General features: G+C 41.1%; 1 protein-coding gene across 1 annotated transcript; it reads right to left on the minus strand.

Annotated features, from left to right (window-relative positions):
• Positions 1–460: 460 nt before the first annotated feature.
• TGFBR2 (transforming growth factor beta receptor 2) lies at positions 461–62,235 on the minus strand. The gene is made up of 7 exons (XM_074150627.1): positions 62,142–62,235; positions 33,954–34,125; positions 32,099–32,289; positions 16,377–17,176; positions 11,951–12,092; positions 4,137–4,264; positions 461–640 (listed from the first exon to the last, which is right to left on the minus strand). Exons 1-7 carry the CDS (start codon positions 62,233–62,235, stop codon positions 461–463), a joined length of 1,707 nt encoding a protein of 568 aa, XP_074006728.1.
• Between the last annotated feature and the right edge of the window lie 81,944 nt (positions 62,236–144,179).

Genomic DNA, 144,179 nt, shown 5'->3' on the forward strand with positions numbered 1-144,179 from the left:
GCACCGGTAGTTTCCTGGAAGCACTTTTTTTTTCTTTTTTTAAATCATTTTTTTCAGAGCATGGCTGTTTATAGATATAGATATATATATACATACACACACATTTTATATATATATATGTATATATATATAAAAATAGCAATTTCATAGTTATATACAGGCATTAATAAAGTGCATAATGTTATTGGCTATTTTCAAATCTTATTTCCTGAGGAAGTGCTAACATACATAGCTCCTCCTATGACATGATGCCGGCAGCCAATGCTAGGCTATGACACCTACTCCCCAGCTTTTAATTCCCACAAATACATCTCCCTGTCCGGAGCCGGAGCCTAAAGGGAGTAGTGACAGCCTCAGTCCTCCAGGAAGCAAGTCAAGGCACTGATCGAGACTTCTTCCTTTGCCAAGGTGAACGCGTCTAGGAGCGACTTCCCTCCGTTTCAGAGCTCTTGGGTGCACGCTACTTGGCGGTGGTCACGGAGCCATCTTCAGGGATCTTCTCCTCTGAACAGCTTCTTCCCGAGAGCTTGTCGTGATGCTTGAACTCGCTGAAGCGCTCTGCCACGCACTGTGCCGTGAGCCGGGCCTCAGGGTCGTGGTCCCAGCACTCAATAAGAGTTTCACACACCATCTGGATGCCCTGCAGAGAGCACAGAGAGAGCAGCCGTGATGCGGCCAGTCACCGCCAAAGCCCCTGTGTGAGAATTGCTTTAACGCCCTCTGAAGTTCGGGGGGTTATTCACATGTGTCCTGGAGATGCTCTATGGGCTCTGCTGCTACTGTCATGGGGGCATGATTTTATCTTTTTTTTTTTTTTAAAAAGAAACCCTACTACAATATTTTCAGCACTTTAGTCAGTACTGTAATTTCTGGACATATATTCTGATACTTTTTAACAAAAAAAAAATGATGCTTTGGATTAGCTCTACAGAATGAAGTAGGGTTTCTTTTTAATAAATATAATCAGAATTCTTGGATGACATGGCTTCCTGCTTAAGCCACTCCTTTGCGTGCCTGAATTCTGTTTGGGTTTTTCAAACAAAATTCTGATTGCCAGCAATGTCAGGCTCTACATCAGCCCTTTATGAATTCCTTGCAGACTAACTAAATCTAAGTGCAAATATGGGCCACAGCCCCACAAACACTTAAACACATGTCACTCACAGATGTAACTATTTAACCTTCATTTCAATGCTGATGCACATGTTTACAGGAGCAAAAAACAGTTGCATCTCTGTAATGCATTTTATAAACATGAGGTATTTGCCAGGAAATTGTGTGCTTTGCTTTATGACACTAAAAGCCCATTAAGTAGGATTTATCTTAAACTTCTTATTTAAAAAAAATAACATTTCACAACACTGCATTAATTGCATAATTTACCTAATTGGTGATGTTGACTGATGTCAATGTTAATAGCATAACGTTATTGTCTGTATACAAATAACATTAGTTTTCTGCTGGCATTGAAATTACAAGCAGTAAATTAAATTAAATATTAAACATTAACTTGAAATCAATAGTGCAACAAATCTCATTAACGGGGGGAAAAATTGTAATATGTAAATCCATTCCAGAATTTTATCATGATGAATAATGAGTTCATTACAAAAACATGACTGTAGAGGAAGGAAATGAATATGGAAGAGCTATTACAGTAAGAGCAACTTCTATGGAGTTCAAAGCAGATCCTCAGCTGCTGCAAACTGTCCCAGCCCCACGGAAGCTGATCTGTCACTCCATTTTAGATAGCGCAGGGAAGGGATTCAGACGAAGGGAATTAAATCCACCTTCATTAAACGTCCTGCGAGTGTGTTTCCAGGCATCCACTTCCTGCCTCAGACTCTTAGCTGAACCCTGTTGGAGCCAGGTGTGCCCATCCTGGTGACACACAAGCGCAGACGCATGGTCCTCCCAGTTGGTGGGCTGCCTCGTACTGGGGGCAGACTGAGGTCTGGGTTTTACCCGGGGAAGAAATTTCTGAAGTGGAGTGCAGGAAAGCTAGGTCCAAATCTGTGATTGTTTTTACTTGCTATGTAAACCCAGAGGTGACAAAATTCACAGTGTATCTTACAGCTCTGCTCCACTACCTTGAGCTGCAGCCCTCCACACACTCAGGCTTTCTGCCGGGAGAGCAGCCGCCGGTCTGCCCCATGCCCGAGTACCATGAGGATCCTGAGCCCAGTGCTTCTCCACCCAGGCACCCGGGCATGCCGGCACACCTGTGCCTGCTGCTACAACTGCCTCTGCATGACATGAGCTCCAAGGCCTAACCAGTGGTATTGCCCATTTCTGTGAAATTCAGTGCCAGCAGGGGTAGTCCTGTGCCGAACGTAGACAAGTCTCTGGGCCACTTAACACTGCCCCAGGCCTGCTTTAAGTGCCAATGACTTTTGCTTTTAGGGGCCTTCATCACCTTCTATTACATGTACATCATCTGACTCTTCCCAAATGCAGAACAGAAATATTTGCTGACCGCTTCTGCCTTTGCATTAGCATATGCAGTATCTTTCTTTCATATCCAGCAACAGACTGGTACTAAGTTAGATTTCCTTCTGCTCTTGAGAAAACTCTGATTATCCTCATTTGCTGACCACAGATCTTCCTGTTGTTCCTCTGTTTCCTTAAGCAGTTATCTACCCTTCTTCAATTTTTTTTCACATGTGAGACCATGTCTTTTGAATATCCTGAGAAATGGTCTCACACTTTTCCTAATTTTAAGCATTTTCTACTATTTAATTTTTTTTCTCCCAAATGATCTGGCTCAGGATTCTTTTCTGCTTTGCTAATTGGGCTCTTGTAAAGTACCACATATGTATTACCAGTTTGGACTTCATTTTGCCTTTGTGGAAAACAAACAACTGCAGTCAACTCATAAGCCCTTTTACTAGCGCATCCACAATTTTTATGAAATTTCTGCAATGAGTTCTTTTCAATAAAGATGACCGTTAGTATAATCTCTCCTTCCCAGTTCAACTTCTCATTTAGAAGATGGTTCTATCTGTGGCTCCTAAAAAATGTCAAGGGCTTTTTAGTACAGGTAGTATCAGATATCCAGGTGTCCCTCAAAATACAGCTTTCCTCCCCAGTTAAAGGCCCCTCCTCAATAACGCCACTCATGACAGATGATTACATAAGGAGAAAGTCCCTGTGGTCCAGGAAGGGGCTGCACTCTGCCATAGTCATCAGGCTGCAGATGCATTCTTCTTGGTTGGGAAGATGATGGATTTTGGCCACTCACTTGGCCTGTCTTAAGTAAGTGTCAGACTATGATTTTAACATCTCAACTGGAATGAAAAAGGGAGTGTTACATTACTCCTCGTGGAAATACCAGCTGATCTTGGTTGCCTGAGCTTTTATAAATGTACATGATGCTTTCCTTTTGTCTGTAAAGACTACTCAATATATTTCATTGACAAGTGGAATGACCAAGCCTCACTTCTTCTCTGATATGATTCTCACTTTATCTCTACTGATAAAACTGCTCAGAGCAAAGGTGAAGAAATGCAAGCCTTTGGCTTGTTTCCATTCAGTTTCATGTACTGAGAAATCTGCTATGGCCTAGGAAGCACAACCATGGTGTCCGTGAATGGGGAAAGCTTACAGAGTGCCTCACGACATGCAAGGGAAACGGACTGCTAATGCGCAACCTGAATAAAAACAGACTGGCTTGCTGAAGACTCATTTCCTATTTTCTTAAACCTGTCAACAGCTGGGATTCAACTATGACGGGTCTCTATGATAAAGTACTGAGATTTGTTTTCTCTGCTGAAGGGGCCCATGTGCAAAGTTGTTCTCTTTGACCTTTCAGAGCCTGCACACAGTGTGCTTTAAGGCCCTAATGATTCTGTGGCTGGCTGGATGACTGTCAGATCTCAGATTTCCAATCTTTTTGTTTTGATCACTTTTAGATTACACTGGTGGGCAGCAGAAATCTCAGGGCTTTGAGGCAGGCATGGTGCAGAGCACTCTGGTGTCTGAACCATGGCAGCACCGGTGTTACCATGGGACAGAGCTCTAATCCGTGCAAAAGAGAGGTCCAGCCCGTTGGGCAAGACACTGAGTCAAGGCTCAGGCTTCAGGCAGCAGCTAAATGCATAGTGCAGCTCCCAGCTGCTCACATGTGGTGCTCTTACCTGATGGTTAAGCCAGGAGCTGGGGATCTCAGGTCGCCCTCTGTCTCTGAGGACATTGTCCTTCATGCTTTCCACGCAGGGGTGTTCTCGCACTTTAGAGCCAAACGGGGGCTCGTACTCTTTCACTTCTGCCAAGAGAATAAGCAAACACAAGGGTATTCAGCTGGGCTGCGCTGGTGCCAAGTGAGAAGGGAGCTGGCTGTTCTCTGGAGGAGTAGGAGCTACTGATTAGCTGCTCAGTGCCACTGTTCTGCTTGACCAGCTCCAAACAAAGCAAAGCCAGTTGGCATTTTCAAAAATGTTTCAAATGTGTTTCTCCCACATGCCTCCTCCCTCTCCTTTTCTTTCCCAGCCAACTAAGCAATTTCCATTTAAACCCTTCAGTACATAATCATATTAGCAACAGTCAGAGCAGCAGAGTAACCTATGATGGTTTGTAAGCCTCTCAATCTGTGCTGAGGCAAAACACACAGGAGCTTCAGGGTGAGTTTTGCTTGAGCCAGGCTTGCAAGAACTGGTCACCCTCATGTGCCCTGTAGTCCACACACACTTACCAGGTGTAATATAAACTGAAATCTATCCAGGTCATGATAGATGTTAATGTGCCAGGTTGCTAGGAGGAAACAGTTGCTTGAAAAGGACAAAGATACAGTAAGGAGCAATGCTGGAAGCTGCCATGCTGCCCTTGTTTATAACTGAGCCTCATCCCTTTGTAGAAAGTAGTAGTCTGCTCTTATTTTAGGCCTCTTTCCCAAAATGGGTCAGTTTTGGCCCATGATGCAAGGGGCACAGCTTCCTGAAGGGGCTGCTGCCATTCTAGTTTTTGTTTGCATGTTGCATATTTTCTTTGCTTTTCTTTGGAGAGAGAAAGGAAGAGGCAGACATATGCGACCTTTGGAGAAAACTCAAGAAATCTCTGAGAGCGGAAATATTATAGTAGATGCTGACACAGTGTAGAAAATGCTGTGGTTTCTTTGGGAACAGATGGAGACTTTACTCACAGGCCTAATGACTTGCTAGTATTAGATAAAGATTTATGAAGTTGGCCTGTTCTGCTGCCTCTTATTTCTTTCTAGGAATTAATTGAGGAGAAGAAAAACTGAAGTGTAATCTACAAGGCAGTCTGAAGAATGCATGTGAGTGCCCAGAAGATGTGTGAAGAGAGATGAACGAGACGGGAGACACAGTACTGTTGCGTAATGTTACAACCAAAGATGAAATGCAGTGTCCAGTGCTGCTCACTCCTCTCAAGGGGCATTTTACAGTAAAAAAGGAGCTCCAAGAAGGGTGATAATAATGATTAAAGGCCCAGAAAAAGTGGGAAGAACCTCTAAAGCTTGGCTTTGTTTACTTTGGAGAGAAAGGTAAGAGGTCATATGATGAAATACTGAAAAAAACTAATGATCAAGATAATACAGACCAGATCCTTCTGTCATGTCTCATGATAAAAACAAGATAGTATTGAACATAAATAAAAGGTGGACTTTTCTCCAAAGCCTTAGAGTTAGGCTGTAGATCTCGCTTTTACGTGATGGCCATGAGAGGAAGAATTTATCAGGCTACAGAAAAAGAAGTTCTAATACTTAAAAAGAACAGCCAAATTATGATAAACATTCTGGAAGGGATATTAAACCTTGTGCTTCAAATGTTCAGTGTTTAGAGATCCAGCTGCAAACAACTGTGTGTGCAGCAGATCACCCCACAGATGCCTCCCACAGAGCTCTCCTTCCTTCTCCTGAACCATCTGGCGCTGGCCACTATCCACACAACGCTCTGGAGAGTGGCTATAGTCCTGAAACGCAACTCTTATCTTCTCATATGTATATCACTTACTTTAAGACTCAAGGGCCAAAGTCTACTTTGCTTGCTTTCCTCTACAAGAAGGCACACCAGTTTCACCGGCATTAATCTGAGTTAGAGATTACTCAGCTGAAGTAAATTTACAAGACTGGCCACAGAAGTTAACTGGGAAGTTGCCACCTTGCTGGTTAGACCTAGATTACTATGCAGCGCATGCGCAATGATTACAAAGCAGATACCTCTACTTTCAAACTAGCCACAATTTTAAAGATTGCTGGGAAAATTTAAATAGCATAACCTAGACTGCCATTTCCTACCCCATCTTCGTCAGTCATAATTTTATTGTGGTAGTGGTCACGGGCACCAGCTGAGGCACTGAGATCTTTCTGCAGTATGAGGAGTTAGAGGAGTCTGAATGTCCAACAGAGGGAAGCTGGTGCTGTGGTGCTGACCTGTTCCCTCTTGATGAGCTTGATCTGAAGGCCATTAGGCCTTCATGAGATGGTTCAAGTGTGGGAAGGGAAAGCCTTCCTGAGGAATTGATAGGTTTGTAACACATTTTTCCTGTATGCGAAATTCTTTCTATGCTATGAGCATTCCCCTTCCTAATATAAAGATTAAATAGGTTTTTCAGGTTTGGGTTTTGTTGTTGTTTGGTTTTGGATTTTTTTTGGTTTTTTTTTTAATGGTAAAGAAAGAAAAATTGAGGCCAGATGCCAATTCACTGTAATGACTTTACAGTAATACAGTCGTGCCTTCCCTCAGCCTGAAAAGCATGCAGCGTCTTCTTGCTATTTATTATCATGCTTTTCTCGCCCTTAGAAAGAAAAGCCCACTGAATCCTCTCACAGTAAATCATCCTTATGCTGTGGAATCTCAGGTGTCAGACACATTTTGCAGTAATAGCTGGGGTTATTCATGGATCATGTTGACGTGCTATAGTAGATGTAACAGATGTCAATTTGAGGTAGGTTAAGATGTTTGTGCCTAGCTGCTTGTGCATGGCTGTACACAGATGCTGAATCTATTTTTCATGCCTTATACACTTCTTTTGGCTGTTTTTAGACCAGTCAGGCACTAAAAATGACAACTGGCTGAAGTACCATAAATACCTCAGGTACCATGAACTACAGCACCTTTAGCGTTCAGTAATGGCAGAGTTTCTTCAACTTTAACCTCCGGCATTTAATCTTTATGGTTGTGAGCTACCTTGCACTAATAATCGTTGTACCTCTGGTTTCCTTTGACACTGGTCTGGCCATAACTCTCAGAAAGGCTGGGACTGGATGTTTAGCCCCAAACAGAGACATGACTGAAAATCTATTTGTTGTGCCTGATAAATGCTTTGGAAAATTTGGCCATGGGTTCCTCATGAAAAAAAACCAAAACCTCACTGTGATCTTTTTCTACTCTAAGCTTTTTGCAGTGAGATTCTCTTCCTTTAGGTCAGAACAGCATACCCGCAAACCCTGCTGACACTCCCTCATGCAATCTGTCTTACTGATTTCTGTGAGACAACTTCCCATGCTGGAAGATTAAGGCTCGTTTGTAGAATCAAAGCAGGAGTGAGGTGAAAGAAGGCCAGCAAAAATCAACTGTGAAGCACAGTCCACAGCAGTGGGAACTTTTAGGTCCTTTTGAAAGACTCCCCTTTTTAGAATTTACAAGGGGAGAGCCACAGAAGGGATAAATCAATTGATGGTGGAGCTACTGTGACAGCTCATGCACACACCCACCCACCTGCACGTGTGTGCAGATTGTGTCTTCCTTCATTCTAGAGGAATTTGGGTGGTGGATCTACTTAGCTGTTGCACAAAGGGATAATAATGTATAAAGCAGAGGCTCAAAAGCCATTTCAGGGCCAAGTTTCAGGAGCTGTCAAATGCTTACTTCACATTTTCCCTAGTTTTCCCCATTCCACTCCTCCAGAATATGGGTGCTAGCTGGGAAGGGTGAGGGTGCGTTGGGATGGGTGAACTCACTGTGCAGTTTCCCTTGCACAGACATGTTTTAAGTTACCTCACATCTGATGATCAAAGACACAGCCACCCTTCCAAAGGTTTGGGAGCACACGAGCTCTGCCATCAGTGTATAGTTACAGGCTGCTTAGTCACTGTGTGCTGTATCCCGAGGTGGGAAAGTAGAGGAACACAGAGCACATCAGTGCCCAACATGGAGTGTAGGGCAGTGATCCTACCTACTGCTACCTGGCCTTGTTGAAGGACAGCACTTGCTACCTCGAATGTAGTACTGTGGTGACACTTACAGAATTTCTAGGATGTGAGTTACTGTCATGGGGTGACACTGCACTGTGTGGATGTACCAGCTTGGGGTTATATGCCACCACAAGCCACTGCAGTGCAGACATGCCCTAATTGGGCTGTGTTCCACAGAAGAAGAGGTTTCAATCAGGCCCCAGCTGCAGCCAGCTCAGGGCCCAATGTGTAGTCACAGGCCCACTGCAGGCTGTCGAAATGCTCCCTGTCACCAGAAACTGTCACCTCTCCATGTCACTGGGATGACAGTTGAGCATTTCACCAGGTGTGGGATGCACAAATGCTTACTTACCAAACTGTGGCTCTCGGCTGACTCTTTCCAAGTAAGCATAAGATTAATCAGTGATTTTATTCACATTAAACAGCTCTGGTAAAGCAAGGCTGCCATTTCAAACAAAGCCCTGCTGCTGTACTGAAGCCAGCCCCCACTCCAGGCAGTACAACACTGCAAGAGCAACGTCGCCATTTTCTGAGGGGTTTCTCTTCTCCCTCTTCCCCAACCCCGTGTATCCACAAGTTCCCTTTCCTCTCCTTCTCCCCTGCCACCCCCAACAGTCCCCCACCTGTAGCAGCTCCGATACAAAACAGATGGTTTTCTTTTCTTTCTAGGAGGCTGTCAGAGAAATTACACTTGCCTCAGTCACCAAAGCTGTGTCACTCTGAAAGCAAGTGGTTGAGATGAAAATTGTATTTCTTGCAACGTGCAGCATCTGGTGCACAGCTGTTGCGCTGAATGAAATACCAAGTTAACGGCAGCGTGGAGCAGTTGAAGTTCTCCCCAAAGTAGTATTGCTGAGTTTCTAAATATGCCTCTTAAATTATACTCTGGTGAAGAATCAGTCAAACTCGATCTTTGCCTCCGTCTCCCTCTCCCTCGTGCCCCATTTCTGCTTCTCCATATTTAGCACAACAAAGTAACAATGAACAGCACGGCCTTTCTCGAAAGCCGATCCCCACCTGCTTATTTACTACAGCAGCTTCACAGCATGGATTATGCTGCTGGGTATTTTTGTTTAAATGTCTGCTGACTGAAAAGGCCCGGCATAACATGGAGACTGTGTTTGACAAAGCTGCTGTAGTGAAAGGACCTGCCTCCATCGCCTCCCACACTCACTGAACACCTGCACGCTGACAAATGAATCCTGAGAGCTCCCTTTATAAAAGAAATAAGTCACTGTACCTTTACCTGGCTGAATTGCAATTATCCCTCCCTCCACTCTTCCCTCCCTAATTAAAGTTGCTAATGCCACTGCCTCAGCTTAGACTGCCACTCCTGCCCTCTAAAGTGCCACAGGTATCTCCAGCCACAGGGAGCCGACACCACGGTCCAGCCTGCCCTGCAAAGGCCTCCATCTTTTAGGCTCCTTTGGAAAGGCTGGCTGCAATCAGATCAGCCTACTCCAGCTTATACGGGAGGTCATTTCTCTTAGTGTCCAACAGTTCAGGAAGAAAAGAGGGGTGTGCGTGAGGGGAGGCACCTCCTTGGGAAGGCTGCGAGGAGAGGAGGGAGTCTCATGAGTGACAGATGGAGAGAGAAAGCAGAGGGGGAGCTGTAGTCATGAATCACTGTAAGAGTATTTCACCAGCTGGTTGCAAAGTTAGCCAGACTGCACAAACCAGGGGAAGATGTAAGAAGGAAATGAGAGAAACCATGCAATGCTGCTGCAGCTCAGTACCAGTGAGAAGTTAAGGGAGCTACATCCTGGGAGTTGTATTTAACTGCTCTGGATGAAGACACTAAGCCCAAGTTCCACCCCCCCTGGATCTGCCCAAGTACTCCTGTGGTTTTGCTGGGAACTTCAGCCCCTGGAAAGATGACTGAAATAGGGAAATGAAATTCAAGAAATGTGTTTCTGGCGATGAAGATGACTGAGGTATAAAATGAATAGGGAAACTCAGGATGTGGGTGGGGGTTAAGCTCCACCTTGAAAGCAAAGGGGTTGCTGGGCCAGAGAAATCTCTCCTTTTCCTGAAATGACTTCAGCTCTTCTTCTCAAGGTTATAATGGGTCAGTCTCTTCTAGCTAAAAACACTGGTGATTTTCCTTCCTTATGAAACTCCCTTTATATCCTCTTTTAGGCAGTTGCCTTCTGAGAACAGCAGCAATAAGGTTCACTCTTGCCACAATCTCCATTTCACTGTACTCAGCAAATATGAACAGGAAGGGACTTGGGCACCAGCAAAGATAAAAGGCTCCACAGTGAACAGCTCATATTTATATTAATAAGGTGAGTTCCTAAATGCAAGAAACAGGAAGAGCTCAAGAGACAGGGCAAAGATCCTTTTTCTTGGGTTTTAAATCTCCTCAGCCACATTTACAAAATGCTAATGAAAGGCTGAGGTTGTGCCAATGCATTTAGAAACAGGCATGACCACAACAGTTAAATGTGGATAGGTTTGCCTTGGAATAGCCAGCCTGAGGTTCAGTTCCTGAAGTACCAAATGTTTTTTCCCTGAAATGTTTGACTGGAAAAGAATTTTTTTCATGCTTTTATGCTAGCACTAACTGTTTGCACACATAACTAGCTTTGTAGCTTTCCCGGCAGGGTGCAAACAGGGGCAAATCTGTTGCCCACAGTCCTGCCCACCCAGCAAGACTAAATGCTGGTCAGACATAGGAGGAGACTGAGGTGCAGGCATTCCTCCTGCCTGCACACGGACACCATGATGCAGCCACAGAGCCACTGTGCAAAGTGGCCTCAGAGACCTCCATGGACACCCTTGTGGTATCCCACAGATGTTAGTAGAGAAACAAGGAGCAGCTATGCACGTCTTCCCACGGGACATTGGTTTCCCTCCTGTACACCATGTTCCCCATACTGTAGTGCTCTAGCCTGCAAGTTTGCCCTGTCTCTGTGGCAGCCCTTCAAGATGCAACCGTGCCAAGTCTGATGAAAAGGGAGCCTCTGTGGTTTTGGAAGACGGGTAACAAAACAAATCATAGTCGCATATGTACTATAATATCCACATTAGTGTTACCTTTTACACTCCCACTCCTTAGACTGCCTGTGAGAGCCCTGGACTGTGCAGCAGTTTTTGTTAGAGTGAATGTTAGACAATACCAGCAGACTGAAGAATTTTATATGTAACTTAGTCTCATTTTGATCCCTGAAGTAAGGCGAAAATCTTCAAACATGGCAATATGTAATGCAGATATCTCAACAGCAACTTTTCTGATTTCTAGCACATACCAGTGCTGCACACTGGGAGTTCTGGGGCAGCTTTAGGCAAAGCAGAAATGGAGATTTTGTTTCAGTGAACAAGCTCTGAATATGAACAAGCACAGCAGTTCTTCCCGGAGCTGTTCTGATAGTCAGTTCCAATCATTTTTATTTTGTTACTGCACTTCATACAACAAACATCCCCTGATTTCTCATACGGATGATCTCTTGCAACATCACAAAAACTGATGAGCAGCAGCTGGGGATTTTGGGAAAGTAGGTAGGTATCGCTATGATGGCTCTTACTGAAATGATCAATTAGTAAATGTGACACTTAACTGGCCCTCATTATATTTCAGAATTAACATTCCATGAAAGTAAATGGGAGGCAGTTTTCACTTCTTGGTCTTAATATTTCAAATTGTCTTATGTTTCCAATCACTCTGGGTGAGGTCAACCTGACTGAGTAAATCCATAGCTACTCAAGATGTTATAGGAAAAAACAGACATTATCTTTAAAAGTGGCCTAACTAGTAGCAAACATATTTTTAGAGAGAAGAAAACTGATGGTGCTTACCTCCGACGCCATTACAGCGAGATGTCATTTCCCAAAGGACCAAAGCCATGGAGTACACATCTGTTTGTTTGAAGGACTCCACATTCTCCAGGTTCATCCTGGATTCCAGAACCTCAGGGGCCATGTACCTTGCTGTGCCAACCTACAGGAGAGGAGATCGGGGAGAGCTCAGGAGCTGCAACTGTAATTCATGTTTTGGATTGTGCTGTGATTTAACTTTAGCTTTCACAGAAACGATGCCATTTGACATGTATCCAAAAATTCAGGCCATACTTGGCACAGGTTGTATTTTCTGCTGCCAGGGGAGTCTGGCATTGTCCCGACTACCAACTTACTTGCACCTCCCTTGGTAAAAAAAAAACCAAAAACAAAAACAGAAGCCCTTTTTAGTTCCTTATGCAAATAATTTTGACATTAACAAGCTTTCTCACTCTTTGGCTGTTCACAGATAAACTCTGCCCTGTGCAGGCCTGGCAGAAGAAAGCAAATACGCAAATACTGAATGCAGAAGCACACATTTGAATTGAAACCAAAAATCGTCCCCTTTGTTTGAAAAGCCGTTCTCACAAACTTACTCACACTAAGCAATTTTCAGCAATGATTTTAGCAGCTTTGCTGAGATCTAGATTATGGCCTTGCATTACAGAAGGCAAAGTTTAAATGGCTGGTTTTATCACAAGAAAGGATTTAAGGAAGAATTTTTTGATCAGTCAACAGTTGCTCTCAACCGACAAACTCTTCACAGGGTAGGTATAAAAAATTTACCCCCCTTGAAAAACTGCAAACGCAGTAAGTCTTTGATCAGGCAAAGACATTTTCAAATTGGAGACTGGTTGATCACAGAGATGAACAAGCACAAGTGGGTGATGCAGTAGGACCTGTGATTCAAATGAGCTATTTGTAGACTGCACTACAGCAGTCACTCCAGAGCCCAGCAGCAAGCAGCAATGCAAAAGATCATTTCAGTTACTGGGTCTGCAATTACAGGCAGCCACATGGTAAATGTACAGTCCCTGAGAGAGCCCTACAACATCCATTTTACAAACTTCTCTAAACACGTCTTATCACCTCAGACTCAGGGCAAGTGGGAAGAAGTTCCACAAAAAGTGCAATACACCGTAAGAAGACAGCAGGAAAGATCAAGGACATAGCTTTGTCATAGGACCCTGCAACAGCAGAGAACTTCTACATCAAAAATATCCAAATGGTTGTAGGATCAACGTCTTTATAAAGAGAGGACAGAAAAAAACCTGTGCCATCAGTCCCAAAGTTAAATTCCCTATTATGTGGACTCTGTGATGAATTTAAGGCCAAGCACGTAAGCAACAGCCATATACTGAGTGGGTACTTGGGACAATCATGTCCCAACACCACTGAGTTGACTAGCATCTCCCTCCCCTACAGAACATGAACATATGGGAACCCTGCAGCAGAGGCTGTTCCTACCTCCCATCCGTTCCCCAACACACGACTTCTTCCCCAAGCAGAGCCCATCCAAAACTTCGGAAGAGTTACCTGTACACTATGGCCCACAGTCCCACATTCCCAAATCCTGCTGATTTTAACTAGAGTTAATGATGCCTAAATACAGACTCTTAACATTGTCAAGAAGTGCTGTTCTGCTCTGGCATTTCACACCCTATTTGCAGCAGTAAAAATTAATCTGCAGCTTTGCTGGACAATGGAGGATCGAACCCTATAACTAAAAAGTACAGTGGGAAATACAGAGAAAATTTAAAAAGAATGGTATCAAATCAATCCCATTTCCATCCTGCTTAGGATTTATCATGTGTTCCACTCTGCTTGTGTCCTTTTATCTGCATTTAGATTATTAGGTCTTTGGGCCAAAGATACTTTTCCCGTATCTTGCAGAACCAACGCTGTTTAATATCTTCATAAGGGATCTTGATGATGGGACCAAGTGTACCCTGATGAAGGTTGCTGATGATACCAAACTGAGTGGGAAGTGGACACTTGAGAAGGGGGAGCCACCCTGGAATTCCCAGCAGGAATACCTGGATAGGCTGTAAGAGTGGGCTAACAAGAACCTTATGAAGTTCACAAGAACAAGGGTAAGGTCTTGCACCTTGCGAAAACACACTCCAGGAGTGCAGCACAAGCTGGGAGCTACCCGCCCGTGGAGCAGCTCTGTGGAAAGGGACCTGGTTGACAACAAGCTCAGTATGAGTCAATGGTGTGCTGCTGCGGCAAAAAAAAGCTAACAGGATGCTGAGTTGCATCAACAAGGGCATCACCAGCAGAGATAAAGAAGTCATTATCCCACTCTACTCAGTGCTTGTCAGGCCACACCTGGAATTCTGTGTTCAGTTTTGGTCCCTGCTATACAAAAAAGATGTGGAGAGGCTGGAGAGAGTCCAGAGAAGGGCCACAAAGATGATCAAAGGATTGGGAAGCCTGCCATATAAGCAAAGTCTGAGAGAACTGCGTTTGTTCAGCCTTGAGAAAAGAAGGCTTAGGGGAGACCTTATCACCATGTTCCAGTATTTAAAGGGTGGCTACAAAGAAGATGGAGATTCCCTTTTTACAAGGAGACACATGGAAAAGATGAGGGCTAATGGGTACAATTTAATCCTGAGGAGATTCCAATTGCACACAAGAGGAACGTTTTTCACAATGAGAACAATCAGCCATTGGTATAATCTCCCCAGGGAAGTGGAGAATTCCCCATCATTGGACACTTTTAAGATTCAACTGGTCAGGCTGCTGGGCCATCTCGTTTAGACTGTGCTTTTGCCAAGAAAGGTTGGACCAGATGATCCTTGAGGTCCCTTTCAACCTGGTATTCTATGATTCTAAACTTAGGATGTTGGGGTATTTAAGTAGGTGGTGCTTCTGTGCCCTGAAGAATTAAGGTGGAGGTTGAAGTGGAGTCACTTCACACCATCGTCACGCTTGTCACAGAGAAGAATGACACTAGCTGGGTGACGCCCAAACAGATTCACTGGAGCTATATGAAATAAATCAGTGGGCCTCAACACCAGTGCCAAAGCACACTGACTCCAAAGCAGTAACATGCTCTGGGTAGCACTGTACTTTGTCATCAGTGTTGGTGTGGACTGTGAAAGTGGCACTGTCAATGCTGTCCTCCTACTTCCAAGTGTCTGTGAGCAATGCCAGAGAAATCAGCTTGAAACATGGGTTGCCTTTAAGCAACCAAAGCGTCTGTGGGGTTAAGTTTCAGAGTCCCTGCCTTACACTGCCAAATACTCTGTTTTTACTTTATTCCAAAAGGGATGAGTCTTACATCTGACAATATGGTACAACTTCACTGAACTCCAAAAAGGTCTGGCATGCTGGAGAGGAATTATATTTAAGTGTGAGTGGTGTTTGTATTATTTTAAATACAGCTTCCTTGGTTATCATTCACTCCTGGCGATGGTTAATAAACCCTCTCAAAATGAGCTCAAGACAGTTGCCTCTCACTGAGGAGACTTTCAAAGCCAGATCTGCATTAGATAAACAACAGCAAAGCTCCCATGAATTCAACAGAGCACTACTGACTGAAGAGCTGTCCCTGAAAATGTTCTAAACCAAAATATTAGTTCCACGTGAAGTAAAAGGTAGTGTAAATGGGCAGGCTTTGATGGGACCCATGTATAAAAATATAAACATAAAAATACATGCATAAATATATGCATAACTAAATAATTAGGAATTAATTAACAAATGGTCTGATTTTATACTACAGAAGTTTTCACTAGAGGAGTCAATATTTAGAGATGTACTTGAAAAAAAACATCTTCAAAGCATTCATAAACATTCTCCTGGCACACCTGAGAAGTAGATGAGTGTTATCCATGCTACTTAGCTGAAAAAGCACAAGGCAATTTTTTATTTGACATTCTTGTATTTACTTACATGTCTAGAATGTGATCTTAAACAAGGCTTATTTTGGTCTTTTAAAGCGATATCACTCTAGCTACCTGCTTACATCTCTTGAGGACTGAAGACTGACTTCACCTATGCTGGGGTACACCAGGAACGGGTCTACTCACACAAAACTGTAGCGCTGTCAGGCCTGAAAACTTTGTCACAACTTCACAACGTAAAGCACATTCTTATCATATGTGCATGTGTGTGTGCATTGCAGCAGCACCACAAACAATTGCTAAGAAGCTCATACACGCTTAGAATAAGTGTATAGAGAGGATGGTTGCATCATATACATAAGCAGCTCTCTAATCATAACACGTTCCTTGCACTGCTCTCACTGTTGCTTTAACGTTAAGTTTAAAGCCTCTTTGTTTGTAAACACTTTTGCATTAATTTTCAATGATTTAATGATATATGGCAGCATAAGGTTTTTTCCTCTTTTCACTCCAGGAACTGACAAATCAACTGGTACAACCCCCCCCACCCCCCCGCCCCCTCCAGCCCCACTCCCACCTTCAAACTTTTAACTTACCTGCCCACTGTTAGCCAGGTCATCCACAGACAGAGAAGGGTCCAGCCTCAGGGATAACCCAAAGTCACAAAGACAGCAGGTTAAATCATTTTTCACCAGGATGTTGGAACTTTTTAGGTCTCTGTGCACGATAGGTGTTTTGGGGCGACCACAGGGTGTGTGATCACTATGGAGATGGGCAATCCCTCGGGCCAAGGACCCACCCAGTTTCCAGAGATCCTCCCAGCTGATAATATGCCGTGTGAGATATTCCTGCAAGTTTCCTCTAGCGTGGAAGGCAGTGATCAACCAATACTGTTTACCAAGATCTGTCTTACGCTCCTCTGCTGTCAAGAATTGGAGAATGTTCTCGTGCTTGAGGTTTACATCTGAAAAAATGTCTTTCTCAGTTTTCCAGGAGGCATATTCTTCATAGGGGAAAATCTTGACTGCCACAGTTTCATACTGCTCTGATGTGTTTTGCTTCAGTTTGGCTTTATACACTTCAGCAAACCTTCCTTTGCCAACAACAACGTCCAACTCAATGGGCAGCAATTCTGTGTTGTGGTTGATGTTGTTGGCACAGGTAGAGCTGATGTCTGAGCGGTCATCATCTAACATAATGGCACAAACATCACTGCAGTCCTTATGTTTCCTGGGCTTAACATTCTTCTCCCATGCCTTGTTGAGCTGCCTCTTCTTATGAGTGCGGTAGGCATAAAAGATAACGATCACAGCAACAGAAATCACCAGTAATGGGACAAGACTTATGATGGTGACTTTGGAAATTTCATCTTTCTCCTCTGGCTTATGAGGGTTATCTGTAAAGAACAGAAGGAAGGCATACATTAAATGATATCATAGCTTTATGTATACAAGAGTCTGTCAATAATTATATTTTTTATCCAGAGTGCTATACATGATGTCCTCCACTAACAGTAAATAATAAAAAATACCACAGCTTTCTTACCTCAAAATGTTGTTTTGTATGTAGGCCTCCACTTACCAGGACTTTCCTGTCTGCTCATTTTATAAAAAGCCAACACCGAATGAGCAAGAACCTAATATAATTTAATAGTTTTCTTCTTCTCTGAGGCTCTTAATAAATTATGGATGAAACCTTCATTTTCCTGAATGCAATAGCCAAAGTCTCCCGCATTTGCTTTGTTGATGTATTCTTGACAGATCTGCCCCTTTAACCAGTAACTACTAGAACACATTAATTTTTCTAAGAACTGGATTGATAAATAAATAGACAATGCAGCATGTGAATTCCCACTTGCCCAGTTATCATTTCAGTTCTGGTATATTTCAGTGGGGTGCATGTAAAGACATGTTCAGGAAGCCTGTCCGCACACAACTACCCCAAGCTAATATTCAGGCACAATATGTATACCTGCATATACATCTGAAAAACAAACCTAATTCTCATACTTTGATGAATGTGAGAGTGCTGCTAGAACAAATTAAAACACCTGCATATACATAGATGTTTCAATCCTGCAGGCACAATCAGGCATGTATGACACTTCTGAGAATTGTCACCCCTCATGTACTTTTTGCATGGATTTATGTGACTGAAAACATCCTCTGTGTGTCACACGCCTTGTAAAGCAGTTGACGGTTCACTCCAAACTGGTGCAGTCCACACACTAACATATTCTTAGATGGAACACATAGGGATAGGGAACAGAAACACAGCAGAGACATACTCTAGAACTGGGAGATGTTCTGGGAATGTTACAGAACATTATTCTAGAGGCAAGAGCTGCCCTATCACCTTTAGATGTGACCCTTCTAGTTCAGTTTGGGATATTTTTTATGGAAGGTAAACAGTTTAAAAGAGAACAGTTTTATTCTGAAAACAGATTAAAGAAGGAAGGTCAGAGTTTATCTGAACCTGATTTGATTGGACACATGGGAATGTACTTTCCCAGACCAGTTCTTCCTTTGAGTCAGAGAAAATGTACTATATTATCTTTCCACGGGGGAGGGGACTGATTGGGAGAAACCCTGGGAGTATAACCTGAATGGACTAAAACAACTGATGCTGCAAACAGAGTTAAGTAATCGGCTTGTGTTGGCAGCGTGATGCTCTGGCGGATGATTACAGCAATGTCCCTGACCCAGGTTCTGTGTATCAGGCCAAATAAGTCAGTAAGAAAAAGAAAAGTTTAATAAGCTCCGAAGGGAAGTTGCCACTTACTACCTTAGCCACAAACCTGTTTCCCCTACTCTGTGCCGCTCAAAATGAAGGTGAGCAATGCCGAAAGGGGTGGGGGAAAAGGGTTTACAATTGGAACAAGCAGTACCTCTGACACTCCAATTTCACATATAATCACATTTCCATTAGAAACACAGCTAGCTGACAGGCAACAGGAACCATCAGCTATTCAAAGGCAGGTGACAGGACATCTGAAGAGTACATTTTTCTTTATTTGGAAGAAGGCCTGAATGCTGAACCAGGATGTGCTTCCTCTCTTTGAAAGGTTCATCAACCAGATGCAAAGCAAGTAATTCAATCCTAACCTCTCTCATAGGGTTTCAAGGAAGAGGAAGTGCCTTTCTGGTGCTGACATTCCTGGCTAGCACAGGTCAGTGGTATTCACTAGCAGCACCTACAAAGAATGTATTTCCTTCATTTATGCAAAAGAACCTTTTAAACCAATCCCTTCTTCCACACTTATGCAAACCACACATCCTTATTTTCAAATGATTTCCCTTGGCAACAAAATGTTAGTAAATTTTAAACTTTTAAAATTTTAAATTAAAGAAGTAAAAGTCCATCACAGATTACAGGCACCCCTTCTGCTTCTCAGCATGTTGAAGAGGGAAAAAAAATATCCAGGTTTTTTATGGCCTTTGCTGGAGGATTATATTTAGAAAGTCCAATGTCACTGTCCGCAAAGAGATTTGCATTGCTTATTCCCATGTGCATTTTTTGCTCTTAGAAAATCTGCTTTATAAAGAACTTGGGGAACACCCCAGTGGAAGAGAACTGATTACATTGCGGGACAGCTGTTTCAGAGTTTTGGCTAGAAGCCCGCCACAACTGCATGAATGCAACTGTGATCTGTAACAATCAGGTAACATAGTTTTGATGAACGTTTGGGGTTCTGTTTCAATTGTATTTCTTCACCACAGGGAAGCATGCTTGAAGTTTGGACTCTGCTCTTGGAACTGAGTAAAATGTCATCTATATCACATGGTATACTTTTTAACAAAGATGAACATGCCTCATTAGGGCCCTTTAAGCCCTTTTTCTTTGCTACAAAGCTGCAATATATAGCCCAAATATTTGAAATACAAATGTCTTTCTAAATGGCGGACAAAACCCCCAAGCTCTATTAGCTCTCTTTCAAATTTCTCCCCGTGAGTACAAGCAGTTGGAGGTTCCTGGGGGCATGTTCAGCTCTAACAAAGAAGAAACTCACCCAAAGCCTCCACTCCTTGACTGTTATGGCTCCCTATCAAAGGGTCTCCAATCATTCCTATAATGCCCTAGAGCAGGCTTTATTATTTTGGCCCGAGAAGTCTCCAGCAGACTTCATGGCCCCTTTGGCTCTTCCTCTTTTTGCACAAGAGAAAGCTCTGCTTGGGGTGCAGGGAGATTTCTGGGTGGAAGGGAGAAACTGTTGATGTTGCAAATGTCACTTGAAAAAGAATGAATTTTTTTTTAAAATCAAAGCAGAAGCTAAGCAGTTTGGCCACTTCCCCTGAGCACTCTATCATCCTGCACCCCTGCTGCAAAGTGACACATCCTCTTGGCACTGTCCCTTGGAGGAAGTAGGGAGGCGGGGGTGAAAAGCATACGGCTGCACATCCCCACCTAAAGCAGCAGGGACAAAGGGTGTACTCATTTTCAGTTTTTAAGACGCTATATAAGTCCCACTCAAGGCTTGGGAAGTGCAAGAATGAGTGCCCAACGGGGAGAACAGTGTCAAGACTGAGAAGGCTGAACCCTGAGTTTAGGAGGGGACTGTGCTGCTTGCCATGAGGATTAAAGGGGACAGCAGCAGCAAAGAGCTGATGGCACCGAAGGCTGGTCACAGCAAGGCACTTCCAGACCTGCCTCTGATTTTGACTGCTGATATGAGCAAAACAAAATCGGCCCCTGCAGCACAAGCTAAGGTTGGGGTATTTCTCAGTTGAATCTATGTACAAAGTCAGGGCAGGATGAAAATTCAGAGCATATCTGTATGTTTGCATAATGGCTAGCCAGCATTCTCTGGCTTGACGACAGGAATCTAAGAATAAATATGTTCATTTGCTTATAAATAAATACCTATGACTCAAACCCCAGCATTTCAAAAATGGGAGTGCAGCTTCCTCTTTCTAAACGCCGCAATGATCAAAACCTGGCTGCACTGGCAGGCAAGGAAACAGTTAAGTAAATCAGCCTTTCAGGTTTTGCAAACAGGCTCCTAAATAACTTTCCCCACCCAGAACTATTATTTAGGCAGGATCAGTGCTTTCTTAAGCTTCAAAAAAGCCTATTAATACAGCATAACAATAGAGTAGTTGAGCTAAAAGAAAGCTTCCTGTATGGAGTTTAAACTAAGCACAAGCCATCCGCAACAACCCTTAACACTACCTAAGCCTTTAGGGAATACGGCTCAGGTGCCAAGGAAAATGGAAACACTGTACAGCCCCTGTTCAGTCAGGAAGCTTCAAAGCACAACAGCGCCTTGCCCACAAATTCTTTAGCTTGGACTGGGCACCTTTGATTGGACTTCAGTGTCACTGAACTTTGGAAACAAGAAATAAAACAATGGCAATAAAATTAGGACCCACACTTGAATTCAAAAGGCAGCAGAAATGCACAGCCAGTCCTGACGGAGTAACATCAGTGCTGGTGCTGCTTGTGCGAGTTCTAAAGTTGCTGCCTCTTCAACTGCTAGTCAAAGCCACACCGCAGGGCAAGAACATATTTGATATCGGCAGAACTCAGGTTAAACGTATCAACACCGATATATTGCAGGTTTGTCTAGTGTCTTTGAACCCCACCCCCACCCCCAAATATAAAGTCCCAAAATACGGGCCTGAGATCTAGTTATTTTGCAGGATCCTGAGACACAAAGCAGCCCTTTGAGCTGACAACTCCGTTTTGCAGCAATTCTGAGGTTTCAAAGTTTGGTTTCAATTCCACACTGGAATGAAAACTAACATTTTTTTGAATGTTTTTGCATAAACAGAATTTTGTTCAAATATTGCAATTTGGCAAGAGATGTGAGTGCTGAATCCCCACCAGTAAGGGGACTAGTCTGGGGTATGGGAGCTCCAAGTTCAAGTCCTGCTCTTGTTTGATTCAGGGAAGAGCTTTTCATCTCTCATTTTTCTAAATCAGGCAAAATGTGAGTTTGAACCTTACGTGTGTACCGATTTCTGGGCAAGATATTAGGCAATAAAAGATGGAAAAGTCTGCCCATCTCTTTAGTGCTACTTTCTGGATGAAAACTAATTCCATAAAATGCTTCATTTTCAGTGAAATGAAGTTTCATGCCGAGCAGGTCTTTGGGGTATCTTAGTTTATCCCTATCGAAGAATCCTCAAGTGACAATGAAATTCTGTAGTTCAGTGTCTCATGTACCTTCCTGATTTTGGTCTTTTTAGAATTAAAATGGCTTGCAAATCTTCAGCACAACATTTTTAGATAGGAAATGTTGATTTTCAAAACAGAAACTCTGTTTCTGACGTTCCTGTACTTTTCCCTGAAACCTCTATCTTGAGGACAAAAGCAGTCTGAAAGTTGATCCAACTTTTCTGTTTAAAAACTTCTGCTAATTTTCCAGGCATTGCTTTTTCTGCTTTCTGGATGGGGGTGGGGAGCTTTTTTCGGAGGTGGGGGGAGGCTTCTTCCTTAGGAAAATGGTCGATCCTGACACAAAATACTTGGAAATAATCAAACTCAACTGCTGCACCTCAAACTAACCTGCTTTTTTTTATCTTGACAGTTTCTTGGAAACATTTTAATTTTCCACCCTTGCTGGAGAGGAAGAATATTTTTTCAACTTAATAGTTTTGTGGGGTAGGAAATCAGTTCCACCCCTGCCTCAGCTCTTGCTAACAATCTGATGGCAGAAGACAGAGATTACCAGACTTTAAAACCAGAGTGGACTCTATCTTGCTATCCAGTGGAAAATAAACCCTGACATTTTTTGTAGACCTTTCTGAAAGTCAAAGTCCTGCAGCCAGTTCCTAAATTTGACAAGAAGTTTTTTGGACTAGGTAAACCAAGTCTGTCAAGGCCAGTAACTTGTGTTTGAGCTCTATGTCTTCATCTTTTAGTCTAAAGAGGATATTGCCAGGGTATCCAAAACATAATATCTGCTGAAGCAGCCTCCTAGAGAGGCACTAGCTCTGTTAGTTGGCAGGTCTGCCTGGCCTGTTATAGGGGCTCAAAGATAGTAGAAGTGACAAGGTTAAAGCCATCTCTAGAATCTGTTTCTAAAGTTGTCCTTCTAAAGCACTGCCATCCTCATGGCTCAGAATTTGAGCCCTAAGGATGTTTGCTTAAGGGTGTTGCAACTCACTCACTTGACCTTTTGGTTATTTGCCAGCCTGAATGTTGCTCTGCAGTCAACATATAGCTGGCAAACCGGACCCAGCCCTCAGGGCACTTAATGCAGGCCATTGTCCAGCGCCACCACTTACCTCTTTTCCCGAGAGGTAGTAAGGCCTTAAGGTAGTAAGGTATGCGCAGTTTTGGAGAGCTGTGGCATGTTCACTGCTGCTCTTCCCTAGGGGCAGCAGCTTTGCCCTTGGCACATGACTACCCAGAATCAGGTAATCAGGACTCAAGACATCTCTGTTATGGCCGGGGAAAATCCCCAGTTATGTGACCCAGTTATATGGGTTACATGTTGGAAGAGTCATGCATATGCATCTGTCACCTGACAGCAATGGCTGCATCTTAGTCACGGGGGCGGGAGGCAGGCAACTGCTTCTGGGTGCCTTACTTCAGTGAAAAGGCAGGGCAGCAATGATGTAATGGATATTTTATCTACTGTAAGCAAAATTTCATTTTTCAGCTGTTTGCCAAGTATGCTATCCAGCACCCAGGAGATTTAAGAAACTCTTAAGCTCTAAAACAGAACAAATAGTTTGTTGCTGTTTTATTCCCTCACTGCTGGCGAGAAAGCGTAATTCCTTGGTTTGTTGGCACAGCACCCATTTGTTTAAAATGTCCCAACCCTGGATGCATTCCCTTCTTATCTCTCCCATTCTAACAGGCCACTCACTGTGTGTACATGGCATCTCTCACACATTTTTGTAGTTGAGCTTTCCTACTCAGTGATTTGAAAGCCGACATGTTCTAACTTTACATGATGTGACTGTGTTTTGTGTGATACATGCCTCAGTTATACAACTTGGTGTCTGCTGCTGTTTGCTGGTGGTTTTCTGGAACAAATCAATCTCTCCAGTTTCAATATGTTCCAACAGATGCCACACATTAAACACTATTTTTATTCTCAGCCTGAGTTTCACCCCTCCAACCTTTCCCAAAATATTATGTTGCCAGTGTTAGTTACAGTTTGTTTCTGTCTGTAATTATTAAAGTCTCTTCCATGACAACCTGATAAAAGGTTGGCCACATTCCCACACTTATTAAGCTCTCAAGTGATGCAAATTGTAACAAATATGCCAACCAGACTGGAAAGGCACTGCTTAGTTTGTTTTTACACAAATCTGTAACTGAGCTCTGCATGGTTATTTTCCTAGGAAGCAAACAATATAAATAATACAGAGCAAAACAAAATTTTGGCTTCTTTTGCCTCTTTCCATTCTATTTCCTTTCTATCCCACTAAGTGAATCAGATGTTCAGTATTAGACAGCCTCTCCTTTGGTTACACACAGCTGCAGGCATTGGGTGGGACTCTGCGGCTGCGAATACCTAAGAGGAAAGCGAGGGAGCAAAGCCAACGGAGGAGCCCTGAGAGGCTCTGTGCAACCTTACACAATGCTGCTGACCTCTCTTACGGGGCAGCTGGAAGACAGTTACCTTCTGAATGAGCTAGCTGGGTAACAGAAAAACAGATTAATGAAAGCCTCTGTTAAAATTCACTTGGAAGCAGTCCAGCTGTAATCACCTCTCTTCTGCTGCTCCTTGAGCACTGGACAAGTCATCACATGAGTATTTACAGCCTGGCAGCTGTTTGTGCAAAAGTCTTACATCTGCTTTTAAGTCTGAGACCCTACTCCCCACCTGCACAGGCCAGTACCTCAGCTATCAGGAATAGGAGTTTCTCTACTCAAGAGAGAGAATATAGAGGCACCCTGTGTGACCATGGAGAGGAGATGAGGAAGTGGGATGGACAACCCACCCCAATCCTACAGGCACACGTACATGAGTTGCAAGGAAGAACAATTACAAATGGGGATTTTTACAGAAAAAGCGCTGCTCCAGTTTTCAGCAGGCAGAATAGAAGGCCTGATCTTACTTCTGATCCTCTTGAAGGGACTTCAAGCAAGACTTGCTCACCCTTTAATAGTCCCATATGGCCAGTGTGAAAATCTAATGGAGAGTGGAAGCTAACTATCATGGCCTGAATGAAGACACACCGCTGCTGAGTGCTGCCATGCCAGACACGCTAGAACTTCAGTATGAACTGGAGTCCAAGGCAGCCAAGAGGTATGCCACAATTGATATCACTAACAAGTTCTTCTCAACCCTTCTGGCAGCGGAGTGCAGGCCACAGTTTGCTTTCACTTGTAGGGCCATCCAGTTCACTTGGAATCAACTGCCCCAGGGGTGGAAACACAGCCCTGCCATTTGCCATGGACTGATCCAGACTGCACTGGAACAGGGTGAAACTCCAGAACACCTCCAATGCATTGATGACAACATCACATGGGGCAACACAGCAGAAGTTTTTGAGAAAGGGAATAAAATAGTTTGAATCCTTCTGAAAGCCGGTTTTACCATAAAATGAAGTAAGGTCAAGGGATCTGCACAGGAGATCCAGTTTTTAGGAAAAAAATGGCAAGATGGATGCCGTCAGATCCCAATGGATGCAATCAATAAAATAGCAGCTATGTCTCCACTGACTAGTAAAAAGGAAACACAAGCTTTCTTAGCCATTGTGGGTTTTTGGAGGATGCATATCCCAGAATACAGTCTGATTGTGAGCCCCCTATATCAAGTGACCCATAAGAAGAATGGCTTCAAATGGGGCCCTGAGCAATGACAAGCCTTTGAACAAATTAAACAGGAAATAGTTCATGCAGTAGCCCTGGGGCCAGTCCAGGCAGGAAAAGAGGTTAAAAATGTGCTCTACACCACAGCCTGGAGGCTCTGGCAGAAAGCACCAGGAGAGACCACCAGGGTTCTGGAGTCAGGGATACAGAGGATCCAAAGCCCGCTACACTCCAACTGAAAAAGAGATATTGGCAGCATATGAAGGGGTTCGAGCTGCTTCGGAAGTGGTTGGTACAGAAGCACAGCTCCTCTTAGCACCTCAACTGCTGGTGTTGGGCTGGATGTTCAAAGAAAGGGTCCCTGCCACACACCATGCAACTGATGCTATGTGGACTAAGTGGATTGCATTGATCACACAGTGAACTTGAATGGGAAACCCCAGTCACCCAGGAATTCTGGAAGTGATCATGGACTGGCCAGAAGGCAAAGATTTTGGAATATCACCAGAGGAGGAGGTGACACATGCAGAAGAGGCTCCACCATGTAATAAACTACCAGAAAATGAGAATAAATATGACCTGTTCACTGATGAGTCCTGCCAGATTGTGGAAAAGCATCAAAAGTGGAAGGCTGATGTGTGGAGTCCTACATGACGAGTTGCAGAAGCCGCTGAAGGATAAGGTGAATCGAGCCAGAATGATAGAATGGGCTGCTAAAAACTACACCAAGAGCAACGAGTGGTGGGACTTTAAAACACTGGGATATACATTTAGCAAAAGCTACCTGGCTAGTTAACACAGGAGATCTATCAATCAAGCCGACCCTGCCGAATCAGAACTTTCACGTACTGCAGAAGGCATAAAGTTCTCCTAGTGCACATGAAGAACATGTTAGGGAAGACAGTCTGGGTTAGTCCTGCCTCAGGCAAAGGCAAACCCACCCATGGGATTGCTTTCGCTCAAGGACCTCAGTGTCCTTGGTGGGTGATGTGTAAGGATGGAGAGGTCCAGCGCATACCTCATGGGGATCTGATTTTGGATGAGAATAGCCAATGAATCAAATTGTAGGATGTTAATTGCTAAATAACCCTGCCACTGTATGTCATCATTACTATAATTGCTATCAGTTGTACTGCAGTAAGAATAACCCAAACTAATGACAGATAAACTTTGGTGAAAATGAGTAAGTACAGCGGTGATGGGATCAGAACTGACCTCAGCAGCTGGCACCCAGCAACTTCCACAAGATCGACATCTTCAACCCACAGACTGTGGTCATGGGCTGCACCAGATACACCAGCCGCGAGCTCCAAATACAGCATGCAACAGTCCAGCATCACACACCATCTCCCCTACCCTGAGAGACTGTTCTAACAGATGGAGCCCAAAGTCATGGATTAAATGGACTCAATGGACATTTTAGAGGCATATTCCATAGATTAAGGGAATCATATTTGTATGTGCATATATATGTACATATATATCAAAGATAGGGAAAAGTGGTGGCAATTAATTGGAAACTGTAAGATCCGAGAATAAGGGGTGGATAATGTCCTGGTGCTGGCAGGGATAGGGTTAATTTTCACAAGGAGCTGGAACTGGACACAGCAGGGAGAGGGGGAATCTGCTGACCCAGACTAGCCAAACCGTATTCCATACCATGTGACTGCCATGCCCAGTATATAGCCCAGTCTATAGCTGGGGAGGCTGGCTGGGGTAGGGGGCAGGAAATCACTGCTTGGGAACAGACTGGGGCTTCTGGGGTCCGGTTGGTGAGCAGTGGTACATTAATCGTCTTTTGCACATTCCTCTATCAGCATTATTGTTGTTGTTTTCCTCTTTCCTTCGCTGTTCTATTAAACTCCCTTGTTCTCAACCCACGAGTTTTGCCTTTTTCTTCTGATTCTCCCCTCATTCCAGTGGGGGCTGGAGGGGGTAAGCGACGACCATGTGGTTCTTTGCTGCCGGCTGGAGTTAAACCACAACATAAGGAGAGGAAGAGGAGAGAAAGAAAGGAAAAGACAGGGGCAACATGTTAGAGACAAGCAAAAGATCCTAAGTTAAGGAAATTCTAAAACATTATCCACCTGGGCACAGGACAAGGCATCATGCAGGCATGCTTGCCGTGGTTTGGGAAGCAGAACACCACCAGGTCTCCCAGGTAACAACTGTACACAGTGAGCAATCACAGCACTTGACACTGCAAATCCATAGGCTGCAATTCGTTTGGGCAAATGACTCAGCCACAACTGATTAATCAAATACTTATGTCTCTTACACTCTCAATTAGCAAACTTACTACAACCATGATCGATGTGAAGACTGTTAGCAGCAGAACACCCTCTCCCCCTCCGATACACTTCCCCAATTAGCTTCATTATTCTTATAAACACTTGCTGGCCTGACAGTCATCTCTATCACTGAAGTTTTGATATTTCAAGGCAACTGTTTGGATGACTCAGATAATTGTTAAAACGTGTATATATTGTTGCTGCTAAAGGTTTCTCCAATATTACAAATGGGTGTGGTGGGAATGCCCGAAGCAATGACCTCATCTTGCAGTACATGAGGAATAAACAGAGACTACCTGAACAATCCCACAGGCACCTCAGTTGCAAACTGCATGGAGATCTGCATTGCATGGCAAAACTGGTGAGGATGAAAAACGATCACCACATAAACTATAAGAATGAAATGACTCTAAACCAAATAGAGCTGGGCTACAGGTCTGCAAATCCTGTTTCCAAAATTTGAGCTCTCTGCATTTTAGCTTGGACTTGAGCTTGATGCCCAGGATAACAACTGTGTATAGAACAGCAACAGTACTTAAAGGATTTCTTTTCCTGTCTGCAGCCTCCAGTGCTGGAGTCACCCTTTTGCATGCTGCTGAATGAACGTGTCTGAATGAGCCTGCAGAACAGGAGAAGTTGCACTGCATAGCAGGTAGGTCATGCACTCAACAACATGCAGGCATCCCACTGCCTCTGCTACAATGAGTGCCTGGTCACCTCTGCCCACAGAGAACGGGTCAGACGTGAGGCTGGAAAGAGCACAGTCCCTTTGGGTAAACAAGCCTTGACCTCAGCCAAATAGCTTAGGATTGATAATAAAGAAGAACTTTGTTAGGCATTTGTCATGCTTGCACTGGCTGATGAATAGAGGCTGAGAGATGGTGTGGCGAAGGGAAGGCTGAGGAACCAAGCCGCCAAACACCAAGGGAGGCCTATAACTGCGCAAACAACCACAGACTGGTTCATCACAACAGGTCAAAACATAAGAAGGCAAAGCAAGATGCAGAAGATCCATCAGACACAACTAGACACCAGGGAGGAAAAAACCCTGGTAGTCCAGTCCTGCACTCATCTTTTCCATGACAGCAGGACCAGGCTCCTGTCTGCTACCTAGCCGACCTCTAGCCAGCCAGGGCCTTCCCCCCCCGCCGATTTTGGCTAGTCTTTTCCAGTGGTTTTGCTCCCTGGCTTTGCCTTCTGGTAACGCTGACATTAGACATTTGAATAAATAATAATTAAAACAGACTGGCATTGAGTTCTGCTGTGATAAGCACTCTTCCACCACATGGGAGTAAGCTGCTTGCCAGTCACCCACAATTTTGTTTGGCAAAAAAGAAAGGGATTAAAAAATAAACACAGAGTAGTCAGATTTGCAATGGCTACCTGTCCCCTGTGTAATATTTCTCCAAGAACTACAAAACAAAAAAAATTGTTTGGAGCGATTCTGCACACAGTATTTTCCACCAGCTGCCTGTGGCCTGAAATGCCAGGGATCGGAATCAAGGTCAGAAGCCCCCTGACACGGCAGAACTACAGGCACATTTAAGCACATGTCTGACTCTGTGTTTCTTATTTTGCAGATTGGCAATTCAAATGAAAGTTCGTACAAGAAACAAGCATTTGATTTGGATGTAACTACTTCAAACACTTCCAAAGCCTCACCCTTGGGTGAGTCACGACACCTCCTGCTACCCAAAATCTTTAGATGTTTGTGTCTAAAAATGGAGTCAGCAGATTTACCCTTCACAGTCAAGAGTGATACAAGCCAACAGTGCTACAAACTGATTTTTCTATAAGCAATAACAGCGCAGCTGTGAATCACTGGAAAATAGTGACTAACCTCTGGTGGAAATTAGAACTTGTTGCCTTAGCCACAATTTTCTTTCTTACCTCAGAAACACCAGGAACAAACTAAATCTGGTCTGTCTTAAGTCTGCACCCAGGAGGAAGAAGAACTAGAACATTGATAATTTATAGCAATAGCTTGAAAGGAAAGGATGTGATTAACAGGTGAAAAATTTCAATCTTTTTTTATAGTCTCACTTTCTGCTAATAAATGAGTATAACCATTTTTTGATCAGGCTTTTTTAGACTAGCTTTTTTCTACTCTCTAAAACTATAGGATGTGCAAAAACACTGCAAAAATTCTTTCTTTGGTGTACAAGAAATGTGGAGAGAAAAAAAGGCAAGAACAATGTACAGAATAGATCTGGATGACAGTCATTCCAAAGGCAAAATTATTACAGGCTATTATCTAGTTGTCTGGAGGAGCCGTGGACCAGCTGGCTGTGATGTTCTGCTCAAAGTTAAACACAGACAGGAAACCGCATGTCTGATACTGTAAAAATCGTTTGTCTTCCTGCCATGGCTAACCAGGCAAGCAACCCAAAGGGGCTGTTTTCATTTAAAAGAAACACTAATCCACAACAATAAAAAAGGAATGACAAAGCCTCAACTTTCCCTCCTCCCAACTGGAGTTAATGCTTGTGTTTGTGAATGAACTGGAAATGTTACAGACTGAAGTTTTACATTAATTTTTATCTGTAGTTATTCACTTATTACATGTGAATGCAAGACACAGTTTTCATGTGTCACCTAGAGTGCTTACAGTACATGACTGAGAAGGAGAAGCTCCACTCGGAAGAGTGAAAGGAATTAGGGTAAAAACACTGGGTTTTAATTTATACTGCAGCTCCTTTTAGGTTGTTCTGGAACAGTGAGAGGGACTGCAGAGTTGATGGGAATGAAGGCACTTGGTGTTGAATTTATGGAATTGTTTTCATAAACATACATACAGAAGACACAGATTTGTCAGAGCGATTGTATTCAGCTACATAGCTCCAGGAGAAACAGCTATAACGTGACTAATTTATAACAAATTAGCCAAAATCCACAAGGGTGTGGTTTGCTTTGTATAAAATCTCTAGACAGCTGACGTAGGGTAAGATCTTTTCACTGGGAACACTTTACTTCAATAAAATCAAGGCAATCTGTTAGAACCAGGTCCTGGGTCTTCTACCTGTGCTCACATCAATACCAGTATTTACTGCAACTCCTTTAAAGCCCACCCAAGTAAGGGTTGGTTGTACAACCATGGATCAGCAGTCAGGTTGTCTGGTTTCAAATCAAGCTTGGGGAGTGGATGAGGAAGAGAGGAGGAGGTGGCACGAGATATGAATAGCCTGGGCCAAGGGAGGCTAAGACTTTCTAGCTTGCTTTTTACTAATCTGGTGTGGTTTTGCAACCTAAACTAGTTAGCCTTCTTGAAGGACCGGGAGGTGGGACTTAGAAGCCACTCACATAGTTGTCCACCTCATTACAGTCACACACCATGTTTCCCAAAAGTGGAAACAGTGTCCCTTTGCTATCTCAGATAATGAAGATTCTATTACATCCTTTTCTGAAGAGCTTACAGATGATAAGAACGTGTGCCATACTCGTTTAGAAGTGGGTGCCCACAAAGTTCTCCACATGAGGTGTCACATTTACCTGCGAGAGACATGACTTAGTCTCAGTTAAAGAATCATTGTGGGATCCAGCAAGTAAGAGGAAATAAAGTGAGGTGTGCATGTGCACACATGCACATCTGTGTGTGCAGCATGAGGTCCACCAGTGCTGTACACACCTGCACTGCTTTTACAGTATTTGCAGTGGTCTATATAGGCATTCATGAAATAGAATGAGGACAGGTTGTGCACTTTTGATTTGGTCTATGCTCAGATTTCACCGGTTTAACTGAACACACATACACGGCCTTGTGCCATAGTAAGCGTGAGGTAGCATTTCCACCAGTGAAGTAACCTTCTTAGCTACTTCACGCCCACCACCAAACAAGTACAGATGGTCAGTTACAACAGAGAAGCTGACTTTAAATTCCCATTCTACCAAGTTATTCAGTAGTATCTGTATATATAGATGTCACATTATGGCAATACAGCCTTTTAGAAAAGGCAAGACTTAAACTATGACATTTGCCTCTTGTTTATGTTTTATAATGTAATTAGCGTATGTTGCATTTTGGTGTGTCAACAGAACAACTCTAAACATCTTGCTTTCATCTTTCTTTTCATCAGCTTTTAAGTTCAGTATCTTTAGCTGAGTCTCAGACTTACTTCAAAAGGAGGATAGCCCAGCAAGAAGAAATAATCTCTGAACACGGAAAAGGTTGAGATTTTGCAAGACTTCTAAGAGACAAAAATAGCTCCTGCCACTAGAACTTTTCCTCCACAAAATGTTATTCCAAAATCCATTGGTATGACAGTTAATACTTGCAAGGTTTAGCCTAGGAATGCAGTATAAATTATTAAACGTACCTGATAGAAAAATGAGCATATCATTGCATTCTTCACCTGTACAGGAACACATGAACATTAGTCCCCCATCATCCTTTTTTTCCCTCATCACACACTGCTCTGAGCTGGAGTCATCCAACATGTGACCATACAGTGCTGTCTGGGGATCATGGCATATCGTTTCTAATGTCACATTTTCATCATTCTGTCTCCTAAAAATGAAAAGGAAAAAATTGAAATCAAAGAAGGAATATTTTACAAAGGGAGCAGACAGAACTGCGCCTGCCCAAAATTTGCCTCTTTGGAGAACTCAAATGGGATTTAAAAGAGTATCATATGTTCTTCTCCGGCTTTCCTGAATGGAGTAAATTTGGCTGTGTCTGGGCTCCTCACGCTGGGGCATTTGTACAATGGCACAGCTACTCCTGTATCATATTACCACTAAGCTCCAATGAGTGCCTTTGAAAATCTCACCCAGAATTATTAAACTAATGCTCAATGAACTGCTGTGAACTTCAGAACATAGTTTTGGTTTTTGTGGTCACTGTGCAGACAGTAAAAATCTGTGGGAAATTATGATAAAAACTGAATTATTTCCTCAAAATCTCAGGAATTTCTAGTGAGTTGGCCTCTTCGTTTTGCTTTTGAAGCATACAATCAGCACAATTTCTGCATTGAAGGAGTTATCCTTATAATTTAAAAACAAAAACAAATCAATACCAACCATAGAACTGGTGCAAGACAGAGTTGCCTCACGGTCAGAGACATATTTACAGCTGATAATCTGGACCATATTCATGTGTTTTATCCTGGTCCACAGATTTCGTTTTCTTGACACAAAACTCAGAGGAAAAGAGCACTGTAAATACAGTTCTCAAATCATTTGTCCTTTGGGTAAATTGTCATGAAAAATCCAGAATGTATCTTAAATTGTACTACAGCCACTTTGTATAGCAATAATAGACACTGACCACTTACTAAAGGAGCATAGAACAAATATGACACAGCACACTGGACTGATCCTGCATTTCAAGTGTCTGCTTCCATTTACGCTGAACATCTCTCTTCAAGTCAATGGACATAACTAATCCCTCAATAAATAAATTAATTATGCCTTTCTGTAAGTGGTTCTAATTGTGTTCCTAAACCAGCAGCAATGTTGAAAATACTCAGTTCTGTTCTTTTGTCCACTTACAAACTCATTAAGAGAGTTTCTGTTTTTCTTTGGTAGGATTGGCTTACCATTTATGCAAGGGCAAAACCCCAGTTTTAAGACTAGAATGCAAGTTTAGAGTCAACAAATCCTAAAAAAGTGTTACAACTCATTTTCATATACTCTTGATTTCTTTGAACCTAGACATATGTTATATAAAAAAGCAACATGCCTACATCAGAGCCACTACATACACAGATTTTTTTTTACCATTAAGAGAAAGTCTTTCTACCTACACATGGCAAGTAAGTCTCCCATGATTGATCTACATAATCTAGTTCACTATGAAACCTGAGAGACAATTGTCTGTCTTCAGCAAATTCCATCACAATCCTCTGAGTCTCAAATCTGTTTCTACTCTGAGTGCTGTGGTTGGATGCAGCATAATGGTTTGAGTAAAAACATGCCTCTCTTCCAGTAACAGCATAAGATAGAACAGAACTGCTTTGGAAGAAAAAAATCCCCAGAACATTTCATATCAGAATTGTTGTTAACCTGAAGCAACTCTCAAGAATGCTGAGCACAGATATGAGTTGGAAGCGAGAGAGCAAAGCCTGGTGAGGTAGCAGGGACATTCTGAATATCAGAGCAATCGAGGCAAGTACTAAATAATGATGAATGAAGGTGTGCTCCCATCCCCACCTGTATGAAGAAATAACTTACCATATAGCTACACAGACTTCACTATTATTCTCGCAGATAGCAGTGATGTTGCAGTTGCTCTTGCACAGACGTTGGTTTGAGCAGGTTGTTACTTTGATGTCACAAAATTTGCATAGGTTTGGCATCTGCAATCCACTTTCCTTATTTCTGTCTACAGGTGACATAATTTCAGCTTGAGGGAAAAAAAAAGAGAAGGAAACTCAGTAATGGTAGATTATCAGATTGCATTATAGCTCATTATGAAGATAAGGTTTTCATCAGCAGCAAATATTCCCTCCCACCTTAAATTAGAAAATCTTTGATCTTTCACAGCTACCAATTTTCTTTACAACAGAGCAAGTGCCACAGTGTCAAGACCAGGTTAATCAAAGTGAAATTTGAAAAGTGAAATCAACTTCTATTGACTTCAGAGGGAGCAAAAGTTGCTTTGTAATTTGCACAATCAAGCTTATTCTGAGTCCAGTTTGCGCTGAAATAACTACCCTGCAGTAACCCATTTGCATTTTGCACAGGCAGCACATCTGTCCCCCATGTACAATATATTGCACCACGGTCTGTGTGTCAAAGTAACTGTGGATACCATAGGGGAAATTCATGTTAGGTGGGTGACATCACTATGACATGGATCATGATGAATTTTGCAAGTTTGTCTTTACTCATCTGAAGCATAACCTAGGTGTTGTCCTTAATCTGATTACTGAAACTCAGAGTTGGAACTGATTTTCAACTTAAGGCAGATGGTCTGCCAGAGGCTGTGGACGAAACTCAAACTGGAAATGCAACAGGGCATCTGTGAAGCTCATGTAAGGCTACTGGAGTCTTCCTGGGCAACTCAAGGGAACTTGAACTCAAATTAATTTGCAATGACAGTCTGTCTTGCAGAAGTCTACTTCGACCCAACAGCTACATTTCTGCACCCAGGCATTAAAGAATTACTTGCTTACTGGTTGAGTCTTAGTACTCACTATCTGCTTCAGTGTGGTAGCAGTAAGGGAAGAGACATTTTTTTGTCCCAGTGTATGAATTTCAGGAACCACATTTTTAGTTCAAAAACTATTTTGAAAAGCCAGTCTGACTACAAGGAACAGAAAAGGCCAACATAAACTTTTTTTCTAAGGCTAAAATGAATATGCAACTATCTGAAGTGGAACAGACTATCTACAACAGTTTCAGTCTGAGTCACTTTGTAATACATTTGGAAAAGTAGGTTGAACCACTTTAAGGAGATATTTGGCTTCATATAGCACAGCCCTTCTCTTGTACCCACCTGTGTGTTAAAACTATGTTTATATTGCTCTCTGTGGCCAAATGTTGCTAGTCAACCGATAATAGGCAGCCTGGGATTCGTAATTTCCTCCTCCCTCCTCCATTAGCTGAGAAATCAATTTTTTCCTTCTAGAACTTCACTATTTACTACCATTAGAATATTTTATTACAGGAATTAAATATACATGCTTTTTCCAGAAGGAAATAAAAAGGCCTCTCGTTAACATTTTCAATGGATTTCTGAGCTGTTGTGCTGAGAGAAGTCTTCCCTCTTCATCCAAATCACACATCCTTCTCGTCACTAGCATGCTCTAGTACTGACCTAAGCTCTCTGATCTTACTGCCTTTGTAATCAGTGGCAAAACTCCCAATTACTTTAATGGCATAGAAGAAGATCCTATACAGAGGGGAGGGTTATGGTGAGATCACTGGGAGCACTCACTGGGTGGAGAATGCTGGCAGTATGTTACAGGCTGGCTCAATTTTAAGCCCCAGGTAAACATTTCTTGTTCTTAATTATTTGTGTTGCAACAACTCCCAGAAGCCACGCAGAAGAACAAAGCCTCATTGAAGTAGGTGCGGTAGGAACTTAAAAGGTCATGAATCTAGTGTTCTATAAAATCTGTGTTAATATAATCATCATTATGGCAAATTGCTCCTCTCTTCTGGATGGTACCTCTTACTTACCACATGTTGAAGAGAAACTAAGAGCTGTATTAATTTATCTGGGTTCCAGTAATGATCAAAACAACCTGATAATGAGGGACTGCCCCCCTACCCAGCAAGAGCCAATCTATGGCTCTAAAAGCCTGGATAAGCAATACAGACAAATATCAAGGGAGAGATGAAGTGACTCACCCAAGTTCACACAGGAAGCCTGTGGCAGGGTGCCAAGCGGCTCACAGCACTGGGGAAAGACATCTGCTTTTCAAACTGCAAAGGCTTGAGCTGCATCTACATTGCCTTCAGCTCTGAGCTCATGTGGCTCTGTGCTTCACTGGGCAGCCGTCTCACGATGGATGCCTCTGGCACAGACACAACTCAGTCCTCTCTAGTGCCCGCAGCACTGGAGCCAAAAGCCACATGAAGGTGTGTCCTTAGGTAAACTGTTTCAAGCACATTATGTTTGCTGAGAGGCTGGGCTTGTTCCTGTGCCAACCCTGGCCATGCCAGGTTCTGCCAAGACTCACCCACTGGAACAAACGGATGAAAATATGTTTGGACCTCTCCCAAGGAGGGATCTCCAAACCAAGCAACTTCATTTAAAAAAAAAAAAAAAAAAAAAAAAAAGCTATCTGGAAAGCAACAATCCACTGCAAGGTCATAAACATTAAGTTTCTAAGTTAGAGTGACAGGCTTTAATTAAATTACTAGCAGAAGTCTGGGTAGTTAGGGCCACCTAATTTCTGAACAGGTTAAATTACTGGCAAAAGCTAATGGGGTTTTAAGACTTCCAGAACTGACCGTGCTTGAATTTTCTCCCCAAAATTCTTGTAATAGAGGCTGACAGTGCAGCGCCTCTCTATTCATGCCTCTGGCAGTTCAAGGTATTGGATAAACTGGCCAGGTGGACAGACTTTCTTCTGTGCTTCAGGACCTATGATTTAAAGTGAAACTGCAGTTTACTTTCCCTAATATCGTCACATTGCTCTAACAAGTGTTGGTGTGCTGCTCATTAATACAGTCTGGCACTGTGCTAACCCACCTAGTTCCAAACTAAAGACAAGTTTGACGTTCCCCTGTCAGGCTGATGCTGAAATCAACCTCTGCAAAGGGTCTGAGATGAAATCTGGAATCAGATGTGAATCTCAATATCACTCTCGTCTGATCACAGACTGCTACTAGACTCTGAGGACTTAGAAATCCAGGAAAGATTGATCTCCTTCTAAGTCACATGAACTCAGACCTATCTCTAATCAACAAAATCCTGTCTGGAGGATGACAAGTTGGTACAGTTCTTCTCTAGGGAAGTGTATTCACTCATTCCCTAAGGGGTCCACAAGCAAGCAATGAGTGGTTCATGACCAGCAAGATTGCTCCTTTTCTTGTAGTCACTTGAATGTCAATCTCTAAAAATGCTTCCCTATCCTGCTGCACACTTCATATCCCACGAGCCAACACCTCAAGATTTTCTCCTGTTCAGAAAACCAAAGTCACTTGAACATTATGGACAGAAGCAACGTTTCATTTTGCATGAAAAAAAAAAAAGTGGATATAATGGGACAGTCAAAGGAGAAAATACAGATTTGCACATCTGAAGGAAGCTGTCCTAAAATGTGTGCTTGTTTCCTAAAATTTGAGTTTTGCTGTCTACTCTCTACTGTTAGTTTTCTTATTTTGACTTCTACAGGAAGCCTAATTCTAGCTTTCCTTGCTTCCTTGTCCATGGAGAGGGCTCCAAATAAGACTGTGGTTTCTTGGCTATGAAGCTTTCAATCAACCCGTTCAGCACAGATCAGTCACCGTGGTTAAAATTCATGGAACATGCAAGCCAACACATGGGCTGGATATTATGGAAGAGACACCAGAGCAGCCACATAAGAAATATCAACTCCATGGATTCTGGCAGAGCCAGGCTTGCAGGACACCACTTTTAATCTATGGTTTATGTCTTTTTAACGATTTCTCAGGATCTTATAAACATTGCACCGCACCTAAAGTCTATTGTCTGTCTTGAAGTTATTTGCTTTGTGTCTACTGTTTGTAGATGTGTAAGTTTCATTGAGGCCTCAGGATATAGTTTACATTCCTCTTATTTTTTAGTATCCTTACAGAACTCTCAAAAGCCAACATTTAAATAAAGCCTAAACAAACATGCTGTCTTTTTGGGAATATTTACACTGGAAAACTTTATTTATGTCTTAGGATGCATTTCAGAGAACAGCAGCCAATTTCTCTTACTCCTATCTTGTAAAATACTGTTACTGCATTTCAGTTCTCTCATCCAGCGCCTCTGGCACATGTATACATATAAAATTGCATTGCTGAGCAGATAGATCCCATCCCTTTAAAAAAATAATTGCTGAGGGAGATGTTAGATAGGAACTCAGCTACTCAGCTGCTGTGAAACAATTCCACTTGATGGGAGAGACTTGAATTTAAGACTTCACTACATCATGGAAATCTGGAAGGAGGAGAACACCTTTATCAGAAAGCCTTGAAGAAGATTGTTCTCCCAAAGGGCACAGCACCACAATATCATATCTCAGTGGTTGGAAGGCACAGTAGCTGCTGTGAAGAACGTCCAAGCTGCATTACCTTCTTATCCAACAGAAAGACTTCAGGCTTAGCCAGGAACAGTACTAAACACAGCATTTTTTTTGTATTTTGCCTACCACCCCCAGTACATGATCTATAACCTCAGCAGAACTTTGATAGTGATGGGGATGCTGCCACATCATGAAAGTGGAGAGGTGATGATGTAAAACCACATTCTTTGTCTTACAAATATTGATGAACTAATTGCAGGAGGGAACAAGTAAAGGAAAATGCATGATCCAAGCTTTGCTTTTAAGACCTGGATATATCGTGATGGTTATTCTTAATTATACTGATTATGTTCAGTGTAGTAACACAAGGAAGAAAAGACAAAACCATAATCAACCCCAAAGATTCAAAAATTATGAGTTAGAAAATCACGAGACTAGCCACAGAGACCATGGAAATAAAGGAAGAAAAAAACTACACAACCAAAACCCAACCCAAAACCAACTGCTGGGTTCTCCTTTAACTGCCATTTCTGCCTGGACTCTTAGAGTGCATCTGAGTCATGTTTTGAAACTTTGGCTATGGAAGGGTGGAATTACTACTGTCTAACTTAAAAAATGAAAAGATAAAAATAAAATAAATCACTGGAATCCAGGAGCTTGATCTTCAAGAAAAATGTCAGCTATCATATGACTCATCATAAAAACACAGGATCTATAACACTGCAGATCACTAGTAACTCCCATAGTTACTCACCTAGTAACTTACCTTCAGTGGTAACCCTATGAAATATGTATTTTCAATTTTTCAGTTACAACTGCCAATTCTGAACTTAATGCCATCAGGAGTTGAAATGGAGTGTCACTCTGTGATACATATTCCCATACTCACTATGTGAGTATGAAGTCACATAGTTCACACTGTCTTGGACCCTGCTTTGGGCTGCAGGCCTTTATCTCAACTATGATTTACCCTTGCAGAATTACCATGGGCACAGGACCTTTGTGACTGTTTCTATTAACGATTATCAAGAGTGCTGAGACAGCCTCTGTAAAGCCAAATATGAGCTATCTTTTACACACAACTAAAATACGTCAGGGGAAAACAAGTTCCATCAGTGTTTAGCTCATCACATCTTTAACTATCCCTGTGGCTGGACTCCAGAAAACCACATTCCTACAGATTCTTTTGCAGAATCTCTCTGCCTTGATCTGTATCATATATAGTCACAGGTCACTGACATCACCCTGGTCTGCCCCTAGCAACTTACTCCCTTTTTGCCCCTTGGAAGGTGTTTCACCTCTTAGGTCTCCTTCTGATATTCAGCCTTCTGGCCTAGCACAACAGCTGCCTTAGTCAGTACTTAAAGACATGCCCTTAAGTGTACCAATTGCACTTTTGTTTGCAAAGTGGTTGGGATCTCTGTGTTACTTTGGTGCCTGATCAAACCTCATCTGGGCTCTGCAAAGGATAAAGACCAAAATAACTTGCTTTTTATGAGGACAGTTCTTCATGAGATACTTGGAGGAGATGCATGTCATGGCTTCTCACTATCACATAACGGCTCTTGTCTGTCATTTGAAAAAAATGCAAGTCACGCTAATCAGATTGTTACCAAAGGCAGGCCTCTGCTTTGTTTATAACCGTATGCTAACTAAAATGACTTAATCACTGAACTTCTTACTCTGTGAGAAAATAGTTGGTCACTGAGCTGATAGTGATAAGGATGGGATAACAAGAAGTAGTTAATCACCTCAAGGTTCTCTCATATGTCAAAAGATGTACTCCTATACCAATTAAGACAGAGCTGTGGCTACTTCAAAGGACATCCTTATCATCCTCAAGAAATTGGCAAACTTACAGTGAACTTTTACTGTTCTGACTCAATACCTTAAAAGGATAATATGAGGAAAGGTATCCCTACCCAAACGACCACCGAGGAACTCACGCTTGTACAGGAGCGTTTTGCCAATGCTGGAAAATTTAATACATGTGCAAAAGGGTTCCTCGGTCACCCTAATGAATATGTAAGCCTAGGTGGAGTTACGTATTAGGTAGGCGGAATAATAAGAATCTTTTGGATATAAATAATGGGTGAATGTCCCCAGTAAGGCGTGCCAGATCTGTGGATTTCCACGTAGCACCCAGTGTCGAATAAAGCAATATCTCCTCCCTAAACTGCTTCTGGTTTTGAGAGCTTTTGTTTCTGGTAACAAGATGGCAATAACACAACTGTTAATGCAACGAGACACACATACAGCCTTACAACCCATCCTATCACAAAGCAGCCACTATGAGATGGGAGAAAGAATGGCCCAGTGGGGCCCACAGGCCTTCAAACACTTTGTGTGGGCTGTGACCTGCTCTTCAGCCATAACTGAGAAGCCTGCCAGGAAAGAAGAGGGCAGACTAGGTAAGCTGTTCTGACAAGCTAAGCCCTAGTCAGAAGTAGTGTGGCTACCCCCAGCTGAAGTAAGGCCAAAGCAGGAGAACTGCTTCACAGCAGTAAGGCCACGGATGAACTGCACCGAAATGTGGGAAACCACTATTTTTTATATTTATTTTTTAATATATATAAAGATATAGATTTTATATAGGTATATAATATATATTTATAGGGAAAACTGCCTACTGGCAGGCAAGGAGCAGGGGAAGGTACGTGCAGAAGGAGTAGACAAAAGGAAAAGGGGCAGGAGTTCGAAAACTTTGTTTCACTCGTCTCTGCAGTGGAAGTGCCTGGCTTTTAACAGCAAGCGGAACTGGCAAAACTTTGCTGTAGGGATTGCTGCAGGCACTGACACAGAAACAGAATCAAATCTGGCAGGAGCTGGGGGGAGGGACACAACCAGAGAAAATAAGGGAGGGAACAGCATACTAAGCTGGAGATCTGGACGATAAAAACCATTCTTGTATTTAAAGCATTAAAATAGCACTATTTTTATCCACTACTTCCAAAATGAGCAAGCACTGGCAGTTTTAATTGTGGGCTGGGCTCTTCTCGCTGGTACAGGGCATGGCAGTGAACTGCCTCAAACACGCCTAAGAACGGAGCTCCCTGCCGTGACTCCTGCCTGACATTAGTGCGAGGAGACTCCAGCTCAGCACTTACAAAAGAAGTGTGAACACGTTCTGAAAACAGGCAATATAAATAACATTATTCTGTTGCTTCAGATAATGAGATGGATTTTTACCTGCGGATTTTTAACTTGCTGCTCTCTTCTACATTTTCTGGCCACCGTTTAGCACTCCATGGTAGGCGGAACAAAAGAATACTGTCTCCAGGCAAAAAGACTGAAAAAAAATCTAAATGATGGCTTCCCATAGGGCACTCAAAGGGACATTTCATCTTCTGACTTTAACCCGCAGCCTCCCTAACACAGCCGGTAAACAGCACACAGCACCGCAGAACCTTATGTGATATAACGCGAAGATCAATTTATTCAGCTATGGCTACAGGGTCTAGTTTTTTTCTGCATAATGCATTAAGTTTGGAATTTACTGGGAGCTGTCTTTGGTGGTTAACTCCTTCTGTGACTTCTGATATACAGTGAGAACCGAGTACAGCAATACTCATCTGGTTCACAGGATTAGGAAAAACAGCTTTCCTGCTTTGTTGGAATAATCATGATTCATGGTTCAGAACTGACATTTGCACAGCTAATTCTGACCTCTCCATTAAAAAGCATATCCTGCAACTTCACCTCCTTTTGTATTCTTGCCTGCCCAGTGAAAGCTGCCATTACTTCACTTGAAACAGAGCTGAAAGATTATAAACACTTCAGCTTTGTACAAATATTATTTTTCCAACTTATATGCTCTGAAAATAGACATCAGTCATTCAAGCATTATGGTTATTTCTGTGATATAGAAGGAAGCAAAGATTTTTTCATGACAGAAGACTCTCTGTGGCAAAACCTCCAGCATTTAAAACATACACAATTAGAAACAATTCTGACTCAGAAAAACACGAATGTGCCTCCTCTCTCACCTACAGAGTCTCACCAAAACAAAACCATAAAACTGAGTCTTCTAAGTAGGTTGAATGGAGTATCTGTACTCATCATACCTCTCCCTTCAGCTAGTTAAGAAAGCCTGTTTATAGAAACATGCCTCTCTCCACTTCTGCTCCCTCTACAGTCACACCACCAACAACAACCTACTTCAAAATATGATAGGGCTCATCATTCTTCATGATGGCGTTGGGGAAGGTGAATCATTTGTCCTGAAAGAGGCACATATTCCCTCCAAAAGCTAAGTTTGTATTTCTTCCTTTTATCTTGCTTACTACAAGAGAAATGAGGAATGTCCACCTTCAGGAGTCATTCAACCCTATTTTCAAGGGCCTATTTATTAAACTCCCAGTTTCCAACATGGAAATTCAGGAATCTCCCAGCACAGGTGGAACAGTACTTTAGGATATTTTCTAATAATGTAATGGCCAATTTATTTCCATTAGCCTTGAAGTATTCCATAGGGACACATCCTGGCTCTTCAGTTTATCTGCAAGGCTACTGAATGTGCTCGGTGCTACACACAAACTGAAAAATCCATGAGATCATAAAAAAATGAATCATATTCTTAAGGTATCAGCGCTGCTTACCTAAAGGCATCCCTTTATTACTTACTAGCAGTCCTAAGCCACTAAGTCCTGGTGACTGTCCTGTCACTTAGGACAAGAGATCATATTGTCTTATGATATCTGCTTAATGCAAAGACAAATCTTGTCTGCTTTTTTAGGAGCTTCCTCACTGGACAGGCTACAGGTGGGAGGAAGGCAGAGAAGTTTTGAAGTCTGTGTCACAGGGCAAGCGGCTGCTGCATCTTCTGCTAAACTTCTGAGAAGCAGAACACATTAGGATTTATGGTAGGGACAAAGAGGGTAACTCCAAAAGTGTTATGAGCTTCCTGCTATACTGTATTGCCAAACCCTGCCATCCTTCCCATGGGGAATTGCATTTCTGGTACCTGTGATGGACAAAGTTGGTGGGCACATGAGTACAGTTCCAACTTCTTCCTTACACAGATGACTCTCGTGCCGGCTCATCACTGTCACACCAGAGTGGGCAGCCACACAGCACGCTGTGCAGATGGAGCCCTGCCCTCAGCTCCCACAGACCGCGGCACAACCAAAGCCGCGCAGACATCAAAAATAGTAACGTACTTGCTTGGCCAAACACTCACAAATGACACTCCTACAGGGCTTTACTCATATTTTGTATATGGCCTTGTCAAGCTTCACTTTCCAAACAGCTTCAAGTAACTAAGTGCTGGCCTGCCATACACACACCACCACAGGAGTTTAACTGGTTAAATTAAAGGGGCAGAGGTTTTAACGGTTTTGCATGTGGATCGTCAAATCCTTTTAAAGCTCATTTACCTCAGTATAGGTTATATCAGGAACAAGTCTAGCCAGTGTAAGAATTGAGAATCACCACACAAAGTTGTTGTGGTTTACTCAATTACTTTTAAATCAACCATAATCTCAAGAGGTGTGAATTCTGTACGTGGAAAAAGCTTCCATGTTACTTGACTATCTACCTGCAGCATTTTCAACAGGAATAAGGAAGGCTAGATAGATGGCAGAAAATAATCTCTTCCAAATGCAAAATGGTAATAATTTAAACACTGATCTCTATGCTGGCATCAGGCATCAACTCAGGTGGCAAAAAGCCAAATCCTTTCCCTGAACCTACAGTTAACTCTTGCTGAAGTTAAGCCTTGCTACAGTTAAACTGCTGCTAAATGTACATCCACTGGACTCCAGGGTATTCAAAAGTGCAGACTAAGATAACTAAAATGTAGAGGAAACTGTAAATAATACCTAAAAGCAGCTGCTGTGCCTTATGAAGAGTTAATACAGAAAACCAGATGTTTATTAATACTGTTCATTCACTCAGGAGACTGGCAGGTACTTGCAAACCCTCTCTGGTCTCAGAGAACCTCCAGGAAAGGTCATGACATGTTAGTTTGGGGGAAGATTTTTGCTTGCTTTTTAAAGTAGTGAAAATGAAGCACAGACATTAAAACTGTGACAAATCACACAAAACAGGAAATTCAAAGTTACATCTGACTCCCCCAGGTTCCCTTTGATACAGCTAGGTCGCTTGGTGAACTAGAAAAAGTATCACTCTTGTGTTTGCCATTTCACGCTTTTATTTTTCATTTTATTTGCTTTAGCAATACCTCCTTAAAACCACTGTCACACTTTCCCCGACAAATTTTGGAAGTCATAAGGCCATACCCATCTTCCTTTTGAAAGGCTCCCACCAGAAGCAGCTTTCAAGAGCCCTTAGCAGACCTTTCCTTTGGGGATGCCACTGCAGAGCCTCCTTCACACTCACGCACCTTTTCTGACACCTTATTTTTAATGTTGTTCCTTCTTGATGAAAGGAAACACATATTTTGAGAGCAACAACTCTCTGCCTCATGGAGAATGACGAATTTGTTTCTTAAGCACTGTGAACACAAAAGATATTCCCTTTTCCTTTTCTCTCCAGTGAGGCCATACATAAAGTATCTGCACAAACAGCTGCAGTTTGCAAAAAACCAGCAGTCCTGCTCCCCTGGTCTGGTTATTTGTTCGCATCCTTCATTGCGCTTTCTCCTCCCTCCCAGAGGAATCAGACCACACCTTACCACACCTCCCTCCCCTTCCAAAAAGGCCAGTCTGACCCAGAACAGTACTCCAGTCTAGACAACTATCTGACTACATAAACACAATAAAGAATGTGGTATCAGGAGTGGGAACCCACGGCTTGGGTAATGCAATGCGGTGTATTTCAATAGCAGCAGCACCGCCGAGGGCAGAGAAAAGTCTCTGTGGATCTTCGTCTGCAGTTACTTCTGGGGCAAGGTCAGGCTGCCCACTGCACCAGGGACACGGGCATTCTGCTGCTGTCTCCAACCTAAGCACAGTCAGCTTTCAAACACCACTTGCCCTGAGACAGGAGATGTCACAGCCCTTCCTGGAGAGGAAACAAGGGCTCTGCAGTTATTCTTTTCTCCCAGGCATTATCACTGTAAGGGCAGATGGGAGTTGACTAGGACTTATGCGTGTGGGTTATGACACTGTGGGGAGCACTCTGAGGACTGATGTTCCTCCCAGAAATATTTGAAGAGGCACCTCAGGATGGGCTCCAAAGCTGTTTAAATCCGCTACGAATGTAGTCAGGAGGTTATTTTGACTTTGAAGTGTAGAAAAAGTACTTTTGGTGTCTCAAGTCATTTAACAACATTTATGGGAGACATCTGAGAGGACAGGTGTCTCCTCAGAAGAGACGTGACTCTCTCTTACTGTTTCCTCAGCAGCACACAGACCTAGCAGATGTCTCCTCTTCACAGGATGCTGAAAGAGTCAGAGCAGTCTTGTTTATAGAATACATTTTTTTCAAGAGAAAGGACGATATAAAAGGGACAGATAGTACTGTGAAACACAGATACCTCTATCTGAAGTGAAACATGATTTTGCTGCAGATCTGAAATATGAACACAAAGATAAAACATTGATAAACACTCAGCCAGTCACCCCAATTCTGCTTTGTTTTCGGGAAAAAGTCTGATGAACATTTACCTGAAACTACCCCAAGTCTGGGAAAATGCTCCGTAAACCCAGAAGAAAGTATCGCCTGGGTTTCACCTTTTGCTCTGAAACTTTCGCTGAACTGTAATTCCCATCTCAGATTTCAAAGGGCCTGATTCTGACTACACTTCCTTTTCTGTAAACTGGAAGCAAGATCCTGTGGACCAAGGAACAAAACTTTACTCAAATGAAGCCAAACCTAAATAATGGATTTGAGATTTTAAAAAAAAAAAAAAAATCAAAAGCAGTCTTAAAATGTAACACAGTAATTGGAATGGGCTGCATCAGTTCAAATATTGGTTTAAGTGTCACATTCACAAGTAGGAAATACTTCATAATTACGAAGTACAAGGGGCACAAATAGCAGAAGTAAAACATAGAAAGATTTTAGGTACAATGGCATGGTTTGGAGTACATAAATTGCAGTCCTGCTGTTCAGTGTTTTATTTTTACCTAGGTAGAGGAATTCAAACCAAAGTTCCTCGATCTTTTTCCATACACAACTCCATATTGCGCCTCTGTACTGGCCCTTCACAAGCGTACCTTTTGTGTCAACTGCTGGAGCATGTTCAACTCATGAGTTAGGGGGTGCTTTGTGTCTCTGACCAGGACCCACACATTCTTTAGGCATGATCTCAGTAACCTATACAGCCAGGACTGGAAGTGATCGGGCAAACTGGCTTTGGCCACAGCTCTTAAGTCCACCTTAAGCAAGGATGTGCTCTGCATGGGGAGAGTCTCTATCTCGTACAATAGAAAACCATATGTGTATACACTGGTTGCTACTGAACCAAACCAGAATTTCCATGGTATTTTATAACACACCAGTAAGTATGGGGAGAAGCTGTGTGCACACAAAGACTCACAGCTGCCCATTCAAAATAAGCATTTAAATGGATTAACCAGACAACTGTGCTTTCAAACTTGAAATAGTTACACAGTTACATGATTCAGAGGGATTTATAAATATTTGTTTTTCCAGATAAAAGGAGGGTATAGTGGGATTTTTTAAAGTGCATTCACTGCCACTATCCCTCCCTCCCTGCCATAAACAAACAAACAAGGAAATGAAACAAAAACAAGGATATGTTTAGGGTGCAAAATTTGTAGTAACAATTTAAGACTTGGGGATTTTGATTTAAGCTTAATATAAAAAGACAACATACTAATGTAAGGAGCATAAAAGACCTCATTTTGCTTAGCTTTCTGAAAACCTCTGACCTTGAGGAGTATTTGAGAGATCTGGAATTTATGTTAAGGCACATTCCCTGACCAAAGGATGCTCCTACTATGGTACGAGTTTGCAATAAAAATCTATAATTCTGGTAAAACAGAATTCTAAGCAATTTCTTTCTCGAGACCTGAGTATAACCCATCCTTCCTAGTCTATTTGAAAAACTGTTTCCAAATAAGAAGTCTCATTTAACAAGTCCACATCTTTAACACACACAGAGGCTCCTCTGTCAGTCACTGATGGGCAAACATGTTTATGCGGAAGCTCTGTTCAGAGCTTCTTTTTACTCTGAGAAGCCATTTTCCTCCAGGAAAATAATGTTTATGAACCATTCTGTCCCACACAGCATGTTTAGAATGACAGATTCAGGAAAACAGTATGAAAAAGAAATTACTCTCTTTCATAATCCATCAGCTCCGCTAAAATAGTAAATCAGAGGAAAGTTGGACTCAAATGTAATCCCTCGGGAGCAGAATCGCTTTGAATGGATTTGGGGGAAAAATACACATCCTTCTCAAATTCAGTAGCTTGGATGGTTATATTTGTCTCTGTCAAGTTACATGCAAAGAAGCAGAATAACAGAATTTAATACCCTGGGGATATGTTCTCTTGATAGATGCATCTAACTTCCACAACCGCTAATGGGAATTATATACTGAGTATTGAGAAAAGGGCACATGCATAAAAATACACACTTCTAATGATATTCAACCTTAGGAAAACTTTCTTTTGCTGATTTCTGTTGCAGAAATCCTACTGCTGTGGCATGCTGTTAAGAGAGTTACCAGATTTCTTGGTAAAGAAGTATCTCTACCAACAAAGCAACATCTCCTTCATCTGCCAAAGGTAAATTTGTGAACATATCCCCCAGGTATTAGCTGTTCCTTTTAATGCATTTGCAAATGACTCCCTCCAGTTACCTTTGAGACTATGAATCACTAACTGGCAATACCATCTTGCTGAAATAAGGAAAACAGTAATCAGCTCCTTCATTTTTATTTGAGGCTGAAATTTTACTGGGCTTTAAGGAAAATAAAAGCCATGGGTGAAACCTGCCCATTCTGAAATAAATAGGTGTTTCACTCCTAAATACATCCCTTGAAAGTTCACTGAAAGGTCCTTATCTTTGCCATTATTTCTAAATCACATGTGAAGGATTCATTCACTATAGTATAAAATTGAGTAATTTAAGGACAGTCTCTTCTGCATGTGTGCATGGTCCAGCAGGTAAGCCCTCACATTAAAAAAATCAGCCCTGGACATTAAAATATCTGCACGTAGGAGTATAACATTTCTCACTCCATACAACAATACATTACTCACTGCTTGCAGCAGCCAGCCCCCAGCAGGGTTGGCATTACAGCGTAAGGTGAGGACATTCCCACACTAGGCGCAGCTTAGTGGGAAGGAACTTGCCAGTCTAAAATGTTTAGTCTAACTGCCTTAAGATGTGTGAAAGACTGCAGGCTCTTACACTTTGTTTATGATGAGGCAGAATAAAATTGTAAATGTGAAATGTACACATAGACTTGGATTTCTAGGGTTTTCCTCTCCCAGTTGCTCTAGATATGGTTGTTATTTCTGTAAACCCACTATTTCAGTCCTCAAGCTATAACTTAAGTCATTCTCAAGACCATAATTTTTCACTAGCACTCCAAGACAGCATATAGACTTACAAGCTTGTTTAGAAAAAACATTGCAAAGAAGAAACTAGTTTAAGTGTCTACAAAACAATGACTTCTATTGAAGGAATTGTTTCGGGAAGAAATGTGGTAATAGATAACACAGAAACACAAGACCATGCGTATCAAGCAGCAGCTCACAAGCAAACCTTCCCTTGCCTCTTAATTTTCATCTGAATATCTCAAATTTCAGCCAATTACGTCAACATTTTTTTCTAACAACTACAAACTATGAAAAGCAAAATATGATGACACTTCATAAACTTCTAAATGGTGCAGTTTATTTCTGGCAACGTCATAACATTCCTCATCCTGCTACCATAGGACAGAAGAAATTTAATACATGTGACAGTAAACATAATAGGATAAGATCTTCAGCAGATGCTAATCTGTGATTTCTGAGTGCTGCTATGTCAAATTATACTAGCTGACGTTTAACAGTTTAGTGTCACTGAATGTTTCTGGATATTGGTCATAGCACATCATCATCCTTATCTGGAGGACACTTACTCAACTGCAGAAATCAGTAACAGTCTGCAGGATGTCTAAGGGCTTCTATGAAATGCCTTGATCATTTTAATCAAATGCCAAGTGGATTAATAATTATGTCATGAAAATACTATTTCAACAACTGTCATTGAGGAGGCTGTGCATAACATGGCCATAGCAGTTGAATCACTCAGCATCCCTTTAAACTTCAGGAGCCAGTTGCGTGCTTTGTTATGGTTTCTGGTGTAACTGTTCACTGACATGGGCAGCTCATTCTCTAAAGCTGTCACTTTGGCATTTTTCACAAATATTGCACTCATGTAGAACACAGTGTTTTAAAAAGCATTCTCACAAAACACAACAATTCCGAGCTTTCCAAACGTAGTAATAGCTTAGGTTATACCAGAAGAAAGTGCTCCGTCGGAATAGAGACATTTTTTTAATTCCTTGGATGCAAAATTTTATAACTCAAGCATATTTGAAATATCCTTGCACAGTGTTAGATAGCAGAGTAGCTTAACTGTTTGTTACTTCTGGAGATGCTAGTCCTAATTCTGAGAGGGACATGAGTCATACCAGCTTGGTCATACCTGCTGCATCACAAGTTCATAGGTTACAGGACCTCTATCTCAGGAAGACCTGGGATGATATTCCCAGTCTGGCCTTCTGCAAGTGAAAACATTCCACTCAGATAGTTTAGCAAAGCCCTAACCTCTCTGGGTATATGCCTAACAAGCAAAACCCTGTCTTGATTTAGAGATTTGCATCAGAAAGTCTACCCCATCCCTCGGCAGGGCTCTAATAATGAAATTACCCAGTTTGTTAAAAATGCACACCTTGTTTCACGAGTCATTTAGTTCGCCTACAGCTTTCATTTGTTGGAATAGATCCTTGTTCACCTTTCATAATCTTATCCTCCGCCAAGTCTAAAATACCAAGTTAGCACAGCTTAGCACCTTATTCTCCATCAACTAACTGTGGTGAATTTCCACACGAGCTCCCGTACCCACAGCTTAGTGTTCTTGCTAAATCTGCTCTGCCAGGTTGCAGTACCTTACATTTGCCTTGAGGCAAACGCTCCCAGTAACTGGTGTTTATGTGATGTGTGGTATCTTAAGGCATGGCAAACCGCCTGCATATCTGGCCAAATCTGAAGCCAGTGATATGCCAGGGAATAACAGCTGTAGATACTGTTCCTAATTCTTTTGTTCTTCCTAAATTCAAAACTGCAACAGTCTGTCATTCTCAAAAGGCGGGCAATAATTAACATTAAACTCTTATCTGAAAATGCTAAAAAGGCAGTTTGGTTTCCTAAACAAACAATACTACCTGCTTCCTAACCCACTGCAGGCCTAAGGACAATTGAGTGGAAATTACTGCTTTGGTCAAAGCTATCAACACCTCCGTTTCAAAAGCGAAAAATGGAAACTTAAAATCCACCTTTTAAAGGGAAGAGTGATGATTGTACGGGTAGTCTAAGTACTCATGCTAAGCAACAACTTGGAAAGGCAGGTGTCGGTGTTTTCTATTTCTAGGTATGTGGTTAAGATAGTGGTAAACATGCCTTGTCATTAACTTTCAAGGGTAAGATACTTCAAATAATTAGTGGTTTGCTTCTAGTATTCGCTACCCACCTTCACCCAGGAGAAGACCGATATGTTTCTGACTTCAAACCACCAGTAGGTACGTGCCTGACACTCATACTACAAGTCACCAGAATAAAAAAGTGAAGTCAGGCGAAGCACAAGTTGGCTGACTAAGGGAAAAGTTAGGCCTTAAATGGCCAAACTGAACCAAGCTACCAAAGCTTCCTTGTGCCTCACCATTCCCTGGCAGCTCCTGGCACACAGCCTCTTAAGCGGAGAAAAATAGGAAAGAAAAAAGTGCCAATTGTATCTTATTGCACTTGGCAGGGTCTTTGAGGCTGATGAGAATTTCTACATGCTCCGAGGGCTTTAATCCAGAATTTCTGTTGAGAAGTAACAGTGGTATGGCTCTCTTTGAACCTCAATTTCCCAATCAAAACAGACCAGCGTTGAAACAATCTGTTCATTTCCCACAAGCTCTATAATTGTCCATAGAAACTGTAATTCACACATGAATGCATTATTTTTTTTGCCACATGTTAAGCAGAACTAGTTGAAACTGTGGAAATTCTAGCACAAATAACTGTACTGAAGTTTAATGGTGGCATCAAAAATACAATGGATGAAATCGTGGGAAGCTGGATATCTGACTTTGGGTCTCCAGAGGCTAAGCCCAGGCTTCTCACTTCCTAGCTCACTGCTTTAACCATGGGTCGAGATGCAGAAGCTGTTCTCAGTTGTAAGTCACCAACAAGTCTTGCCTCCTCCTCTCTTGTAAAAGAATGAGCCTCTAACCCCCTCCAACATGTATAGGAGGAGCTTTCACACCTAACACAGATACTTTGAAATCTTCCCTTCACAGTCAAGTGCCTATCTTTTAAACAACTCAAAATCTACACAGGATATGCCTGAGTCCTAATCCTGAATTCCATGTTCCCGAATTTTGGTGATTTATTTGGAATCACGTTTTTATCTTCCTTTATATACATTAAAGGTAGGGGACATGTACATATGGGAAGCTCTAGGCTGCTTCTTTTGTGCTAATATTCATGGTACCAGCGTGGCCTCAGGGAAGAGTGGGAACACCAAAGCCCCTCGCCAGGTAGAAACTTCAAGGCAAAAGTATAAAATGTGAGAAGTAAAGAGTATGTGAGAAAGAAGTTGACGGAGAATAAAAAAAAAAAAAAAAAAAAAAGAAAAGAAAAAAGAAGAAAAAAAATACAAAGCGAATACAACAAAAAAGTGTTTCTTTTTCATAATAGCTCACCAATCTCTTCCTGCTGAATGTCTTCCTATTTCTATTGTCCAGAGGCAAAGACTGAGCAGATATGGCTTTAGTTACAACCAGACAATGTGGTACTGCTGTTTACACGCAGACTTAGGCTATGCCAGCTTTGCAAGCCTAATGGCATGGCACTGCACATACCAGATGAGAATACTACAAATGCAATAAAAGGATCAGCTTCCCAGATTTTTGACTTAAGGCATTCCCTTGTGGTAAAGTTGGGTGAGGAAATGGAAGAACAGACTGAGGGGAAGAGGGGAAATTCAATAGCTCAGAAGCACATATCACTGACCTAGTTACTTTGTGAAAGCTTCAATAAAGAGGCTTACGAAGTCATGACTATTACATGGTCCTCTCTGATCTTTTCATGAGGATGAGAAACGGTTGTTTTCAGTTTTTTAAACAGGAAAAAATAGATTCTGTATGTAAAGTCTTTCTTTGTTGTGCTGTGAACTCCCTGGAGAGAATATCAGTCACCCTGCAGGGGCTGGAATAATGAATAAATCCATCAGGGAACAGCCTTTCTTCTCCTCTGACATGCTTCGGGGGACCACCCGCACACACGTCAACCCTTTCTCTGCAGAGTGCCGCCCCTAAAGCCCTGCATAGTCTTCACCAGCAAGGCTCCTTCCTCTCAGAGCCCATCACATGGAGTGTAGACACTCTCAGGCTGAGGAGAGATGTGACCATGGGCCTCCCACTTTCTGGGCAAAGGCTTTAACCACTGTAGGAAAAGGACGTAATACAACCGTGAAAATAGGTAATGGGAACTGTGGGGAGGTAGAAAGTACACAGCAGGGCAGCTGGCCAAATGCCACAGCACAGTCACTGCAGAATCACAGATCGCCTTGTGTGCAGGAGACAAATAAGAAGGGTAATTGCTGCATGCTTGTGCGCAGAACCATCCAAAGGAAATAAAGGATCAACCACCACCTGCATATGACAGCTTTTCTCTTGAAAACTTCATGGGCTCCTGATCGCAGTTTGGCAAATTTGTGCTGTTCAAAACCTCATTAAATTCTTCCCATTACTGAAACACACAAAGATTTACTTCTTTATTCCTGCACTCTTTCTAAAAGAGTTTCTCAAGAAGAATGGGACACCCTGGAGTCACTACCCAGTCATGTTACAGGAAAGCTTAAGATAGCTACAGAGCTGAGGGGGGAGCATCTTGAGAGGAGGAAGCGACCAACTATCATGTGAACTTCGGAAGCAACTCAGTGCTGGTCAGATGCTGAACTCCTGCATGTGATTTTATTGCCTTTCCATCTTATCACTATTGATAACATAATGAAAAAGATACATGCTTAATTGTGTATATTTTTACATTGCAGCCCATTTTAGGGTAAAAAAAAAGCAAAAAAAACCCACAACCTTGCTCAGGATAACAGAGAAGTGCTACTCCATGGGCAGTGGCAGCTTTACAGTGAGCTGAAGTGAAATAACAAGTAGCTACAGACCATTAGCAGTGGCCTGAAATTGCACAGTGGATACTAACTGTCTAATGAAGGAATATTTTAAGAGACTAGGCAGTTGGAGAAAAAAACGGAAAGGGAAAAAGTGTAGTTACATCTACCATATTTCCCCAAGCATGCACTTTAATTGACAGAAGTTATCACACACACCCCTCTCCTGGAGCACTCCAAGTCCTGATGTAACTGACTTCAGATTTGCTCCAGCCACAGAGCTCCCAAAGCATCTGGAAGTTGGTCAGGACAGCCAGGTAATGCTAAAAACAGGGCAGCTGTCAAAATGGTAAGAAATTTCAGCACCCTTTGAGCACCAAGACCTTTCTTAAGCTGTTGCCTAAGCCATGCTACCAAACCCACGGCCATTCTGCAGCTCTATATAGCGAGTTGTCAATAGTATCTGAGCTACTAATTAGACCTCAAGGATCAGACCAGATCAGCGTCTCAAGACACACAAGAATCCTGGACAGCTGCTTCTGCTTCCTTCCCTGAAAATAACCAGAAGTGATAATCCATTAGTAATCATCTGTGGTCTGTTTCAAAGTTCAACCTCTTGTACAGCAACATTAAAAATGTGCTTATATTAGTTAGTGAGATGAAATCTACAAAATTACCACATTATGATCCAAAAGCCCCAGGCACCACCTAACCATGCCAGCAGGTGACGTATACGCATGATGCTCTTACTGCCATTCTGGGCTGCAGAATCCACAGTAGGATTAATATCAGAGGGAGGTGGCTCACCTGCATCTCGCATCTAAAATATTTAGATGCAGGAGAACTACAGGTTTACTCTTGGAAAACCTAACTGAACCCTCTCTTCTTTCTAAGTCAATAAAATGAGTACCAGCTCACTTGTAGCCCTCTGGGTGAAACGTTAAACAAAATTAAGAGCCACATCCACGTTCTGAGGTGGAGTTTGCCCCTAAGTGTTCATTTCCCATTCTCCACTTTGCTTCCTTATTAATTACACCAGCATCAGAATCTTATCAGTGATGAGGGAGCTTCAGTTTTCATACAGCTTGGGAAACGTACACAAATGCTTTTGAAGAAAAGGCCTAGTCTTGATGAGAAATCATCCCTCTTATACATTTCTCTGGGTTTGGGACCACCTATCACAAATCAATTCATCTCCAGTCCTCCCAAATTCTCCTCCCACGATTCTTCCTGTGCAAAAATCCTTATATTACAAGAAGTTTGGAAGCATCTTTCCCTCAACTGCCTGAAATCTCTCCTTCCTAATATTCTGAGGACTTCAAAATACTGCAGTCAAATTACTCTTTTGCTCCAAGAAAAAGAACTGGATCACTCTGGCTCCTCTAGGACCGATATCACAAAAGCCCCCTCGAGAGAATTACAGCCTCATAACATACAATTGCCTATTATTTATTCCGTGGCCAGATTCTCAGCTGGTATAAATCAGGGCAGGTTCCTTGCCTTCAACAGAGTAAAGCTGATTTATGCCAGCTGACAATCTGGCCCTGCATGTGTTCCACTTGCACAATGCTAGTTTTTAAAGAGGCCCATTAAAGTGCCCCAGGCACGTAAGAACCACACTTGGGTCTTTACTTGGAAAATGTTGCTCCGAGGAGTAAGACTGTGAAACCTTCCCGCTGCTCTCTGAGTTTGTACTGTTCAAATTCACTTGCTGTTCTAACAGAAGGAAGTCTCTAAGCTTCACCATGAGGGTCACCAGAGTCACCATGACCTTGGGAACACTAGATAGATTTTCTAAAGTCTTCCGCATAGGCCATTTTTTTTAACCAAGTTTAAATGCTGGATTAAATGAAGTCCACCAGTATACCATGCAATGGTTTGGAGGAATTGATCAACTGCACAGAGGGCAGAGGCTATCTTTCAAAACTTGTATTACTGGTGACTATAAAGACTATATACAGCCAGAAAGAATGTGCTGTAACTTTCAAATCACTGGCTCAGTTTATGGCTTTGGCTGCTTGGTGAGTCTTTCCTTTTTACCTTAAAACCTCAGATGTCTACTTGCGGAACAGGGCAACAGTTCTTTTGAGGCTGTGGGCTCAAGTCCTTGGGTACAAACAGAAGGTATGTAGGAAACTGAAGACAGCTTTCTAATACCTCTGGTTGCAGATTACCATTTCAAAGGCACAATATTAACCCTAGGTGTCATTCTAGTGATGTACCTGCTGGGCTGTAAACTGAGGGATGCTTTAAGTATGAGGAAGCAGACTCCTCTATCTGCTTCTGAAATCTATTAATTTCAGTCGAATTTTTGCCAAAAGTACTCCGGGTGAGTGGAGAACTGGACTATCAGGACTGTTAGTAATAAAAATTGTGGTTCCTTTGCATGACAGAAATTTCTGAATACAGCTTGTTATTATGATATGAAACAAAGACTAGGAGATACCAGACATCGAGCACTGTCATTCCCACACAACAAGGAGAAAAGGAACACATGGCTACAGGTCAACCTAAGAAACACTGTCAGGAAAACGTTTTTCCTGCCCCACAAAGTTCTGTAACATTTTTCATACTCACAATCAGAGTGAAGCCAAAATCATTTGAAGTGGTGGGTGTGTCTGTGCATGCATGCACAATGAGAGTGACAGCCCTCCAACATCCTGGGGAGAGTGGATAGGGGGAGCTCCAGATTCAAATGTGCATTCTATCAGTCAGACCAGGCACGTGACTCTGCCTTTCTGCCATACTCGGCCAGTGATTATTTTAATTATTGATTAATTTCTCTATCTTTCTATATCAGAAATTACACCACAGACTGGGGGGGGGGGGGGGGGGGGGGGCGGGGAAAGGTTTCCTGATGAAAGTTTAATGGAAACTGGTACATTTCCACAAATTGTTTCAGTTTTGACGAATCAGCATTTTCCCATGAAAAACAGTGTCAAAAACTCTCAACCAGCTCTAATTCTAACCAGATTAACTCAGGGATGAATGCCAGCAGGAAGTTCTTGCTAAATACCAGTTGTTTGAGCAAAGGAAAACTACTCCTGCCCCAGATGATCTTCCCAGAGGTGAAAAGGCTTTAAAACCGATATGAAAAAAAGGACAGGTAGCTCCAGTTGTAACAAACACAATGGCATTCAGAGCCAAAGAAAGAGCAAGGAAATGGCATATTAAAAATAACGCACAAACACAGACAAATCAGAAACTAGTATTTCTCCTGCCACTGCTAATTTGTAGTTTCTTAAAATCTGAAAGTTGCTATACTTCACAGCAATGCAAACAAATGGACATCAGTCCCTGACGCAGGAATCCATACAGACTGCAGGGCAGACCATTAATACATTCTCCAATTTAAATTCTGCTTAAATCCCTAGAATTTAATGGACACAAACAAATGATGGCATGCTGTCACCAGCAGAAATAGGATTAAGCAACTCCTAGTGAGATTTGTTAGTTCTAACTACTACTGTGGATGAGTTTTTCATCACTGGATGGTGTTTGAAGTGGTTTGCTCTCTGTATGCATCTTATCCTAAACATCTGTACACTAACTAGATCTGTGTTCTTTCAGGCTGTTGGATATAAATGGTTGTACTCAACCAGTGCCAGTGCTGCTGCCCCGTCTTATACCAGAATGAAGACACACAACAAAAAATAACTGTTGAAGACTTAGCTGGGTCACCGAGAACCCAATCTTGCTAATATTTAGTACCAACTCTAAGCAATGAGTGGCATACAGATCAGGAGCATTTACCTTAACTACAATGCCCTTCCCTGGTGTGTACGCCCGATCCTTGCTGTAAAAGCAATCTATCCCCTGTAGTAAGAAGCTTCTCCACTGTTTCTTAATATAACTCTTGCCACTTCCACCTGTCAGTGAAGTTAAACTGTAAAAGGACTTGCAACCAGTCTGTCGAAAACAAGGCATATTCTTTTTGATTTACTTTGGTCTATTTTAACCTTCTGGAATTAGAGTTCATAAAAAAAGCACAAGCATTTCATCGTGACCTTTTACTTCATTCTGGATTCTAAGAGTTTAAAAAACAGTTCCCACTATCCTATAGGAAAAAAGAAATAAAGAAGCCCTCTAAACCCAAGAAAATTTAAGGCTAAAGACCTATTAAGTAACCCAAAATTTCAGCACTAAATCTCTTAGAAAGTTGACTGAGTTCTAGTCTTTTTCATAACAGGACTGGCCCTCCAGTACTCCATGTTGGAAATCCCTTGTACTCTCCAACATCTGCACAGAACTGGCCGATACCTTACTCCATTTCACTTGAGTTTGCAATGCTCTGGAAGTACAAACCAGCTGATGCCCCTGGGATGTGCCTACCTGGTAATTTCCCCTGAGCCAAAGGGCTCCTATGTGGCAAGGGAGACACTGCACCACTGGTCTCCAAAAACACCTCAGGACATCCTCTGCTCGCCAGATGCCAAAAGGGCTGCGGGGACCGTGAGCAGACCAGGACTGCAGTGGTTCACCTCCTTCCTGCTGATCCCGGGAACATGGAGCCACAAAGGTGGCTGGAAGCCCTGACTTTTCACTGCGCCGCAAACACTCAGCTGTAGCCATGCCAGAGAGCATGGAGACCGCACAGATCACTTCCAGATCAAAATCTGTCATTGCACTAGTGATAGTATTTTGTACCAGGCTGATACAAGTGCACCCTGTTATGCAAAATCCAATTGGGCCCAACCAGCTGGTTTTGTTCATTCTTGCTATATGGTGAGGCACAGCTCTTGAGCGACAGTGATAGAATGTGGATGTGAGCAAAGTACATATAGCACAGACAGACATTACTTAGAAAAAAAAAAGGTTCCTATACCACAAATGCAAAAATATCATCTTAAAAATATCCTGCAGAGGAAATACAAGCATGGGAAACTCCAACAACTGCTGCTATGGTGATACCACACTCTTTTTTTCTCCCCTCAAAAGTGCAACTCCTTTCTAAAAGTCTAGTCCTGAAAAAAAAAAATAAACACACAAAAAACCCAAAAACCAAACCATGGAGAATTTTCCTTCTGGTAAGAGCCTGACACCATCTTTGCTCCTAAGTTCAGAATTAACCTTGTCACAATGACAACTTATATCAGCCACGATTATGGCACAACTGCATCTTTGAAACTGTAACAATTCATCCCAAAAAGGAGGATTTCACTTTGAAGCAATGCTCTTTGGCTAAGTGTAGGTCATATAATAGTAAGTGTTTATAAAAAATAAATGAAAAATATTATGAATATGAAAAAACCTGAATTATTCCATCACTCCTTTTTTGAAATTACTTTCAAAACTGTTTCAGGAAGCTTATATGCTGTAACTCTACTGATGGTAATGTAACTATGCTCATTTGCAGCAGCTTAAGATCTGGCTCATCATTTTTTAATGCAAACCATTCCTATATGGAATTCACCACCTGAATATTACAGAAGCGTGTTAAAGCCAGGGAGCTCAAAATAGCAATTAAATAAAAGTGATTTTCAAAGTCTCAGGTATAAGTCTTAGAATTCAAGGATACCCCATAAATAGAAGAAAATGCAATAATGTCTCTGTTCTATTCATACTTCCCTTCTGAAATAGCTGGAAATTTGCCAATTTTAATGGGGGGCAGGAATGCATTTTAGATTCAATCGTGTTACAAACGTGTTCCACCATGTTACAAAGATGTTTGTTCTCATACTTCCCTATTGCAAATATCTGAAGCTCTAAATATGAATTTGTTGCTATAAAATTAACTGACTGCGATATGGCTTTTTAAAAATTAGAAGACAATAATAAAAATAGAGTTTGGCTGAATGGAGAAATTAAGCTCCTGATATTTAGAAATGAACAATTATTACACAGCTTATTCCAGAGAACAAATTTCTGGTTGATACCCCAAAGATAAATTACAGATTCATTTTCACTTGGACACAGCAGCGTTGATTTCTTATGTGGGCAACAGCTGTTTTGCACTGCCATTTATTGATTAAATGCTCAATATAGCATTCACAATCATTAAAAAAAAAAAAAAAAAATCACACCTTGTCCCTTTGCTCTATGGCAAAAATGTCAATTACTTGTGTGTAGTACAGGACATGAGAGCATCTTTTTCAAAGTAAATAGTTCCTATTGGACCTGGTTGTGAATTTGTGATTTTGACCAAAATCTTTATGGGAGTGTGACATTCCTGTCTAATATTTTGCTGTGAAGAATGTTAAAGTGAAATTTTAGCTGGGGCTTTATTAACCTCCTCACCAACAAAAGCCAGCTCGTTAGTAGGCATACCTGGGAACTGAGCTCTCCTGAGACTGGTATCTCTCCTGTCTCATCCTCACTGAACTGCTGAGCTATTGATTATTACAAAGTAAGTAGCTTTTTTTTTTTCCTATTTTGCTTTCCCCCAAACATTTGGCAGCTCTAGTTTTCATTTTGATGCCACATAACAACCAACATCCAAACCCCACACTTTCCGCCCCCACAGAACTGTTGTTTTCTGATCAACTCTCCCTACGATAATTATGAAAACAACTTTTGGAGCTATAGGATAGATTATCTGACAACAGGTCTACTCAGTTTTAGTTGTCATAGAGTGTAGATGAAGATCAGTATGAAAATCAGTATGCTGAATTGTAACCAATCTATACATTTTTTCCTCACTGGACCTATGACAGGAAAGAACAACAAACTCTTAAGCTATGCCTGTTTTTAAAATCTACTTATAGTTTGAGACTATGCTGGTTTAGTTTAAAAAAAAACAGCATAATAATAAATAACACAAGATTTAAAGAAATAGAGCTTTTTCATTTAAAGCTTTTTGTGATGGGAATCTGCAAAAAAATTTGAAGCTGGGGTCAAAATAAAAGCCATCACTAGTTGAGTATGATTTATATTCATCAGAAATAATAAAAATATATATCAAAATCAACAAGAAGATGCACACCTCAAATTTAAAATAGTATTATTTTGCACCCTGGGACACCATAGTGTCTTAGTCTTAAGCTGTTTTTTTCATTTGCCCTAAGCTTCCATGAATAACTTTGCAGGTATGTAAAACCTGTTGACTTTGACAAGATTATTAATGAAGCATGAAGTTATTCACACTGTACATAGCTATTGGCAGTAGCTATACAAGAGCTATTTAGTTTATGATATTATGTTTTAGGGACAATTTTGGGATCATTATTGACCATCAGTGGACCACAAGGGAGAATCAGAGGCCACAGAGCAGAGTTTGTAGAATTTCAAGTGTCTGCATATCTTACCTGAAGACTAAAACTAGACATGTGATATCACACGACATCTCAGAAATCAACTTACTTCTTCAAAACTGTTTCAGTTGTAGTTTTGCTGCGATCTGATGTTCTCTCTTTAGGTTACCCAGTTGCACTGTAACATGACTTAGGGCCTAACCTTGCAGTTACAGATGTTAGTTCACATATATGGGTTAGTACTGGTAGGACGGAGACCAAAAGCTCCTCAGAGCAGGGACCTTGTTTTTGCAGCAGCACTTTAAGCTCTTAGTACATTCCAGATTATCCTGTGAAGAATACTGCAAGCCACAGCCTCAAAAACCGACCTAAGGATGTCTTGGTAAAAACAGAATACGGGATGTAAAGCGTCATTAAAAGCGAATCAAACAACAAGGGCACTAAGTGCTACAGGAATGACTGCTGCTCTCAGTCCAGCTGCTCCCAATCACGGCTTAATTCCGCTCGAGGCAGAAACTCACATGTAAACCAACTTTTGGGTAAGCAGCTGCTGATCCACACAGCAGCGAGCCCTGTGGCCACGCACGGGCCCTCAGCCCCGAGAGGGCCGGCCCGCACCGGCTCAGCCCGGGCAGCATCCGAGGTACCTTCCAGCCCCTCTCCCGCGGGGGCGTGCAGGGCAAGCTGCTCCCCATCCCAGCGGGCATCCCAAAAGCCGTACCAGGGGGCTGGATCCTGCTCCCGCCGGCACTCACTAAAGGGGGCAGGAGGACCGGGCCGCGGCCGGCCGGTTCCCCCCGGGCCTACCGCCCCCCGGGCACACGGTGCGGCCCAGCACCAGGTGCGGGAGCCGCAGCAGCAGCAGATGCGGGGCCGGGCAGCCGCTCCCTCCGGGGACAGCAGTCAGCTCCCGAGCCGCCCTCTCCGGGCTCCTCCGGCCGGGCCAGACCCTGCTGCGTTTCCTGCCAATTCCAATCTATCTCCCCCCCCACTCCCCCCCCCGCCCTTCCCTCCACGGATGGAGGACCTCAGTTTTTTTGATGGCGGGGGGTGGGGGTGGAGGTTTGCCGCGAAACCCCCAGATTCCCAGCCCTTTCTTCCCCGCTTACTTTCCAGCGGGACAATAAACAAACACGCTCACCCCCTCCCGAACTGTTTCCAGCCTCAAAACTTTCTTAACAACCGCGTCCCCCCTCCCGCGGCGGACGCCTGCCTCCTGCCCCGGCAACTGTCAAGCGGGAGCGGCGGGCCGGCGCGCACTTACCCCGAAGCAGAGCGGGGACCGAGCTGCCCATGAGGACCCAGAGGGAAAGGCGCAGAAGCAGCCGCCGCAGGCTCCTCGGCAGGCGGGGAGTCATCGCGGAGCCGGATCGGCGGGGGTCGGCCGGGCAGCGGGGGAGGCCGCGGCGGCGGGGCTGGCAGGGCGGGCGGCGCGGCTCCGCTGCTCGGGACCGCGGGTGACTCACTGAAAACTTCACTTCGGCGCTGCAGGGGAAACAGGAAATCTTAAACTTCGCAAACAGCTGGGCAGGACTTTCTTACTCTTACAGTAGTTCCTTCTCCCCCTTCCCACAGTCACCCCCCTCCCCTGCGCTCGTCCTTTTTCTTTCTTTCTTTTTTTTTTTTTTTTTTTAAAAACACGAAACCTCACCCAGTTCGGTGTCAATCATCTGCCAGAGGCCAGCCCCTCTCAGGTCTGGCTCTCCCACCACAAGAGCGCCGGGGCCAGCCCCGACGTGCAGCCCGGATCCCTGCGCCTGCCTCCCTCCCGAGGCGGGGACCGGGCACAGCCACCCGCCTGTGCCGCCGGGGCCAGGAGCGGCGGCGTGGCTTGCGAGGGGGCTCAAGGTCGACGGGAAACCGGCAACTCGAACCAGTCCTTCTCCCCACGAGTTGACAAGGGCCCAGTCCTGTCATCTGGGGAGTGGGGGCTTCCCAGAGCCCCTCCTTGCATCCGTATCCCTCACCTCGTCGATGCTGCTGCAGTCCGTTTCCCCCATGTGCAAAACTGGTATCGGAAAGACAGACGTAACCCCCAGATGAACTAAAGCAGGGGGCAGGGGAGGTTGAAGGCAGGGTAATAACAGGAAACGTTCACACAGACTAGCTGGGCACTCAGCTTGCAGATGTTGAGGCTGACTGCGACAACTTGTCACCTACCTCCTTTTTTGCATTTGCTCCCAAATGGGCTGGATTCACACCACTTGCTCCCAAACACTGCATGACACAGGTGAAGTCCATCTCCATTCCCCTTCAAAACAGGTTTAGCTTTTTTATGAGAGATACTGCCTTCTTCAGAAGGGAGAAATTACACACAGGATTCAGAGATTAGGACCACACTGGTGATGCCAGCTTTGTGTGGCCCAGACGGACTGTAAGAACCATTAGATTCTCAACCTGAATAAGGCCTGAGCTTTCTGCCCATATATATCCAGCCATTGCATAGCAAACAGTTGCCTTGAGTTGCCTCATTTTTGGTTCACAGAGTCTTCCTTCCTCTCAGAGTTAAATGGCTGGGCATTGATTGCAAGGTAAATGGATGCACATGGGGCTAATTTGAGGGTGTCTGTTCACATTTTGGTGATGCGCTTTTGTCTCGGTTACAGCACTAGTTAGAGGTACAGATCTGGGAACTTCAGAAAAAGGGCTAAGCCCTAAGGAGGAATATATGTAGTCATGCACTGAATGTCCCAGATCTACTCTCTATGAATTTGGAAATGTTTGCATAATGCATTTAATTGGCCTATAACAGACATAAAAAATCTAAATGTGATTTTATGTAAATTTAGTTTTAAAAACTCCCTAAATGCATATTTTCACAGCGCAGTTCCAGTTTATGGTGCAAATTCTCAAACCTCTCCAAGAGCGTTTTCCTCTTTCCCCCTCCTTCCTCCTTCCCCCCCTTTAAATACAGTCAAGATTCACTCAAACAGTCTCCACCTTCCAGAGGTAAGAAGAATGTTGGACTCCCGTTTGAGCACAGGCTAGAGTGTTCTTATCAGTTGCTGTGCACCAGCTCTGTGCTAGGAGCTGGCTGTGTTTTCTGTAATCCACTTAAACGAAAGCATTTCTCAGCCTCCATCAGCGTATGCTGTACGCAGTTCTCTCTCTTTGTGGCTGTCAAGCTGCAGGTGCCAAAGAGTTGCTGTTTGCTTAGGAAGTTGGCTGTGCCTACTGAACTCTCCTGTTAGTTTTTGGTGACTAACTTCCAATATGAAAAGAAGCCTAAAAGCCATCAAATGCAGATTTAATGTTTCTATTCAAACCTGTCGCAATCCAGGCGCGACTTGGCAAGAAGGCCTCTGCCTTACTTGCATCTCTCTCCCTTGCATGAGTGCCATGGTTCTTCTCCTACATGGGCACTTTCTCAACAGTCTCTCTCTTCGGGGGCCTGGCAGGAGGAGAGGGGCTTGCAGGAGATGGAGGCCTTGGGGAGGGCTGTAGTCAGGTCCCCAGTAGTCTCACAGCCCTGACTGCAGCCTGGCATCACAGCCCCTCTCTCTCACATGAGGGGATATGGTGCCCATTACCCAGTAAATGAGGAGACTACTACCAGTTGATTTCAGAAGTCTGATATTTCCATATAAGCATTGTTTTTATTCTGTAGACATGTTATGCAGTAAGGATTATGCTACAGCTGCACTTTGGCTGTTCAAAGAGCCCATGAGAGCAGTAGGTGCTACTAGAAAGTTTTTGGGTGGAAAGAATATATCTTACCTGGATATCCTCAATGGAGGAGTAACTTTGTCACCAAAAGTCAATGTGGAAGTTGAAGTAAACCCCAATTTGTTTCACAGATTTGTCCCAGACAGGCTTATTAACAAAAGCTCACGTCCTGCTTTTTTTGAGTACTATAAGCTTCCCTGTTAGGGCCCAAATGCAGCTTAATCAGGATTTCCTGGACAACCAAAATACATAAAACAGGACTAAGCTGGTCATTTCTTTCCATTTCCTTGTTCATAGTTCCCAGTTCCCTATTTGCAGATGGCAGTTTATTACTTACTTCTAGATTGAAACTGTGAATATTTAACCTCAACCTGACTGAGGTAAGAGCGAGCCCACTTGGAAGAGCCGCAGGTTAAAGCTGTAAATAATTAACTCCACCCTGACAGGGTAAGCAAGGGTCAGCTAATTTCAGTTCACTACCCAGAAAGGCAAAACACTGAAGCACTGAATATTGTGTTTTCTTTCCGAGCCTTAAAAAGAGATACCCAAAACACAAACAAGTTAGTACCTCTTGTATCTCAGGGCATCCTAGTGAACACAAGCAGAGCGCTCCTTGCTGTGGGTTTAGGTACAGCTTTTTAAAACAGTCCATACAAACTACTGAGTATGAATGATCCCTCTTTAGTATTCCATTCATTTCTCAGCTTGCAGTATCGTGTATCTGTCAGAATCCCATGCAACCTACAGGATTATTCTCATACGAAGAACACTTTCAAGCTTCCACAAAATTTGCATTACTAAAACCTTTCATTTCACTGTATGCAATATACAGATTTAACCCAAAATCACTCTACCCGCAGCCAAGAACTGCTGATGTGCCCAGTAAAGCCATTATTTTGATTAGTTTATTAGCTCCAGTGTTGCTTTGTTTAAGAATCCCACAAGAAGCTACTTCCCAGATCCACTGACTCAGAATTAAATAGGGCCCATACAGCTGCACTAACACAACGTAATGTTCATGCCTGTATAAAGCTGACATGTGGCTTAGGGTAAAGACATCTCACCTTACCTTAGCTGTCTAAAAGTTAGCCTTGAAGTGACGTTCCAGGAGACAGCTGAGACAGCCTAGTACCTTTTCTGCCATACAAAGGAAGCGTCTCATTTGTTTGATTGTAGTGGGTTAGTCCCAGATCAGGTTCAAGGACCAAAGGATGGAGGACAAAGGCTGGATGTACAGAACTGCCATTATGGTGGCAGCAAGCTATTAGGTCACCTACATTCCCTCAGTCATCAAAGGATGGAGAGGAGTCTAGATATTTTAAAAACTTCTAGACCCATGAGCTGATGACAGGGAGCAGTTATCCCAGACACCTACTTTTTAGGTATCTGATGTTAGATGAAATCAATCCTAAAGAAAATGTTCTTTGAATTGTATACATGATGTAAGCTACAAGATGCTTTTCTGACTGTCAATCATTGGAATTACTGCCTGTGATTTTTGTTTGGAACGAAACAAGGCAGTCGGGTACATAGTATGCTGATACTGTTTTGACAAAACTATTAATGACATAACTGGAATAAGTAGTTTGACCAAAATAAAAACGTTGATGAATCTCAATAAGTTTTTTCATAATTTCTTTCAAAAGTAAAATAGGAAATCTGCTTTGAAAAGTCGACACGTTCCATTTTGAAGGTTTTGGATGACACGGGTCAGGTTTCGTTTTGAAGCAGCCAATTGGTTTTGCATTTTTTTTGTTCTCTCCATGTTAGATATAAAAACAAAACATGGGAGCAACCTACACTTTGATTTCACTGCAGTGAAGGAGATTTATTTTCAGGGAAATTTTGGCATTTCAGCTCAAATCAAAGTAAAATTTTGTAACCCTGAATTGATTGCAATCTGGATCTTCCACTCCCTGTGGTCCTCTGTTCACAAAGCTGCCATTTGCCTGCTAATTTTCAAATTGACGGTGCTTTGCAAGGAGTATCGGCCTTTCAGCATTCTTGATAAACGTTCTGCCCATCTTGTGCATCATTCACTGAAGAACACATAGTCCTCTTTGGAGTAGTGCTAAACTATTGTGCCTTGTATCCCTGCTTGCATCATATTTCTCTCTTAATTTAGGTTATCATAGAGCACAGAATTACAGCTACCATTAAGTGCAGTTTTCTTCTTTTGCATAATCACTGGTTTCGACTTGTTACTAATAATTTGCACCATTATGAGAACACATGCAGCCTCAAGCAAGGACATTTACAAAAGGTTACATTCATTGCAAAATGTTTTGAAAGACTCATAAAAAGTGTTTGGACTCAACACAGCATTAGGCTTATCTCACAGATATAATCAAATTAAAACATCTGTTGTGTGTAGTCATCCATCAGGAGGAGGCAATCAGCTTGTTATCAACTCCTGCATACATCAGAGGCAACAAGAATAATGTTATCTTCAAGATTTATCTTTGTAATGCTTTCTGTACAAATCTCCTAAATGATACTTAGCAAAATAAAGTTTAGAAATATTATTCAAATTAGCACTAGACTCTCAGGGCACTGGTGTTCACGTGATCTCTGACTTTTAGCTATAATGCACATCAACCATTTTTAAGCTTCACTGAATTGGCTTGTTCTGTGTTTACTGTGTATATATAAATACCCCCAGTAGTGAAAGCAGAAGTACGTTAGTGTCAGAAGATATATTGTTCCCACAGTGCTTCTGGCCCTACCAGAAGCAGGAAGCATCATTAATCTCACCACACGACCTTTTACGTGAAGAATTCCATTCGGATTTTCCAAAAGCAAAAGATATTTGGAGAATTTTGCACTGTTCTGTTCAGTTTCTTGTACTTCTCACAGTGGGTATCCGAGCTGGGGGAAAACCTCGCACATTTCTGTAACCATGTTCTATCTTTTGTCTTAACTCTTTTATATGTACAAAGAACTAGTAAAACTAAGTCTAGATCAAGTGGCATTTTTAAAAGACATGAGACCAAATTGTTACAGATATACTTGGGAGATTTAAGTTGCTCGAAAATATGGTTACCCATGGAACTTGTCTCCATTACCACATAATTTGTAGCATTTACTATCATCAAAGCTTGTTATTTTAGCTCTTCATTAGAAAGAATTTGAACATTGGATGCCAAACCTCAGGAAATATCTAAAGCTATCAAAGAACCTAAGTAGCATAACATAGAGACTCTTCTGTTTCATTTTTCCCACTGGAACAAAAGGGAGTTGTCAATCTATGATAGAGTATATCCCTAAATCTAATCTGAAAGAATCCCAATACTTCAACCGCAAAGCCCCAACACCGAGGAAAGTATCGTCCCACCCCACTGAAGAGAAGATCGTGTCTGTGTTATTCAGGAATGCAGTACGCCGATGATGTTAAGCTGACTCATTTGACCAGGATCTTTAAACAAATTTATTTGTGATAGCACAGCTGTTCTTCTCAGGAAGGAAACGCATGGTTCCATAATTTTTATCTGCAAGGCAACTTTATGATCTGTGGTCACAGGAGGTAGCTACTGTGCTTTAGAGGTCAGAAGCTGTACTGCTGTACAGGAGGATCCAGAATGCCTTGGGAGTTGGATATTGTTCCAACAGAGCTGACCCTGGAACAAATGGGCTGTGGCTTGCAAATAACTCAGCTAAAATAATTAATTTTTGCTATTTTCCTTTTCTTGTGACGGAGACCATAACCAAACTAGCCTGTGAGCCCCATTCTTAGGCTGTGCACAGAGTTTCCCACATCTTCCAGCTGACATCACATCTCCCCAGTTGGAAGATGCTCTCTGGGCAGTCCTACCAGCCCTGAATGTTGGGTAGGTACTTCGCTTCACAACCCAGGCAAGACTATCCACGCTACCATTAATAGTTGTGGTTCTTGGCTGGAGCTGTCTAATACTGGGCAATGAAAATTACATAGTGCTCACCTGAAACTCTCAATAGGTGTGAAGGATACCAACTCCATCTGGTAGATGGGGACAACCCTTGGGGGCATTAAGGACTTCTGCAGGGATCGGGGAGAGGTTGTTAATCCACAGCCTCCGTGATAATCAAGGCTCTCTGCATCCCTATAACAATATAGGGCCTATGAGAGAAAGCTTTAGTGCAATTTACACCCACTTTATTACCCTTTTACAATATTTAAGTGTTATAAATAGTCCTTAATGTAGCTGAGAATTAGATGCTTTGCAGTTCAGAAAAGATACATGATTGACTCCACTGTCTATGGAGAAATAATGCTATGCATTTTCTGTCAATTTGGTGTTTGTGGAGTGTCATTTCCCCAGGTTCTACATCCAGATATTGACTGCAGTGAGGGAACAAATAAGCATTGCTGGTTTAAAGTCGGTCTTCCCTTCTATACAAAGGTGCATAACATTTCTCATACAACTTTGCCCTGTCTGTAAGAACATTCTTGTGTCTCTGGTGACCTATGGCTGAAGAAAGTGATTTGGTAATTCTCCTGCCTACTACAAATCGAGGTGCAATTGAGACTGATGAGGGATGAGAGGAGTGAATATTTGTTGTCTCTTCACATGCTTTCAAGTATAGATAAGGCATATCTTCTCCAGTGCTACCACAGTTTGAACTCTGAATCATGCAGCAGTTAGAGCCTTCTGGTCCTGAGGGACCACTGCCCATCTAATATAAAAACTGCTTAGAAACTGAGGAGTTTGTAGGCTTTATGGTGAGGTAAACAAGACAGCCAGGCAATGGGGTGGAAAGTTGTACAGAAAAGCACAGTGAAGCTCATTAGCGAGTGAGGAGATCCTGTCAAAATCAGACTGAATTTTCTGAAGAGCTTTTATAGTACTTGCTATTTGATGCATGTATTTGCTTGCCAGAAATATTAGCCTGGTTTTCATCTCTACCTTTCTTTGATGATTTTTTACTATGATTCAAAAATAAGAAAAGATTGAAAAACAACTTTAGTAATCTCCATCACAAATGAAAAGTCATTTACAGTTGTCTGCATGACATTACTCTTGTATGATTTCAGTGTTTTTCCTTTAAAGGGCATGCTCTTCTAAATTGGCATGTCTTTCTTTTCTTCATTTTGTTGCCTTTTTTGTGCCTCCTTTCATTGGGTTCCTTTCCTGTATTTCTCCTATTCTCTAATATCTCTTTCCATCTGTCATTTCAGTTTATTTGTTCTGAGCGTCTTAATCTATCCCCATTGACTTTTCCTCTGGGTGTCAATTACTGACTGCTATTTTTAAAATCAATCCTTTTTTTTAAAAATCTTTGCATTTACTGCTATTTCAAACTGTAGTACTGTTAGCCTTAACAAGCTGCTGCTTCAAAAGGGCATCTGCTTGTGTGTTTGTGTGTGCATATTAACATTTAATTCAGAAGAAATTCCTGACTATTAGTTTCACAACTAGCAACTCAGTTAATTAACTCAGTTAATTTATCAGTGGTAGAATTTCTGGGTTTCATAGTGTATTTTAGTCAGAGCCCAGAATAAAGGGCATTGTGAAATGGGAGTGGCAAAATATACTTTACAGCTCTTTTATTTGCCCTGTTAACCACAATGAAGAGTCACAGCCCAGGCTGGTGCCTCCATTCCATTACCACCCTCCATGATTTCTTCTAGTTACTCTCAAATGTGCTGATAAGCTGATACGTATACCTCTGCAAAAAGCCATGGCACTGAGGTCCACTTCTACCGGTTCAATCGTATACATGTATGTGGTGCTGGCAGGGTATAGCCATCTGGGCTTGGCATTGCAGAATGAGCTTGGCCTCCTGCACAGAACCTGCTTCCACTCCTCTCTCATCTGCTCATGAAACTTAGTGGCTTATTGGGGAGTATAGATCCTATTTTCACTGCAAAAATGTACTTAATTTGCAGCACAGACACAAGTTGACTCACGAGAGCGATGAACATCATCTGGTGCTGTCCCACAGTTTGTCCTGGCTGTGAGCTCTTCCACCCTTCCCAGGGACTGTATCATTAGCTCAGGTGAATGCTGCGATGAGACACACTCCCAGACTGGCTAGACTCACTCTCCCTGGGAGACCCAGAGGGGAAAAGGGTAGATTAGGCTAATTTACACACGCAAATCCAGGTTACCAGTCTGTGCTGACTGCAGTGAAGACCTATCTTCCATGTAACTAAACTGGAAGCTAAAAACACCAGCAGACTTTTACCATAACCCAGAGCTGTAGCAGGATGCTTCAGTCGCAGCGCATCTCCCTTCTGCTCTGCATTCCCCACTGCCATCAGTGCATTCTCTCACCTGCTCCTTCCAGTTCCCGAGTCCTCTCTCTCAGTCTCCCCACTACTATTTCTAGCCTCTCTGAGTCCCTGCCAGCTGCCACCTCCTGCTCAGCCCACTCAGCCCACTGCCCAGCTTGCTTTGGGTTGCTGTGCCCTTGAAGGAATGCTGGGGTAGGTGTCCCTGCCCCTCCTGTATGGATCATCCTCCATGGCTCTTGTGGAAGCTTTTACATAGTATTTCATGCAAAGTTTCTTAAAACCTATAAAGATTTGGGGAAACAAAAGCAATCTAAAACACTGACTAGTCGTTGTTGAATTTCTTTCCGTACTTAGCTGCAGTGGACAAAAGAATTTAAAAGGTAAACATGATTTTTAGCACTGAATTGCCTTTAATACTGCGATTAAAGTTTGCTGGTGCCACGGTCATATAATCGTTGACAAGAGGCTTTTCATCGCTGCCTTTCTACACCAAGAACATTGAGTAAGTGCTGTCTTGGACTCTTTAAGAACTTGGATATCTAGCTGCTGCTTATTGATTAGTTTTGATTTCATCCTCTTGGGTGTTGGTGAGAACAATAAGAATCTGGCAAAAAACAAATTTACACAGACAGCTCAAGTATCGTTCCTTTCCTTCCCCATACCACACCAGACATGGCTGTCAGCCCAGTCATTTAGTACACAGGCTCCAAAAGTGTTCAGTCACGCAGAACCTCCCCTGAAAGCCACAACTCCTTCCACACGCCATGACAAATGGTGCCAGCTGCGGCCATATTGCATGATACAGCTGGAGCATGAAGCCAGCTCCGTTGCCTTCCTGTTTTCTGCTTACTGTTCACCCAACTCATGGCAAAGGAAGCCATGCCTTTGAAGGGTCTTCACTGGCAACCAGAAGACAGGCAGGTCATGGAGGTGATGAAGGGACTAAGGTACCGTTTTGCCTGTTTTACATAGACGTGTAGACCTTCACCTCACTGAGCTGCAGTCAAGTAGCCATAAGTGTAACTCATAATCTTCCACTGGAGACAATGGCTGGAGGTAATCACTAGAAGGACCCTCGTCTTTTCTTCCTCCCGCTCTTTTTTGAAAAAAAAAATTTTTTTTTGCATTGAAATAAACTACTCAAGTTACAAATTATCACGATTGCACCATGCATGTCAACAGCCTGCACTTTTCTCCAGGGAGCCATACGAGCTTTCTAAGAATCAGAGGAAACCAAATTATTCTCATAGCCTAACAAACACACTGCTCCCTGTGAAGTGCTCAAAGATCCTCAGCTGGAATGCATGGTGGAGAAAGAGACCCCTGGGAAGCACAGGTAAGTTTATTTTCTCATGAGTGATTATTATAACCTAAAAAAAAAAAAAGTCACTTTTCTTACAGCACCGAGCAGATTTTTAAACATGGAGATATATATCTTTTCTGTTGTTGACTTTTGTGTGGCACATGAAGGGACTAGGTGAGGGATAAATCGTACCTCTGTGGACATGTTTTCTCATGTGTGACATGGAAGTAATAATTACTCCCCCACAGTGTGGATGAGACACATATATTAGTGTATACAAAGCATATTTTACTTCCCAAGTGGAAAGCACCATAAATGATATATGTACTTCAAAACTCTAGTATGTTTTCTTCTACATGGCCTTTCAGGTGCAAACATCATTCTCTTTGCAGTGTTCATGTTGATGACTCTTAAGACGACATCTGCAGTATCAAATGTGATTCATCTGGGGCATGTTAACTTCACCACTTAGTACTTGCAACTCGGTGCCAATCATAGACCGGCAACGTGAGTTTCCAGGTGTGAAAGCAGTGGTGACAACTGAGAACTGGCAGGTGCTGATAGAGTGTGTAAGCCAACATGTGATAAGCAGGGACCAGTGTGAACTTTGGTTTCAAAGCCTAACGCACATTTTGCACAGGCTGCATTTGCAGCCCTAGACAGGAATTAGAAGTTGTTTTGCAGCAGCCACAGAATAACCTTCTGCTATTGTGCTACTAAGGATGCACACCACTTCTCAGCTTTTGCAAACCAGTTTACCACAGAGACTTCCTTGTGGGCTTACCCCTGCCGTGTTGATACTATTGTACACAGGCAGCTATGCTGCTCAGAGTATGCAGCTGGTGGGGGGCTTTCTGCCTCCTTTCACACCCTGCAGCTATTTCTAGCCTTCATCTACACCATTTTAGGATATGGGCCCCAAATTCTAAAGTCTGAATCTGGTTCCAACCCCAATTTTCTTCAGCATTCACAGGAGATCTCATCCTAGGTTTGGGCTTGCTCCGTTCAGATCAAAGCCCAGCTGCAAAGCTTTTCTTTCAACCAAAACTTCCTCATGGCTTTGGGGTCTGGGGTTGTAGTTCTGGTTTAGCTCCATTTCTAGATATTTTTGAAAACCATATGTAGAAAATTTTAAGCCAGAACTTTGTCCCACTGAAGTCAGTAGAGTCTTGCTTTATTGACACTGATTTTAAAAAAGGGATTTGACTCATATAGGTAAGATAAATGCCAACTGGAATTTTCAGGAACTTTCCCTATATGCCTAACATTTTGTTGCCAGTCAGACACCTTAGGTCTGTAGACATCTCCATTTTGTGATTACATTTTATTTTATTAGATACATGGCCTTCTCTATCTAGTATTAACTCAACAGATGTCCAAAAAAAAGTCCCTGTTTCATTTGACCTCATACATTCTGAAAGTTGCTTCTGGGGTGGGGGGTTGTTTCCTCTAACAGTTTTAGCACTGAGACAGGACAACAGATGAGAATTGACTGCCAAGCCATTCCAAGGCAACAGTTTTTGTGTTTTTGCCATTGCATAAAGCCAAGGTCTGACCCAAGCAGGTGAGAGCAAACAGTGTGCTGAATGGCTCAGAACATTGTCCAAAGGAGAGGACAGCAATGTATGCAGAGCACAGCACTCCCCAAGCTCTCACAGCAGTTCTTAGGACAGTTTTTGCTCCTAGCTCTATGTTGGAAAGGGTTTTGGAAAACATTTTGGTATAGGAAAAAGAGTCTTTCTAAAGCGTATGTTATTAGTTATCTTTGTTTGTTTGTTTGTAACAAAATTAAAACTGAATGGGTTGTGCTCACTGAGCAGCACAGAAACAGCAGTTGGCTTGAAATGGAATGAGCTCAACTTGAACATGCTCAGCTTCAGATACATGTTAAGCAATTTCCTGGTAAAAGTGTGATAAAGATTATTTGTATAAACAGTGGCTTCTCCAGCCGTGTAGAAAGAAACACTGTCAGTAGCAGGGGGTGGCTGTGGTCACTGTTAAGCAGCCTGAGTGACCTCCAGTTACTAACCTAGCACTCCTCTACGATGCTGCCTGGTGCTCCGGGGCTGTTGTCAGCCTCTGAAACACACCAGCGGTTTCTGTTCAGAGCCTGTGTGAAATCTCATTGCGTTGGATGAAGGAAATCTTCATATATATGAATTTTATTTCAGGGGCCAAATAATGACAGCTGGTTTTTAAGTGCTTAGAAAAGCAGCAAGAGCAAAAAGACTCCATCAGACTTTAGAGATCAGAACAGAGCCCTGGGAAAATGTGCAGTTGCAGCAGCACCTGTCACATTAAGCTACTATACATGTAGGTTAGGCTGTGTAAGGAAGGAAAGAGGAACAAATTAATGTGGTTAATTATGGTCACTTCTCACTTCTGTTACTGCTCTTACCACGCGGGTATAGGCAAGCGATTTAAGATTTGAACACACACAAAAAAGGTCCTGCAAGGAACAAGCTACTAAGTATCCATGTTGGTGGAAAATAAGACACTTGGAACTCTTTCACGTTTATGAAAGGGACAGGGAGCATTTTTGAAGGGGTCAGCCTCACAGTACAACAGAGCTGTGAGACTCACACAACTACATGGGATGCTTTCCAGCAATTGTGAAGTGGGCAGAGAAGTACCTGGATAAAGTGAAGTCCTTTGTTACCGAGGTCATGTTTTTAACTCTTTCCACATATCAGCCTTTGTATTAGCAGAAGTTCCCCAGCACTGTGACATAGTGAAATGCTTCAGGCTTTTATCCAGATAACAGCTTCATTACAGTACATGCACAAGTGATGTAAATATTTATCACAGTACATGAAGACTCTCTTTGCCATTTAAGGGACTAATATATTTACTATCCAGATGAAGTAGTCCTTAATTAAGGGAAGAATTGAATTCTGTAAGAAACCATGATGGTGAATTTTTCCCTGAAGAGAAACAACAGCACATCCCTGTGTACCCCTTCCAGAGCCGTCAGAACAGCCCTCTGGGCAGCCTCTGCAGAACAACCCCCTGCACCACGTGGCAGAGGGAGAGATGAGCCCCTTCCAGTCTGTGGAGCTTGTCCTCCAGTTGTACATGGCCTTTCCTAGGAGAGTTATTATTAGTGTCTCTACATCTTTTACCACAAAAAGACTGCTCAAGCTGATGTCAATACTTCAGTATGGGTATGCGTATAATTAGTGGAAATTTTTTTCCCTACCTTAAAATTGAAAGAAAAAAAACAAAAAGCAGATTGTAAATTTTTCTGAGCTGCTGGATATTTGGGAACATGCTGATATTTAGCTCATTTTCTCTTTCACAAACCACACCTTGTCCTGTCTTTTACATCATATGTCTTTTCTTTCCTGTATGGTACATTCCAAATGTGCTTTAAAACTCTTAGTATGTATCATTTCTTTCAGTAAAGTAAGTTCAGGCAAAACAATCTGCAATGGAATTGTTTTAATTAGGGAGAGAGTTGTTGTAGAGACTGCCAAGGGAAACGAGAGAAAAAGTCCCACCCCTTTTTAACTGTGTGGAAAGATGTTCTTGGAGAGTTATGTGCTGAGAATTCATTCGTAGCATGATGTCTTGGCACTGTACAATATTTTGTTTGATTGCTGTGGCAGCAGACTTACCTACAATGGTTTCACAGAAAGATTAAAGCCAGGAAAGCAATTTTTACTGGTGAGAACTAGAAAGAAATGGCTCACCAGTGACAATAAGCAGTTCTTCAAGGCCTACCACTTTACACAGGCAGATCAGCACAGTTAGCATGAGTTTTTGCAACAGTGCCATCTGGCCTTTCTTTGGAGGAGAAGAGTGCTGTACAGGTATAACACAATGCACAAATGCATTGTTTAGAAATGACTGGTATTTGTAATGAGGTTAGTGCTCTAGTTCAAGCGCTTTTGCAATTTGGTTAGCACAGTTAATTCCACAGGTTACTGGGTCTCCCTCTGAGCTGTGTCAAAGAATAAAATACTGGTAGTCAAATTCGAAGGTGTGCAACCTTCTTCCTTGAACAAACCATGCCTTTCTCAGAGGTTCTTTAATTGTAAACAGAACTAAATAGTTTAAATCAGTGTCTTAAGAGAGAGATCTTTGGGTTTATTTATCTTTGCTAATGTCAATCTACATTGGACAATCAGGATTCAGTGTGAATCTTTCTGGAAAGGGTGAAGGCATTAGTACTCCTTTAGCTCAACTACCAAGGTGCTCCTTTTAACACTAAAGCAAAATACTAAACCTTTTCCCAGGGACTGTTACTATTTTACTGTTATTTACTCTGGGTGATTTTATAATTTCTAATGCCAGTGATCCTAAACTGCTGAAGTCTTACCCGGTAACAAGAACTCTCACACTGGGAGCCTAAGAAATTCATATTGCTCAGCTGAACAGGAATGTTGTTTTCTTTCAGTGTGAGCTACAGACACTGGATCCATGTATTCATTTGTTGTGACACCCCTGAGAAATAACTCCTCTGTGTTGCTGTTCCACAAAGGAAGGAAAACAGGGAAGCAGCAAATACAGCAGGTTTCCCAGATCTGAGGAAGTTGCAGAAGAAACATTATTTATGATTTCCCTAAGAGGATCTGTTGGATCAACCAGCTTAGTCCCATATTCCCCAGGAGTTCCCCCTGTCCATGACATTAGAAAGGACTGAGATTTGGTGAAGACTTTTTATAAAATTTAAAGAAATACATATTTTGTATGCTTTGAAAGGCATTTCATTCCCTAAGCATCTTCCATTATAATATTTTAAAATAAATATTTAGAATTTTCTCAATTGTTTATCTTTCTGTTTTTACTGCCATTCCTCTCCCCTCGGCACACCCCATTTTGCCCCTAAAATGATCAAATGGAGGAATAATTAGAAAAACACTGAATTTCAATTTCACACTGCCCTGAAGAATCTTCTGCAGATTTGAATAAAAAAAGAATGTAATTTTCAAAATAATTCAACTTTCTCATTAAAGAAAACATGCAATTTATTTTTTCATTAACTTTTTGGGTTTTAGAAGCATTGGCAATAACTATGGTGACTGTTATTACTAACCTGCTATAAAGAACACAGCAGCTTTTTGGCAGGGTTCAAAAGATTAATCAGAACAGCTGGAGATGGAAAGAATGACATAGGTTACTGAAAACAATTGCCACATTAGCTTGTTCTCTTAAGTTATTTTTCTTGTTGATGTTTTCCACATCCAATAAAAGTGATCCTATGTAAATTAAAAGTATGGCCAGTGGTTAAATTTGAAGAGCTTACAAAGCATTGGAACTGCCACGTATTCCCACCTGCAGAGACTGAAGAACAATGGCATTTCCTTATTTTCATCAGAGCTTTCTCATCAATTATTAGTGTTCACTGTTACAAAGACATAGAAATGAGATCAGGACATTGGTGCTAGCTATTGTACAAAAATAAATGTAAGTACAATGAAAGTAGCTATCATCTGAAAGGGTTATAGTCTTACAAGGCTGGATGAACGGTGAGGGACAGAATGACATGCCTATGGTCATACATTAGCTGTATTTTAGCAACGCCCAAGGTCTCTACACAAGGAAGGTGATGGGGGAGAGTCTTCTGTGCTAAGCAAAACACAAGACTAAAATGAGTTATGTGAATTAAACCAATGCTGTATCTCCACGGACACTGTTAGATAGTTTTACTTTTGGCTTATGCTATTACAGATTAATTCAGGTGGGAAGTCACCTTCACAAGTAGGAGAGGGCTACCTACAATAAGACTGAGATGTCTCCATTAATTACACTTATCTGGAGTAAACACCAGAAAAAATCATATATAACCAACAACAAGAAGCTTACAGGGGAGGCCTTCGCAATGAGATACTTTTTTTCCAAAAGATCAGATGACTGATCATTGGACAAACTGGTGCAGGAAGTGGTGAATTCTGCATTTCTTGATGTCTTCAGATTGAGAAGACGTGTTGTAACTAAACAAAAATTACTGGAGTAAGTCAGAGTAAAAAAATGTGGGTCAGACTAAATTAACCTGTAGTCCTTTCTGGACATAAATTCCAGGAATCTCAGAAAGAGTACAAGAAGTGTGGGCAGCAACTCTATCTGTCTAGCTCCAGCTGCTTCTTCTCGCTGACTGTGGGCTCAGGGCAGACACTTCTCTAAATCCATGGCTACTAGGAAAGTGAGATTCTTTAGCTTTCTTGTTTTAGACTAATCTTTCCTTCTATCTGATCTTCTCTGCCATTTGTACCAGGCTTTTTTTACTTATCCAAGTTTGGATTTCTTGCAGAAATTCCTCCGTGTGTAGCAGAATGGAAGAGCCATGGCTTCAGCATCATGGGGTCTGACTTTGGACAAACAACTTCAGTCTGGCAGGGATGTACAAATTTATGCTGAAGTATTTGTGTGAATTTTATTAATTAACCTCATACTAATGCCTTGCTAAACTCTCTGGGCTGCTCACTCTCCCTAGCAATAATCCCTGTGTATGGGAAAATGGCTCTTTCCATGAATGGATCCCACAAGTAACATCTGGGCTGTATGTGCCTGCCTACTTACCCAGTTTTTCTACAACAGTAGCAGTTTGGAATTATTATTTCTCTTTTTCATGTGGTTGTAATATAGATGAGATAGAACAAACCATTCATTTAACTATAGAATCACAGAATAGCCCAGGTTGGAAGGGACCTCAAAAGATCATCTGGCCTAGCTCACTGAATGCACAGAACCAAAAGGCAGGCCCTACTCCCAAAACGTTGACAGTGATACACAAATACATATTTTCTACTAACCTTTACTTCTTCTACTTTGTGAACTAATTAAATTCATCAGCTGTTCAGTTTAGGCTGTGAGATTGCCCCAAAGCATAGCAAGGCTTTGTTTTGCCAATGTATGTCCCTTAGCAAGAAACGAATGCAGTCAGAATGGTGATGGAAAGGGAAATCGGGAGAGAGTTTTACAGACACACAACTGCTCTCTTGCTATACGAACAACCAAGGCAACAACCCCTGATTGGTGTGAATGAGTTTTTAATCCTCTTCTCCTTAGAAATCTGTGTTAGCCACAAATTTACAGCTGGCTTTGTCTTATATGAATTCCAGTCAGGTCTATTGCTCGATTTAATTCAAAGCAGCTCCCTGTTTCCCAGCTGGTGTTCCACAACTTAAGCTCAAGCACATCTCCAAAATCTGAGCCTGGTCCATACAGCCAGGTAAAACTTCTGGCCATGGGTCTCATAGATCTATAAGATATTCTAAAATGAAAAAGGATGGAGGCAAGTCAGTTAGCCTGTGAGTTATGCTTGTGATGGGAATACTGACTCAAGGGTGAGTTATACTTTGAAGATGAAAGGCATTTTTGCTATGCAATTTACATACTCTTGCATGCATTTTGAAGTCGTGGCCTCAGTGCAGTAACTGTCTGCGTATCCTCACTTGCATCTAAGCCTTCTGCATCAACCCTTACTGTCCTGCTCTTCCAAAGAAAAACGTGCACTTTGATGTAGTATTCCTTTCAGTTTAGTTTACTTTTAGTCACATTCTTCACTATCGTACGATAACGACCCTCTCTACAGTGGTTTGACCTGTACTCCCTTGGATTTAGTCACTTGTCAAAATAACCCTAAATTTTAAACTATTACACTGTTTTAGAAGCAAGCTCTAGATACTAGCTCCTTCCACCCTCCTGTGTTTTCATTCTAAATGAAACATTTGTCTTTACTTGACTAATTCCAACATTTTTGTCATCACATGAGAAACACAATACCTTAACAACTTCAAATTGAGTTTGAAGCAGCAGGAACATCTCAGTATTTAAGCATTTTGAAACAAATTGTATTCCACAGATAGCCAAGTGAATAAACAACATGAACTGACTTTTGCCCTCAGTACGTCTCACTCAATGAACTTCAGAATTCAAATTGTTTTAAAACTGAGAGTACTTGGAAACCTTTATGGCCTCTCTTGAAATAAAAGTAACCAAAGCTGGAAAAAGCCTGAAGGTTTAAAAATGAGCTACTAAGACTTAAATCCTAAACAGAACAGGGTACTATCTGAGTACCTTCCATAGGACATCAAAAGCAATAGTTAAGTCCTTGGCTGCCTGGATGGGATTCTTTGCATATGCTCTTTGGGATCAGCATTCATTAAGGGTTTTTTTTGGTTTTGTTTTTTTTTTTTTTTTTTTGTGGGAGAAAACTGGGAGAAAAGAGGAAGGGATTATGGAATAAAAACAGCTGTTGTGTCGTATATGGTAATAAGCTCTCCCTTCACCCACCCAATCACAACTGCAATATTTTGAAGATGATCTGCAGAGCATTCCACAGCAGAATTACCTTGGCAAGAGGTGCAGACACAGCAAAACAAAACCAGATTCATATTGAGTAGTTCTCACACGTTTTTTCCTGAACCTCCTGATCTAAAGCTCATCAGAGGTATGCAGCTGTCCCTGACATTTCTTACGTTGCTTTGAAAATTCTGGCCAAGGTTGTAAACCAGTACTGAGAGAAAGTGGAAGCCTGCTGAGGATCTTGAGTTCGGACATACTGGGCTAAAAGCACCTTACACTATGGAAAAAGTCAGCAGTAACCTTCTGGATCCATTCACAGGTTCCGTATTTCACTCCCATTACAAGAGTTCAGGCTGGAGGTGACAACTGCGTGAAACACTGGAGTGAGATGCCCATCTACAAGGAAATGACAGAGTTTCCTAGTGAGCTGAAGGTGAGAGAAAGCATTTCTGGGAATTTCTGCAAATTTGGTCATCCCAGCCTAGTGAGGAGTCAGCCATAAATTTCATAAATAAACGTTGTATATCTTTGAAGAAGGGTGGTGACAATGTTTTGGCCAGCTCTTCAAAGTGTTTCCCTGTTCAACCAGACACACTTCGATCTTGCCTGGATTCAGCCTGAGCTGACTGTTCTTCATCTAGATAGTTCCTAGTAGGCATTTTGGCATGGTATAAGTGATGGTAGTTGCACTGCTTGACAGTGGGCGTACAGGAAGACAAACAAGACAAGGTAAGCTTGGGTGGACACACTTCACAGTAACTGTGAGGTAACTTATATTAAGGCCGAATTCACTGCTAGGTTTTTCACTAACACCCTAGCAAATTCTATGTACTCTGAACACTCAGCAAAAGGTGCCAACACTTGTCTCATGGTAGGAGCTCAGCTGCAAGAGCTGGGCTAATGGGGATTAATTGGCAGAGCCTCCTAGTGGAGACCTTCTGTATAACGCCTCATGACACAAAATATATCAGAAGACCCCCTTTTCTTTGGCATAGCTGTGCCTACCCTGTGTTGTTGGTAGGTTTTTAATGGGCTGTACCAGCTGAGAGAATTTTTTTCCCCACGCTTCTGTCCTGTATGAATATGCATGCAAAAAAACTGCAGTACAAACTTGCCTTTCAGAGGGGCTGAATGTCTCAAATAAGTAACCAAATTTTCAAAAGCCCCAGGACCTGTGCAGGAACCAGATAGATGCTTTCCAAACTGAATAAAACAAAACTTGCTTTGGCACCCATGAAAACAATAGGAATCTTGGACAGTCTGTGATTGAAATGGCCCAAAGGAACTGAGCTCCAAGAATCTGTCCCTGCACAGGGCTGCCAAGTCCTTCCAGAATACATCCCTCACTGCTGCAGCCCTGTACTTAAGGATGACAAAATCATCACTAGATGCATTTAGCTATTTCTATGGTATTGATGAAACTGGTGGATTCTCAGATTGTAAATCTGAGACTGCCATCTGCTCAGTATTTCTGAATGCTTGCTTGATATTCTCTGATTCTGCCTAACACACATTCTTGCTGCCATTAAGGTCAAGTGGAGTTTATTATTACAGGTGGCCACAGAGATTGTACCTACAGAAGATGGTAAATTGAGCACCCATGATGCAAAGCTGCTTCATAATGAATCAAAGAAATAAAAGCAAGGTTTAGGAACAACAAAATATATGCTGGTCAGTATTTCTCTGCATTACACTATTGCTGAGAGGATGTATGTGAAATACACGTAACAGTGTTCAAGAACACTACAGAAACCCTTCTTTTCCTTTAGCTAAAGATTTGCAAACTGAAAATAGTGTCCCTTTTGTGTGAGGAAAAATGCTCTAGATTGGAAGTCTCACCGTATTGTCTGTGAGATTTAGGAAGATGCCGAAAAAGGCAAATTGTATGCTCAGTTGTTTGGTGGGCTGAAAGTTAGTCAATGACTGCTGTGCGTTTCCAGTGTTGGAGGTTTTTGGAGGTTTCCTTTCTGTCTTTGTTTCACAACACAGCCTGGAATTACTGGATTCAAATGGGTATCCATACTTTATGGGTTCTTAAAGAAAAATTTAACACTTAAAGATGAGACATCCAACCCCTAAGGCAAAGAGCTCTAATTTCACTTAGGGATATATTATTTTTGCAAATATCAGATAAATATAAATTGGAAACCAGAACTATACCATATCAGTAATCACTTTTACTTGGTATTTAAGACATATCTAGGCAAGAAAGAGAGAGAGATGGGGGGATTGGACAGATGATGAAGACTTTAAAATGTGTCTTACATTTCCAAAATTCCTTTCGTGGTAAGACTTTGAAATCTCACAGCTGCTGCCCTTTTGCTTGTATTATTATTTCTCCAGCTGTGTAGAAATACTGCAAAGCCATTTTGTGACCTGTCATAGAAAATATTTTGACTCAACAATCAGTCACATAGAAGTTCCTGCTAAATGGTGTTGCCTAACTCGGGTGTTAGAGTGGATAAAAAAATAATGTCGATTCTTAATAATTGTATTTGAACTGAGCTATTTAGGATGCTTTTTCACTAGCAAAGTTGCGTTCGTTATTCTTTTAAGAGTTTTGAACCTGGTTCTTCACATCTCCTCTATGCTTTAAAGCCCTAGTTAAGGAAAGGGTTAAAAGGCAGTTAAGGGGGAGTCTTTCTCCTTCAGAGAGAGAAATGGAGGCTGATTTCTGGCTGTGTACTGTGTACCGGAACAAAAACCCTGCAAATCAGAAAAAAATTTTTTGAACATAGAATTTATGGTGGCTACCCTAGTATCTGAGAAAATGAAGATGAAGGAGAGGGAAAAGTGATCTAGGAGAACTGTCAGGCAGGAAAAGTCTGGGAAAGTACTACAGAGAAGTGATTCCAGTTGCTTTATAAATGCTTCCCCTGATGATTCTGGGTTTTTTTGCAAAATGTCTCAGTTATCAAACCCTGCAAAGCGATGCAGTTCAACCATTCCTCAGACAGGGCTGACTGACTGCTGGCCACCTGGCAAAGTGGGGAGATGCTCAGTGATGGCGAGTGGCTGCTCAGCTGCCAAGTAAGGCCAGTGGCCTGCAGCATGGCAGGGGACAGAGGCAGAATCACTTCAGCTCCCCATGTTGCTATGAGAGGACACCAGAAGTCTTGCTAATTCTGTTTTCATTCAGATCTTTTTTTTTTTTTTTGCTTAAACACTTCTTGCTCTGTAAACAGTAGGCTGTTATGTTAAAAAAAATTCTACATTCTCATGCTTGTCCTGTGTTAACACAAATTAAAAGAGCCAAGCACCCAGACTCTCTAGTACAAATGTGTATTGTAGGCCTTGACAATGCTTGAGAAAACACTGATTAATCCTCCACGGTTGCACAAAAAAGGAAAAAAAAAAGAAGCCTAGAAGGAAGCCTGGCTGCTTGTCTCCACAGCCAAGTGTTTGTTTTCTACCATCTTGTGATACTGCCCCACAAGATCAGGCTATGACCTAAAAATGTTGTTTCTCTTCATAGTCAGTCTACAGGACATAAGCTAATGGTTGGAGAGATCAAGAGAGAATCCTGTCATACACACAAGAACAACATTATACACCTGGCTAAGTGCACGGCCATGTTAATTATCTTAACTTATATCTCAAAATGTTGGCTGTGTCTGAAGGCAGGAAACTAGGTTAAAATTGATGGATTTTTTGGAGAGGAAATTAGGCAAAACTACTGCTGGTAATAACTCCCCACAGATTTCCCAGCCTGCCTTTACAAAGATGTTGAGGAGGAGATACAAAATTTGGCATAACAACTGATTTTCAGATGGATGCTTTCCCACCTCACTTAAGAACAACTTTAAGAAGAATCATTCAACCCTCTCAGAAAAATGGTGTTGCCTGGCTTTTTTTTCCCATAAGAAAGGGCTCCCAAGGGTCACTCTGTTTGACTCCTTCCAGTAATACTTGCACATATAAGAAAATCCCAGGGTGTCAGAGTCCAAACTGACAAGGCACATTCTATGGTCACATTGGATTAATTTCTTAGAAAAACATAGTTTTTTCTGTAATTTGTTGCAAAATCTGGCATTTAAGGTCAACTATTTACCCTGAGAAGAAAAGAAAAGAAAAAGGGGGGCCAAATTTGTGGATGAATCATACATTGGGGTTTCTCAAGATATTAGCGGGTGCAGAATTAGTCTGTTGCCACCATTTTCAAAGCCCTATTTATGTGAAGTAGTGCTGAACTTCATAGTTACTTTAGAATTATGGACTTTGAAGTTAGGGTCTAGGACAATAAAAAAGGTATCAGAATCTGACCTGGTGGTGCTCTTGTTCTGTCTTTCAGTCTTGCACCCAAAACTCCTGACTGGGCTGAATTTTCATTGGAACTCATGGCAAAAATAAAAAGAAACAGGGTTATCAGAGATTAGAAGTGAAAATCACAAACCGAGAAATAAGGATTTAGTGCTACAAGTGGGATAAAATCCTGAATGCATTTCCTTCTGTCAGGCCTCCCATGAAAAAGTATGGTGAGGTAAACCATGATATGGGTTTGAGTACGGGTGATAATTTGCCTGTCTTTTTTTCAATATCCTGGTGGTAAACGTGGTTTATCAAGGGATAAACCTTGATGTGGCACAGAGACTTACTCATCTTTCTATAACTCTTAAGTATTGGAAGTTGGTACTGTGCAAAAATTTTTCAAGGGGAATAACAGCTGGAGCTTTCCAGGAAATCTGTATGCCAGAGGGGAGCCATTTGACAGGCTGCCTTGTGTCTGAAGACTGTGGATTTATCATGGAATACGTTGTTTCGCCAGAGAAGAGGAAGCGGGACTAAAAGGAAACAATTCAGTTACCTAAACACAGCCAAAAAGTTCAGTTTAGATGTCCTAGAGTATTTAGAACATCCTCATGTGACACAGGCCCTATGAGAAATTTCAAGGCACACAACTGAAGGCCTTAGGGCCCTAAGAGACTGAAAAGTCTCTGGACACCTATGTTTAGATTAGTAAATCCCACCCTCACAGTCAAATGAAGCACTGAAAGGGATCTGGTGAGCAAAAAGACATCTGAGATGGAAGCCTGAGCCCTGCAGAAGACGAGAGCCCTGCGTCATCTGAGCCCTGCAGAAGACGACTAGAGTATACCCACAAACAGTCTCTTCTAGAAAACCCACAGGATTAAACAGTTTATTATAGGAAAGGAAAGACAAGATAACAGTGGAGAAGATGAAAGGAAAAAAGAGATGAAGAACTTTGTTCAGAATATGGACAATCTAGCAAAGGGCAAAAACAGTCACTAGAGAAACGTATCCTGGAAAGGGGATATGAAGGGTGAGGAGCAAAGAGAGAGGGTATATCTAATTTGGAGAAACATGTATAATCCACTGAGTTCAAAATAGATGAAGTAATACACTCCGCTCCATAAAACTAGTTTCATGTACTTTCTAAAATATTTCCCTTGAAAATGACAAATCACTAGTTTCCACAGCAATGCAGAGCATGCTCTCTTAAAACTTTTCCTAATTCTGCCGTAAGACTTCAGAAACCCTCAGTTTCTCTTTGTCATTTCCATACCACAGCTAACATGTTCCCAGATGATGAAATTGAAAGGACATGAATGTGACAGTCTTTAGGATAAAGGAAGAAAACACACAAGAGGGAAATGGACAAAAAATGACAGTTTTTTCATTTTTTCCCCAAACAATACAGTGGGCAAAATTTTCCTAGCAGTTCTCTCTCTGGAGTAAGGACAATTGCAGTGCTGTAATTAGACAGAGAGATTACCAGTTGCCTCTAATTAAATTTTGATTTCTACTATTTTTTATGGGTCATTTTTCTTTGAAAGCTATTATTCACTGGAATGAGCATGAACAGCTGTGAGCCTTTCTGGGTGATGTGAGTTAGGAAATACTATCATTTGAACTGATTAAGTGTGCACATTCCACTTGTCTTTATCTCATTAAATTGTAACACAGAATACACTGTACACACTGGAAAACACAGATCACACGCGTACTTGTAGGAGACTAGCACTTGATAACTAGAGACACCAGGCTTGCCTAGCGGTCACCTGGGATTAATTCCCACATTGCACAATACATATCAGTTTCATAGACCTCATAAAACTGGGATTAAGATTTCAGCCCTATATTAAGGTACATGACATATTTTCAGCTGTTTTAAAAGTGAAAGAGAGAGAGAGTGAAGGAAATTTTCTTAGGAGAAAATGTGGGGCACAATTTACATTACAAAACCCTCCTTATCTAGGCAATATGGTATTTTGCCCAGCATTCTATGTCAGGAGGCAGCAACCTATCTGAAAAAGTTGCATCAGGATGTAATTTTCTTCCCCCAAAACAGAGATTAAAACCTGCTTAGTAAAAATACACTAGAATCCAGGACACACTGCACCTCCAAGAGAGAAAGTTTTACTGATGGCATCTCAGCTCTTTATGAGACAATGGCTTCCAACTCAATTTAGATTTAAACAGAAGCAGAGAGGTGTTGCCTTTTACAGACCTCTTTTACAACGTTGCTCCTAGCTCTAGACCACATAGCATGAAAAAATGTCTGTGTGCCAAGGGTAAATCATGTTTGACCAATCTGATAGCTTTCTATGATGCTATAACTGGTTGGTTGGATGAGGGGAGGGCAGCAGATGTCATCTACCTTGACTTCAGCAAGTCTTCTGACACTGTCTCCCATAACATCCTCATTGGGAAACTAAGGAAGTGTGGGCTGGATGAGGGGACAGTGAGGTGGATTGATAACTGGCTGCGTGACAGGACCCAACGGGTAATGATTAATGAAGCAGGTTCAAGCTGGAGGCCTGTAACCAGTGGTGTCCCGCAGGGGTCAATACTTGGTCCAGTCCTGTTCAACATATTCATCAGTGACCTGGACGAAGGGACAGAGTGTATCCTTAGCAAGTTTGCTGATGATACCAAACTGGGAGGGGTGGCTGACACCCCGGAGGGCCGTGCTGCCATCCAGCAAGACCCGGACAGGCTGGAGAGCTGGGCAAGGAAGAACCTCATGAGGTTCAACAGGGAAAAGTGTAGGGTCCTGCACCTGGGGAAGAAGAATGTCAGGCACCAATACAGGTTAGGCGTGGACCTGCTGGAGACAAGTTCCGAAGAGAAAGATCTGGGGGTCCTGGTAGGCAGCAAAATGACAATGAGCAAGCAGTGTGCTCTTGTGGCCAGGAAGGCCAACGGAATCCTGGGCTGCATAGGGAAGAGTGTGGCTAGTAGGTCGAGGGAAGTCATTCTCCCCCTCTACTCTGCACTGGTGAGGCCACAACTGGAATACTGCATCCAGTCCTGGGCTCCCCAATTCAGGAGGGACAGGGAACTACTGGAAAGAGTCCAGCGAAGGGCAACAAAGATGATTAAGGGATTGGAGCATCTCCCTTATGAAGAAAGGCTGAGAGAGCTGGGACTCTTTAGTCTGGAGAAGAGAAGGCTGAGGGGAGACTTTATCAATGCTTATAAGTATCTCAAGGGTGGGTTGAAGGAGGAGGGAGCCAGACTCGTTTCAGTGGTTGCCAGTGAGAGGACGAGGGGCAACGGGCACAAGTTGGAACATAGGAGGTTCCACTCAAATATGAGAAAAAACTTCTTCACAGTGAGGGTGACAGAGCCCTGGAACAGGCTGCCCAGGGAGGTTGTGGAGTCCCCTTCTTTGGAGATTTTCAAGACCCGCCTGGATGCAGTCCTGAGTAACATGCTCTAACATGCTCTGGGCAATCCTGCTTCAGCAGGGGAGCTGGACTAGATGATCTCTATGGTCCCTTCCAACTCTAAAAAAAATTCAGTGAAATTCAGTGAAAATTCAGTGCCGTCTTTGGCTTTCCTGTCTTTCTTGCTGATCTCTGTTGTGGACTATTGCAGCTCTTAGATCTATTCTTGGTAAATCCAATGACTCAGAATAAAGTTTTATTATGCTCTGTATATTTCCTATATGAATAACAGAAAAAGACAAACTCCTGATACACTCTGTATCCCTTATGCCACACTCCCATGCTTGGTTTACTGAAGTGATAGGGATTAGTCAAATATTAATAATCTCTAGAGCCTTTGCAAATGTCAAGGCTGTTTTGCCTCAGGCCAGAAATTATACAAAAACATTTTCTTAATGAAAAAAATACTTTAAAAACCTGATTGAGTGCCACATATATGGAGGTCAGGTTATTCTCCAGTGAACTGCACTAAAAAGCTCAAAGCCTCAGTTAGCAAAGCCCATCCTGCCTCTCTTAGCCTGGGTCAGTTGCCATGGCACCTGCACAGCTCTTTAAAAGAACCAAAAGACAATGCAAGCTACATCTGAGTCAGCTCGGTACCTGACCTAACAAAAATACTGTTGCCTAAAACTGGGCACTCCTAGTTGCTTTCAGATGAAGCATACTAATTTTAACTAGATGATAACACCACCAAGGCAAGATGGTGCACGTAACAGTTATGAGCAATAAAATAATTCATTTAGCCACTGGGATTGTCAAAGAATTAGAAGGTGCCTCTGTGTCATAACACCAGGTGTCAGAGAAGCTGGCAACTAAAGACAAAATAATACAGCAATGCTCAAACAAGCACCTAGTACCCAGAGTAAAAGGACTCCACAGCTTTTTTGTTTTGGGCAAGGGTTAAAACTTCAGCTTTATCTTCACTCTGATGTTTCCAAAAATAGACAGATAGGAAGCATAGGTTTGCTAGGAAGGAAGGAGGTGACAGAGACTGTGGTCACTTGATTAGCGCTGATGTGGCACATTTACCTCCAGTCAAGTGGTGGGGAGATGTCTGTTGAGGAGAGGACCGTGTTCACATGGGACATCTGGGGTCTCTTTCTATTAGCTGTTCCTCAGCATATGTGGGATCTCATTCAGTGCCCAGGCTTCTTATAGATTTTGTAAGGGCAGGAAAAACAGCATGAGAAAGAGGCGGACAGTTTTGTTTTTCAAGCCTCTGATCAGCCCCTGTCAAACTCATTTACCTCCCAAATAGTAGCAAAAGAGTGTAGTGCTTGAGTACATAATAGCGGGAGCCAGAATTCATAAGCACATGGAGAAATTCCTCCTAAACTTTTAGGAGCTAGTAAAGATATTGAACACCACCTTCCATGCAAAATACTGAACATCTCCTATTTTAGTGCAACATACTATCTCTTCCTAAAGCAATCACTCTTAAACCTTCTTTGAAGTACATGAAACAGAAAGGGAGTTTTGTCTCTTAAATTGTCGGTTTTTTACAGGATCATGAGTGCTTTTTTCTTCCTGAACTAACGGCTATTTCTTCAGTCATTTGTAACTACTACGAAAATAATAAAAAGTGCATGCAGTTACAAAAGGGAGTGTCCCTGGGTCATTTGCCCATGCTGAAGACTTCAGTTTTAAAAAACAGGGACTGGCTATATTGTGCTACTAATTCTGCTTCTCTTACCATTTGGGCCTAGAGAGGTGAGTGACTGCATCTGATAAAGAACTCTCTTTTGCCCCCCAAGCCCTCAAAAACACAGAAAATGCTCCTAGCCTGGCAGGCAGAGCTGAAGAAGGAAAAATATCTTAGATGTAATCTAACAGGTTCGTTATCTAGGATGAAGACACTCACATTTTATGAACCAAGTGCTGCCCATTTGGCCCTGCAACACCCAAGCTGTCTGCACACCTGCTAATGGAAAGAGCACGCAGGCAGACGCATGCAGGTTCCTTTGGAACATTCTGCCCACTGGAAGAGAAGAAATCTGCCTTTCACATGAAGTCATTCTGTCAGTGTTTTGAATAGTATTTTCCGCATGTTTTTTCTATGAGGTCAGCAGTCATGCCCTACTGTTCCACATTATCAGCCCTTTTTTTCCACCCTGTGTTTTACATTAGCAAATCAGCCAGCTCTGAGCTCATATTACATAAGTTTCTTGTTTTCTTTTTTCAATTTCTGTGTTTCTCTAATTAATAGGAAGTGGCTCTCCATTATGGCCTAGAGATGATAAATGGCTTCCTTTCCTCATTTGAGTGCGGCTCAGCTACGAGCCCATTGTTCCTTGAGCCTCTCTTCCCCAAGTGCTGCCCGGCCCAAGGCTGCTGTGCTTCACAGAGCAAGAACCACTCCAGGGACAGGACAACCATGTCACAGATGCGTTTGGCCCTCACCAGCCCTTGTGATGAAGAACTGTTTGCGTAATGTGAATGCGTTTACTGCACATGACAAACTTTGACCCGTAATTTTGGCTCCGCCTGGAAGCTAGGCCCTCCTGTAAGTAGGACTAATCTCACTTACCCTTAACCTACTGAAAGATAGTTGTCTGAGCTATTGAGTTGGTTACTGAGGCTTCTTCTATAATCAGTGTGGAGGAGTATTCATCCCATCTGAAGGGGATGACTCTTCTGAGGAGGCACCTACTTGCCACTGGCTATAGAGTGAACTGAGGCTGCTACTAAATTAAACATCTACTTTCCAGATGACTGAAGTAACACATTATGAATTCCATCTTACATGGTTTGTTGCATCAGTTGAAGCCTGATCTGTGTGCACAAATCTCTTCCTTACTCTGTAGCCTAAGACATTTGATGCTACTTCCATTTTCTATTTTGAAGCTGCTCTACATCTTTCCTTTTCTTCTCTCTCTCTCCCCCCTGCTCTCTCTCTCATTAGCAGAACTGGTAAATAATTTGCAACAAATCACATACTTCAATGAAATAAATGTTTTGGGAAAAAAATCTGTAAGCACCTTCCAATTTTCCTCCAATGCATATGTTTTTCAAAGTTCAGTGACTCCATCATTTGCAGACAGTGGGCTAAGAATATTCAGTACTTAAAATTCAAAGACTGTGGGTTAGTCTGCTTTGGATACCTTGACCACAGAGTATTTTTGCTGTTCTGTGGCAGAATAACAACTAGTGATTATTTGCAATAAGTCACTTGACTCCGCTCAGCACTGGTTTAAAACCAGGGCGATGGTCTGTTATAATGACTCGGTTGCATGGCAATAATTTTGAGCTGAGATGGAATCATTTAAGCTGCTGCAACATGATTGCTTGAGATTACCTTGTCTAAAAATTAGCTTTCGTAAGTCAAAAATTATTTTCTGCAGATGAACCCTAATATGCACTTAAAATTCATAGTTTCTAAGAATGCTATTAGTGAATTTATTTGCTACAGTATTCCTGGAAAAAAAATGTAAAGGAGAAGGATATATTGGAAATATATATTCAGTACTTTTGTTCAGCAAGTTAGAAGCTGAGAATTAACACTGAACTAGTAACGGGTTTTACAAAACAAAAGGAAATGTCGAACCGTCATTGCCATATAATCGTTACATTTCTTCTCAAGGAAAATGTGGACAATCATTTGGCTGTCTCTGATATTTAAGATGGTCATTTCAAGCCTAGCAATTCTTGCTTCCATATAGAAGTCTGAAGATAATTTCATATTTTGACTTGGAAAACAAATTCTTCAGTCCTGCAGTTATTTTTAAAACAAGGCTGGAATAGTTAGAACTAGGTGGTGTCACAGAACAGAACACAACTGTAACATTTGTTAAAATGAGATGCCTTATTGACCAAGCTCACGAGACAACAGCTCATAAGAGAACAGTCTACATTACATACATGATCTTCTCTTAATGTCTTCACTAAGAATCCTTTCCTGAGAGTCCTGGCCACAGCATCCTTCCAGAGAATCAGGAATCTCTTTTGCCTTCCTAGCCTTGTCCTCATGTCTTGCTAGAAAGTGAGTCTTCCAATAGGCAGTTCTAATACATTAGTTCTTTCTTGTTCTTCCTATGTTTAAATTTTGTTATTCCATATTTCTGTCTTGTATGGGCTGGGATTTCCAAGACTGTGTTCCTTGCAATGGGACAGACTACTCAGCCAGCTGATATTCTCTATCCCCTATATTAACTGCTCACAAAACCCAAAGGGTAGAGCTCTGGACATATTTCAGTTAGTGAGATAAGTAAAGGAAGTGGGATGTGTCAGAACTGTTACTTGATTCTCTGACAGCTGAATGCTACGGCAGCACATGCTGATGAGAGATACTAGACAGAGAATCTGTACCGCAGAGGTATGCTGGTAAGCTGATTTAGAAGCCATGCCTAGACACAGCTCCAAACAAACAGGGATCTGAAAGCTGCCTCCACCTCAGCAACCTGGTGACCATTCAGCTAGGCTTAGGAAATGTTTTGTTCTAAAGCTTTTAGTGATTTCTATTTTCTACAGGAAAATATCGGCCGAATTATTATTATGCACCTTTCAATCAACAGAGGAAAAGACGTGGTGATTTCTTTGCAGTCCATTTAATACTGAATCTTTGCCGGCAATTTGGCAGTACTACTGACAAGTTTCCATAAATTTCAGAAGTGACTGTTCAAAAAGGATGACAGGCATTAGCATGCTTGGCCAAAAAAACCCCACACTGATTGCTCAGCACATTGTTCCCTGTTTTCCTTGTCAGGTTCTCGGGAGGAAGCATGTTGTAACCACGCTTACAGAAATTCCATTTTGGTTGCAAGACCTTTGCCTGCTCTAGAGAAAGCTAGGCCAGCATTGGAGTAAAGTTACATCCAGAACTGTAAGGGAATTAAATATTCAGGAACATTCCTCTTTCAAAAAACACCTGTAAGAATGGCAGTCAGCGTCCCCTAAGGTTTGGGAAACCTCTGAAATGCCACCTTCTAAAATTTCTGTTGCAGTTTCTGAAGATCCATCTCCAAGGCCCTGAGTGATGCAAATCTGTGAGATTTTCCTTAAGAAAACTACACCAATAATGCACCATCCCCAACAGGAGCACTTACTAGCTAAAAAAAGCTTCTTCAAAAGTAACAGTTTTCAGGAAACTCCAGAAATGAAAGGCAAGTTGTTTTAAAATATATGACTAGTCCAAATTATTAGGGAACTAAAAATTCCTTATTCTCTTGAACAGGAATATCCATCAGCCTGACCTCTGGTCAAATGCAGCAAGTCCACCTTCTGGTTGAGGAAGCCAGAGATTTACAGGATTTATAAAGTAATTCCGAGGTTTTTAGATCACTAGCGTTTATCTGGCCTGCTTTGGTAATGACTAGAAAACGTTATCATCCCTGAAAGTGATTGTGTTCACATTGATGTCCATGTTGGGTTTATGCAACTTGAATGGAGTAAGGGTTTTTTTTTAATGGAAAATGGTTATGGTCTTACTCCATAATCTAGAGAAGGCAGACAGCTACAACATAAAGAAATTAAGTCAAACAAGTGGTATGATCATAGGTCAGATTGGAAAAACCCACACATCAGAAATGTATATGATCTGTGGCAAGACAAATTAATATTCTCTAGGCTTGTCAGTCTAGTGTCCTTCAAAAGTGTAGAAAAAGTCAAAACAAAAAGGAAAAGGAGGCTGGGAAAACTTCCATCCTTGCTATTGTAAACCGTGCACAACACCTGGAAATGCTTAGGATTCCAATAAGACTCAAAATATAGCTTTTTTATGAGCAGTACCAGTACTAGAATTCTTCACTCTATTGTTAATCTGAGCAACAGAGACTGGTAAATACTATAAGCATTTCTGGAGATATTCACTCAAATTTTGCTTCACCTACACTTAAAGCATCCATTTATTTTCTTGGGTTACTTTCTTCCCTGGGGACAAAGGCAGCATTAGAGTGAATGTCAGTCTCCAAGAATATTAAATGATTGATAACTAGGTTGTGTCTACAAAGCAAGAGAAAAGGACACTTAGCTAATGTGGCTATAATGCCCCAGTAATACTTAAGTATCTACGTGTACCACCGAGAAGTGGTTTTGTAAGTCAAACACCAAAACTAGAAATTGAATATCTGATTCCCCTAGATCCACTGCACATTTTCTTTGTTTCATGTTTCTTTGTTTCATTCTTTAAACCAGCTATTACACAAAGTAATAGAAAAGAATTTATTAAGGATTTATTAGAAAAAAATGTACTGTAGACTCTCTCCCAAAATAATAGTATTTAAGTATCTTATCTGGGCAGGGCTCCCCTGATGTGATGATTTGCACATTTTTTTGGACTTTCAGTTTTACTTCTAAAGCCTGCTGAAAACTTTTGTTTGCTGCGGTGCTCATAGTGGCACAGTGTAATAAGAGCAGGGCTGTCCAGACCTATCACGCCACCCTGTAGTGTTCAGTTGTGTCCTCATGCTCTCCTGCTCATCCACCCCTTACACTTGGACAAAGAGGCGTCTGATGCCGGGCTGCCTGTGTTTGTGTTGGATTTGCGCAGTGCCTAGTCCCACAGCATCCCTGTCCATATGCATACACCTAGGCTCTCTAACCTGTATAACATGCAGTAATAAAACCAAGCTCACCCTTCTACTTACACATAAAAGGCAAAGAAAAGTAATGGAAAGTCACCTATAAAATATTCACAACAGGAGAGCTTTAAAGTTAGTTTTGAAGACAGGCAGAGTCACAACTCCCTAGAGAAGCCTAGCCCTTAGAGAAGAGCCTGCCTCTAGCTCAGGCCAAGGAGAATTTTGGGTGGGAAACAGAACAGGTTCAGTGAAACAGGAAGGTTACAAAGGACAAGGGGTGGTCCTTGCCAGTCCACACATTTTGTAGCCAGGCCAGCTGGATTTGATGGCAGCTTACTCCATCAACCTGAAAATTCTCTGCCAGACATTTTCAATAGAGAATAGAGATTTTTACAAAATGAAACAGAAAAAGTTATCACCCACACTGCTTGTATTCCTGCAGTATTTACCACATGATATTGTCAGCTTAAAAAGTACCACAAGTTTCTGCACCTATGCCAACTTGCAGAAGTTACATATGAGAAAGGTGAAGGTACTAGTAGCTCACTATATAGCAGGTTGGGCAGGTGAGTAAAAGGGTGAGTGAGGGGATGAGTAAGGGGACAGTACGGAGTTGTGTCACATGCACAGTAACAGCTCAACTGGCAGTACGGATGCTTACACGGTCACTTCAATGGTTAAAGGTTCTGAAGCGACTGGAATAGATAACATCTGAAACTTTTGCGTTAGCCTGTCTACACACCCATGAAAACGCAAGTATTTTGGTTTGACCCAGGTCTTTTTCTTTATAACCAAGAGAATTGGATTTGAGATTAAATCCCTTATTTTGGAAACCTGTTTTGTGCCATAAAGTACTCTCTATAACCTGTGCCAAGGCTGCATGAGTGCAGGTCACCTGTAGCTGCAGCTCTGGTATTAGACTACTAAGTACTTGTTTAACAACCAAACATGCTGTGACCATGTCTTTGAACAGGTCTTATTTCAGCATAGCATTAAAGTTTAAATTTCAAAACAGCATATCCCTCAGTTAATGTTTCCTTTAGCCTTTGATGTCTGTTTACTGTTCCACATACCTGTTTCTATTTTAGGTCAGAGAGTATTTGTATGTATCCAACAGTATACATTTCTAAGAGATTATTTCTGCATGTATAATACAGAGGGTAATTTTAGGTCTAGAACACATACTGAGAAGTGGACAGGCTGCCAGAAGGATTATAAAACCAGCCGCGTGTTTTTCAAATCTAAAGGACAGGTTTCAATTAAGCAAAGCTAGGTTCAGCTGTAACAGAAATCAGTGCCAGCTAGACAAGGCTTCTCAAATCCCTCTCCTGCCTCACCCACCCTTCCCCTTTTGTTCTTTTGGCCAGCTATGAAATGAACATTTGTTCTGAACTTGCAGAAACCCTTGCAGCCTGACAGTCTATGGTACGGAGTTCCAAGGTAAAGGGTTTCTATATAGCTGAAAGACTAGATTGGTGCAAGAGGTATGTCAGAGGCTGGCCCATTGCCAGGAAGATAACCTACCAGTTGGTATTCTGGAACTGACTTGCATTAAACAGGCAGGAAGATGCTGTGTATTTTAGCATTGTATAGGCTCTGACCCTGTGCCAAAATAAGCTCCTGAAATGGATGCACAGCGCAGCATCTCAAACACTGCACTGTCCCAACTGTGGTAAAAGGAAAACACTTTTTTCCCTGTTGCTATGTACTTTGGCAGATATCCCATCCAAAGAATTGTGCTCAAAGTACTCTGGAAACACCTGCCAGGAGACTACTTGGGAATGTTGTTTAAACAAGCATACCTGCCAACTTTCCAGCACTGTTGACTTTGCAGTACCAAAAACGCGTCCTATTTTAAAACAGACTTGATGGATAACAGGAACTGAGCCATAAGGACAAAGCACAGAATGTGCTTAAAAAATTGCTTGCAATTTTTGAAGCTGCTCAAAAGTAAGTAACTGTCTAATGTACAGACATTTCAATATGTAGCAGTACACGTGGTTGGACTTGAGACAAGAACACATACGGACTTGAGACAGGAACACATACGTAATAATGGTATGTGTTGATGTTGTGTGAGGAGAGGAATGATATGTTTTTCCTACAGTAATTACTCCAAAAGGGCTTCCACATTATTTTATGCTGATAAGACATCTTTTTAAGTGTGTGTGTACAATATTTTTACTAAAGCTGTAAAAATTTGCAAGGGAAAGCTTTCACATACAGTGTTTGTTCTCAGGAGAGGTCATGCAGAAGCAGAGGTAGAAGCAGTAACCACCTGCCAGATTTGTCCACTGAAGGGAACAGAAGGTGAAGAAAGACAGAGAAAAATGTCCTTTTAACACGTACAGACTTAGCATGCACAAAGACACCAGCAGAGCCACAGTTACCAGGCAATGATAAAAATACAGTCTGCTTCATTAACATCAGTCAATGCACCACACATGCCAGACCTTCTAATGGGGAAGCTGAATTTCCTGCCACCCCCACCATGCAAGGACTTCTGTTCCCCCATACAGCATGTTTATTTCCAGACATGGGTCAGTGTTCATTTACTTAAATCCCATCTGGTCCCTTTGAGGATTTTGGAGATCTGTTCACACCTTTGTTCTTGACCCACTCTTAACATGTTCTTGTGCTGGAGAACTTGAATCCTGTAGCAATTTTCTAGCTGCTAAGATCTGTGAGGTTCTCCCACCTCCCTCCACTGGTTCTAGTAATAGCCTCACTCCCCATATTTAATTTCTCCATGAAACTTGAGCAAACACCGAAAATGGCTCTCTAATGGCACAGGGAGGAAGCTCAGCCTCTCTGAATCAATCATTCACACTATACAAGTCCAGTCATGCAGTAACTCCAAGAAAGGCTGCATTAGAGTTCTGCTGACCCATGGATGTGCCAAAATGCTCAAATCCAAAGTTGCAGTTAACCCTCGAGAGTATGCAGCCATTCAGTGAGTGTCCATCAATATGGCACATGGCAAGTTCTCTCAAGTTGTTTTACTTTCCCACTAAGTGTTTCACTTTGACCCACAGTAGTAAGGAATACATCTGCAACGTGTAATGCAGTATTTTTTGAATTCTAATGGCTAAAATCCAGAGGTCGGCTGAAATGCTCTTTGTGTCCAGTTAAAAAGAAACTGTCTGCTGTGTCAGCACAAGGATATAACTCCATCCTGAAATATTTACAGCCTTTTTGGGCTGCTTTTCTCCAGCTGAAGCCTAAGGAGTTTTGCCCAAAGACTACTGACTTCGTAGGTCTGTCTATATCCAGCTTCTCTTGAGTGTCAATGGAAAGACTCTTCTTGACTTTGGTAGGAGCTGGATCAAACCCGAAGTCATAATTCATGAGGCAAAAGGCTTACAAAAATCAGCTGCAGCTATTGCTGCACTAATAAAATACTGGTTTGAGTAACATCTATTGCTGACCTTTTCACTGCAAAGGCATCTGTGCTATCAGAAGAGAGTCTCAACTGTTATTCGACAATTTAGAAAACATTCACAAATATTAGACATCCTCACATAAGGTGCTATGGCTCTATCACTTCATCTCCTTGTTGCACAGGCACAGATATCACTAATGAGCAGTGAGTATTGTACAACCAGCTCCATCCACAACACTGAAATGCAGAGCTCTAAGCCTGGCTGGAGGACATTTGGTATTTCTTTTTACAAGCACCCATCTTTCACTGACAATATACTGTCAAGCAGAGAATTTATGTCCCCAAGAAAGCAGCAGACCCATGAAAATGCAAAAAACCTCCCAAACGGTTAATCAACCATTGAAATCTGTAGATGTGTGGCAAGGACCAGTAAAGCCAACAGAACGACTGTTTAGATTATGTTTTATTCTACAGAGTGGGATCAACTTCGCTTTAAATCTGGTTTCCCTTTCCTAATGTGGCATATGTGATTTTCTTCACTGCCATTACAATCTTGCCCTGGATAGCTCAGTACGTTTTCCCCCATAGTGGTTTTTTGTTTGTTTCCTTTTCTACAGGAACACTACAACGTTTGCTCTGTTTCTGGCTTCTGCTTCATCAGATTTTCTTTTCTTCTTTGGAACAATATAGAAACCAAAACCACAATTGTGTTTCTTAAAAATATTTTTAGGAGGAATAGTGCTCTAAGTAAGGTATTTATTTTTAAAAGCCCCTATGGTATTTTAAAATATTTAGTTTAGTGCACAGAAAATATATGCAGTACTTTGATATTTCTGCAAGGTTCAGATCTCTGACTTCATGGGAGGAAATTTTGTTTTAGTTATTATGAGCTCTTTTATCCATTGTCTAATTCTTGTTTCCTGTATTTTTAAGTATAGGAGACTGAAGAATTAAGCTGATTAAAATCAGAAAAATGTTTTTTTTAAAAGCTAAACATAATTCTGAGGTGAACTGTCCTATACATAACATTCTTAAGCATGAGATTTTTGCAGCACTCTGACACTGAAATGCTTTCTATTATAAGATATTGTGCTACAGACTCTGAAAGATGTTTGAGATACTTGGCTTGGATTTGTCTTCTGTGTGTAACGAAACCATGTAGGTAACATGAGAACAGATACTAAATGCTTCAGCAAATATGACAGAGAGGTGAGGTCTGTATTCACTGCTGTTTGTGATGAAGATCAGAAACTCACCATTCATATTGTGCCAATCAAGAACTCAAACGGCTATTATGTTTCTCATACTAAATTTTGCATTTAAAATTATCTTACCTATGTATAAACCTAGAGTGTAGCAGTCGTATGCAAAGCCCTTTCCTTTAAAATGGGGCCATTTATTTTTCTTTAAGAGGAACAATGTGTTGCAAGCAATCATTGAAGGCAGTTGTAATCTTTCTTGATAATATGTCAGGAAAACATTAATCTTTCACATAACACGACACTGAATTTTCTGAGTGGGGTTTTGAAGAAACAGGGATTTGGGAACTAAAGACATCTTACCAAAAAACCTCTCTAACCTTACCAGAGGTTTGGTAAGACCAGTTTAAGAATTATCATAGAATCATAGAATGGTTAGAGTTGGAAGGGACCTTAAAGATCATGGACACCCTCCACTAGACCAGGTTGCTCAAAGCCCCATCCAACCTGGCCACGAACACTTCCAGGGATGGGGCATCCACAGCTTCTCTCAGCAACTCGTTCCAGTGTCTCACCACACTCACAGTAAAGAATTTCTTTCTGCTATCTAATCTAAATCTACCCTCCTCCAGTTTAAAATCGTTACTCCTGGTCCTACACTACACTGCCTGATAAAGAATCCCTCCCCATCTTTTCTGTGGGCACCCTTTAGGTACTGGAAGCTGCTATAAGGTCTCCCCGGAGCCTTCTCTTCTCCAGGCTGAACAACCACAACTCTCGCAGCCTGTCTTCATAGGGGAGGTGCTCCAGCCTCTTTGTGGCCCTCCTCTGGACTCACTCCAACAGGTAATGTTCCTTTCAGAATTCCTTATAGAATTGACTGCACTTGACTTTAGCCATAAATGCGAAGTCTGAAATTCTGGCTGAGCATGGCAACTTAAAAACCCTAATAATAGGAAAAAACAGATTCAGCTACGAATTACAGATCAAGTTGCTGGAGCTTCACCAAAAAATAGTGTCAGACCTGTCTATGCTGGGCAACTGCCACTGTGAGAGACTGGAGAGCCCTTTTGGGGTAAATGGGTCAGAGCAGGGTTGCTGCCAGTCTAGCGAGAACTGATAGCTCTGTGACAACTTGCTCAGCATGGCAAGAAGAAAAGAATACAGAGAGTAGTGTGACGAAGTGTGACATATTGCTGATGCACGGGCTTTTCTAATCGTAAAACAAAATTTTGTTGGAGTTGCTCCAATGTATACTATTGGTGGGTGTCTAATGTTCACCCTACATCATTTGAGAAATCTTTGCAGAACAGGAAAAAGCTGCACTGGATTTCATATCTCCATAGTAAAAAATTGAGTGGGTGTAAGAACGATCTACTTTGGTCTTATGCCATCTGAGGATTTCTGGATATTATACATAATTTTGGCTGGCCAGTTTGAGCTAATGCCAGCACCCTCAGTAGTAAAAAAGGAAAAGTGTAGTGGAAAAGTACCTGTTAGTATTTTTCACTGATTTATTAGAAATAATAATAATGAAAAAAATGGTTTGTAATATAGCCCATAGAAATACAGTGATGAACAGCAGGGAACCAACCATACATACACAGCAAAAGTAACTCTATCCTACACTATTACTGACCTAGTGTTTTTCTGCTGAGGCCAGGAAGCAAAGAAGCAAAGTATCACACCCCAACTTAAGCATACATCTAAGTTGCATTCTGGGCCTAGAGCAATATCCCCAGCCAGCCAAATCGGGTGAGTAGAGCATACATATGAAGGGATCAGTCTCACCCCCAACATGTACTGTGCTCATCTCCATCACCTGCCTCTGCTACTGGTTGTACTCATGGCAGGGTGGTTGTGGCATCTCTAAATGGCAGGAGGAGAGAGGGAAGGAAGGACAGGGAGAAGGGGATCCTGTGGCAGTACCAGCAGCAGATGCCTTGTGGGTCCAGGACTCCCTGGATGGCATCCAGACAGGGCACTCCTGTCTCCTTGCCTGCGCTACGGCTCTGATTGTGGCATGTAGCCCAGGTGACATTTTGGTGACTCCTTACATGCCTGATAGTGTTAAAGAGTTTTGCTGAAGTCACAACAGTTTGTTCTGCTATTGAAAAGTGTTAATCAGGTTCTTTTCCAGCAACTAGCTCAAACAGCATTGGCATTCACCTTTCTATTTATGGCCTCTAACCTGCTTTCTTAAAGTACATTTTATTTAGCAACCTGCTGTTTTGTAATGGCATCTGTTCCGTTCTGATACAGGTGCAGATGCAAAATCTAACAGTTTTATTTATTCACAGGTTTTACATCTTTAGCGCTTCCTCTATTTGCTGCACTCTGACAGGCAACATTACCATAGTTTACTAGGCATAAAATACCAGTCTTGAAACAATTCTGCCATTTTTTTAATGAACATACTAATGAATGTGGAAAATGTCTCAAGTTAATTGGTTCTGCTCAGAGGGACTGGAATGGGAAAAGGAAATGACATGGGAAATAGGTATAAAAATAAACCATTCTTGTGCTCTAAATTTCCTGATCTCCCGGAATTTTTCATATGCTGAAGTAAAGGAAAAACCTCACAGCTGGTGCATTTATGCATTTTAGATGCATATGAATAGGAATATTTATGCTTTAAAATACCAACATAATTTTAAACCACCATTTTCTAATTGCAGCTGATACATGCTTCGTGTGTTTCTTGGCGGCTTCATGTGGAAAAGACACAGGGACCTCAAAAAGTGTAGGATTTCATTAGGAAAAAAAAAGCAGCACAGACTGCTGTATATATTGAGGAGCTTGCCAAAGCTCTGGGAAATCAGAGGAACAGATAGGTCAGCCTCCTTCCCCTAAGCTCCACCTCTATGAACTAAAACCAGGAACATTTGCTGCCTGGGACAGGACTACTTTATTGAAGAAAGCCGTATGTGCCTAGGTAAAAAAGAACAGTATGTGCTTAGGCTAAGCCAATTGCCCAAACTCATTTTCCATAAACAAGGCTCTGCTACGGAGACATAACTCTGTTTAATCCTGTCTGGATGACTTCATTTGCTAAGCACTCCAGCGCTTGCCATAGACCATGTGATTCATCCAGCTCCATTCACTCTGGAAAGCGGCTCTCCCTTTGACTCCAAAACAGCAAAAAAGGCCATTTATCAAAGCAGTAGAAGTAGTACTTGTCCCACTGGATCATGAATACCGAAAAGGTATATCGCTCTTTCCAAACCATTGTATTTCACTGATTTTTATTCTTTCCCCTTTTTAAAAAATAACCTCAAAACCATTTCCAACATGAATTCACAGTGATTTAGTGATTCCAGCTACTGGATAGCATAGTGAAGAGCTTCATTTGGAATATAAAGAAATCCATGCTTTGATTTCATACTAATGTTATATTTTAGATGCATATTACATAACTGCTTCATGCAGCAAAACAATTTTAATTAACTTTTATGTATTTTCTTATTTTTTTCTTTACCCCTTTTCTGCACCCCCTTATTCAGAGCATAAAATCTTTTTTCTGTTTCTTAAAAAAGGTTTTTAAACACTTCTGAAGTGAACGTAATGCTTGCTGGCTTGGAGCAAGACTTACAGACCAAAGGTCTTTTTCTGTAGCAAACATTGAGTTCTTGCACTGCAGTAAGTTTTCCCAACACTATTCCTCAAGCTCTCTTGGAGTGCAGTGGGTTGGAGGTGAGACTTGGAAGCAGTGGCTTCTCCATCCTACCTCCCCAGGTGACTGCTCTTAGCTCCCCCACTACACACCCAGTAGCAATGCAGAACAAGCTGGATTTTCAGTGCCTTTACATCTTGTGTCCTAACTCTCAGTGAGCTCACCCTAGAATGCAGACAACATCTCAACTGAGAGGTCAGGGCTGACTCCAGGTCAGTGCAGGTTTTGGCCTTGAAGGCGAGGCTTTCAAGGCTGCCAACAAATGGAAGGTGCCACACAGGTTTCTCGGGCTGAACTTCTTTCCACCATGTCCTTGAACTAGAAAAGCAGGCCAGGGAATAACAGTCCCCTGAGTCTAGTTAAAAGATCCTGGCTTACAGCGTGGGAATCGCCTCAGTACTATTCCATCATGGATAGCGCCTCACTGCACTGAACAATCTGTGTATAATCTGTTTCCTAAAATACAAAATGGATGTAAATTGTAAATCGTGGATCTGTTTTTATTTATTTTTACTGAACTAAGGAGTTTGACTACATGGTTATGGTGTTCAAGACCAGGCTGGATAGGTCTTTGAGCAACTTAGTCTAGTGGAAAGTGTCCCTGCCCATGGCAGGGTGATTGGAACTAGATGGATATTTAAGGTCCCTTCCAACCCAAACCATTCTGTGATTCTATGAATAGGAACTGGGCAAATCATTAGAAGTATTCAAGAGTGGGCTCCAGCAATAATCAGAGAGCAGTGACTATTAATGTGAAAAGAAACCTGATCTGGAACATAATTGATGTGAAACTCAGCAAAATCTTCAAAGCCTGAATTTGTCATATCTCTGCTGTACAATAGAGTGCAGTGCAGGGCGCCCAGAGCTGGAACAGAAGAAAGTTGCTCAGAAATATCCAGCATGGTGCTGCACCAAATATTGTTTTGGATGGCTTGACTGTGTTTTGCTAATATAAATTCATTCATGTTCACAGTTTACACCAAGAGGCATAGAGAAAGTTTTCTGTTAGTCCTAATCCATTGTCAGGTTCTTTTAACAAATCAGGAAACCAAACCAGATACCACGCCTTAAATCTGGAAAAACTTGTGATCTCTTCCACACAGGAGATACGAAAGCCTAGACTGAAACAATTTGTTACTCTCACACTTGGACCACAAATTCCTGGAACTGAAAAACATTTTCCAATTAAAATGTTGTCGTAAGTGATATACTATCCTTAAGAAGTTTAGTTTCAATATTTTTTTTATAAAAAAACACACCAAAACTCAAACAAACCACCACCAAAAAAAAAAAGTCTTCCCAGAACTGACTGGAGTGTGTGGATTTCGGGGCCAAGTTTCTCAGGAAGGGGTAAGAATGGAGAGCAAATAGAGGCATTGACTACTAGAAATAGCTGAACAAAACCAAGACCCAGCATGTAAGGTGCTTTGAAAAATACCAAGATACGGTCAGCCAGTGCTAAGGAGGTCTTGTAATATAATCTATATCTGTGTTAGATGTTGAGGGTGTGTGTGTGTGCGCAATTTTCTTATGAGTTGCAGTATAATGTAGCTTACTGAAAAATTTAGTTGTTCCTCCTGCTGGCTTTGTATTAATATGGCTTTCATAATGGTCTTAAGTTTTTTATGATCCCAACTATTGCAAGCTTTTTTGTGTTTTGTTTGTTTATTGCTGCTCAGTTGAGCTGATCCCAAATTCTGGGACAGTGTCTCTTGCAGAGAGATCAGTATCTTATTTCTGCATTGCCTCCTTTTGTAGACTTGGCTTTTATTCCATTTGCTAATCTTACTGAGATTCCCTGTAAATCATTCCCATAGGGGCTGTTTTTCTCATTTTCTTCTTTTGTTTCTAGGGTATTTTGCTGGCTGCCTTCCTCTAAGGAATAATTCCCCCAGCCAGGCCACAGAACTTCTTCAAAAGGGACTTATTTAAATGCCTCTAAAAATTGAAAGGAAGAAGACAAAATATTCAAACTTGAAATTGTCTTGCTCAACATAGAAATAAGGAAAGGGAATGAGAGGTTGAGATGCGTTAGGAATTAAGTAGCACCACCCACAGGGTGCTACTCAGTCCCAGATCACATCAGCCCTATGCCCTTGTACAGGCTGGCATGCAAGCAAGTACTTAGTTATTCACCTGCCAACTCTCCCTTGGTGTCATAATAGTCAATTTACTTACTTTTCAGATTTTACAACACAGACATCAGTACCTTCAGACAGCATATATAGTCCAGTATCTCCATAAAGCACCATGCTCTCCCACACACTAGAATTACATGCATATATATGTATGTATACATATGTATACATGTACTGCATGTATTTCTTTTGATGACAAATGCTGTCATCAAAATTATTAGAAAATCCTACGGCTTGGAATGAAAAATATGTTACATACTAAAACATGAATTATGTACTAAATCGATCTCCTGTTACACAAGGATCTGGAAGAGTCCCCCACCCACAGTGTCACAGGCTGACTGTATTCTGCACAGAAAGATGTTTTTTAATCAGATTCTGCAGGTGAAAAAACCTAATAAAATCTGTTTGTCTTTTTCACGCCTCAAAAAATGAAATCTGTTAAAAAAAATTAGTAACAGATGGAAAAATAAAAGTCCAGATTTCTGAAGCTAGTAAAAAATAGTTACAATTCCCAGTTAACCCTGCATTTCAGTGGCAAGAGTTACCAGACTTGCCTAAGGATTTTGAAACTCCCAGCCAAAAATGCAACAAACAAAATATGGGCTACAATCAAGCTATCATCACAAAATGGATATTAGAGGAGAGAGGAATAGGCCTTTTTGTTATTTCGATTAATGTAATGTGCATGAGTCAATCCCACTCCTCACTGGAATTCTTCAGAACAACTTAATTGGAGTCACTGGGTTGGATCTTAAAGGACTTGCAGGAAAAAACTCTTAACAGTTTATCCCCCAATTAACACTCCCAAATATGTTGTCCAAAATCCAAATTTTAAAAACTTGGCCTACTTTATAGATTAGCTCATTTCTCCCGTCCTGCTTCTCTTACTGCTTGAATAAGAAAAAGAAAGCAAAAGTCACTTTTTGGGTAACTGTATGTCTTTACGACAAAGAGGGAAAGAGAAAGACCTGCATCTTGATTAAAATTTTCTTGTCACTGGGATTGTCTCTCCGCAACTCTTGTGAGTCTACCACAAATCAGCCCAGTTAAAATATCGTGCTATACATCTCACTCCTTGCTGCCACCATGACATTTTGATTTTAGGAAGAATATGTCAACCCACGTCAGCTGGGTTTGCTTGGTAATTTCTTTTTCCCTTTTTGGTCTGTGTGTCTCTCACTTTCCCAGTGTCTTGCTGATGGAAACTCTTGTACTTTTGCCTTTTTCCCTAGTATTTCCTGTAAGTCTCTTTTTTTTAATGACAGTTGATGTTGCAAAATAAATGAGAAAAGGATATACAGTAAGTACCACATTTCAGTTAAAATCATGTCCATGGGACGAGCTAAGACCATTTCATATGGAAAGTGAAACTGTCCCAGTCCCACAGCTGGACTGAACATTGATGAGAAACAGAGCTCTTAGCAACTGCTGGGGTAAGAAGAGGTGTGGTCCCGAGATATTTTCCTAGATAACTACACTGGACAGCATTCTAAGTCAGAGACCCCTCCATTCTTACCTCTCCAGTTTGCTTCCTTCATCTAAAACTGATCTGTATTGCCCATAGCATGGGGTTTTTATCAAAAGCATTGAGCAGAGACAGGGTGGGGATCCTGTTATGGCAGGGTGTGGTTTTTCTGTAGTTGAAAAGACTCATCCCTCCATTGTATTTACAGGAAAAGAAAATCAATCTTTTGAGTGTGTCCTCACTGTAACCCAGTTGCTGCACACACAGATAAGAATGAAATCCAAACTCCCCTCCTCCCCTAGGTTTCATCTAATTGACTGTAAACCTCTGGATCTGCCATGTACTCTAATATTGAGATATTACTTGTAAATTGGGGAGAGAATCCTCAAGGAAGCAAAATCTTTATAAAATTGGGGATAAATTTTGATCAAAGAATCATAACATTTTAAATCAGGCATTTGAAATAGGTAATAGTAGAAACCTATTTAGTTCCTAGGCACTACTGAAGGCTAGTAAGTTAAAAAAACGAATCGAAACTCTACAGTAAGTTTTATTCTAATTCTAAACTATCCTTATTAGGAACATGAAACACCATATCCTCTCCAAAGCTGCTCCTCTCTCTCAGCTTTGACACAGAACTTTTGCCCAGACCTTTCTGTTCCTGACTTTTGCTCAGCTTCCTGCTATAGATGTAGAGGAAGAGACTAGGGAGCCTCACCGCCGAGGGGAGGGGGGCAAGGAACATGCCCTGGGGCTAAGCCGCAAGGGGCTATTAAAGCTGCAGTCCAGGTTCATCCTCTGGCAAAGGCAGGTACCTAATGAGTAAACTGGATGTACAAGAGCCTTGGGGGAGTGGAGCACGCCCCCTAGTCCGGCCCCCAAGAAAATGTTTCAATTTTTTAGTGCTAACCATAATCGCCAAACTGATCCCAGTTTGTCCATGGACTACACCTCCAAAGCTCCTTTCTCCAGCTCCACTGGACTTCCTCCTCCTCACGTGTCACCCTTGATGACCCAAGGGGAGGAATCGCATTCTCTGTGCCAACTGGGGCAAGGAGGAGCAAAGGACTCCTCCACGGGTGACAGGGCTTTTTGCCATGCCCACTGCAGCATGGGATCTGCTGAAGGGTTGGTGCACACCAAGAGACTCACGTGGCTCAGCAGCTGCCACGCCAGGCTGTGTCCCTGCAGAGTGCGGCTCAAATTTGAAAAGGCAGCTTGATTTCTGGACTCCCATGCGACTTGCCAAACCCTTTCTGTCATGGGGGACGAAACTGCACAGACGCAGAGAGAAACAGAAACCAGATAAATATGGAAAGAGCAGTATGATTCTTACTCTACAGAAGTTGTAAGAGTATAGTTCTCCTCATCTGTCATACAGCCACCACAGCCTCGTCTCTCTTCTTGTTGACAAGTTTTCCTATCTTTAGACTTGTTATTTTAGGGTACTAAAATAGTTTCAATGCTAAAAATTAAAGTGTTCTTAGCTTATTCTTAATACTTTATAAAAAAAATACTTAATACTTAAAAAAAATACTAAAAATAGTTTCAATGCTAAAAATTAGTTTTAAAGTGTCCTTAGCTTATTCTTAATACTTAAAAATACTTAAATTCCTTGTTGACAAGTTTTCCTATCTTTAGACTTGTTATTTTAGGGTACTAAAAATAGTTTCATTGCTAAAAATTATTTTTAAAGTGTTCTTAGCTTAATTCTTAATACGTAAAATAATCTTAAGTTATTTGAGGATTTTTTTTTTAACAGACAAGGAAACCAAAGAGAGCGATACCGTTTAGGTATTTTTCTCAAAATCGTGGACGAATTATGGGAGAGCTCTTATATGAACTATGTAACAGTGAGTGCATCAACACAGACATGGAATAAAGATAAATAGATAAATATAAATAAATAGATAGATATGACCATTTTTGACAGGATATTTTGAAAAAAAGAAAAGTTATATCATGATTTTTCTCCTAACCTTTTTTTCTTTTTTCTTTTTTTAGAAAGTAAAGTGATGCCTTTTTTGTATGCCTCCCTCCTTTTTCCTTTCCAAAATGAATGATTTTGACCAAAATATGCTTTTCCCATGAAAAGAATACCTTTGGTCAAAAAGGCATTTTTGCTTTTGCTGAAAAAATATTTCACAAACACCCGCAGAATAGCTCCAGTCAAGAATTTGGTTTCACTCTTGCAGTCAATGCTACCGCATTATTTCCCCTCACATGTAGTGAGTACAACCATTAACAGTGTGGTTATGGTATATGGAAGATATAGTTTCATGCTGTTTCATACAGCAGCATTCCTTACCAGAACTTCGCTACCCGGAATATTAAAAATTAAGGCACGATAAGGTAGAAACAGCCAGGTAAATGCTACAGAGTCAGAGAACTAAGCTGGGTGGACTTTTTTTCCTGAGGCACTGTGCAGATGGAGGACAGGCAATGTGCTTGGCAGAAATGAAGTGGCTGCATTTTTTAAAGTGTGGGAGGAAGCTTAAGTGAAGGTACACAGCCGAAAGGGGAATGAGAAGATGGAGGGAGTTGTCCTAGGGAACAAATACGCCTGAAAGCTTTTAGCAGCACTCCCTTACTTGCAAACTCAGCAGCCCACTGTATAGCCCATCTATAGCGCATTTAATAACACTGGTGTATACATTAGTGACAGCCCCTGGAATACAACCTTTTCTCTGCTCAGCTATCATGTTAAGCCACCGGATGGACATGTTTGCATAAAACCACCAAAATACAGCATTGAAAACATGCAGTATATACCAGGAACTGTCAGCTCTCTATCTCCTACAGCCATTTTGCTTCCTCACATATACATATATTTACATCATTTTTAAAAAGCATATTATTAAGCTGACTGTTATGGCTCCTCTGGAGTGGTTACCGTCTATTATGTAAACATATCACTGCTATAATTTATAACACTCCTGTTATTTACCCAATAGAATGTGTAACTGTTCCAAGTGAGCCATTACCGTCTGCCACGTAAAGTAAATCCATCTTCAGCTGCTTTTGCAAGCATGAGTTATAACGACACTTAACATTTCAATAGTGCCATACGTGTTGGAAGATCTCAGTGTGCCTTATAAACATTAATGAATGAATTTAGGTTTAAAAGAGTCCCATGCGGCAAGAATTAGAGCTAAGCCACTAATTCACAACCAGGTCCTGACTCAGGAAGAGGCTTAATCACGGGCACTGACTTCAACGTGGTTGCTTATGTGTCGGAAGCTTCACACATGCCCAAGTTCCCAGGTGGCTATGAATCTGCAGGGTCCCCAGCATTCATTTTTCATCTCTTTCTGTTTGCAGAACATGATCAGTTTACAATCTTAACACAGGAGGTCTCTCTACAAACCAGTCTTAATTCTGCAAGACATTTGGTTTGAATTTCATGTGTGAGCACACCCCCCCAACCACACAGTGAGTTCATTCTTTTCAGGTTCCTTGTATTTTGTGCTAACTCTTCCCAGAAGAGCATTTCACCCATTAGTCGCCCCACTGCATGGTGTTCCTAGAAATGCTGGGGGGAGGCAGATGGTAAAATCAAGCAGAGCTTTCCTCAGCTGGGCAGCAAGGACACAGCTCTGCAATCGGACATTTCTGCTTGCTGGAGGTTTGGAGTCTTGAAAGCTGGTAACAGAGAGCGGAGCTGCAGGTGTCCAGACCAGAATGTTAAAAACCCACACGTGCTCACTGGAGGACAGTGCGAGGATGGGGACATGCTAGGGAATAATAAACAAAAAAGCACCTCTGGTTACTGATTTTTTTCATTTGGAATCCAAGATTTTGGGTTTCCTAGGTATGCCATGACCAAACAGTATTGTCCTGAACTTATTTACTCATGAAAGCTCATCTGGGAATTAAGGAAATGAAAATGAAATTTCATATTAACTTCATTAGGAACATAAATTTAAAAAGTCAAATTCTCCTCTGAATTACACTGGCTGTAGAAACACTAAAAGCCATGGAGTTCAGTAGCACAAATAAGTACAAAAATAATATATTTTTATTTGATTTAACTAAGAAGTCCAAAACTCTTAATAAAATGTCTTAATAAATACAGTCCCTATAATAAATAGTAATAAATTCATTTAAAAGGGCTCATAAGAGACATAAATTTTTTAAGGATACTGTTGATGTATATCTATGCATGCTCCTGTAACTGTGACTGAGTTAGTCGGACCTATGCTTGATAGCATTTCTCCACGAGAGAAGACATAGTGAAGGCAAGTCTTTGTACTTTAAGAAATGGAAGAAGCATTTAAGCTCTAAAAAATACCCAGGTTGCTAGTGATGAGTTATACTGGATTATATTTTGTTCTGACAAACTGTTTCTGAACTGTATCAGAAGCATGTAAATGTTCTCTAGAGTTTATATGCTGTGCAACTACTCCAAGTAGCAGATACCATAACAAGTCTACTTTTGATCACAGACAAATTTTAGAACTGAAACTCTGGTACCACAAGTGTTTTTCAGGAGCAAATTCCTACACAATTTGGTACACAGATATCAGATGATTTACTGTGTTTCCAAAGATGCCAGACTGCTGAAAGTCTCCATGAACAACATTTCAGGTTCATATGCTTATATATGTGCCTTCTTAGATGGTACATGCGAGCCAGGTTGCATGTATACAGCGCATCAAGTAAACACTGGTTGGAGAATTGACAGATGTGCTAAAACAGCATGTCTTGCAACAGGCTTGACATTCTGTGGGCTGGCAAACCAACTGCAGGGGAAAGCAATGCATAGCAGGAAAACAGCTCACAGGAAGGTTACAGTTAACCTCCCCCCCCTACTTTATCACATCCTTTTCTGTTATTTACTGCTGCTTATAGCTTCCCATTCACCCTGCAATGATACAGGAAAATGCAATGTCTGGAAAATTGGTGGAAGTCACTCCCTTAGCACTTAATGAACCTGGTTCTTGTCTGGCAGCTGATTGACCTTGGTGCGCCTCCATTTAAATCCATGGAGCTTAGCTTTGATTAACACTTGCGTAACTAAGGTGAGCATCATTTCCATAGTCTCTCACACCTGATACTTAATTTTCTGCAATGACTGAGCAGGGACTTCCATGTAAGTGGCACTCCTTGCATTAAAAGCTGAATTCTAGGCTCCATGAAGTTGGTGACAAAATGCTCACTGCTTCTGATTTTTTTCTAGTTTTTCAAGGATATCTAAGCAATTTAGAATGGACAAATGCAGAGTCTTACAGTACAAAGAGACACTGACGTGACAGATGAAGATGAATGATACACTCGTAAAAACAGAGAACTTTGAATATCCCTTCTTCTGTAGATTTAATTTAAGTCAGATCCTTCAATATTGTATGGATGTGGCTTATATTAAAGAGTTTGAGAACAATCCCTAAGCAGTGAATTGAACACTTTATCATTCAAAAACGTAATACAAAAGTGAGTTAAAAAATATAAGATATGAAAGACCTGGAAAAAAAATTAATGGTCATGCTCTTGTAGCTCCTAATGATAAATGATGTCTCACATGTAGATTGAAAATTGCTTGCCTTTTGCTTATGATGAGTTTTTCCATTTTAGATTACTGAATAGAAAAAGAGGACTTGAATTATTTCTAATTACAGGGAAAATCTGAACTGGAAAATATATCTCATTTCTTTACATGCCTCTTATTAGCTGTCTGAGAGATACATAAAGTGCCAATTTGAAATCCAGCAGATGTGGATAGATTACAACTGCCTCCAGATAGCAGAGGTTTGTATGCAGCTGGGCCCTGTGTATTAGCAAACATGGATATATGAAACATAAATGTGTGGATCCTTTGTACTACCTCTCTGGCTACAGCAAAAGATGTAAGAAAGGTTTACATTTGATCTTTCAGCGTGAAAGGTACTGTGGGAATAGGCGAAGGAGTCTCCCCCATCAGCACAGGTTGTGGGAATGACCCTATTCCAGCTCTTCTCTCGGCTTCCATTGTAATGGCACTCCTCTAAAACAGGAACAAAAGACACAGGCAGAGTAGGGAATGCTAAAATTGTATTTTCTTTCTCACGGCCCATTAACAAAACATACTTTAGAGAGGTCTCAGTTTACAGTGGGAGCCAGGCAGACCTAAGAGCACAGAAATACAGGAAAATCAAAGAGGTGGTTTAAAATCTCTCTCTCTTTCCCCAGCCTCTACACTAACCACAGTGACTGAAATAAAAAAACACAGTTTATGCTACTGCCAGCACAGATTTTGAAGTTAGAAATTCTGAACTTTTTCATTAGCCTTCTTTGAGCAGTAGTTTAATCAGTTGACTTCCAAGGGTCCCTCACCAGTTCATTTTTTTTATGTTTCTATGATGATTATGTAACAACAGATCTAGAAGTGAAAAGAATCAAGTGACATCGGCTTTTTGGAGCTTTTAATCCATCTTTTATTTAGGAAACTAACTTCATGCATTTCAGGGAGTAAAGTTCAAATGAGAAGACACAGATCAGAATAACTTTCAAATGGCCAGCTTCCAGAAAAATTACCTCCTCTTCCATGTGTTCCCATAAGAGTGAAGAGATTTACAAAGTCTATTCTCCTTCCCTTTGCAATCGTAAAACTTCAAACTTAACACTAAGGCATCCCTGAGTGGTGCTTTCCTATTTCACACTTTCCCAAATGCCTTTCAGGCCACACAGCAGTTTAAATGCTTCTTTTAGCCCTGTAGTTTTGCAGCCTTGATTCGCAGCACTATTCCTCTCTTCAGAAACAGATCGTGTTTCTGGATGAGAAACTTCAAGGGCACATCCCATACACTGATGATATTTCATTGTGCTTTCCACACCTATTTCAGGCACCATCAAATTTGCCTCTTGACTACATGTAATTGGCTTTTGATATCCTCCTGAAATGACTATGGTTGGCGTTATTGCTACCCAAATTCAGGGATTTAAGTGGGGGCCTGGAATTAGGAGCACATTCACCACCTGAGTTCAGTGAATGGCCTTCTGGATGTACTTAACTACCTTTGCAGACAGAGGCATGCAGAACCTTAGTCAGGTGCAAAGTGTCAGAGAGTAAAGAAGCTGCAAGTTTAGACTTGATTATCTATTTGAAGAAAATGCAATGGAGCTAATAATTCCATGTGACTACTAAGATGCTTGCAACTAGGTTTATTTGCATGTTTCATGGGATCAGAGAGCTTGAAATTTAACAAGACTAGTATTGAGCATATCAGGGGATAATATTTTTCTTCCATTTTTGTTGCTGCATGACCACTGGGTGTAACAAACATTAGTGTTTATTTACCAGAATTTGGACTTCTTACTCCTACTAATCATGCTTTGCCAGTACAAGGTGCAATTGTTTGTACTGAACAATGCACACACTAGTCTACTAGTTCTGCTCACTTAAGCACACTACTGAATTTTTATGCCAAGACATTGGCTTTATCAGTATATATTAAATCAATGTGGTTTGGATTTGTTGCCTGTAATCTTGGCTTGAAAACATAGGTAGAGCTTCTATCTGCTCTATCTCTTCACACCAAATCCATTAGAGTGAACAGAGTGGCATGAGGTAATCACTGAAGATGAAATTTGCCTCAAACTGATAAATGGTCCAATCACTCTATCGAGCTGTATAGTATTTTTATATGACAGTTTTCTTTTTGGCTGAATAGAGATGACTGTAAGGAGAAGTGGCTTCCTGGCCAAATCTAAAGCAAAGGCCAAAGTCTAACGACTTCATATTTGTAGAAGTGGCTTAAGGTAAATTTATTGTTAAAACCATAAATTTAATTGCAGTTACAGGCTTTTCTAAGGAAAAGAGAAATACAAAGGTAGAGTAGAATAACCAATGAGAAATGGCATCTTTATTTTGGGGAAAAACCTCTGTTTCAAAATACCCAGATTAAGGTTTACCCAGAAATTACTTCTGTGGGCTTTGAGGCTCCTAGAAATTGGGTAGATGCCTGTGAGATGCAGAGTAGGCTCTACTATCAGTACTGAAATGAGTCACTCCCAGTTCTGATAAAGACTAAAGGAAAGGGCCTTTTGAAGGGATCTGCAAGACTGCATTTTTCTCCACTAAAGGTTGCAGAGACTTGTGGCTAGGTGGCAATGTGAACCACACTGGACAGAGCACTTCATCTAGGGACTCTACACAGGGGGTCTCCATACAGTCTAAAGAGCCACTGCTCCCCAGCTCACTTTAGGCTCAGGCCACACCATGGTAAATATTTTTTGGCTCTTAATAAGCCCTCCCAAAGTAGACTGAATGCCCTTGAAAAGGAAGTTTATCTCATATAATTTTCATTATAAACTGGAACTGTAAATAAGGGGCTGACTCTGCAAAATACAAACCTCCCTGTGTCCCATTGCTTCTATCAGCATAGAGAATACTCACAGTCTTCTAGGCTTTAAATCAAATTTAAATTGCTGCAGCCGTATTGCCTTTACCACTAGGATCCCCAGGATTAAACTATTCAAACCTCCTTGTGGAACAACAATCCCCACTTTCCCTTCTTTATCCAAGTTACCACAGACACAGGATAGTATAGCCACCAAGTCTGCCCTGCTTTACAGCACATCTCCTAAAACGCTGCTTTGGCTGCATAAAGTGTTGATTATGGCACCTCTAGGGCTCTTTGCAACATCAAGATAAATGATTTGCATTTTATTTCTTCCAAATGTAGAGAACTCTTTATAGATTGTACAATATAACTGCAGCTTTTGTTTTTTTCTTTTTTGAAAAAAATACATAAGAAGAGAGGCACCATGCTGCAGGGATCCTGACAACTGATTCTATATCCACTTTTTTCCCCCTTTAGTTGTTCGGAGAAAAACAGATCAATTAATAGGAAGGGGGCCGGGGGGAGGGGGAAGCGGAAAATCTAAGGTTTCACTTTGGGAAATGGAGCTCATCTCACCTAACTTCAGCCACCTTGAAGAAAAGCAATCCAAAACAGTCACACAGGACTATTCATCCTCTCTTAAGAGAGATGGGTTGAATTACTCTCAGGAGCTGCCTGCCTCTGTTCCTCGGTCACCAGACAGAGCTAGGATAATTCATGTAGATTAAGGGGCAAGCTTTAAGATGGCTAAGTTAAGGCGTAATTAATATGACCCAGGTATTGAATCAGCTTCTTGCATGAGAGAAAAAAAAAAAGTAAATTCCAGTGAGTAAATGACAGGCTTGATTTTCCTTTTAATGCAGGATACAGTTTCAAGCAGCTTCTTATACCCACTGTTTCCAATCTGGGATTTAAATGATAAATTCTTGCTTCCTTGCTTGCCTAATATATTTTGTTCTTATTTACAAACTGAAAAGTCTCATGCTTGGTCCTAATATTTTGTAAACATAAAGGCATTATTATGGATTTCAATAGACACCAGAAAACCAGTCTTCAGGCTGGAAGGAAAAGGAAGCTCTGCAGGGATGAGGGAGTATGGCCTGGCAACTGAAAAAAGGTGAAAGAGAAGGCAATCTTAAAGATGCCTGCTGATAAATGCTTTTGTGACCCTGTTAAGTGATCAAATTCACTCTGAATCAGATTTGTGCAAGTACAAATATAGAAAAATGCCAAACAAAATTATTTCAGTTTGAGGAACTGTTTCTCATGCAGAATACTAAAAATTTAAAGTACATCCTCCCCTCCCCCCGCCTTCTATTTTTATTTCTCTGGCATTTTTACAGAAAACATTACAATACAATAGTAGTGGCGTTTTTGTAGCTATGATGGCTAAGCATTTTTAGTCAGTATGAGCTTGCCTGCTGCTTCTCCCTCAGACCAGAGGAAAGGTTTGCTTACTTTGCTTACTTGCTTCACTTACTTGAAGACTTGTCTGTGTTCTCCAAGTCTTTCAGCTTGTCTAATGCAAACTACGGTCTCTCTCTTCAAGCTTATAGTTGCTTCAAAGAGAACACGCAGACACCTTTAGTGTCAGAGGTTACTGAACAAGACCAGGATCAATGCTTCCCTGCAACAAAGGCCTAGCAAGAACTGAATGCAGGTTTCAACCTAGCAAGCAAAAAGGCAGGAGCAGTGCTGGGGGAACACAACAGCAAGCATGGAATGTGAAGAGGACTTTGGGAATAACACCCGACACCTGCAGCCTCACTAGCAGCCAGATATTCAGCTCTCTGCAAAAATGACTCACACTAATTTGAAAGTGTAGAGGAAAAGCTTTGGCAGCACAGCAAGAGAGGCAGCTCTCCTTCCATGGAACCAAAAGGTCGTTGTTTAGAAAACAGCATATTTGATGTCATTTTAATCTCACCAGGATCATTTCCCAAGATCGAGAAAGGAAAGAAACGGTGGGTGATCAGCTAATCAACAGCCCCCTGCTAATACGTGCTATTGAAAAGCTATAGTGTCACTCACTGATAAACAGATAATTTCAGATTTGTTAAAAAGCTCTAATTATTCCAAGTCATTTATGGAAACAAAAGGTGACAACAGGATGTTGGGGAGGGGGTGGCAGAGATGAGATTTCAAAAAAGCTCTGCTTTTCCCCCAAATTCTTTTCTGTAGTATCTGAGAGTGATGCTATTTCTTAATAGAAATAACAGTTGAAAAATCCCAAAGTGAGAACAGCACATGTGGGCAAGGTTTGGCAGTACAGATGACTGCATTCAAAACTCACACCTCTTATGTTTTGTAGGCAAGTTTGCATCCCTACCTTCATTATAGCTAGAGCTTATTGTGAGCTGCCAAGGCATTAGCACTCTGCTGTTCCCAAATAAAAATAAAATGACATCACAGAAAACGGACACTTCAGATGGCCTCCAGGTATTCTACCTGGCTCCCATTGTTCCTAAGGCTGTAGTGCTGTGGCCTCTAGCAAGGATATTCCTGAGAATACCACATTAAAAGTTAACATTTCTTCTCTGTAGGAAATTCTAGACTTTTTTCTTCCTTCTTAGAAATAAAAAAATGATAATAATTTCAGGAGTTTCCCATGTAAGTGAAAAGTTCCCAAATATTTTGTTTCCAAATAGCTGAAATAACTGATTTTTAAAAAATGCTGAAGAAACAAACTGGAAACCATGACAGACTCCTGCTTAATACCCAACTTGTAAGGTAACAACAGGGAGTCAGAAACAGCAAAGCCCCAAGAGCCCATGGGTGAGGCAGCAGACTGGGAGTGCATGAATCAGTGTCCGGCTCACTGGCAAAGGTGTCCAGAGTAGAGTTTTTACACAACACAGGCTTTTTAGTTGGCTTATTTAAGTCCTGCTTTCTACATAAGCCACCATCAAAAACAAGAAAATGTCATCTCAACCTTTCTTTCTCCTAAATATGGAAGGAATACTGCTCTGGAATGAAACGTTGGAGTTTTAGAATTTGTTGTGGTTTTGGTTTTCTTAAAACTTTAAAATTAGGTCAATTCAAGAAAGAAATGTGTTGACTCTCCTTTTCATTCAAAGTATCTATAAATTACTTCCATAGATATAAATAGTTATTTTTTCAGAAAAAAAAAAAAAAAAAAAGCAGTTTATATCTGGAAGATTTCAGCAGTGTCTACATGAAAGCCCTGAGAGAGGGCCCCAGCATGAGCTCTCAGCTGCACAACAGTGGGCCAAACTCCAAATGGAAGAAAGGCTCCTTGGGCTTCTGGTCTCCAAATGACTGTGAGAGTTCCTGACAGCAATAAAAACCCATAGAAGTCCCATGGTGCTGAAGAAGTGAATGTTGCAGGGGTCTACATCCTCCTGACAGGCAAATGAGCGGGAAATGATGAAAATTTTACTGTTTGCTGTCAGTTTGCTGAAACTGACAGAGTTCCACAAATCATTCCAGATGTGATGAGTCACCATTTTCTGACAAAAAAAAAAAATGGTTTGACTGGAGAACATCCAACCCATTCTATTCTTGGGATGGCTAGAAATTCCATCGTACTAAACTTCCTCTTGTTCCTTGACCTATGACAAAACACGGCCACAGCTAATGGAGCCCAGAGCAGCATGCTTCAGTCGATCAGGCCTCCAAGCACATTTCCCACGAGTATCCCATTTCAAGGACTACCGCTACTTTCAAGCTAAAAGCACCTTCAGCACTGCCACACGAATGTGCTATCCCTTTCACTGTGACTGCCAAAAAGCTTTGCCCTCAGAAACAGAGTTGAAGAGCAGAGATAACAGAAAGACCAATTTATATTAAGAGAATTCATCTAAATGAAGTTTAGTTTTCAGAATGACTGATTTTTTTTAAAGATCCTTAACTTTGTTCTAGAATTGAATTTTGGCAGACAGAGAGGCATATATCAGAGTCTTACAGTGGAAGAAAGTTAACGATCCCCTGAAAATCAGGTATGTTCCAAAAATGTGAGTTTGACCAGCCTAGCTACAAGCAACACTGTTTTCTACCCTTGTTAGTAAGGTACCTACCCTCTTGTGACTTGCTAAGTGCCAGGCTTCTCTGTCCATCCAGTTCCCAATAATATGCTCAAGCAAGCATGGCAGAGTGATGACAGTCTCAGAGACAGTAAGTTCCTAGCAGTTCCATGAAGGCTGGGTAGAGTCAGGCTATCTGTGCCTCCCATGAGGGAAAAAGGTGCAGGGTTTATTATATACCAGAAAGTCTGCAATATCAAAAGTCCCTCTAAGTGACCCCACTGTTGGTAAGTCTTGAGCAAGACCTTGCATCTTAGGCAGTGAAGTCAATCACCAAAGAAATTCATAGGAAAGTAAGTTCCCTTCCCTTTGATGCTTACGGAAAAACTGAATTTTTCTAATAGAAGAAAGCAAGACAATGTTTTCAGGGGATTTATTTTTTTACCCTCAACTTTTAACAGACCATTGGTCACATTTGCTGCTGCTGTTTCAGTACAAGAATTAATGCAATTAGGAGTTTGCCAGTTTTGGATAAGTCATAGACTTGGAGTCAATCTGGCTGTGATAGTTTGTTTGAGACAAGGTAAAACAGCTCACACAGGCAATAACTTGGCAATCTTTTAACAACTCTATCAGTCAGTCTAACAAGATGTCTAACACCTCTATACAGAGAATGTTTCACCAGTCATTATACTGGCATAGCTCGCAGTGATTTTGAAGAAATCTTTGTAAAAACAATAAATGGCAGAATAACTGTAGGATTTTGCATAAACAGCAATATTTTCACCTGTGTTGACTCTGGTTTTGGTAATACAAAAAATTATATGAAAAATGAACATTTTGTCATTTTTTGAAGGATCATTGGCACAAAGTCCCCTGCATATTTTAGTTGAAGTGATGGACATACTCATACATTGCACAAAGGAGAAATAGGAAAACCTGGAACCTCCTGCAGCAAGAGGCAGCCCAGAGTGGATATTGAAAATATTATTATGATTTAAATAATTTTATCTAATTTGGAGAGCAGAATGTTTGAATTGTTAAATGTTAAGAAAGAAAGCAAACCATTCCAAGATCCTTATGTGAATTATTGACACACAGTGTAAAATCTGCAAGGACTCAAGAGCAGTGTAAATTTGCATTTCCATAGTCATCCCTGCTGAGATGATCTCAGATGAAACAGTGGGATCCACATATGTAATTTAGTGCAGGAACTAGTCAAGCCTGCTCTAGTGAAATGTATAGTATATTCAATTATTTTTATGCATCCTTATTTGCCAAATGTTGATGTTCCTTAAAAATAATAAAAAATTTTAACCAATTTAGCTTCATTCCTGTCAGGAAATTAGTATGAAATGACAACCGGCTTTTTTTAGGAAGCATTGTCTTGACTGTTCTGATGTGTTTAGCAGGATGGTGCAGTGCAACAGATTTGTTAGGGCCAAAGCAAGGAGAAAAAAGTAACAAAATGGGGACTCTGACCTTATGCTCTTGTTTAAATCCATCCTTGTTTAGCAGAAGATTTAAACACTTGCCTTGCTGACTCAAGGGCCAATGAATATCCACTGCATACCTAGTACTTGCATACACAACTCTTTTATAATGTCCAAGTGCCTCTGAATTATTCACTTCACAATACGCTTGATAGCGATTCATTCTATCGCTGGGGAACTGAAGCATGTAAGTTTTCCCTTTCTGTGGTTCTGGCCAAGGGGTCCAGAGTAGCTCATGTTGTCACTGCTTTTGCCCAGCCACACTCAGCATCAGCCAGTCAATTCCACACTGCACACCTCTTAACGCAAACCCTGGCTCCACAGCTGTCCCGTACACCTCCATTTTGCCTCTGTTAAAGGCATTTCTAGCACATGGTTCATGCCATGCACAATACTTGTCTGCCCTGTGCTCGACATGGCAGTTTCCTCCTTGGACCTCAGTATAAATAACATTTAGTTTCAATGCTGTTTTTAAATGTTTCTAGATGAAGCCACTCCACAACCCTGTAGGTGACCAACACCACAGTGATGAACTCTTCTGTCTCATGTTGCATAGCTTGACGAACACTGGTATAAAGATCCCATCTCTCCTCCAGGTCCCTCTTTTATTCAGTCATCTTAAAAACCTTTTAAAGGTTCTCCACACATTAATCACCCTATGTTATTGCAGAAGGTCATGTGCTGATATGATGCTTTCTGGGATGGCAGTGGATGACCAAACTGGTTGGAGAACCAATACCAGAGGACCCTCCTGCCCAGTGGAACGGTCTTTGTTCAAACCCTATGTAGCTGCTGATTTTATTCACAAAGAGACCTAGATATTCCATTCCAGGTGAAATCTCAGGATTGGTCTAGCAAGCAGACGGCACATACAGTCAAGGAAATGAGATGCTGGAACATAGCCAGGAGTCAATCACACTAGTAAGTGCAGTGAAATAAAAGCAGATCAAGCAGTTGGTACTGAGGATCCTTTGCAAGTCATTTTGTATGCTTTACTTCAGACTTGAGTTAGACTGATTCCCCAGACTAAATGTTCTCACATTTCAAGGTGGCTGTCTCTAGGTAAGGTGTCCCACGAGCCCATCTAGACCTAGTAAATCTGCACAAGGCAGACACCACCAGAAAAGATGTAAACATTGCAGCTTTTACTGCTTTTTGTTTGCATGTGGCAATAAGAGATTTGTGGCAGGTCACCAGATACAGGTACACAGCACAGCTGCTCATCAAATTCAAATTTCAGTCTAACCACTGGATTATCTTCTCACCTGGAGAAGGGGGCTTAAAGCTTTATCGGTGTGTAGGTGGCAAATGGAACAAGTGATTATCGACACACACAGAGCAAAGGTAGAAAATATGGTTAGCACTGACATTTTAAGCCTTTCTGTGAAATGATCCATTACTAAATATACCTTTTCTTTTACGTACCATATCTGAAAGGGAGATTATGACCAAAATGTCATTTTTAATTGTATTTTCTATCCTTGACTTTGTAACATTTAGAATAAACTCCAACACTTTTCCCCTAAAAAAGGAGACTGTACTTTCTCCAGGCATATAACATAAAATGAATTATTTACAGGTCCAGGAGAGAGATTTCTTTTTAATTAGTGGTATAATTAGTGGATCCTTAGTGTTTGTTTTTACAAATGGTTAGTACTTTGTAAATTCTTAGAAACCTGAATCATGATGATTTGAATGGTGGTCATGTAAACCTGAGCAAAAATGAGCTGTTTTACAAGACAGCCAGAAAGGCAGGAGGAAAATGTATATAAACTTTGCCATTACTTCTTTCAGGATTTGGTACATATGGTCCTACATGGAGTTAAGCACCCAAATAAAAAGCTGTTTAAGATACTACTTTTACCAACGCACAAGTGAACCGCAGAGAGCATGAACAGGAAGAGATGTATATGCTGTGAGGCAGAAAGCGTGAACAGAAGGTGAATTCCAGAAAAACCTTTGAAAGGAAATGTGTCACTTTCTGCCATTCAAGTATGTTTATTTTGACTCTAGGAAACTTAGAGCTGATGTAATTTTATCAGATTTTTCTTTTTAGTAACCTGAAAACCAGAATCCCTAATTTCAGCATGAATTTTACTGTAACTGAACAGAATTAGACACAAAGAGCAGAATATTTTTATCTTCTGATGTAAGGACAGAAGCTGCAACTGTTTCAAAGGTACTAAAGCTTTTGCATCTCTAATCAAAGGCAACAGTGTAAGATATTAAGAACTCAAAATTTGAAGCAACCATCTAGCTGCATTTGGACAGCTTATATAAGAAAGGGATTCTGTTGTGTTCATCTGTGTTTTGGCCTTCTTAAGAAATTTTTCAGGCAGACTCCTAGCCTCCTTGAAATCATGGCACAGCTGTCCTGTACCAGAAAAGTACAGTCTGGTAGCACCATATTATATATTAGGGAGTAAAATCAGGAAAGGGAACTATGGTAATGACTTGTGCTCCTAAATACATCAGAAGTTTGGAACTTTTGCAAATATCCTTCATAATAATTTATAATGTGCAGAGCAATCAAATAATTTCCTTTAGCACTGAGACTGATTTAAGAGGGAATCAGCAACCTTGTAAAGCTTTTTAGATTGAGACCTGTGCGATTTTGTTTGGATTTGCTGAAAAAGTCTGACTGAAAAAAGCACCAAGGTTACTGAAACTCTCTTCCCTCCTTTGCCAGTGGCAAGAAGTCTGGGGCAAATAAAGCATTTTAAATTTCAAATCTTAACATTTTCATGAAGAGGGAATATACCAAGACATTAGGAAGAAAGCAGCTTGTACAACAGCAAAAGTAGTCTTTGAGGCAGAGCAGTGACTATTATGTATCTGAATTTAACTACTTCAAGACACACAGCTATCTCCTCCAGGCACAGAGTGGCTGTCTTCGTTTTATGCCATCCAAAATGTCTTAAGAAAAGGCAAAGCAAAGCAAACACGGCCTGCAACAAAGAACCAGAAGGAAAAAAGTTTGCAGGGAAGAGACGAAGCAGCAAATTGATAAGGACCTGATAGTTTAGACTCCTAAGGCTCAAGGATGTGTTGAATTATCAGTTTATTTTCTAATTTACAAGACACAGACAGATGTTTGAGGCCAGCCTCCAAGTCAGCAGGAGTTCACTTCCAGAGGATAAGGAACTCAGGTTAATTCTTCTGGTTCTTTAGATGCAAGCTTCTGTTTTGATGTACTTGCATTGCATTTCTAAGCAAATTCTGTTTCAAGTCCAGGCAGTATTATCGAGGTAGTACAAAAGCAATACTGCTACACTAAGGTTATATATTTTTAAAATTTCCAGATGGAGTTAACAAGCCAGTCTACCAATTCCAAACATGACACAAAACAAAACAGCTTTTATTTGTATCATTATTGTTTATAGTGGCTTGGGAATCTGGAGAGATGGGCATCTATTTATAATTTTATGTAATGTCAAATATTATTAAGGAAGTACTAATTCTTGCTGCTTTGCACGTGCAAAAGTCTCTATTTTGAAAAAAGACTTTTTTTCCTCTGTCCTTCTACCAGCCAAAATGTTCGTTGGTAAAATGACCATTTATGTGACCATAAAATCAGAATCAGGACCAATTCATAAATTCCTTTGAGGTAGGTAAATATTTCTTCCGTCACAGAGAAAAGGTAATGAGTTGTGTAAGCTGAACAATTTTCCCTTAAAGGCACATCCATTAGAACTGGAGAATTCTTGTGTTTTATTTTGTTCTCTACCATGTTGTATTTCAAACTAGAATTCTTTGAGGATTTACACTAGGTCATATGTGGACAGTATGACAACTTGAGGGTGAAGTTTTTTATTTTCTTTCTTGATTTTTTTCTCATCTCAATTAATAAACTGGCTTTTCTAGCTTTCTTATAAGGAAGGCCAAGAAATTGCTTGGTGGCTATGAAAAAAATACAAATCAAGATTTCAGTATGAATTGAAATTGAATTTTCTCAAATTATCTTGTCTCCAGCATGTTAATTTTCTTTAGAAATATATGTGCAGCTGCCTTCTTCCTTTCCCTCCCCATCTCAGTCTATTCTCATCCTTTCAGATTTTTGGAATTTACACGATGGAGAGAAAATAACATAAGGATACTTAAGGTCATCTTCATAATTCTGTACTTTGACAACATCTCCATCTTTCTCATTGTCTCCTCTACAGAACTGACTGAGAACAACTCACTTGGTTATGACAACAGAGACATGTCATGTCCAGGATCACACCAACTGTCTGTGGTGAAAGCCAGTTTTCTTCCCTAGCACAACAGGGTCCATCTTATCTTGCGACTAACTGCAGAGCTGAGGTAACTACACAGTTTTGGTAAATCAAAGTGAATAATCAGTTCCTCAAAACTAAATAGGTATTTTCTATTGAAATATAGGCTTACTAGGTTCTTCCAGCTAACCTTACCATCTCATTATCATCAGATGAAACTTTCTGAAGCTGATCTATATTCATTTCAACACTCTCATTTATTTCCCACATTCTAGTAATAAGAGCATCTAAGAAGCTTTTCCCTTATAAACTAGCAACTAATTGTAAACTGCTTTTGGCCCTAAGGTGTCTTTGTATTATCCCCTCCCCTTGGCCACAAGAATGCAGCTATGAGTGGCTGGCTGTTCACCCATCCCTTCCATCTGAAAAAAAAATAAAATATATCTGTTCCAACATCCCTTTTTAATATATTTCTGCCCTTTGCTGGCCATCTTATTCCATTTGGAAATGGAGGAATGTGGCAAATAACATTTGCATCAGTAACTTGTGCTTTGGATACTCCACAGCTGACAGTTTTATTTTCTTAATGCTTACAAAGTTTTATCTCTGGAAGCTAGAGCCTATTTGAACATGTTAAGCATTTGATTATTTCCACTGAAAAGATCAATTTGATACCAAATTAGAAAGTGTCTAAGCTTCAGTAGTTTGAGCAAAATGAGCGTTAAAGACAGAGTCTGTATTTGTTGAACTCAAAATGAAAAAATTCCTGAACTCCAAGTAACATTCCTGAGCTTGCTTGTACACAGATTACCATCAAACATTATGGGTCAGATTTTGAAGTTGTTCAACAATGTAAGAGAATCTCAGTAGCCTCCTAGACAATTTTCCATAATGCAAGATTGATGCTAACCTTGTATGTGAAACCTCAAGCTGCTCCCTTAGAAGACTAGCACAGGAGTGATGCCAAAGAAGCTGTAGAACTTCAGCCATTCTGGATCTCAGGGTTGTTTCTAAACAGCAGGTGAAAAATCACAGAAGTTACTGTCCCCAGTGGGCTGTTCTAACTTCCTGTGCTGGTAACATCAGCACTAGGCTAGGCAAGGAACTTAATGTCTTCCAAGTCAGGACATCATAAATAAGCAAAAGCAAAGACAAAAAGTGATTTTTTTTTTTTAGTTAAACAGAAATGTTTGCAAATGGTAGGAGAGGGAATCTGCTTTTTGTGGAGCATGGCTCTTTTTCTTAAACAGTTTTCTTAAAACATTTCTTCTTTTAGATAATGAACTCTCTCCTCCTTTCAAGAATATTCTGGACAAGAAACTCCAATATTTTTGTGCTCAAGCCAACATTTATAAAAAAAGAGTTTTGACCAGTTTTACATACAAGTATATCTCTGTTCCCAAGAGGTCAAGTGTGATAAGCATCTTACAGTGATGTTTAGCCAGTGTACATCCTGTGTCTTTCAGCACAATCAAGCAAATATAACCAAGTTTTATCGATATGGTTTGGCTGAATGTTTCAGGAGCAATGCTGTAAGAAAGTGCCCACATCATCAAGAGCCTAGGTTTTAACAATTTGATTTCTGAGAAGGTATGGCTGAGAGTGATGTAAGTTGCACCACTGTGAGGGATTTCTGCAAAGTAGCTTTTATCATGCATTCTGACTTCACCCTGAATTATTTTTCAGGAAAGGGCCTTGCTCAGAGGTGCTCAGAATCCTCAGTTCCTCTGAAAGTTAGTGAGCTAGTGAGTTTTTTGCACATCACTACAGGATGCTAACATTTTGAATGCTGCTTCAAACCATACCTACCTCAACTGACTGTTTTCTGCTCTAATTCGGGATTTGGCCAGAGCACAACATTCACATCAGTTCTATCTTGACATCAACAGTTACTTATGTTTCTTCATTATTCCACTTTTACCAGCTGGCCTATTATATTATAACATGTCACAAGGGACCGTATCAATTACATGAGGCTATACTACATCTGTGAGCATAATGTAAAACTGGGGTTGGGAGAACGGGGTTCTCTCACAACTGTGGGTAAGCAAAACAGCAGCTTTACAAGAGTGGGTGCTAAACAGTAGACTAGAAACCTAGAGATATCCCGGTTTATGAATTACTGTTACGTGAATGAGTTGTGTTACCACGAACATATACCAAACAAATATGCAGTTAAACTACTTGAGCAGGTCAAGTACTGTCTTCTCTTATCTATCCAGAGGCACCCTGGAAGCTTAGGCTTAATGTTTGGAGTTGAAAAAAAAAAAATAAAAAAAAAATCCTTAAAAGCACTTCAAATACTCTATTGTGTAAACTGCAGTAAAAAGAAGTCTACTTCTAAATGAGAGCACCCTGACAAGGTGGGGGAAAAAGCACTCAACTTCTGTATTGACTTCATATCACTGAAGAGGCTGTCAAATTCTCTAGGTAGATGAATCCTGCGCCAGAATAAAATGACTGTGCCAAAATGTTTCCCTTAAACCATATGGTGGTATATGACAAAAGAAAGACTTCAACAAATCTGAGTTAATTGATACCAGCTGGGAATTTGCTCCAATAATCAATGCTTTCCTTCTATTTTACAAATCATGAAGCTGTATTCCCATTTTGTGAAGGTGTAGTTCGTACAGTAATATTTTTATGCCTGTGGATATTACGAATCAATATACATTTGGTGAGAGAAACCAACACCTGCACCTTCTGTGTTCATGGGTGCAGAAGAAAATGGTACAACACTTAGGACTGTACTGTGGCATTTAGTTTGCTACTATTCAACTACTGCTGTGAAGAGAGCTTTTGAGAAACTAAAACAATAATGTTATTATTGTCACCAAACAATACTGCTCAAAGAATCTGTGCTATATATAAACTCCTAAGAATGTTTTCATCAGGTTGGGAAGCCAAGTCTTTGTAAGGCTGAAAAGAAGTTTTAGTAACTGAACAAGTGTCCATTCTGCACTGCATTCCCCAAGGGTTAGAAAAATGGCAGAAGACTACATAGTTTATGGCATGTCAGCATTTTTTTTCATATGCAGAACTAGGAAAATAAAAATATATCTTTGTTTTATATGGATTTTCTTTAGCCTTTAGACTACTGACCTATTCTTCAAATGCCTTTCACTAACAAAGACTTAACATTTACCAGAGGATCAGGCAAATTCCTTAGGCATTAGAAGCATGGTTGATTAAAAAAGCCTGCATTTAGTAATTAAAACAGTGCAACTAATCCACAACTTGAAATATTTTGGAAGCATATCATAGGGTGAATAACGCAACTGTCAAGTAAAGAAGAGCTTTTCTCATAAAGGATCATTTCACAATATGAGCATCTCCAGATCCCCTCCAGCTATAGTGCACTTTTGCATAGTTGGAGATTTTTAATATTTCTTAATAGCCAATATAAATCACAAAATTTCATAACAGTGCAAGATTTCCTAGGGTTGGTTTAACACTTAGAGAGAGCAGCAATTTGCTGCATTATCCATCTAATGCTTACATGCAAGTGGTTTTGATTCAAGCAATATAATTAAGATGGGTTTTATATATTGCTGGTCATCCTATTGTACGAGCTTTACCATTCCATATATTAAGCACCTTAAAACTTTATACAATTAGTCATGACAGACAGATCAGGAGGACTGTGGAATCCGTGAATTCATATGAAACAAGCCTCAAGGAACCAAACACTGAACTTTCAGAGAGACGGCTATGGTTGATGGTAGCCACTAAAGCGGCTTTCCTGTCAATTATGGAGGAAAGGAGGTCTTGTTTGCTGTAGAGGAAAATAACAAGGATACTTAATTTGTATTAGGCATTTCAGAAACTATGACTGGGGCCACAATCACCAGGAAAGCCACTTTAGTGGCTACCATCAACCATAGCCATCTTTCTTAATACTCATTCACTCACTCTTCACCAGAGGAAGTCAAACTTGCCATATTAGAGGTACTGAAACCTGAGGAGCATCCACTACTCCCAACTGCAACAAAAGGGAAAACGCAAGTGAAGGGAGTTCCTGAGTGTAACACTGATGTCCGACACAGAGATTGCTCAGCAGCACCCTACCAAGCTACCAGCAGGTACTACTTTGCCAGTTCTTCTCTTCAAGTCACATTAGTCTTCATAGACCCTCAGTCACAAGAGGAAGAAGACAAGAGGGTCTTAAGGCTCACATGAAATTTAGTCCAAGAGATAAATAACGTAACTAGGGACCTCATCTAGGCCTGGCTGGGAGGAGGACATATTGCTCAGTTGTGAGTTGGAAAAAGGTTACAATGCATTTTTGAGGAAATTTACCTTCAATATCTTTAAGCATTAAGACCAAAGAAAGAAAAATATGGGAGATTTCATTTCTATTATCTCTGTACTATGCACACGTATGTAATATACTACAACTGACATGTAGTATCTGCTAGCACCTTCCTATTTAAACTAATAGCACCGAAACTGATCTATGTAAATTACAGTCTCTTAACAAAGGACACATTACTGCTTACCTTTACCTCCTACAAAACCATCTCTGCAGATATTCTCAAATCACACAAGAATACAAATGCACATAATCAAACCAAATCACACCAAGATGATTATTTCTGCATTGATTGAAAGGCAGCACTTAATCCCTCCAACATTCCTACAACCCTCCAAAAGAGGTGAACACAGTTTCTCTGAGAGATTTTCCCTGCACTCCCAGTTGTTTTCTTGGTACTCAAGATTACTAAAACAGAAATGAAAAATATAGAGCTGATGGGATATAGAACTATAACACAGTGGATATTTCTAAATGAATAATACAGATGAATCACCAGGCTTTTAATTGCTATTAAATTTATCCTGGAGTTTTCAGAAAAATAAAACAAACCTCCCTTTTTCCTCAAGATTACTTTTAGCCAATTCAAAGCCTTAACTTTGTTACAGTATGACAAGAGAAACACAAATTGCATTCCAATACATCCATAGGAAGATAGGCATCTGAGGTCCTAACTAGTATTAGACAGTGAAAATCCTTAATTGGTATTTATACCTGCAGTAGAAGATGATTGTTGATCTTGGATATTACAGAGTACAAAACAAACATTTCCTTCCTCAGCATATAGTAAATTGTGCATATGCACATTTCTGCATATATTATGTTGATGACTTAAATAAGGAATCCTTGTTTCAGGAAAAAAAAGTAGGAATACACAGACACATATGGGAGACAATCTCAAGAGGCCGGTGGTTGTGGGCCATCTTAGTTTGTACACATTCTCTCACAGCAAAACAAACTGCATCACGATGTGCCTGCTTTCACTTCACTATGGAGGCCACACAATTGAACACTGACCTCAATATTTGCTTTTCCTCAAGAAGGGTGCCATGGGAGAAGGCTCTGTTGGCTTTCACCCAGGTAAGGACTGCTTACCTCCAGGCAAGCAGATGGCTGGCTGGCTAGGGTCAGAGGTTGACTCCTTGTTCTTAGTGACTTAATTCAGGGCTTGGCTCTTATGCAGCCCTTGTATTGTCTCCCTTGTCTCTTCATGATATTTGTTTCGGAAGCTGGGACTGAATCCTTCATGTATATGAAGTCACAGCAAGCTTTGGTTTAGGTGGGAGCAGTATCCTGTGTGAGCACACTGTGAGCCCTATCTCCCTTTAACTTACAACATGTCAACACATTTTTGCAACTCTATAGAAAGTACTGTAATCTTAAAACAGATGCTTGTTGTAGATAAGCAGGGAATGGCGTACCCTGTGCTGATCTTAAATCAAAACAGTGCTATCTCTGTAAGCTATTAAAAACACTGGTCTTCTTCACCAGCCAGCAGCAGTGTAAGGGATACTCTCCTGCAAGCTTGGAAAACTGGCAGCCATTTGTTTCCTAGAGCCAAGATTACCTGCAGTTCTCATATAATAGTGTTTGCAATACACAAGGAGGAGGAATGGAAAGCTGAGACTTCTCCAAATATTTCCACTGCGTACTCATTTTAGAAACCATCAAATAAAGAGAGGATTTTATTTTTCACTCTGATTCCCAACTTGCTTTGGTTTTGAATCAAAAAAGTATCACTACCTCTTCACTCTGTATTCTAATCTAGTGGCAGCTTTCAATGCATTATTTCAATTAGGCTTCCAAATTTGTTCATAAGCTGTCCAGGTCACAAGGAGAATTAAAACCAAACACTGGTAATGTATTTTTGCATTAATTCTACAGGCAGTTATATTTGACTTGTATCCAGAAGAAAAGCTAGCAAGATCCACATGACTGGAAAGGGCATCAGTGAAGTTTGACATTGTTTAAGCTTCTGGAAGCTCTGCTCTAAACTCTGCAGTGCCTCTGTTACTTTGGGATTTGTGTGAGAGATACAGGTTTAGTAACTCTCAAACAACACACAGGTACTGGAAATGAGAAGCTCACTGCTAAACTGCATAAATCATTTACGCAGTGATAACAGTTGTGTTTCCAATACACATAATAAATTCCCCATTCATATGTACTCCTGGAAGCCATACATTAATAATGCCCCACCTATTATTTTCATGATTATCAGTAGGTTTGCCCTCATTCTAAAATTTGCCCCCCTACTTCCCCACACCCTCCAAGTCAAGTTTCAAAGCAAGGATAAAGATATGATTTCCCCTAAGTTTGTAGTTACGTGGAAAAGAGAATTTTATAATTATTACAATATTATGTGCCTTCCAGGAATTCAAAGACAGGCAGTTTTTCAGCATTTATGACACAAAACAGAAAACCCACATTCTTTCCTCAATTTTCTCTATCTCACAGCAAAAACATGATAAAAAGGCAAGATACATCATGATTCAATGTATATATCAGTCAGAGCTAAATGCATAGAACCGTAGTTTATCAGTGATTAATTCCCAGCAACCCATCCTGACATTATAATTTTAGCTCATCAGCAGCTCAGGGACAGAGAAGAGCCAGCTAGAAATGCAAACACACACACTTTGATTCCTTCCTGGATATTCTGTGAAAATACAAGTGCAATGGCTTTTTCAAATCTGCTGACTTCTTAAAGTGGTAAAAAAATGCTGGATCAAAAAATACTATTTACTACAACATAGATAAAAAAGAATTTGGGGAGGTTGCTATCATCCATGGGAGCAAGCCAAGTAGGTTTGTGGGCCTTAGCTCTGAATTTTCGAACTATCAAGTGTTCAACGACTTGTAAATTTAATCTTAACTCTAAATTCCCCAGGCTTTAAAAATCCATGTACAAATACATTTCTGCTAACTACAACACTCTTATAGGAGTCTTGTACTGTAATTTACTCCTATTCACACTGAAGCCAAACTGCTTTCACTTAAAAACGGGTTTGCTGAGGCATACTCCATTTCTGGTACCTTTTGCTTTAGTGCTTTGCTCTCCTTTTATGCACACTGAAGATTTACACAACGGTGACTAGCAATACCTTTAGTCCCAGCGATGCCACAGGCAGAGAAATGAGCTTCTTCCTCCTGCTCCCCCAGGCAGTTCTGTAGGGTAGCGGTTCCAACATGCAAAGACCTCACACCAGCCGCTGCAAATTTTCTGTGGACCAATTGAGAGAAAACTTCACTGCACAGAGCTGTCAGTCGAGATCTTTTCACAAGTGCCATGATAAACTTCTGAAAATGACTATCCAAACTAAGCTATTATAATGCCAAATATCGCATGAAGACCTGTAAATCCTAGTAGAGTAGCAGAGTATGTTTCAGACACTGGCTGGGAGTTCTGAGGTGAGACCGAAGGGATATCATTCGCCTTTTTTGCTCTCTCCATTTCTCAGATGCTGTTGACCTAAATGCAGAAGAAACTGAACAAACTGTACTGTGCTGGAAATTACAGACATGGTTTGTTTTTCTTTTCAGTTTACAATCAGTCTGCATATCATGAAGCAGTAAACAAGCTGTACTATATTTGTTAATCACCTTAAAATTAAACCTATTCAAGTTGCCATCATAACCGTGTATGTGACCAGGGGAAAACCCATTCCTTTAGGAGACACATGAAAAATATTTTTTTTTCATGTTGTTGAGCCTGCAAAGTAAGTGGTGAATACTTGCATTTCCAAATTATATACAGATACAGTCTGCACAGTCTTTTCTGTGGTATTGACTGTGAAACAGTAACCACAACATTCAATTTAAAAAAAAAAAGAAAGAAATATTTCAAAATGTATTCAGCCTCATCGTTCCATTACAGTGAAGCATTCCTGCATTGACTTATCATTTGTCTGCATGATTTCTCATTTCCTACAGTGGTATTTCCTTTTGCAACAAAATAATATTGCTATTATTTTCTCACTGTAAACTAGAGATTCATTTTACATATAGCCTATTGAAACAATTCTGGTCTTTATGTTCCCTTGTTAATGAACATTCAGGATCACCAAGTTCACCCAAATCATTCTCTGCATTTCTGTAATATTATCTACAAAGTAGTCTTTGTGAACAACTTGGAAATAATGAATTTATCAAAGAGAAATAACGATGAGGCAACTGAAACTATTCTACTAGTCAAAGTTTGGCAAATATTTTTGATTAAAAACTTGCAGAATTGTCAAAAATATTTAAAAGTTCCATTTAAAATATTTAATTAAAAGAGAAAAAAGAAAAGTAGAAGGGCTAAAAAGGGATGAAGAAACATTAAAAGCACTTAAGTACTAGAATACCTACCCTATAAGCACAGGAAATACTAATATAAGAATGCATCCTGAGGAAACATCCATAAAAGGAAGTAGTAATCAAAGTGTTACTTAAATACAATTGTTAAGTATAAAATAAATACCATTGTTAAATATCATAAATTGTTTAAGTAAATTGTGATTATTTTTTTAAAGTAAAAATTTAGAACTGACAACTCACAGCTGTTAAGAACTATATAGTGCAATTAGTTTTGCTGGATTGCTAGAGGTATTTGATTATTCATATTCTAAAAAAGGTTTCCATTTTTTATTATTTTAGTTTGTGATAACAGAAATAACTAAACATCACCATAGCTGAAGGAGCTACAGGAGTTTCATGTTTTATTAAACAAACATCCATAAGAAATAACACAGATTTGGAAATTCAGAGAAGGGAATTAGACATATAAGGTTAATAATTTTAACTTTAGCGCTATCAGGAAGAAATAAAAATCAAATTTTCATAAAGCTACATGTTGCATTTCAATTTTGAGACCTCATTCATCTTTTAATCTTTCCAATCTTAGGAAAAAATAGTATAATAGCAGGCATAGAAACAGAACATTTTGAGCAACAGGGGGTTTGAGAGTCATACCTTTTCACTATATTCAGTTGCAATCAGAGTACCTTAAATGAAGATTAGCCTTTAACAGCCAATACACCAGCTGTTACTGGGATACTCAGAGTCTGATGGTCTGATTGTGTATTTAGACGTGCACTGACTTACAAGGGCCACTAAGAGTTTTACATCTGCAATAAAAAATGTCTTAAAAATTGACTCTTGTCCTTTCTACTTTCATGTTAGGTGGCATAATGATGAAAAGAATGAAACGAGAAAGGTATCTTTTAAGGCAGAAGTCTATTGGGAGATGCATAAATTAGTCTCTCAGCAGGCAGCCAAATCATTAAGCCTGCGCAGAGCTCTTTGCTGCTGGAAAGAAATTGGTGCAGAGAAACCTATCCTGTTTGCTTTTTGACTCAATTCTTAGTGCAAGTGAATATAGCCTAAAGCTTTGAGGGAAACAAGTGTACAGGCAAATATGGCAAGTCCTCCTGTGATAGCACCATCTGGGGTGACAGGGTGAAACTGCTATGGATCATTTTGGACAGGGGCTATCCTTCAGTCAAGGCAGGTCTCAATACTGCAACAGAACTATGCAAGGCAGCCTAAAGAACCAGCAAACTGGGCTAAAACTTGTTCCTCCGATGATGTATGTTGTTGAGCAAACATGCTCAAAAATAGCAAGGAAGAAATGCTATCTAGAAATATAGGGGAAACAACCATATAGACAGAATTACCTCATCACCAGTAAACAGTCAAAGCTATCATTCTGCCAACATACCAAGGTAGTTAGACCTAGGGGCTACAGCTGCCTTGGGAAGGCGCTAAGGCAGGCAAAACAGGGTTTCTCTTTGCAGCAGCTGTACATAGGGTAAGCAAAGTTTAATGTCAAGAACACCAACTAACTTTCCCACAGCACCATTATCTGCAGATTGGTTTAGAGGTGCAGCTTGATACAATGGATAGAGCAAGAGCCTTGAACAAGAAGCAAGTTTGGCTAGAAGTTTTCTGCCCTTTCCCCAGTAGTGGCAGAAAATAGCAGCAGGCATAATTATTGCTAAGGAACCTGAATTATTTTAAGTTCACTAAGTTTTACTTCCTTGGGCTCAGTAGGTTGACGAGTATCAGCAGCAATATTTAAAAAGATATGGCAGATAGAGTATCAGATTACACAGAAGCAGTTAATGTTTAGTCCCAGAAAGTCTCCTTCTGCTACACCAAATTAAATAAATGAGACAGAAAATTACCATCAATTCACTTTCCTTATTTTAAACAAACATATAAATCCTCACTGACCTGTGAAATGCAAAGTGTAAAAGGCAGAAGTCTGGTTTAAGCATTACTATGTAACTAAAAACAAATACACAAGTCTCCCACAGATAACCATAGAAAACCTGCTATCCTACCTCTGCTATGTGCCTGGCTATATGAACAGTCACTTAATTGCTAGCAATCATTTCCACATGTTGCTAATTAGTTTCAATTTGTATTAAAAGCAAAGCATGCACTGTTTGACCAGTTGACCTTAGAAGCATTTTTCAGGAAGGACTGATCATCTGTGATACCTGAAGTGTGCAGAAAATATGTTTTCTGTATGTGCTTCATATCAGAATCAACAGATGAACGATGAAGACACCTTGCTAATCCTAAGGCCTGAGCATTTGGGTCAAGAAGCAAGTTCTGTTTTCAAACTCTACTCACAGAAGTCCTGAACTGCAACTTACTCGTGTCCTAGAGCTGTTGGTGACTCAAATCCAACTTCTTCTGAATGACTGGCTCTGTGTAATATCGACACAGAGGTTCTAACAGTCTCAGGAATAGATAAATAGCACTTTCACTTCTGTGAAAGTTTGAGTGCTTTGTGCTTGTTGCCAGAATTCCATGCTGTATAGATAAGCTTGGTTGATATGACCTTTCCTGATTTCTGTCCATGTCACATAACACAGTAGGATTATTTTCACAGAAAAGGAAACTGTAGATACTCTCTGAATTATCCTTTTTATTTTTGATTGCTATTACGGTATTTTTCTCTATCAAAACCTAGAATCTCTACAACCAACCATGAGAATCTGACTTTGAGAAATCCCGTTTCTCTTAACTTCACTACACATCTTGCATAGTGACTTGAGGATGCTTTCTGTGTAAATACAGAAATGTTAACCCATATGAGAATTTTATGCCCTTGTTTCCAGACAAGATTCTAGCCCATCCCGCTGCAGCTAGCTGAGCAAACCAATTGAGGAAAAATGTATTGCAGACCTATAGGCGCTCTCAAGGTTGTAGAAAACCTCACATGCCTTTTCCAGCTGACTCTGCAGATGATTTATAGGCTGTCACCAAATCAGCGGTCAGAAGCTGACACAAAATGTCTTCTGCAAGCTTTGATTCCTTATTCATGATAATGTCTTCTTCATTTATATTCTATTGAACTGAACAACCCAGGATTTCCTCTCCCTTTGTTGGATAGCTTCCTGTCCCTGCAGCTGCCTTCTGTGATGTCAAAACATGAGTTAAGTGTTGCCTGTGGATTATGTTGCCGAAGTCCACCAAAATAAATCAGATTTGAGTGTTTAATCTTTTTAGCATCTCTGAATATCTGAGTTTAAACAGAAAAAACCTCCTGTAATGAGGCAACTCCTCCCCTTCCCCAGACAACTTTTTGACAAGTAAAGATCCAGTATGACTTGCCTTGAATCTTACACACTGCAATACACTGCAAGTTTCCTGTTATCTTTTCTTCTTTACTGTAGCAGAAAAAGAATTTTACTGCATCAAAGTCTTATATGAGCAGGTTTCACTGTATGTATAATTACATATCATTCTTGCCTTCCCATCTGAGCTAAATCAATTCTTCTGGTGGCAGAGTCTGTACTCTGATTCTGTATTTGAATAAAGCATCAGTTGTATGGAATGTGCTGGAATTGGCAGATGGTTGGTCAGTCATTCAGTTTGATATTAATTGCTTCTTTGAGATCCCTTCCAGAGAACTGAGGACAAAATGCATAGTGTCTTATTACATTAAGAAAAAAATCACATCTGAAATTCTTTGATGGAAGATTCATCCGCCTGGCAGACAATGCACTTTCTCCTTAAGAGTTAAAAAATGACTAAAAAGTTTCCACGATTTAAAGATTATCTTCTTGCCTTCCAGTGAGCAAAAAAAAAATCAGACATAATTTTGTTTGGAAGAAAAAATATTTTTTTTATTACTATTTGGACAATATTTGTAACTGATGAACAGAGGGTTCTTTTTGCAGGAAGGAGGTCATGTAATTTTTTCATTATTATTATATTATTATTATAGTAATTATTTTTATTATTCCTCACCACTCATTTATTAACATATTCAGCTGCATTCATGTGTGCATTGTAATGGCTCATGGTGAAGATTACAGTAGCAAGCAGTGGCAGGATCAGGTGAAATCAATAATATTTAGCACTTGTTTTTAATGACTGGGCATCTGGAAGATGAACTAAACATCTGGGATGAAGGCTATAGGTCTACTCTTCATGTATTATGGTGGGTTCACTGCTGGCTCCAAATAATTTTCTTCAGGTATAGAAAGTACTCACAGGGACTATCCAACATACTCACAATTATATTCATACTTCACATCAAAAGCAATTTTTTTCCTCAGTATATTAAACGTGTCTAGCACCTGAAAATCATTATGTATGATTTAATCTCATATTCATTACTTCACAGATACGTAAAATGTATGTCGCATCATTTATTCATTGGCCATTAGAAATACATAAAATAGCTGTAAGCCTTTTAAAAGTGTGGCAGCCTTTCTTCTGATAGTTATGTATTGCTATTTCCATCATAGCAATTACAGCAGGTGCCAAATGGCACCTATTTCTTTTTGATAAACGATATCTTATGCAGTATTTAAGTTAGTAGTGTGTCTACTCACCCTAAATATTTTTTAAGAAGAGATAATCAATTAAAACTGGAGGCTGTCTGATTCTGCCACTGTAATATTGTACTAGATAAGCGAGCTAAACCTCTCCTTTCAAAGGTCTCTCTCACATCAATGGGCACAAAATTCCTATGCCTTTTCTATGTTCTCCCTTCTGCACTTTTTTCCTGAGTCTTCTTCACATTAATATATTCTTTTTCCATAAGCAAAGCGGACACCAGTTTTCTCCTCCTCCTCCCCTCCTTCTGAAGTCATAGTGGGTAATATCTGGACCTCATGCTCAGACACTGCAAGTCACAAATGTTTTAACATCTGCAGCCTATTTACAAGCAACTTGGAGGTACAACAGTAACACACCTGGTGTTTCTAATTTGAGCAAAATCCTCTGCTGAGTCTCGGGGCTAGATCCTGAGCTCCTAAGAATCACATTAGCTTCACTAGTTTTAAACAGATAACGTAAATTTACACCAGCCAAGTCTTTGACTTCAGAAAATCACAAGGCCTCTTTGCACCTCACATGCTTCGTCTGGAAGGATGGATAAACCTGGGACCAAATTTAAAAAAGAGGAGATTTTGCCTCTAAGCTGAGCCTTCTTAGGTAAACAATAAAAACGGCTTAGTTGCATATTGCTGCATTTGCTCTACAACTGCAAAAATACGCATTAACCCAATATTATTGACATTGGCTAAGGCTCTTCACTTAATATTTTACTAGAGTAAAATATTAAGTCCACATGGAAGAACCACCGGAACAGCACTGACAGCAACTTGGATGCTGTGGGCTCACTGTTCGTCAGCTCAGGGGCCCGCACAGGAGACCGGGTTCAGAGAACAGGAGGCCTCTTGGAACCTGTCCGAATGCTGCGACCTTGAGCTACCTCTGCCCCCGTGGATAACACCATCATTCATCCTCTTTCCACTCACCTGCTCACCCCCAAATTGATTCTGCCCACAGTTGTTTTATCAGAAGGCAGCCAACAAAAAAAATTTCAATGGCAGTCTTCAAAGCACCAAAACAAAGGCAGCAATATCAGCCGTCCTTGCAGCTGGCTTTTACAAGTTTGCTGAGCTCAGCCATCATTATTGTGCTTGCAGGCAGAGTGCACAGGCTGAAAAACTTGACGACGATATCTTCAAATAAATCCTGTGCCATGGTCACGTGGTGTTGCATCAAGTTTCTTTGGGAAAGGTAGTTTTGCTGCTCTGTGTGCAGTAGCGCTCTCTGTAAAAGGTGCCAGAATTTTTCCATTCCAATCTACAGATAACAGAGCCATTCTTTTTACACTTTTGCAATGGCTTCAGTGTGCCTCTCCTGTGTCTCCTGTTTGTACATACTGACTCCAATCACAATCCAGGTGCCAAAAGCGAAGGGGCAAAGGTTACAATTCTGTTTGTAATTTCTCTGTTACAATTAATGAGGGCACACTGGAGTGATGCTCAAGAGCGCGGTTCAGACACCAAGCAACCATACCACATATTTAGAGGAGGAAAAACCAGGTGTGACCTAAGATGCTGAAAAGTTTTAGGTAATGTGGTGAGCTTCTCAGGGGGACTAATTAGCCTGGGCTTAGTGTTGGGCTGATGCATCTCTGCTGCTTCCACTTCTGAAGTTAGTGTCTGCTCAGAGCAGAGTTGTGTTATGTGTACAGACTGGGTCATTCAGAGTAGTCAGGTATCTCTAACACGGCACTTTATCCCATGGTATACAAGCCCAGAGAGCTGCACTGAAGCTGACAGACACTCAAGTGGGAATAGTAGGACACAATCACAAAATTCTGCCTGAAGCTATTAAAAAAGGAACACTAGCATATCACCTAACCTGTTAATCATGCAGGTAAGATAGCAAATGCAAAACTATGGAGGAGTTAAGAGGAAGGATTCTTTTCTTTGCAAGCTTACCTGTCCCATCCTTTCAGCAAAATCAAAACAGCAAATGAACATGAATTTATTGTCAGAAAAAAGATCTATAAGGAATATTCCTAAACCAGAAGAAAGCACGTTCGGCGACAGCAGCAGAAGAGGACGTTGACACACTCAGCAGAATTTCTGAGCTTAAGAATAAAGACGACAACTGAGTGAGAACAGAGCCAAAACCCAGAGTAAAAACTACATAGCAATATTCACACCTCTAACGAAGCCAGGGAATTTCTGGCTCTGCATCTTTTGTGCTTTAAATATGACATTTTTGGCATTTTGCCTCTTTGTGTGTGTTTTAGTAGTGAAAAGAAATCCTACCTTTAAAGAATGTTTCATTTTGCTTTTTCCAATGAAATACCCTGCTAACAAATGCTGAGGTCAGGGCCACATGAGTATCAGAGAGTTGGGCCCAAAAATAAGCAAAAATAAAATTAGACCAGAGCTAATTTTAGCTACCTGAGCAGTGTCCTGCCATGCACAAAGGTTTTCTTTTTCGTTATATAAGTCTCCAATCCAGTTTGGGGCATGCTGGCACTCCTGTATGTTTGTTTCTGGAGGTACTTTGGAGCTAAGCCATAGCTGAAGTCTAAGTCACTTCTTACCAGCCCCATAAATTTGTTAGATAGGAAAATGCTAAAATAATGTGATAAATTACTCCCTCGATTCCTGCTGCCTTACAAAATATCTTGGCAGTCTAATTTTATTTTCTTTACACCATCTTGCAACAAGTTTGCTGGAAACATCATGTTTGGACAGATTTACTGCTAAAATTTTTTTTCTAGTACAACACTTGCAACAATTTCAGCTTTTAATAAAGTACGGATGGAAAAAAGTTACACACAAATGTTTGTAAATGGTTACAAGTGGAGTTGCTCAGGGGCCTGTCCTGGATCTGGAGAAGGAGACGGATTTATCCCTGTCAAGTTTGCAATGACCTGAAATGGAGGGGGGTGGGGGCTGTGCACAGCTGATACGCTCAAGGGCAGGGTTGCCATTCAGAAGGACCCAGACAGGAGAAATGAGCTGACAAGAAACTTACGAAGTTTGTTCAGAAGAAATGCCTTGCCCTGTGTCTGGTACAGACTAACACTCAACGGGAAACAGACTGGGAATGCCTGGCTGGGGAGCAGCTCTGTGGAGAAGGGCCCGGAGGACAGCTGGGTGAGCCTGAGCCAGCAGGGCCATGCCAGCAATGAAGGCTAAGAGCGCCCTGGGCTTCATCAGCAGGAGCACAGCCACGAGATGGAGGGAAGCAATTACTCCCCTTTGCTCAGCATTTGCTTGGCCATATCTGGGATACTGGGTTCAGTTCTGCGCCCCCCCGGTACACAAAATTTGTCAGTAAACTGCAGTGAGTTCAGCAGAGAGCTCCGGAGGCAGCCAAGGCTGAAGCACTTGCCCTGTGAGGAGAGACTGAGGGATTGGGGCTGGTTCAACCTGGAGAAGGGATGGCTTCAGGGGACCTGCTGCCCCCAGTACTTACAGAGGGTATTTAGAGCAGAGAGTCAGGCTCTTTGCTGAGGAGAGTGACAGAATGCGAGACAGTGATCATAAATCAGAAAGAGGTTGAAAGGAGGTTGTAGAGAGGTGGGTGTTGGCCTCTTCTCCCAAGTGAATAATGGCAGGACCAGAGGAAATGGTCTGAAGTTGCGGCACGGGAGGTTTAGATTAGATATTAGGAAGAATTACTTTACTGAGAGAGTGGTCAGGCACTGGAACAGCCTGCCCAGGGAGGTGGTGGAGTCGCCATCCCTGGAAGTATTTAAGAAACATGTAGACATGGCACTGCAGGGCACGCTGTAGTGCCCGAGATTGTTGGTTTGTGTCTGTTTGTGGGTGGGTGTGGTGTGTGGTTGTGGGTGTTTGTTTTGTGTGGTTTTTGTTTTTTGTTTTGTTTTTGGTGTTTTTTGGTTTTTTGTGTTTTTTTTGATTGGACTCGATGATCTCAAAGGTCCCTTCCAACCGAGAAGATTCTGTGATTCTGTTTCCTGGATATAATGAAAGTAATTTTACTGAGGATAGTTAAGCGGTAGAGCAGGGGCAGACCTGGTGGGACAAAGCCCTCAGCAACCTGACTGTCAATACAGGCCTCTTGCTGGTTGCGATGTATTCTCTTCCTCCAGCACTACTGCTTGTCCTACTACCACAGCGGCTCCAGCTGCGCATTAATTCCTTTGGAGGGGATGTAGCTGATGAAATATGTTAGTTTGAAACAGAATTTGTAAGTAGCAAGAACAAAAGAAGCAAGTTTAGGGAGGAGGCGTAAAAGCTGTGCTACGGTGCCGAGGCAGCAGAAATAACTGCTGTATGCCGATACAGTTAACAACTGAAATGATTTGTACTCTGTGATTAGATTAATGGACATCAAATTTGATATATGTTGGGCATTTCATCTTCTAAAATGAATTTTCATGAGAGAAAGTGTTTGTCCACTCTATATTCACCAGCGCTGATGATTTTGCTCATTTCCTTCAAAGGGCTTTCTTGTTTATAGACAATCCTCCCATTGACAAGTGAAGAGGAATTTGACCCGCATGCTTTAGTTTGGTATTGATGTCTAAAGCACTGGTGTGGAATAGTTTGTAATAATTTCTGCTTTAGGAAGAGATCATGAAGTTACAAATATATATACCTCCCTATCACCACACATCATAGAGACTATTACCCAGGTATCTTCTGGATCATCTAAGGAGATTAGGTTTGAGTGTTAAAGGAGAATGAGGCACTGAAAGCATTTGGAAACTCGTGAACTTACACAGTGATCTAGATGGAAAGGTAGAGATCTCACTGTGGCACCGAAGAAGCTTTCACATCTTCAGTTCAATATTCTATTTCTTCTGCAGTCCACATCTGGAAAATGTCAGTATATATGCTTGATATTCTAAAAAATATTGGTGTGTCATACTATCCCATAACAGTCCATTTCATCTGCTGATTTTACACATCCTTTCTCTATGGAAATTTAAGGCTGAACTGCTGAATATCCTCTGCCAGCTCATAAGGACGTTCTCTCTCCCCAAGCTGAGGACAGCTTTGGGATTTCCCCACCTTGGGGTACAGTGGGCGTAGGCTTCTGGGCTGCAAGTGAGATGTATGGTGCCCATAGTGAACGTGCTGGCTGCAGAGCTGTCACTGCAGCACACACTGCTGAAGAGAATTTCCTGTCTGAGTCAGCCAGAACTCTCCCCGGGGCTTTTCCTGCAGCACAGCTCCTCGGCAAGTTCAGACCTCAGAGTCACAGCCAGGGCCTATCCGATGCTATTCTTATCACTGCTATAGGCTAGGAGATATGGTGGCAATATGCAAATGGAAAATCCTTGTGGTAGCTACCAACACTTTCCAGACTAAAACTTGAACCACTAATATTTAAAACATAAAGGACCGATTTCAGTCTCTAAGTAGCTCAGCTTTAACTTCTAGGGAATTATATTGACCCACCCAGAGAGAAGTTTTCCCCTAATCCTGAAAGCAGTTAACATAAACAGCCACACAGAAGCTGCGTAGGTCATTGATTTTTTAGCTTCTTTTGCATGTAGACTAACTTCACCTACTGAATTTAATGAGTGTTGATTTAATTTTACGGACTGTTATTTCTTCAGTGGCCCCAAATGACACAAAAGTCTCATAAGGAAAGAGTTCTCTGATTCCAGGTGGTAAAAATTAGCTGTATCTTCATTCTCCACCTGCTTTTGTTAGGACCTTCTACTTTACTGTGGTTTTGTCAAAAAAAGTGAAATACAATTTGATAGTTATGATTTAAGCAACAAAGAGCTTATGGGTTTGGATGTAGTAACCAGGATTGTCTATAGAAGTAGAGGTTTGTGGAAAGTGACTTAGTATATTCAGTGAGGCTGAGCATTTTAGTTCTCATAGTCACTTAGACTAACTTGGAAAAGTAAAGCCTTGTTTTCCTAATTGGAGTTTAGTTTTTTGGTCTAAAATGTACATAAGTGTTCGGGGCAGTTAGTGGCTGTTAGTTACTAGTCTCTGCGCTCTCCAAGCTCTCAGCAAAATATTTTTTTCTCAATTATGTTGAAATTAAACAGCATTCTGAAACACTTGCACTTTTGCAAGTGTTGATTATAAGGCAGAAAACAGGTACAACTGTGAAAGAAGATCTGAGAATTCTTCCTCAGACAGCTCTGTAATGAAGAACATAAAGTCTCTAGTTACTCTTCCCACTGAAAGATACCTCTAGAAGATAAGGCATGGATGCTCAGCTACTAAGTTTGGAAGACTAAGTAAGAGGCACGAATATGGTGTGGAAGGTAGGCATTGAACAGCCTTATGGTATGCTTTAAGTAAACAAACACTTCTGAAAGAAACCCAACAACCTTTGTGTAGAATAAAATTGCCTTTATAATGTGGCTAGAAAGCTTGTGCTAAATGTAAATCAATAAAAGATGAACGCCAGCACAGAACCACTGAAATGAGCCCTGCCTCCACTTAGTTAAAGCTATGCTCGTATTTGAGAAACTGAAAACTCTTTTCTTCTCTCAGAGTTTCCAGTGCTCTACTGCTTGCTGCAAACAAGGTAGAGCAATATAGCTATATGGGATGCTGCTTGCAAATTGAAGAACCCACAAAACCTTTGTTCTTTTTTGTGCCTGAATGTATTCCCAGAGATAAAACAGTTATGCTCTACACTTGATCCTGCCTCTATCTTATGCTACAACATTGCTTATGATATTCGTGAGACCCACTTTGCAAAAAACTTAAC

This window comes from Numenius arquata, chromosome 7 (assembly GCF_964106895.1).
Source record: "Numenius arquata chromosome 7, bNumArq3.hap1.1, whole genome shotgun sequence".
Classification (NCBI taxonomy): Eukaryota; Metazoa; Chordata; class Aves; order Charadriiformes; family Scolopacidae; genus Numenius; species Numenius arquata.

Bases quoted from the DNA above. Each gene is read 5' to 3' on its own strand.
- TGFBR2 (XM_074150627.1), bottom strand. From the start codon at position 62,235: ATGACTCCCCGCCTGCCGAGGAGCCTGCGGCGGCTGCTTCTGCGCCTT. The intron at 34,126-62,141 runs GTAAGTGCGCGC...TTTTCCCTCAAG, and splicing joins GGTCCCCGCTCTGCTTCGGG to CTGAAATTATGTCACCTGTA. The intron at 12,093-16,376 runs GTAAGTTAAAAG...CCTCTCCTGTAG, and splicing joins ACCTGGCTAACAGTGGGCAG to GTTGGCACAGCAAGGTACAT.